A 144,179-nucleotide genomic window follows, 5' to 3' on the forward strand; every position below is an offset into this window, starting at 1 on the left:
CTGTTTGATCACGTTATGAAAAATTTAACGTACAGAGGAAAATGCTTGAGTTTGCAAGGTACATGCTTTTGAACTAGAGTTAAAGAACAAACGCATATGGAGTATAGTGAACACAAAATAAAAAGAAACCTTTTTGAAACTTTCCTATAATTTCCTTTTTATAGATAGAGGAAGAAATCATGCAGCATTAGTCTATGCTGGGATTCTTAGGCAGCACAAGTAAATAATAACAGTAGCTGTGCCCCTGCTTCCAGTTTCAGAAGACAGTCGGTGTTTTGGTGATGTGGGAGGTATAAGAATTAAGAGCGAGAAGAAAAAAGGCAAATGTTTTCTGTTATTTGTATTCTATCGTAGAAAACAACAATTTCCCCTCAACTGTGTTGTCATTTTGTATTTGGCAGGTATTGATTTTATGTGTAGTTTGTTTGCAGTAAAGCATGAAATGAACTAGGCACGTGTGCTGTTGTCCTCCAAATAATGTTTTTATACCTTTTGCAAGTATGTGTAACAATGGAAAGCAGTTGGCTGTATTTAAATACTGCTAACCAAAAGTAGCACATTCCCTCAAACAACTTTGGTAGGTGTTCAGATACCCAAAATTGCCAGAGGCATGAAACTCTTCGCCTTGGTTTGCCCTCATATGTGAGCGTAGCTCAAGGAGGAGGTTGGATTTGGACACAGAACAAGCAAATTCTTAGCGCACTGGAGATTCTAATGCCATGAATGTAGTAGTCTCAAATGTGATTTTCCATATCCACTGGTCGTATATATTCACTAACATCTCCTTAAGTTTGCAGTCTCAAAGCCTGCCTTAGAAAAATGGAGTCTGCCCAAGCAAAACTGGGTCAGATTTGGGGGGGAGGGTGATATTGGTATTTACGTGGGATACGGGATTGTTTATTTTGTTTTAATTCCTGCCCATTAGATAATTCCAGTTTTGCATATTGTACCCTTTCTGAAGACATGCTAAGATGGGAGGACTGTGTTTTTCTAGTGTGAAGAGGAGGAAAACTATCAATTGAGAAGAAAAGAACAATTAATGAAATCTATATGCCATCCTTTCAATCTAGCAGAAGCCAAATGCCATACTAAAAAATGAAAACCACCAGAAAGAGAGCTCTGTTCCATCACAAGCCCTGGTGTTGCAGAGAGCTGAGCAGCCAACCGGCAAGAATTGCATGATAGTCTGAAATAAAAATAAGCAAGCATGAAACAAACAATGTTTTTAAAGTCATTCCTCCTTTACCAATTTGATAGAAGCAAAGAAATATAGACTTTCTTTTCCCTCTTCCCCTCTACCTTTGTTTCTTACAGGGTGTTTGTTGCTTCCTTTTTTTATTCTTAGGCAATTTTGGTTTTGTTTAGTTTTGATTCTGTAGGTCAATTTTAACAAAATAGCGTAAGAGTCACCATGTTTAATTTTCCAGGTCCACCAGACCGACAAAACCAGCATCCAGGGCAAATGCTTGAGTAACAAAATACACAGCTTTCAAATTCTGTTTGATATTTATGACAATTTCAGAGCAGATAATAATAATAGTGTAAAGTAGTGGTTGACTGGAAGAGCCTGAGATGATCTTTTTCCATCAGCGGTTTCTTATTGGTTCTCCAAATCTTCAGTGGTGTTTTCTTGCAAAATACTAGACCAGTATGCTGGTTGTTCTTCACAAAAAGGATTTCAGATGAGTGTTTACTTCCTTATCTCCCAGTTTCCCCTCCTACTTCTGGCCCTTTGTACTGTGCTAACAAGGCACAAAGGCCAAGTAGCTTGCTGCCCTATTTTCCCTGCCTACACCAGGGACTCAGTAGTCCCTCGGTTCTCTGTTGTTGAGCAGATATAAACATCTCCTTCAGACAATTCAGACTGACTGAGGTTTAATTTGTCCTCTGAAAGCACCGGGGCCTCCAGTGGCTATACAGGGAGCCAAGGGCAATTACACATCTCAAGTGAGAGGATCTGGGTTGGACCGACTACAAATCATCCTTCCTTTTGCCCTGCAGAGGCTTGGCCATGGGCTGGCATTTGGTTAGCACAGAAAATGTGCATGTCATATGAAAGGCAGTACGTATGCGGGCTACTGTTTACTTCCCACCATTGTCTTATTTATATTTTCATAAAAAATAAGTGGAATAAGAAATTTGCAATATTCTCATCCAAATACTCTGTGCTAATAGGTACACTTCCTGTATTTGTCTTAATTTTAAATTTCTTTTTGATGCAAATAAACCCATGGTAAATTCTCATGAGCCATTTATTCCCAGTCTGAAAAACCATGCAAAGATTAACCATCCTGTATAAAGTTTAGAGTGAGACCTGTTTTAAGCAGATTGTATATGCATATTTCTAAATGAGGGTCTGTTTCATTTGGCAGGTTAACATACAATTTTTACCACAGCTCTGAAGCCTCGAGAACTTGCCTCTTCTACCAACAGCACCAGAGGGTGAGCCAGAGGGAGAGGTGGGTCTGAACCAGTATGATGACTTCTGCAATAGACGTCTAGATAGTGTCTGTGCGATTCCTTGTTAAGACTATTTTTTGTTGACCACTGGCAGAAGAAAGCTAGAGGACTAGCAGCAGGAAACGGGGAAGCCTATAGGGGAGCCTGTAAAGAGGCCAGGAGGAATTAGTCCTTTTGAGAGGCATCTAGGTTGATGTTTTTTGTCTAAAGAGAGCACACAAGGTGGAAGGGCCAACAATTTTGAGGGAAGGTGTCATAAGGCATATACAAGTGGAGTTAGAAGAGCAAGAACAGCAGAGATGTAAGTAGGAGAAGCAGATTTGGAAAGACCCATACTTAGTGGATCTGGCAGCACTGACAGTGGCTGCATTACGGGGGAAAGGACCGCTCTTCATAACAGCTAAATAGCATACACTTGTTCTAACTATACGCAGAGAAGAAAGAATATTTACCGTAGGTACTTTGATAGCCGAAAGGGCTTATGTCCATCCAGATATGGCAGTGAAAAAAGCTACCACGTGTCAGCTGAATCACAGTACCTGTCTTTGTGGTGCTGGTTCATGTAAGTGCAGTATCATGCAATTTAGATTAGCAGGAAGCAAGAAAGAAATAAGCTAAATACTGTTATCTTGCATTCTCAGTGGTTTGAGAGCATGTCTGTGGGCAGCTTCCACAGGTCAAGGAACAGACGGTAAGTTGCTAGTTTGCAGGAATTTGCTTGCCATTATCTTAGCACTAAGATTTATATACAGGATTTATGCCAATACAACTGTCATCTAGGTGGCTAATCTTTTACCCAAATAAAATACTGGTACAACTCCTAGTAATAATGTATTATATCTGTGGTAAAAATGCTATGCATGAGTATAACTTTTTCCTTAGCACAGGCATAAGCTCTACCCATATAGCCTCTTTAATGCCAGTTTAATGGACTCTCTGACATGATTGTATTGTTTTAGACATATCTACATAGTTAAAATGGTAATATTCTCATATACAGACAAACCCTGGTATAGCATTTAACATGTCAATGGCTATCACTTTTAATTATATCAACACCTCATTGAGGCAAATACATTCTCAAGTACACGTGGATGAAATCTATTGAACCGGCTGGCTTGTTAAATGGGAGAGAGGCAAGCAAAAGCGTCTGGTGTTTAGAATCCCCTCTTGACACTGTATTTGAGGTTCCTCTCAGGGGGTCTTGTTTAGTCTTTCAATAGTAAGTCAAGTGTATCAGATACCTCCTACTGCTCAATACAACTACCTCAGACAGGATTCGCCTTCCCTATTGCCAGTGTATTACGTACCTTTTAGGAGAGCGTATCCATTGTTAAAGGCATTACAGTGAAGAACTGCTGTTACTTTTTTCAGACTCATTCTGAAGTCTGTGTGCAATAAATAGTTATGCCTATATCCCATTTATGCTTATGACATAAATTACGTAGTATGCACTACCGTATTTGAAAAAGGGTTTTGGTTCTCTCATTAACATCTGCGTGGCCATTTATCTCCACAGGTTCTAGGGGGTGAGTGGTGCTGAACCACTGGTTGCTGCTGTGCGACTGGTAGGCTAAACTTTCTGAGTCTAGATGTTTGAGTTGCAGCAGTCTCAGCACCGCAAGCAGCTCTGCCTGTTACCTCTCCATAAAGCCACGGGTTCTACTGCTCAATTTCTTTTGGTTTGTAAATTTACACTGAAGCAGTAGTGTACTTTGCGCTGCTTTGGATTGATCTATCTGAGGTAGTTACTGTGAAACGATCTAAAGTGGGGAATTTAAAGCCCAGCAGCTACTGAGCACCAGTTCCTCATGCAGATGATCTTATTTTATATAATGGATGCCTTTGTTTGCTTTTAACATATTTCACTTCGCATGTGTATTAACCTAAACCACACAAATGCATACTTATTGCAAAAAAGTGTCCCCTCAGGGAGCCCTTGCAGAATGGATATTCTGCAATAGCTGTTCTGTTTCCTGTGTAGACCAGTCCTATGGTGTAGATCATTGCTTTGTCTGTTCTTAATGACTTGATCTGAGGTTTATTCACCATTACGTTAAGTGGCCAAAAAAGCTCAGGCCAACGACTGTCTGAAGTGTGCCTTAATTAGTAATGCTTTGAGGCATTTCAGTGATCCTATAGTTTCAGCTCATGGCTTGATTACCTCTTTCTGATTCCAGATTGCAAAACTTTTTTTTTTTTTAACAACCTCATAATCGCCAGTATAGCTGTTAGTGTAACTGGTGTCATGGGAAGAGTAGTAAGAATCTCACAGTTAACTTGTCACAAAACTCACTGGTCTGATCTTGGGATTAGCTTGGGATTATCTTGCTGATATAGTAATACTGCTTAGGGGGTTTGTAATGTGTCCTACCTTAGATCAGCTCATGACATGGGATTTTATTATGCACTTGCTGCAATTTCAAGTACTTCCATGTTCTCCTGTGCTGTACTCCCTGACTTCACTAGCACAGTTAAGCAAGAAAACAAGTCTTTTTGCAAGAATATATTTGTCAGAAAGTTGTTATATTGCTAAAAAAAAGCATTTTGCCAGTGTAAACTGAGAGCACTGTTGGTTGGCTTGCTGCTATAGCTATACTTGCACTCTGCTTACGGATACAGATAGTGTAGTATCTGGGGTACAGTTAGAATTGTTTTCAAGGGAGTGCACAATGTGGTGTGCAAACAACTTCCCTACCTGCAGCTCTCATCTATCTTTTCAGAGCATATCTTTATACCTGAAAGAGTTCAGGCTTTGATACACTGACCTCCACTCAGACCAGTCTCAGCAGCTACAAAATTAATTTCTCACTAAGTACAGGAAACCGAAAGGCATGCAAATTTTAAATGAGCCTGCTGAGTTGTCTACATAGGGAGATATGACTGGGGCAGACACAGGAAGATGAAGTTGGTTCCATTTTTCTGCTTTTTCAAAGTAGGCACAGGCAGTGAGCAGTCTGTAGCAGCTATAATTCAGCAGCTTCAGACAGCAAGTAATATGGAGGATAATAGGGAAGAGCAGAAGGCTTCTAACTGTTTGAACATCAGTTCTCTAACATGAAGTATCTCTCAGGTTTGTAATTCTGTCTTTGCAAATTACTCCCATTTGATTACTTTATGCACATCCATGGTCGTCTTCAAATTCAAGTGTTCGTACTGCATTTAACTTGTTTCTCTTCACAAAGCACTGCCTATCAAATCAAATTACCTTTTCTTCATCTCTTATTCTGACAGCAGTTAATCTCCATCATGAGGAAGAATGAGGGACTAGGAATCAAGCTTGCAATGTTATCAGTGCTGCAGGTTTCTTTGAAAAGGAGTATAGAGAGAAAAGATGCTCCTCTTCCTATATCCCTAGGTCATGCTATGATCTCTCCATAACCATATTCTATCCACATGGCTAAACCTCTCCCTTTTGTTTACATCATTTTCTTCCACCGCTCTGCCTGCATCCTCAGTCTTGCATCAGCAGGTCAATGCTGAGAGTCTAGTCCAGCATTTACTGATGGCGTAGAAAGAACAGGAATGTTTCCCCTGACTTCAGGGCTTCAGGTGCTAACAAAAATCAGCTTGAGAAGCTCTTCTTTTTCATAAGAAGTATTGGCAATTTATCAAACCCTGTACAATACAGGGCACCTTTTCCGAGTTATTAGAAGTGGCTCATCCGCTGTCGAATCCGGTTAGTGCGTCATTGGAGAATGGAGGCAACATCTGCGTCTAGATGGAAGTGCCGGATTGAGGGGCTTGGTGTAGCCCATGGTAGTGGCCTGCCCAATCTTACGCCCCACAGATGTGCCAGACGTCCACCACCTGCAGCTCAAGCCAAGAGTAAAGCATAGACGGGGTACCAGCAGTTCCGGAAGACTGAGCAGACTCACCGTCCATGTGAAGAATTTTACTCTGCTTTAAACTAAAGGTAAGCGACATGCCTGATCTACTGGGCTAGGTCAGGCGGTAGGTTGTCGCCACTTGGTCCTGCTGTCTCGCTAGAGGCCAGAGGACCTCACAGGGCCTGCGCCCTGCTACAAAGCCCTGGTAGAACACAGACGCTGGCTCAGGGGGACCACTGGATAGGTCTCCCTTGACCGTCACGCTCGATCAGCCAACGGGGCAGACAAGCAAAGCCGTCCCCGCTCCCTAGTAGTAGACATGCCGTGTCACGTCCAGTAGGTTTTGTGGGTGCCTGTTCCCCAGCAGGCAGAGCCACGTCGGCGGCAATCGTTAGACCACCACCACGCCCAAATTTTACAGATCGCCACTGGACCAATGGCGTTGGGGGGGCTCCGGGATGCTTTTTTGTAAGCCAATTAGGGCCCCCCTTTACTGCCGAAGATCGAAAGGATACTTTGACAGGGTGGAGGCTTCCATTACAATATCTTTTCCCTACTAAGGGATTTCAATATTCTTATTAAGGTTATTTTATATAATTACTCAATTCAAATTTCAAAATACTGTTGTATTTTAATTATTTAAACATTGCTCATCCTAACAACACATTTGCAATCTTCAGTGTGGTTCTCGTGTGTCTGCCATGGGATAAAGAAAACTAAAGTCTCTTTATTCAAACCTTGAACCACATTTAACCAGTTAATATTGAACACTGATTTTACTACCTTTATTCTCCAGGCCCATTTATTTCCCTCTAAATGAACACATCATCCTCTTAATGGAGGCACAAATCTTCATGACAGCAGCTCCAACTGCTGATCTACTGGCAGCAAATAGCTAAGTTACTAGAAAGCAATGAGGGAGCTTGCTTCCCCATGGAGATATCAAAGCTTGGCACCCATGTCGAGGAAAGTAGCCATTCGCCCCTGAAATTCTTTGGCCACTATTTGCCACTTTATTCTTGGTGCTATCTTGTCCCAAGTGGAACATCAGAAGGAAAAGGCCATACAGAAATAACTGCTTTCAGGATCCCTCTTCTCTGGTACTACCCATATTACATCATGGTGGCCAGGCTAGTGGCATCTTCCAACCCTTCCAAAGTCACCCACCCAAATGAGTGCCGATACATCTGAAGTATATATTAAATATTAATGATTTTCAGGAAGATGGCGCACAGTACTTTGAAAATGGCACTAAAACATTAGCAGCAAATTCACCGTGGAGCACTGATCATGGAAAAATGGCACTTTTGTTAATCTGACCCCAATCCTTAGTATTCTAGTAGGTTCTAAACTGTATCCCACGGGGCAGTCAAAGGGTTTATCTTTGCAGCAAAGGACACAGGCTATGAATTCCTTACAGTTATGTGAGAAAAAGTAACCACTACCGCCTCCCAGGCTTGAAAGGGGAGGGACATACTGCAGCAACCTGCCCTTAAAACGCAACAGCTGGGGCACCCTTTAGCCATGCAACTCTTGGAAGAGTCAACAGTGGGATGCCAGTAGGGTAACGGCTCCCTGGAAGTGAGACCGAGACTGCACGCAGTTGATGATAGGACATGCAGGTCCAGGTGTGCTTAGAGAGCTCCTGTGGTATGCGTTGTTTTCTCCTTTTGGGTGTCGCCTCAGCCGGTATGGATAGGCACTCCACCTACTGGAGACCGAAGCGTCCGGGTGCAGGCAAATACATGACTTCCAGTCTAGAGTGCCATCTATTGAACCACCGCTCTGTTCCCCTATGGCAATTTCATTAGGGTTTAAAGGTTTAGCCACATTTGAAATAAAAGCAGCTAAACATGAGATATTTTAATTGTGTTAAATATAACGCCATGTTTAAGTCTTTAAGCCTAGTAACTATGTCGTGAACTACCCCTGAAAGACTTCAGAAAAAGATGTTTAACTGCTTCTCTATGTTGAGGTGATGGTGCATGTTTTCTAAGCAGTGATCTGCAGAATACTGACAAATGACATGTTGAGGTCTGTGACAATTGAAGGAAACAACAGAATTCAACAGAATTTCAAAGGGAAACACATGAATTCTGTGGATAGGCTATCTCCTAGATAATTTCTATTTAAGGACTACAATGTATTACTCTGTTAAAGCAAAAACATTAAGCACCTCCACCTGAGTTTCTGTGATTATTAATATTGAAATAGTAACACAAGCATTTCTCAGGTGAAATGCATCATTCTGATAGCACAAGGTTTCAGCCAGCTTTTGCCCAACAGAAATGTTGCATCTTGCCTAGCTTACTTGTTCTGCTTTGTGATGGAAAAAGCAAAAGGTTTCAGTTCTTTAGCTTCTCAGCACATTTAGTTCAAACAACATTTTGCACTTCCAGCAAAACCAAGTCACCATTCATCCCCATGCTTTTGATTAAAAGGCAGCGTGAAGAAGTGATAGCATTTATATTTCAGATGGGGGGGGTTGGAAGGGGAGTAATCTCTTTCCCATTTCCTTAACATTCCTTTTCTACATAAAGGCAAAACTTTCTGATTGTTTGATCCTGCTTATAAGAAGTCAGGCTCAATAGTTGTTGACAAAGATTTTGAAGCCAAAATACATACAAATTTCAAATGGGAACATTGTGTAGAACAGAGCATCTCAAGAAGAAAACCATTTCTGGGAAGGAGGAATCAGACAGAAGCTAATGACCTCCCCTGGTCTAGTGAACCTGGGTATCTTACATATTCAACAAAGAAAAAAACATCCCTACCATCCACTACAAAAAAAAAAAAAAAAAAAAAATCTAACGGGCATCTTTCCACCAGATGAAAATCATTTTGCAGACACTGTAATGAACGGAAGTACCTGACCAAAAACCATCACCTAGTAAGAAAATCTGTCATAATAGATTATCACACTCTCAAACACCATGCCATCAACACCAACATCTTTAGACTCAAGAAAATGAGCTCCCATCTGGACAGTGCCATCTGGAACACTGGAAATAACACCCAGTTCTTACAAAGTGTTAATAAGTCCCACAGCACTTCACAAGGAAGAAAAGCGCCATTCCTGTTTGTATGGGGATAGATCAATTGCAGGCTCTGTTTCTTTGGGACAAACGCCTCAATTTTGCTCGGTGTAAGCTTTTTAGCTTAAACTATATGATATCATGTATCACTAATTTGATATGATACAGCCCAGAGTACTTTGACAGAAGTCCTCTAAAGGAATTTCAGGAGACTAGGTTCTCCATTTGAATTTCAAAAGGGCTTGATACACCGAGCTGAATTCTTTGCTCCTTTCTCCTTGTATGACAAAAACTTTGAGCTTCTGCAGTGTCTTTCCAGGTCCTGCTGAGATGCAGGAACCACCAGACACTTCTTTTACCACCACTGCTGCATATACTTTGAAGTGTTGTCACCACTAAAGGCTGAGAGAATGGCAAAACGCTACTATACCAAAACTGCTCGTTCACAGTATACATTTGAGACAGATAAAACCCTCAGCAGTTAGTCAGCATACTTACTCTACAAAACAAAGCACTGTGCACAGTTCTTTGAGCTAGTGGAGACACAGCTTCATAAATCAACAAGGAACAATGTGGCTCCATTTGACCCTGCAAAGTTTTGGTCCAGGAACCATACAGCCACATTTAGAGTCTTGCACTTCATCTCATCATGTATATAGTAAGTCTGTGCAATAAGACTTTTTATTTTGGGGGAGACACCTCACAACCAGCTTGACTGTCAGTCCAAGAAGTTTAGAGTGGGTTAGAGAGCAGAAGTCTCTCTGTCAGCAGAGTAAACGTGTCCCAACAGAACCAGTTAAACTCAAAAGTTTAATTACAGAGATGGGGTTCTGAGAAGAAATCCAAACAGAAAAGAAGACATCAGAAAATATCAAAGGTCAGGAACATGCTGAGGATGTTATAGAAAGCTCTTAGATCACGAAAGAGGACAATCTTTTGTACTGCAAGAGCACTACTGAGATATTTAGGTGAGTAAATAATAAGATGAAAAATAATTTCAAGTTGAAGGAAAAATATATTTCTAACTACATTCAAAATTATGGCAACCTATGTTAAGTCCTAAATGTATTACAAACTATTGTTAAAAAAGAAAACTTGAAGCAGTTTTGAAGAGAAGTGAACCACAAATCTAGAAGAATCACCATGAAGCATATAAATCATGTTGTGGTGAACTGATAAAATTAACTTGCAATGCTGCTAGTTTCTTTTGCAGATACTAAAAATATTCATTTCAGTTTATTCCATTTACAGCAGTTTTGCAATGAACAATTCAACATTAGGAACAAATCAGGAGTTAAAAAAGAAAAAAGCAACGTATCTTATTATTTCCCAGCAAATAAATAAGTACAAGGCAGGAGAGGCTGCTGCCATAATTGATTGATTTTAATTTGGGATTAACTAGTACCACCCATTAAAACCATGTGCTGGTAAAACCCTTCATGCAGCTAATGAAGTGAACGAAACTGGAAAACTTATTGAGGTTAAAATTTCTCAATAACAAAAAATCTGGTTACTTTTAACTCAGAATATTTTCTTCATACATGGAAAGCAGTAGCATAGGAGCAAGCCCAACTTTCTGTTTGTTTGGTTTTTGACAGCAGCATCGACACAGGGTGATCACGAAACCACAGCCTCCAATCTATTTGTTTTGGTATCAGAAAGGACAAAGTGACCAGAAACCTCCGCACAACTCACTAACTACAGAAGATACTTCATTTATTTAATCAGTTAGTTTTAAATTAAGAACATTTGATAACTTTTTTTTGCATATGTACCCAGCACATTCAGCATAATTATACATAACTCGTAACTTTAAAGTGTTGCATTTCGTTCCCATCAAAATGCAGTTTGACACAAATTGAGGGAAAAAAAACTAGGAAGCAAATATCACTCAGTATTTCTATCATCATAATGTAAAAAAATTAGAAATCTAAATAATCATATAACAAGCTATATAGTTGTTTAAATGTGAATACAGTGCATCTTTATGGATAGTCAGAAGGAAGAACAAAATGTAATATAAAAGCTGTATCTAGTTGCAAATCTACATTTTAAGGGTTACAAATCACTGAGAATCAACCTCTTAACAAAAATCTTTATCTCGTCTACCACTTACAGTAACTGATAATTTAAATAACTTTTAAACCTGTATCATGATTCAAATCAGCAACTTAATAAAAGCTTGATATCCACACTTGAAACAATATAAAGCTGCAAAGTTTCAGACAGTAAAACACAAACTGTAGAATAGCTCTATTTGAAGAATGTGAACTAAAACCCACTTCATACTGAAGAAACAGGCAAGAAAATGCATGCTGCTTTAGAATTCTTGTTTAGCCTATGTATTTTTCAAGCTACTGGATAAAAAAGCAATGATTTCAGAATCCTATATGGTAGGTGTATTATTATTCCTATTATAGGCCCCAAGGAATTAAGCCATGAACTAAAAGACTTGTACTTAAAACAAATTCAAGGGATTTTGTCTAAGGAACAGGCAAGAGAAGCTAGCTAAGCTCTGAAATTATGATTAACTGCAGCAAAGGAACCCCACATCAACAGGGATACCAGATTTTTCCTAGAGTCAGAAACAGACAGCAACTGGATTCTGCCCAAACCCAAGAAAAAAATCTTGAGAAGACAAAGCAGTTAAATGTAAGAAAGTAATTTAGCATCATTTTGACCACCCTAGTGTTTAACTACAGTTAAACACTTACAATGACAAGTTTTGATTCATGAGTCAATGGTTTTTGAAACTATGTAAGTGAGGGCGAATAGGTATAGTCATGATTCATGAAACCATACTGAAAGAACATCAAGTGTAGATTTAATTCCCTCCTTCCTTCATCAGGACAAAGAGATGAGGGTTTCCAGGAATGCCCATCTTTTTTTCCTAAGAAAATATAGTCAGGCAATCTTAACTCTGTCTCACCCAGGACTCTGACGGTAATATATTTCAGAATTTTTTAGTCAAAATTTTAAATTAAGAGGAATTCTGAAACAAGCTTGGCCATTGACATATGAAGAGGCAAAGCTCAAGGCAAATTATAACATGGTAGTCACACACAAATAAAAGAAGGTGTGTAGATGAAAGGAAGAGAAACAAAGAGGAATGACAGTTGGAGAAAGAATGGAAAAAGGCAACTTGCCTCCCTCTTCTGAGTTTCCCCCATCCCTTTCTTCTGCCCTTCTGAGGGCATTGTCCAAGTAGCTGATTATGAGACTCATTTTTAAAATGCAATCTGAAATAGAAGCGGTCTTTGTTTAAAGTATATGACTTAGTATTTTGATTAAAACATGACACTTTAAAGACAGAGCTACGTAAGTCATGGCTTGAGGGATCTGAACCACCACTAGTTACAGTACTGCCTTATAATAAGACCTGAAAGGAAAGCAAAAGGCTGATACTCTCAACATATGTCAAATACTTCCTAGTACGTCTGCAGAGGGCACTCAGCCTTGTGACCAGCTGCTATACCTAGGGCCATATGGTCGCTACCAGTGACTTAAATTACCCAAAGCACATCCATTTCACAGACCCCAAAAGTTGGGCCTTCCTGACTGAAATTATTATGCTTCAGGCATTGTTCACCAAAAAATACAAAGAATCAGAGCCCAGTACTTCTCTGGTATTATGGTTGCAGAGTAGTAATGGGGTAATATTAATTACTCCACCTCAAAAGAACAACTTATAGTTAATACATTATGAATTGAGAGATAATATATCAAAAGTTCAGAAGTATCATACCGCTTCAAAAGAGTCACAGCCTATCAGTATAAAGGAAGAATATAAAACTATTTTATTGACCACTGTTCACCAGTATTTACAATAAAGTAAACAATATACAGTCTGATAACATTCAAATTACTACAAAGTTAGTTTTCACCTGGTCTTCTTGGAACCAAGTGATCCCAAATACTAAAAAGAATAATTCTACAAGTTTAAAGGGCTAGGTTTGGGTAAAGAAGATACATGCACATCAATAGTATAGAAGACTACAAAACATCTGTGAGGTTGTTTAGACATTCATTATGATTCAGTAATAACTATGGAAGTTTATGAATGTTTTATAAAAGCTTTTACCTAATATGGAGGAAGTAGTAGTATCAAATGCTCTCTTGTGATAAATGAAACAAGTTGCAGAAAGCTTTTATTTACTTGCTGTTGATGCAAAACACACTACTTCAAAAAAATATCAAATTTGATTCTTGTTAGAATGTATGCTTCTCACATTGCTAATAAATCAAATTTTGGGTTTTAATATTCATATATATAAAAAAGCAATGCAAACAATTATTGTGCTTCATCTTCTGGGCATGAATGCCAAGTTAGTCGCTCTTCATAAAAAGCGATTACGATCTGAGGACACTTCACGTTAGCTTCTTTGGCCAGCACCAGATCTGCCTCATCAGAGTCTTTCCTGATGTAGAAGAGAGCAGGATTTAAAGAAGAAAAATAAATGCACAGTCATTAATTCAGTAACTAACTGTCATACTGGGGTGCTTTAAATTATTTTAACAGCTAATGGGTTTCAGGAAGCATAAGTATTGGTATAAATTTAGCAGCTCTTCATAGGCCATAAATTCTGAAAAGGATGTCAGTTAGAAATCAGTTTTCAGTATACCTTTCACTACAGCTATTGAGGATTTCCATGCTAACAGAAAGGTTTCATAGTTGTATCTTCCTCTCCTCCCTATGTTTCTTTTCTGTTTGAGAGGAAAATGCTATTCAAAGGAATTTAGATTAGGAATTTAGTTACCAACTGCAGTATGTAATGAAAGAATTTTATCTTTTAAAGCATAATTAACACTTTGAAGTGAGTTTTAAAATCAATAGTATCAGACTTCAGAGGTGATATTTGCATTCAAATTATATTTATTGTTTATGCAAGTAACTTGCTGTATTTCATACTACTATTCCTGATGCTGTCTTCAGGTAACAAAAAATTTCTGATCTGATATCCTTCAGACTCCATTTTAAAGCTTATGGCCGACTTTACAAGTCAGCTTTGTGACTACACACTGAATAAGTATGTCTGTTGCCTGAAATCAACAACGAAAAGACTAATGAATTGCTAAACTGAACAAAATATAAATGCTCCCTTTTGTATGTTTTCTTTGGTGTTGTATTCTTCCAGTTACCACAGCAGAAATTTCAAATAGTTACAATCTACATTTTGCAGCTAAGTTCAACAAAATATTTAGAGATTTTGAAAACACAGAGGGAGACAGAATCTTGGAAAGAACTAATCTTAGCAATCCAGACATGTCACATGATAAACCAATTCTTTGAAGACTACTCAATTTGACTCCATTCAGAGTCAAAGGCTGTGTAAAGCTATCATTCTTCTTTATCATCCTACTACCTAAGAAACCTGCCCACCAGCAAATGTTAATTCAGTCTCTCTTGTGTTCTGGACACTGGGTAGAGACAAGAAGTCTTCTGTAAACACCACAGCTAAGGAAGCTTGTCTCCTCCTACCCTCCCAACAATGCAAACTCTCCATCACTTTCCCTTCTAACAGTCCCATAACAATAAAGCTCTCCTTCATATTGTCTGTTCTTCATCACAACCTCAGCTTCCCCCACTGGTCCCTTCCAATTCTCTATCCATCTGGCTGTGTGCAAAACAGCAGGCACTATCGGCAGTTTAAAGCTTGGCTATCTAGGTAGCTTCTGCTTATTGAAACATGTAAAGCTGGAGTTTTACCTGCCATTCCCTCAGCAAGAACACTAGTGAGATCCTATCTTTTTCATACAAATGCCAGTTTTTCCATATCTTATCAGAATTTACTTTTCAAATTTCTACTTCTGTAAAATTTAACCTACTTTTATATACTTCTGTATTAAACTTTAACAGGATCTAAAGTGGTTTTGTTTTTTGAAGAAAGAAGGGAGTAAGTACTGAGTGACTATATAAGCTTTGCTTTTCTAAGAACATGAGGTTAGTAAGCAGACCAACAGCTTCTCTGTCTTACTCCTGAAATGGTCTCATTAGTCTAAGTGCAACTGCCTGTCCTCCCTTAATGGGGACCAGAACTGTCAATATAAAACTTACCATTTCATGAGGAACATAAGCTCTCCACTGCTATCTGTAGCCCCAATTATCCGCTCAGGATCAAGACCTCTTGCAAACCCTCTTGGTTTATCAACCTGTTGAATAAGTTGAAAGACCGTATCTAGTTTAGCATAAAATTCTGTTTTGGCATTAGATATACTCATTCACACACACATACACATGTATCAGAACAAAATGAAGTACAGCCCTACATAATTATAAAAGATATAATAGTTAGGTATGCCATTTTCGGAAAATTATCAATTTAATTTTTTCATGACTGATCTTCAGACTAAGTCATTTAGATGCACAATAATAATGATGATATTTCACATCAATGGTCCCAGCATGTATTTATGAAAACTCAACAGAAGAAACAGCGGTCTAAAATCCTTCAAGCAGATAAACAAGCACAGCCACTAAAAGCAACAAAAAGGGGCAAAGCAAAAATGCGCTCCTGAAAGTGGGATAAAACATCCTTTTCAGCAAAAGAAAAGTCTTGGGTTGGCTTAAACCCATTCTTACACTGCACCCATAGGGAGCATCTCAGCTCTTCTTGGCTCGCTAAGGTGAGATCCATATTAAGAAATATAGTGACTATTTCCCAAATTATTTCCTCTAGTTCTGCAATATCCTTTTTGAGACAGTAACTACTACCCTACCAGATGAAGCCATACAACTGACTTTATATGTGACTCAAGTATTATATATACTATTCACTAACTATTCCTTCTGATGCTTTCCAACGTCATCTTTTTTGACAGGAACCACACACTGAACAGCTGTCTTCAGTAAACCATTGACATTGCCAACCAGCTCCTTTTCAAATCACTACAGTATGAAAGCCTGCAGAAGAACACAAACTACTGAACACATTACAACGTGCATTATTTTGTACTTATCAGCACCAAATTTAATTTATCACGTTGTTCATTCTTTTAAATTGTAGGAGCAACCTACACCTTTAAGAAAAGGCAGGTTTTTTTAAATTCACCCTTTCTACTCCCTCTCTACCCCATCTCCTGTCCTGCTCTAGGTTAACTGTCTAGTCTTCATATTTTGCCACCTTGTCTTTCACCTTACATCAGACATACTAAATATGAAACCCAGTACAGAACTTTGGCTTGTTCCATTCATGAATCTTTTGCTCTGATACAAACTAACTACTGTTAACTACTACTGTTCATTAATTTATTCACTCTTAGCCAGTCTTACTTTCAATGATTCAGAAAGTATCATGGAACAGTGTAAAAATTTTTATTATCTAAAATAAGGTCAGTCAATCATCTTTATCCACCATTTTGGCAGTTTTCTTAACCTCCATGAACATTAACCCTTTTCAAGCCACAGTTCTAGGTGGTACACTATTCTTACAGTTTTAAACTCATGCTTGGTCTAACTCTCAGTCACAGTAGAAATTTTGGGGGGAGGAAGATAGAGAGGTAGGGGATACAGGAGAAACAAGTATTTAGGAAATGAACATATACTTACAGAATCACGTTTTTTCTTTGATTTACTATCATCAGATTCACTATCTGACAAAGACTTTCTTTTGGCACCATCTGTTTTTTCTTTACCAGCCTTCTGAGAGTTCAGAAAAGCTTCGATTAGCTCTGGGCAATCTAAGTTTTCTTCGGGCTCCCACGTGTTGTCAGCACTGAAACATACATACATTTATGCAAAACTAGGAAAAGAAGAAAAATGTAAACATGGCCACCTGGCTTACCTTAGGCAAATCATCTCCCCGTTATGTAAGACAGGTTTCTTAAACCTGAGAATACTTATCTTACCATCTTTATTAACCCTTCAGTCATCAAATGCAATACATGAAGAAATGAGCTCTGCTATTGCTGGGGACCAATTTTCTTAAACTGGAGATACAAAATAAGCAGCCCAATTAACTCTTATCATGTTGGTGAGAGTTAAAATAAACAACCCCCACCCCACCAAAAGCTACTTGTCTATTTAAATTGATCCCCTTCCCGGTAAAAAAACTCGAAAGATTGAGCATACAAACTATATACTATTTAAGACTGAACACTCGAGGAGAACACAGTATACACGACAGCAACTTCAAACAGCATAAATACACTAAGCTTCTATATACCAGAAATGCTCTCAGAGGTTGTCTCCGAGCACTGAGCTCAACTATAGTATATCTGGAGTCATTGCCCTCCCTCAGTTGACTACAGGGAACAAAGGTTCCACATCCAGAGCTGAGCATTGGAATGCTCCATTGAGTGTGCATTTTGCTAATTAAACTTTTAAGAGGTCCATGAACTGTTCTCTATGCTAATTAAGCACTTCATCAGTAATCCTCATGCACAAATACTATCACAACACTACTGCACAAGCAGAGGGATGCCAAAGATTATTTTCAGTTATTGAAACATTTTTACAACTTCTAATCAGACCATTAAATACTAAATTAAACCCACTGCTGTTTATACAATTATCACTACACAGATTTCAGGCACTAGAATGCAGAAAGTTGCAATGCAATCACTTTGGGAGGTATGCAACAATAATATGACTATGCACCTACATTCAATATAGACATTTAACGCATCAGCTTCTTTCAACTGATAAAGTACAGTCTGCCAGAAATTGGTGGGGGGAGGGGAAGGCACAACTATGAGCCTTCTTTGACAAATAACTTAAGTCTACCATAAGGTTTTCTTGAATACAGCGTGCTTACGTAAGTCTTGGGAAAGAGACTGAAAGATACCTCTTGGGTCACATCTAATGAAAGCAACCATGCCACAGAAACCTTTACAAAAATGTATCTAATTTGAGAGCAGTTCAGAAAAGAGCATAATAAACTATCTGCCTCAAACTCACCTTTCCAGAGATGTCTACAGTTTAAATCCTTGCAAACTTTCTTACTCAGAAATAACACCCATTCCACTGCACGTAATAAATACACCTATATTATGACAACTGCAAGTCTAGCTTTCTTTGATAGATATTGACACAAGCTAAATCAAGGAACAGTGGCAACAGAACAATCACCGGGGCCTTGTTAAAAAGTCCTGCAATATTTTATGAAGGACAAACACTAAGGCTACACATCTTTTCCTATTTTATTTTCATACTTGACTGCCCTACTTGAATATACATTTTGGATTTCCTTCCCTTGCATTCTTTAAAATATATCTCCATCATACAACCCTCCCCTCCACATGGTTATTTACATAATTTAATACATTACAGTAGAAAGTATTTAACATTCTATCAGAAAAAATAACAGGTAATGCCTTACTCCGTAAATCCTTTCCACTTCAAGTAGTATTCCACCTTTCCATTCACAACACGTCTGTCCAGGACTTTCTCCACAACAAATTCTTCAGGCTCAGCCTCTTCCACTTTTTTACCTTTGCCATTCTGTTTCTTTCCCATTTTGTGCTACAAAAGAAATTCAGAATGATATTATTCAGTCTTTTTTGCTTTACCTAGTTACTTCACTGGCCAAATCCAACTTTGCTCAGTAAACAGCAAAGAATCATGTATTTACTCCTACTACAGCCAGAAGCTCAGACTCCTTTTAGGTTAGCGCATGAGGTCAGGTAACCTGAGCCAGACATATTAAGTTTTTTTTCTTTTTTTGGTCAGTTGCTTAATGAGATACCCAACACTTAACACGAGTTTTTAAAAAGGTGAACTATTTTTGTCCATACAGTCAATGCCTCCATTCCCCTTATGAATTCAATGCTCAGAGTGCTACATGCTCAAAATTTACAAAGCTTCGAAAAGCTAACTCTATGCCCATGAAAAGGCAGAGGGCAAGGAACAGCATAAGGCAGAAGTAAAGAAAAGTGATAAGGGAACTGTGGAAATGCGTAAAATAGAAAGGGATGCTACTTGAAGGTGGTTACTACCTTTTCCTTCCAAAAAAGTAGAAGCTGATGGGAGCAAAGTTTAGGGTATATTGCTATAATAGGCAAAATACCCAACAATAACTGCTAACTGTTGTCAACAGGATGCATGCTAAGTAGCATTCCATTACTGCAGTCCCCTCTCATTCTGAACCACGCACCAATGTAACTTGCATTGAAACAGATGTCACAAAGGTGCAAAAATTCAAGACAGCTACACTTAAAGTACAGCACTTAACATGTAAATGAAAATTTGCTAACTTAGAAAAATATACTTTAGAAGTGGTTTAAGTTTACATTTGATACTTTGAATAATATTCCTTAAGTTCTTAAAATAAGTATTACATCCACATCATCCTCAAGGCATTCCCAGTTTAATAAGGCACAATTAAATGTAATAGAAGGACACATTTCAAAATTTCCCTGTTTGTAATCTTAAAAAGGTTGAAACAAGTCTATGATGTTGTCATATCACATTTCTGGAGTACTAAAAGACCAGAAGCAGCTTGGTTGCCATTTTGGACTGCTCCTTATATGGAAATTATTAAAATGGCAGCCATAAACTAATGGGAGCAGTATTAAACTCATAAAATGTACAGTCCTGCAGCACCCTAAATTGAAGCAGACAGAACTCCTTCCTTCCTAATGCATTTCTTACAGAACAAAAAGAGAGAAGCAAAAAAATCACAGAACACCTCAATTTGCTTTCTGGTGTTTTTCTAGTCCTACCAAGGGTTAATGTGCGTTAGTTTACAAATGCAGTGAAGCCATTTTAAAATTGTCAAATCTGTAGACTTTGCAGAATTTTGTCTCGGTGTAGTGAAGGTTAGAAAAAATTAGCATCTGTCAGACACAAAGTCAACAGCCGTCTTTTTCTAAAATGGAGATATGAAGTTGATTCTTTCTTTCCAAAGACCACTCTTGGTGCCCTTTCATTTTCTAAATTAACTTTTCCTCTCCTTCCCAAATATAGCTTTACACTGGTTAGCAACTCATAAGTGGAAGGTGCAAAGAAAGAAAGACAAGGAAAAGTTTCATATTTCCCTTTCAAACAGCAAGTGTCTGTACATGATTATATCTTGTGTGGCATTTTTTTCAATTTGGGAGTATGAAAGACAGATTATTTAAAGCAGAGAATGTATTTCCAATTAGATTTTAACTGCCTGCATATTCCAGGTGTTTTCTGAGCACAGTATTCAAGTCTGAAGAGCGTCAACTCAATCACACTGGCTTTTTTTGCCTCCGAAGGAAAAAGAACGTAATACTGAAATTAAAGCAAAATAAAAACAGGAAGATGTCCAACTATTCAACTTTCTTTCAAGAAAAGGAAGCGTGAAAGATGAGGAAAGGGTAGAAATGGAGAAAACAAAAAAGAAGAGGAGAAAAAAATGACACAGACTCAGTATACCATAATAATAACATAATTCTTGGGGATGAGGCAAGCAGGCCACAAGTGCAAAGCTTTCTATGAATGTTTTCATTTGGACTAAAATTCTTGCTTTCTTTCAATGTAAGATGAATTGTTTTCAGAAACTGTTTCCAGCTTCACTCATTCTTGTCATTTAAGATAAATGCTTTGGACTTCTAGATCAAAACAACAATTTTTTGCTTTCTAAGGCTAAGTACCTTCCATAAAAGAAAATGATTTTTTTTGAGTGCTGCAAGAAATAACAAATTCAAGAGTATGCTGCTTTTTTAAAAAATATTAAAGACTTAATTAGGTTTCTTGTGCATCAGCACTGCTCTAAGTGTTCTTAAGCCTCTCTAAACTGTTAAAATAATATTTGATTGCACAGCCTGCAGAAGTAGAGTATTTGTTAAAAACCTGTATGTTCTGAGATCATACAAGTCAATGTAAATCTCAACCTACAAATAGATATTATACCTGACTTCAGTTAAAGGGCAGAAACTTCACTAGACCCCTAAAACTCCCTTCTTTAGGGTTTCGTGTTTTAAGGCATAACTTGGACATTTGAACATTGAGAGCTCATCTATGGCTCATTTCTCTTTCTATATTCAGAAGTCACATGTGACAGATACAGATGTTCTTCAGTGGATAATCGCTCTTTTTTTGAGGGGTAAGATTATAACACTGATGTAACATTGTGGTAAATGGTTTTAACACACAAGAGGCAAGAAAATCAGAATTACAGTTCCAGGGCTACACTAATAACCTCTTAATACGTTTAGGTTTTGCATGCAAATACATAAGGAAGAAGAATTAGTTATGGTTCCCATGGGAACCATAACTGATTTTCCTGACCTGTGCAGCAAAATTCTCAACAACATCAAAAGATTAAAAATACTGCATTCACAGGTTCTCTCCCCTCCCTGCAGCCCCCCTCCCCCCTTCACAGCCTGGATAACTCCTTCTGTCCTCAAATTAGGGAGAAGTGGACAATCAGTTTCTAAAAGAAAGTTCAGATATTCACCCTGGTGAAAAATGTAAAATATTCTGTTATAATAAAATGTAAAGTAAGTACTCCATAGCACTTATAAGCCAGGAGTTAATACAAGTATTTAATATATCTTAATCTGGGTCAATTAATAATAATTTTAGTATACTTAAGAACAGGCCTTTTGAGTATGTTATAAAGCTATTCTTCTGCTCTCTGAATTTTAAACTGTATATATGTATTTTTGCTTACTTCCCTGCCTCGACCTCAGAGGCATCACACACCATATTTCTCAAGATCTCTCTCTACAAATACATGTATTATAGTTAGTTGAATGGTAATTAAAACAACTTCTCCAGCAACCAACTACCCTTAAAAGTCCGTAATTTAATGTCAAGCAAAGCTTTACAGGGACTTGAGATCCATGAATGCATCATTAAAATGGTCCAGAAGGGGTTGACATCTGATAATCTTTGCTCCTATGAAATTCAAATAAACTGTTATTTGTTAAAAAATCCTTTCAAAAGGCATCTTAACTATGCCACATCATTTCCCAATAATGTTATTTTTCATCAGTAAGGAGACTGCCTTTTCTCAGGCAATCAGTCTTCCCTGACCAGACTGGGTAAAATTAAATGCATACATGATTCTGACTTTACTTCTTTTTACTTATATGATGAACTACACAGTGTGCTGAAGGAGGCTAAAAAATCCTTAGTGTTTTCTATGATAGTGCACATAAAATGGTGCACAGTCCTTGAATTTTTGTTTCCCCAAAAGTCTCAGTAGAAATGGCAGATTTATTAAAGCCAAAGATAATGTCCTTTCTAGTAGCCTTACTTTCTGGATCTGAAATTTTGGTCAGAATAATGCTGGGGAGGGGAGATGTGGATGTATCTTTTAAATGGAGATGCCAAGTTATAAGTTTGAAGAAAAATGTTGATTAAATCCTTATATACTTTAGGTGTGCATGAACTTACCAATGTAGTTTTATTGGAGGCCATTTTTATTGCAGACTTGCAGAGCTTTTACTAGAAAAATGCATGACAATTAAAAGGAAGTTTACATTACTCAAAGAAAGGCATCCCAATACAAGCATGGTCCTTGTTCCAACCCCCATGTATTCACTGCACATAACATTTCTAATATGGATTAAATCCAGAACAAAAAGTAGGTTACTACTTTGTCCAGTGTAACCCAGTAACACACCATTATGCTAGCCAGGATACATGATACTGACAAAGTGGTATACAGGGTTGAAAAAAAGGTTTTCCCAAGGCCTTCTAAGGCTCAGAGATGTTTGTAGGGAAAAGGGGGAGGACCATCAGGGATGCGTATTTCCTTAAACCCAATAGAACAAGAGTGAAATTCTAGCAGTTAATCAAGATATACCTAGATGTATTAACTGCGAATCTGGTGGGGAGCAGCTACATATCTGTAGTGTAATAAGGAGTCACCCATTACTCTTACACAGTAGTAAATGCTTATAAACAGCAAAATATTATCTTAATGCAACTATAATGTTGCCTTCTGATTCTCAAGTTTGCAAGAGTTAAGGTTTCTGTAGCAATACGAACTCAGCTAAGCTGTACGTACTACATATTTAACCTAAGGACATGATGTTGAACATAATCCATCCCCTTTTCCATGTCGTCTCTCATGCTGGCCACCTCTGCAGGCATGTATTATCCCCGCCTGACTGCAAACTATACAACTGTTACAACCTCACATTTGCCTGGGCAAGGCAAGAGAAGTCCTCCTCCAAGGCCAGAAAGCCTCCTCAGCTCAACGATCCCGCCCAAGTCGCCTCTTACGCGCGAGGGGGGTTTTGGCAGCCCCACAGGCGGTGGGTAGGTGAGGTGGAGGGCTGGGAGCAGGGCCCGGCGCGGAGGGCTCGCCTCGTCTCCGTTTGAAAAGGAAGAGAAGGGGGAAAAGAAACGACCCCCCCCACACCCTCCGCCCGAAATCGAAACGGAGCAGCCCCCCGGAGGCCTGCCGGAGGAGGCCCGCGGGAGGCAGCACCTCGGGCCTGCGGCGGCCCACGTGAGGCCGCCGGCGCCGAGTTAACGGGACCGAGGCGGGCCGTGCACCGCGGGGGGGAGGGGGCGCGAGGAGCGGCGGAGAGCGCCGGCAGCCGCCCGCCACCCCCGAGCGCGGCGCGCCTCCGCCGAGGAGGCCGGGGCCCCTCGCAGCCCGCCTCCCCCGCCCCGGCGCCGCCACGTTTCCCCCGGGCCCCGCACGCCGCCGCCCGCAGCCTGGCGCTTTAACGCGTCGGGCGGGCGGGCGGCCGCCCCCTCCGTGCCGGCAGCGTGCTTTGTCTGCTGAGCGCGGCGGGCTCCGCGCGGGGGCCGTGGCCGCCGCCGCCCCCCCCCCCCCGGGGCCTGCAGGGCCACAGCAGGGCGCAGAGCCCGCGCAGCCCCGCTCCTTCCGTTACCCCCCGCCGCCAAGGAAGCGACAGCGCCTTGCGGGGGAGGGGGGGCCGAGGCGGGCTCCCCCCCCGCCCCCCCGGCTCCCTCCGCCGCGGCCTCAGGGCGGGGGCCGCGGCGCAGAGCGCTCCGCGGGGCGGCGGCTCCGCGGGCGGGAGCGGTTATCGAAGCGAGAGAAAAGAGGGAGAGAGAGAAGGATACAGACTTCACTGGTGCTCAGCCGCCTGGGTTCCCCGTCTCCTCCTCGCTCTCGCCCTGCGCGCACTGAGCAGCGGCGGCAACAGCGACATCTGAGGCGGGTTGAGGCGGGCGGTGGGGGAGGGGAGGGGAGGGGAGGGGAGGGGAGGGGTGGGAGCGGCTGGGCGGCAGCACGGCGCGGCGCAGGGCGGGAGGCGGCGGCTGGCGGGGCTGGGCGAGCTCTGCGTGCTGGCGACTGACGGGGCAGAGCGCACGACGCCGCCTACGCGCGAGCTGCAACCTCCTACCGTCGTCGCCGCCAGTACAGGAGGGGGGCCAAGACGTCTCTCCAACGGGGGGCGAGTGCAGGACCGCGTCAAGCGTCCAAAAGAAGGAAGATGCCTCGCGGCGACAGAGAAAGCGACTGGGTGAGCTGGGAGTGGCGCGAGGGGGAGCGGGCCCGGCGGCCGGTAACCGCCGCCGCCATGATGATGGCCGCCATGAGGGCGTGCTGGTCGGGGCGGCCGCCGCCCGCCGTGGGGCGAGCGAGGCCGGCGGCGGCGCGGGGCGGCGGCTGGGGCGACCCCGGGTGCGGGGAAGGCGGGCGGGAGGCGTTTGAGCGGCTTTGAAGTTCGTTTTCCCGTTGCTGAGGCGGACCCGGGCCGCCTGGAGCGCGGCCATTTCCCGCGTTGCGGCGAGGCGGCCTAGTCGTCAGCGAGCGCCAGGGAGGGGGAGGGGAGGGAGGGAAGCGGGAGTTAGAAAGCGGTTGGGGGGCCTTGGAAGTCTTTTATTAGCGGGGAAACGGGTCTGAGTCAGCTCGGGGTGCTTCACTCCGGATGGGGAGCCGCGGGAAAATGCGTGCCCGCTCTCCCGGGGAGCTGGGGGGAGGGGAGGAGAAGAGGGGGCGGGAAGAAAGGAGCAGCCCTAGCGCCATTTCCCTGGTGCGCGGGGCGGCAGCACTCACCCTTTGTCGCGGTGTGTGCGGAGCCGGTGAAAAGAGGAAAAAGGGGGGGAAGGAAAGAAGGAAGGAGAAAAGAAAAAGTCTTAAGTGGGTGGCTTGCCCGATGGGTTTCTGTCCGCGGCGCGGGGTAGAGCGGAGCAGGCTGCGGCGAAGTCTGCCTCCCTCCGCTGGCTCTCGGACCCCGGTGATGTCTCGGTGCTGGCGCCAAAATCTGGGCAGTTATCACTTCCTGCTACCCGGGCGGAGGGGGAAGGGGCCACCCCGCCGACAAAAGGGGGAGATGGCGGGGGCGCGCGCAGGCACTGCGCTCTGCTCCCGCCCGGGGCTTGCCAGTACCACAGGTGGCCCGGGAGGGGGGAGAGGCACGCGGCCGGGGGGGGGGGAGGAAGAGGCCTTTGCCTAATTATAACCCCCTTGCTTTGAGGTTGAGTCTTCGGGGCGGTTCGGCAATTTCCGGAGGGGAAAAAAAAAAAAAAATAAAAGCGACGCGGTGCCAACTGCGATCGGGGCCGATTCGGCTCCGCTCGGGCACGTATCAGAAGTCTTTTCCGTTGTCGGAAATTGCCGAGCGCGCCGGGTAGTCGATGACTGCTGCGTCTTTCTGTCCGGAAATTGCCGAGTGGAATCGGATCGCCATTCTTGTCTGTTTCGGCAAATTCCGGAAATAGCCGAAGCGAGTCGAATGGGCTTCCATTCCTATTTCGGCTTTTTCCGGCGACTGTCGAAGTGGATAAGCTCGACGACGACGGCTCCTTCGGCTCATTCCGGAGACAGCCATTACTAACGGAGTTGATGACTTTTTATTACGTGATTAAAACACATAGGGGCGTTATACAGAACTACTGCCCCTTTGGAGATATTTAACCTCCAGATTCAAGCTTTTTACTAAAACATCGGAAGCGAGTCTGGGCTGGAGAAGGAGGGCGCTAGCACGACGTGGAGCTGAATTTCAAATTACGTAACAGTTAAGGCAGCCATTACTGAGCAGTTGTGCGGTATTCTCAAGCAGGGATACGTAAACCATGAAGAATATGGTACGTGAAAAGGGAAAAAACAGATTCTGCTTTCAGGGAGGGTGGCGTGTTTGGTTATGCAGGCGAAGTGCTTTTTCAGGATCTGGGGGTTAGGAGCGGAGCCGTCCTCAGGCAGTGTAGGTCTGGGTGCAGCTGCCGAGCCCCGTTAGATGCGGCGCGGGTGGCGGCGAGGTGCCTTTCCGCAGAGGAAGCGTTAGCAGAGAGGAAGGTTCTGGAAGCGGCTGTTGGGGCTGGTGTGCAGCCGAGAGAGGAGGCGGAAGTTGCGGTAGCCCTACATGCGGGTACGAATTCTTAAGTCTCCTGACACATCCATTAGCCGAGCTGCTGTTAAGGTGGCGCTCCGGGGAAGGGAGGCGGCGGGGACACACGATTATGGAGGTCAGTTAACGCGCGGTCCGGGATTCTCCTCTGTCTGCCCTGTGAGACGCTGACCGGCCGGGGTGGCGCTGCCGTTAATGGCGGTAACGAGGGGGAGGGGTAAAATGGCGCCGAGACTCGCTCGTGCGAGAGGCTTTCAGGATCAGACCTAGGATGGGAAAGGGGGTAAAGTGGGAGGGCAGTAGGGGCTGAGAGGCAGGCTGCCGTGGTTGTCTGATCTTTATGGGAACAGAAAGCATCGCTTGCGAGCTCTTCCTGGTAACGCGTGTGTAGGTAGACGCTGGAAGCAGTTTGCAGCGGGTGATTTCTGTTTATCCCGAAGGTCCGCATGTTATTTAACTTTTTTCATCGGGGGTCAGTTGTTTGCGAAGTTTTTTACTTCCCGCCGCATCGCTTTCCCTGGAGGAGACGGTTGCTTCTGGGCGCCATTTTCCTCATCTAGCTGCGGGGGCCCCTGTTTTCCTGATATCCGCCACATGGCGGAGCCGGCACGGCAGCCGCTTCGCTCCTGATAATATCAGGCTGCGGGGGAAGGGGAAGGGGAAGAACGGAGACTGATGGATCCGAAAGCCATATAGGATGTGTTAGGGGGCTAACGGGGCGCGACTGCATAGCGAGTGGTTGGGGGTGCAGGGGGAAGAATAGTATCTTTCTAGTTTGAGGCCGGTAAACCTTATGAAGTGTAATCGCTTGGCAGTTTCCATTTTGGCGGGCAATGCCGACTCGGAGATCCCACTCACCTGTCTTGATTAACCGTTTTTGTTGCTCGGATTCTTAACTCTGCAGAAGTCTGCAGTCAGCTTGGAGTATTTGTGCCCATATTATGACATGAAACACATTTCCTTGGTCTGATGATAAATTTTCCAGTGTAGGCTTCATGCTTCCCAGTCTTTTGTGAAGTTTTGCTTTTAGCCTGTGAAGGAAGGCTTAAAATAAGTCCTATGGAAGATTTATAGATTTCATAAAGATTTTTTCTCACAGTTTGTTACTGCAGTAGAATCTATTCTGGAAGCCTTTGAAGAATTTCTTTTCTTCTGTTTTTTTTTTATGGACTTTTTACCAAATGAGGGTTTTCATCAAGACTCTGAGAAGGGCTGGAGTGATAGTAGTTTATGTCATATGTTTTACAGCCTCAGCGTAAAGTCTGTTAAAGATTATTAGAGCTCTCTGGATCTTGGTGGTAGGTTAATTCTAGACAGGAATTTGAGCCTCTTAAAACTGAAATAAATGCAAGTATGATGTTTTCACACAGTGGTTTTGATTCAAGAAATGATAGCTTCTTTATTGCCATATGCTGACATGTATATGATGCCTAGATGTTGCTTTGGGTAGGACATATACTGTATGACACAGGAGATGAGAGAATTCTTAAGAGCTCAAGAGTATTTTATTTTTCTGTTTTATGTTTTTTAGTAATGTGTGATACATGTTCATCCTTTAATAATCAAACCTAGTTGTTATGGCTCATAGCATTCTTTGCTTGAGTTTAATTTAAATTTCTATCGCCATTTTCATAGGTAAACATAAAACTTACGAGAAAGATCAGTATGCCTACTAAATTTCCCTGTGATTCCCATGTTTCTAACTGAGTTGCATTATTAGACATGTTTTGATTGATTATACAGGGAAAAATGCCTTGTGTGGTCCTGTGAAACTCTAGCAAGTAGTCTCCAATTTTCTAGCAGCAGAGCTGAAGTAATGTGAAGAGAGAGGGTTTTTTGCCAGTATCATTACTTAAAATGATTTCTCAGCTAGCATACTTTCATTCTAAATGATAGTATGACTTGCCACGTGTGACTTAGTAATCAAGTCAGGTAAACACCACCCCGTATTCCATTTAAGAGATCATATGAAAGAAAGCATAATGTGGGTTTACCCCTTTTAAACTATTTTGTGTGAAATTTTGCCCATCTACATGAGAAGATAGCTGCTTTTGTGCTTCGTAGAAAAACATACTTGGAATCTGCTCTTGGATCTAGCATTTTTAACTGACACTGAAATTGATTGTAAATACAGTATTTTTTTGAAAAATAAAGTTTTTACAATTGTTGACTTGTTTGTCAGACAGACTGCAGTATCTTAAGCTGGTGATAGGGTGATGCAGTTTTTATCAAAACTGATTCAGTATTGTTTCTAGTAATTGTCTTCCTTGTTACATGGTTCTAGATGATGTCCACTGTGGACAACCTCAGGAAGCATATGCTGGCCTGTATGATGATTGACTTAACACTTTTCAAAGCATTTGTGCACTGGACTTTTTTGTTTGTTTTCCAAATCTCATTATTTTTCATTGGTTTTCTAATTTCCTTTTTGCATTTATCCCATTGCACAATGCATAATCAGTTATGTTGTGTTTGTTAGTTATAGCTAATGATGCAGTATTTGGGGTGTAAAAAAATACAAGCAGGTGTTTCTGATTTTAAAGTGGCTTATTATAATGCTGAAGTAATAACTATATTTGAGTTTTGTTTGGCAGCAGACCTAACAGGACAGTTGTGTCTCTTTTGAGCAAGATTCTGAAGTCTTTTAAACTTTATGAAATGGGACCACAGTTTTTGTGCCTTTTTTTTTTTTTTTAACCATTGCTATTTCCTATGTCAAAGAGCAAAGTGCCTAATCTAGTGATATTATCCCATATAGAAAATGACCTTTTTGACACCTTACTATTTTTTCAGTTGGGGGTTGTTGTTGTTTTTTTGTTTTTTTGTTTTTTTTCAGCTGATAGAGGTTGGAAGGTTGTTTCTTTCTGCTTTGGTATATACTATATGCAAAATAGTAGATGTAAAGTCTACTTTATTCCAGTTCCGATGATGCACAATCCCAGACCTAGATTAATTTTACAAATGCTCTAGCTTCTCCCAGTTTAGTGAATTAATGAGGGGAAAATGAATCAGTGACCTGTTTTAAAAGGTCTAAAGCTGTCTCTCTTTTTTTTTTTTTTTTTAATGTCTTGGGTAAATAGCATGACTGTATTCATGTACAGCAACTTGAGCCAGAATGGTTTTTAAAAATACATAGTATCTGGAATAGAATCGGACAGTATGAATGGGTTCGTGTTATCTGTAGTGAGAACATTTTGTTAGTTTGCAGCATTGTTTTTCCTGACACAGCCTTAAAAAGCTTCTGATAAAGACCTTTGGGAGGACTCCTCTCTTGGGAGTATTTAAATGTAGTTGCTCCTTCTTAATATTTGGAGGGAGAGATGGGAAAAGCACATTGTTAAAATCTATATCATAGAATTGCAGAAGCTGCTTAATTTCTTGAATAGAAGTCAAACATTCTAGAAGAGCCTAATCTCATTTTGAAAAATACTTCCCACTGAAAGTTTTTGACTCTTAAGAAAATTTTACTTAGTGTCTAATTGTGCAGTGGGGGAAATACTGTAAATTGTGTTAATGTAAACTTCTTTTCTGTGATAGAGGGAAAAGGAGCAGTTCCGCAAACTGTTCATTGGTGGCTTAAGCTTTGAAACAACAGAAGAAAGCTTGAGAAACTACTATGAACAATGGGGAAAGCTTACAGATTGCGTGGTAAGTTGGGCATACTGATTCATAATAATGATGTAAAATGTTTAGAAATGATAAAAGTAGGTTTTTGTTTCCTGAACAGTTTTATGAAAGCATGGAATATTAAGTTTTCTTCAGTTTACAGTTAGTTGTTTTTTTACATTACCCAGTTCATCAAGGCTACAGGCAGACTTTCCCTTCCAAACTCTGCTGATGGAGTTAGAAAATACAATCTGTTTTCTGTAAAATCTGCTAGATTATCTTTAACCACCGACTTAAGCAGTTTAAAACTAACTTTGATGTCATTGCCTTAAAGTGCGTGAAGGAGTGCTTATACAAACCACTGTTCCATCTGTTGTACATGGTTGGTAATCTTTGGTTGAAAGGTGATGGTGTGGTAAGCAGCCTCACTGAAGCTGGAAGAGGATGTTTTTCTACAACCTGTGATGCCTTGCATCTCTGTTACCTCTTTTGCAAAAGTTCTTCAGTGAATTTGTTTTGGGAGCAGTAAATACATCTTTCGTAACTTATATTTAAAGGCAGTGATCTTTAGAGGTGTTGGAAGAAATTATGTATTTGATTTTGAGAAAACAAATGTAAATATAAATTTACATCACTTCCATGGACTATTTGTTACTAGCATTTCTGAGTTACTGGTAGTGTCATGGAGGACAGAATTTGTTCAAATTCTTGTGGTGCCAAGAAATGCTTTTTCATATGTGGTAATATTGATATATAATCATGTTTTAAAATCAAGGAAAATGTAAATGAAGTTTTACATATTTTCTTCAAGTATTGTTAGTATTAAGCTTAAAGTGATACATGTAGAAGTGGTTTAAACACATGTATTGTTTCTAGGTAATGAGGGATCCTGCAAGCAAAAGATCAAGGGGGTTTGGTTTTGTTACATTCTCCTCCATGGCTGAAGTTGATGCAGCTATGGCTGCAAGGCCTCACACGATTGATGGAAGGGTGGTTGAGCCTAAGCGAGCTGTGGCTAGAGAGGTAGGTACAGCTTTGAAACAGCTGTGAAGAAACTTTCATGCTTTGAAAAAAGGAATCTATGTTTTGGTCAGACATTTTTACTTTGTTCTTTTTTGAAATTTTCTGGATTTAAATTCCCTTGTTAAGGCTGTAGTTGGGACACTATTTCCGACACGTCTGGTCTGTTAATTGACACATAAACCTGTCTGTTCATTACAATGAATTCTTAGTTATTCTAGTTGTGAATCATCTCTGGGAGGGATGCAACCGGGGTCTGGAAGTATTGTTAGCTAAAACATGTTGAATGCCTGTAATTATGCTAATTTTAAACCAGCTCTGCTGTGGAAGTAGAATCCTTACTGTTACTAGACCTCAAATTAATAAGCTTCTGCTAATTCCTCCTGATTCTATTTAAGGTCTCTTGGGTATTTCTAAAATGTATGTAACTAAACAGAGTGAAAATAGAGAATGTAGTATGGAACCTCTTCTTTTTTCCAGTGGTGTTATACAAAGTTAGCCTAGGACTAACTGGTATTGGCTCCAGGCATATTTGATTTTAAACTCCGGAATACAAATTATGTGGGCGCACAGGAAAGCGGTTCTTCCTATCTGGTAAACATTCCAGCTAGGTTACTGTGGGGCAGATGTTCCAGGAGCAAGTGCAGATTCTAGCTGATTTCAGCTTACCGCATTGTTGGAGCTCTGGGAGAGTTTACAGGTTTAAACATAAGGTTGGACCCAGGTTTTTAATGCATTTTCAATACAGCTCACTGCATTCCAGCTCAACTGGAATGTAATGAGCTCTCCCATAAGATAGGGAATGGGCAATAAGGTAGGGAGAGTGGCAATAGTAACCCCTCTGGATATGCCCTGTATTGCAGAATATTCCAACTTTCTTCACATTCCCTAAAGGATGGAAAACTGATTTGTAGTTGGAAAAACATAATTAAAGCAGCATATGCACATGCTGTTTTTATTTACAGAGCTATTACAAAACTTTAGGGATAAGTGATTCTTGCCAAGTGCAGCAGTTAGGATAGCATACTCAAAACAAGCTTTTAAAAAAACCAGGAATGTCAGTAGTTGAGTATTCATGTTTTAGATAGAGATTAAAATGTGTAGCTGTGGATTCACTGTAGTTGAAGGAGTTTTGCTGTTGATTGAAGTGGAATGTGGGCTTCACTGCTGTTGGAAATGAACAAAGGAAGGTGACATGTTTACATATTAATTACAAAGATCATGTTTACTTTAAGATACTGAATAGTTGAAGTTCTTTCAAACAGTTGATGCTACACTTTTGTCTAAATCTGTTGAAGGAGCTTTTGTTTACTTTTAAGCATTTCATAACATTTTAAGTTTTTTCTTTTTTTTTTCCTTTTTTTTTTTTTAGTGTATTTAAAACTTTACATGAAGGGGAGGAGGAACAGCATTCCTCCCTCCTGCCCTGCCCTCTCCCCATCCTGAAGAGATGTTTCAGGGACATGCATCATAAGCCAGTTACCTCAATGTCTCAGAATCTTTTTCATTATCAGTATTATATCCCTGAAATCTAGCAAAAATACTGATTTATGAAATTGTCTATCTTTGTGGTTATTCAGAGAATTTTTTTTGACAGGAATCTGGAAAGCCTGGTGCTCACGTTACTGTGAAAAAATTATTTGTTGGTGGTATTAAAGAGGATACTGAAGAGCACCACCTTCGTGACTACTTTGAGGAATATGGGAAGATTGACACTATTGAAATTATTACTGACAGACAGTCTGGTAAAAAGAGAGGGTTTGGCTTTGTTACATTTGATGACCATGATCCTGTGGATAAAATTGTATGTAAGTAAGCTTCATTTCACTCTTTTTTCTGATAGTATTAATGTTTATAGTCATGGTAATTGTGCACAGCTAAATTCAAACTTCTTATGTAATAGGAGTACTCTTGTGCATGAGTATTTGCAACATCCCAGTCTTAGTAAATTGTGTGGGAACATGCAATGGTACAATTTTAAATGAGTACTGGCTTTGCTTAAGTCTTCTTCTTTTTTCATTATTATTATAATTAAGTAATATTAAGTATGTGTGGATTAATTTGAAAATTGCTGTATTTTTTGATGCTTGATATTCTTGTTTGTTGTCAGATAAGTACTTAAATGCTCATACGTTATTCTCTGTGGTTACAGTGCAGAAGTATCACACCATCAATGGTCATAATGCAGAAGTACGGAAAGCTCTCTCTAGACAGGAAATGCAAGAAGTTCAGAATTCTAGGAGTGGGAGAGGAGGTATGTACAAGTACTGGTTAATGCTTTGTGTTTTCTTTTTGTGTTCACTTTCCATCAACTCACTGCTTACAATTTTAAACTGCTGTAGGGAACTTTGGTTTTGGTGATGCGCGTGGAGGTGGCGGCAACTTTGGTCCCGGACCCGGCAGTAATTTCAGAGGGGGAGCCGGTAAGACAGGCATGTTTGTAGCATTTTTTTTCTTATTTATACCATTCTTTTGATTTTTGGTTAACTTTATAAGCTGCTGCTGTTTAATTTAAATACAGCTGTGGGAGTTGAAGGATTTTTAAAGAAAAATAACTGGCAAACCTCTTGCATAGTATACAAATTCATGACGTGGATATTTAGTCAACTGAAGTTTTTGGTTTTTTTTTTTTTTTTTTAAGGATTTTACTAAAAGCTAATAATTAAAGTTAAGAATTTTGCTAAGGAATTCAGAGATTTTTCTTTGCACTTACATGTAGTACTCATGTGACCTTTAAAATAGGAGGGGTTCTTGACTGCTTACATGACATGACATGTAAGCAGTCGACCAAAATTCTGAATATCGGTTTGGACTTCCTGTGTCCAAAATTAAAACTCAGTACTTCATGAATGCAAGGAAGTAAAAGATATAGAATAATGATTATATGGGTTATTTCACATACATATTTTTTCTAAATTTGAGGGTATGTGTACTTAATCAGTAATCTCTCAATTCATTTAAGGTGGTAGGGGTTGGAGAAAAATCCTTAAGTTAATTTGCTGCTGGTGGATTGAAATTTTTTCTTCCAACAGATGGATATGGAAGTGGCCGTGGATTTGGCGACGGGTATAATGGATATGGTGGAGGACCTGGAGGTTAGTTTACTTCTGTGGGTTTTTTGTTTGGTTGGTTGGGGGTTTTTTTCTCTTTCTGAAAGACTTTTACATTCACTTACCACTTACATAAAATACATTTAAGTCATAAAAGCTTTTTGTTGGATATAGGAAAAATGTAGCTGTTGACTTGTGTTATAGCTTCATATGGAAAATTGTATAGTTGTATCTTGGATGACCACACGCTTTTCTCTAGAACAGAAGTTTTTACATTTCATGAAGAATTTAGATTTTAATGAAGTCTCTTCACTGATGTATTTAGGCAGTCTGGCTAGTGGGTTTTGGTAGCAATTTATTTAGTACAGAGGTTGGGTATGTGCCTTTAAAAATACTGTAGAAACTTTGTTATGAAACTCCTTTTCTTTTCCTCTGTATGCTTCTAAACAGAATTTTTCCTCTGATTCTGTAGAATTTGGTTGCTTTCTATCTTGAAAAGTTTATTTTAAAGGATTGTTTTGTAACAGGTGGCAACTTTGGAGGTAGTCCTGGTTATGGAGGAGGAAGAGGAGGATATGGTGGAGGAGGACCTGGATATGGCAACCAGGGTGGGGGCTATGGAGGTGGTTATGACAACTATGGAGGAGGTAACTTACTGGCTTGAAGTGTTCAAGTATTTCAGTTGTTAATCGATGCAAGTCATCTGAGAATGTTTTATTTTTGCGGGGAAGTGGGGGTTGTCTGAGCAGTGCTCTTAATTTCCATACTGTATGGAAAAGCAGCTCATTTCTAATGCTGCTGGAACACCTGTACATTCTGTCTTTATCTCACTATTGGAAATTTAAATAATACGTGAGTGCTATAGGTGTTTTAGCTCATCCGGGATTTCTCCTCTATGTATTGATAATGCAGGCAATTATGGGAGTGGAAACTACAATGATTTTGGAAACTACAACCAACAACCCTCAAATTACGGTCCAATGAAGAGTGGAAACTTTGGTGGCAGCAGGAACATGGGGGGACCATATGGTGGAGGTATTGTATATGTCTGAACTGTCTTCCAAACAGAGCGGGTGTACTTCTGTCCTTCAGGGGAGGTGGGAGGGAAGGCTGATTGGTAGAATTTAATGAGACAACCTCTCCTGCAGCAGATAGACTGATAATGGCCTTGCTCTTTGTGTAATATGTGAGCTGGCTACAAATTTTCATTGTCCTTTAGAATGGAAAGCTTGTCGTGGGGTACTTCAGCATCTTTTTTTTTCTTTTTATTTTTTTAAATTAGACAAATGACAAAATACTAACCTTTTCCCAAAACATTATGAAATATCTTTCAGATCTTGGTCTGTAAAGATTTTAGGAAAGTTTCATGTTCTCCGCTGTTGGTTCATGTTGTTTGTAGAGATTGGGGTGGAAGAAGAAATCTAGTTAATGTCCACTAAACCTAGTGTTTTTTTCCCCCTTTCCCTCTTGTTTAGTTTCACTCTTTTGTGTTGCTTTCTCCATTTGGTTGTCCAAATGTTATTTAATATGGTGTGTAAAGCTTGTGAATGGAAAACTGAAACCAGAAGTCATTTCTTGCAAGGTTTAGCTTCAGATAAACTCACTCCTGCACAATCAGGCTCAAGGCAGTACAGGGGTTTTTAGCTTGATGCATCAAATGATTTGTGGCGCTGTTTAAACTTGTGAGATTTCAGCATGTAGTTATTGTGGCAATTCTTGGAGGTTATAATGAAGAAGATGGCGAAATGTTAAAATCTGAGTAGTATATGTTATCTTTGGAAGTAATTGGATGTTATTTTTCACGTAGCAATCAAATGCATTCCTGGATTAAAAAAAAAATTGATACAACTACTCAGTTTCTTGCTGTTCTGCAATTGCAGGAAACTATGGTCCAGGAGGCAGTGGAGGAAGTGGTGGATATGGAGGGAGGAGCCGTTACTGAGCTTCTGCAAGCCTGCCATGGGTAAGTATGTTTATAAGTCCTAAAATTGCAGTGATTCTTGAGAGTAGCTGCAGGAGTTAAAAGCTTTTTAGGATCATGTTATCTTTCCTTTAAAAAATGGTTAGATGAATAATTTCATAACCTATTTTTTTACTCTTTACTTCTGTTGAAACAGGCTTCACTGTATAAATAGGAGAGGATGAGAGCCCAGAGGTAACAGAACAGCTTCAGGTTATCGAAATAACAATGTTAAGGAAACACTTATCTCAGTCATGCATAAATATGCAGTGATATGGCAGAAGACACCAGAGCAGATGCAGAGAGCCATTTTGTGAATGGATTTGGATTATTTAATAACATTACCTTACTGTGGAGGAAGGATTGTAAAAATGCCTTTGAGACAGTTTCTTAGCTTTTTAATTGTTGTTTCTTTCTAGTGGTCTTTGTAAGTGTAGAAGCATTCCTTTGATAATGTTAAATTTGTAAGTTTCAGGTGACATGTGAAACCTTTTTTAAGATTTTTCTCAAAGTTTTGAAAAGCTATTAGCCAGGATCATGGTGTAATAAGACATAACGTTTTCCTTTTAAAAATTTAAGTGCGTGTGTAGAGTTAAGAAGCTGTTGTACATTTATGATTTAATAAAATAATTCTAAAGGAAATATTGTGTAATTATAGATTTTTTTTTAATACTGTAAAATAAGGCAAGGAGTGGGTAGTATAAGGTCCCACAAATAATATAAAGCTGTTGTTGTACATGTAAAATTAAATGCTGGTCAGAAAAAAGTATGTTGTCTGTAAATGATCAGGTTTAAAATATATAGATAACTTAAGGGATATCTCTGCAAGGAGAAACACCTTTTTAGATCTTTTAGATGCTGCTTCTTCAATGGCAAGGAAAGGAAATATCCCCAGCGAGGTACTCTTCCAGGGACACAGGTCTAGTACAAGAGACTCTTGAAAACGTCACTAAGTTCAGCCAGTCTTAAAAAGCTGCGCTGTATTTCTGCAAAGCTTTAACTACGGTAGTTTTATAAGGATGCCAACGAAGGCTGAGGGGTGTAGAGCAAAATAGTTCTAAGCTTCAGTTAAACTTCTTTAGGTAAGATCTTATTTACTTTTCCTTTCTTAATGTTCCAAAAACAAGAAACTAATACTATACTATATGACCGTATTCTTTCAGTATAGTGATTATTGTATGTAGTTTAACATAGCAATGAATTGAGTTAACAATTACCAACTGAAGAGAACTTTGTGAATCCTGTTTTCTTGTATTATTAAATTTTTTTACAAACAAATTCTTATTAATTTCAGCTACTTAACATATTTTTTTCCTACTGGAATCTAGCTATGATATGAACCCTGGACAAGCATAGACTGCTGCCACTGTACACTGCTACAGTTGAACAAATGAGACCTGCAAGTGTCCATTAGTAAAGCTTTGCAAGGGTTCCATCCCTGGTGTTGGTAGTTAAAATGGTAGGTCACAAGTTAATTAAATCATACAACTTTATTTTTGCATCCTGCAACATTTTATTTTTTCTTGGGAGTCTATGCATTATGGTGGTTGCAAGGTAATGCAATGAAGGTAGTTCTGTGCTGTTGAAAATGAGCGATGTTGTTATGTGTCTTGTCTACAGTAACCTATTCTATATAACACATTTCATCCTGAAGGTTCCCAAGTAACTTTAGACCTTTTTCATATAAGGAAAAAATTGCACCACTGAATACATCTGCCTCTGTGAAGGAATGTGTCGGCTATTCTTTAACAACTGCATAAGCAGTTCTTTAGGAGGGAAGGTGAAAACTTCAAATGAAACAGCAGGTGGTATTTTTATAAGTGTATAATGTAATTACCTAAATTGGAATTCGGCTAGAATGATGAGGTTTCCACCATTTTTTATAGTTCTTGCAGCTAATAAACCTTAGTGCCAAATTTAGTCAGCCTTACTCGTATTGCATTGAATGTGTATTCCTCAAATTAATGAAAATTCACCAAGTAATGAGTTACTCAGAGTAAGGATGGCAAAATACACTAGATTTGGTTTTTTTTATTAAAAATTGACAAAACTCACCCAAAACACCCCAATTTCAAAGTTCTGTTGCCTTTGAAAGGCTACACGCTAAAGAACATGGACTCAGTTAATGAAAGTCCTGTTCCATTTGTGTTAGACACACCAGTGAACTGCTTATACTTTTTTTTTTTTTTTTTTTTTAATGGCTGAAGTTCCCCTATTGGTAATTTGGTTTAGACATATGTGATAAACATCTTCAGATACACTTTTTTTTTCTTTGGCAGGAAGGTGCCATGCTGCAGGTAACTAATGAAGAAGTGGTCAACCACAGAAACGCTTCAAGAAATACGAAATTCTGTTTCATCAGAAAATAGTTGTTTTTGCTGGCTTCATTAAAAACCTAGAGGTTAAATGAATACTGATAAAACATCTCAATTAGTACAGCTCCCTGTAATGCTGTTTTTTTTTTAAATGATAGTAATAATTGTCTTGTAAAACTTTCGAATAAAATTCAGATTGGTTAGGTGAAACAAATCACTAATGTTAAAATAGCAGACACTCTGTGAGTAGAAGGTATAACTACATATTTTTATAACTTTCATAGCTTTAAAATAAAGTATTTTTATACCAAAGTAGTTCTAGTGTAATGCTTAATAAAACTTAGTCTGTGTCTAACATTAAAATAATGTTGATGTGCAGCTTTTAGACACTTTCATGATATGAAACATTCCATTTTTGAGGTGGATTTAAAATCCAGTTAACTTGATAAGTGTATTCACAGAGCTTATATCTCTGATAAACATAGGCATCTGTTCTCTTTCAGGAGAAACAGTGCTACAGATTAAAATGCTGATTTTGCTGTTGGACACAACTGCTTTAAAACAGCTTTTGGCTGTGTTTTATATCATCATTTTAAAAATACCTCCTTTCCTGTTAATGAAACTAACCACTCCAGACAGTTGATCAAAATGTGTTAGGACAATAGCTTTATCCTTCTCACCAATAAAGATCTTTTAGAACTAAGAGGGAAAGATGGAATGCAGCATGAAGTTCCTGCTCTACCAGAACTATTACTAATAGCTGCATCTTCTGAAAAAACACATGTAAGCTTGGGAAAGCTTCAGCTGGGAATGTATTTGGGAGAAAGGCGTGTTCAGTCTTTGTGGTGTTTTAACCTGTTACCTACATACACAGTTTATTCTAAGCTCTGAATTTCTATGCTTAGCTTTGATAGAAAAATAATGTCTTTGACCATCTTCCTATAATTCAAAAACATCATGTAAGGATATCATGTGATTTTCTTGCACGTTTCTAAGTTGAATTGCATAGGTAACAACTGGGCTGCAATGGAGTAGAAAATGAAGACATACAAAATCTTTACTTCACTCTTTCCAAGAGAATTAATTTACCAGTTCCATAGGAACTTGCCTTCTTTCCTGGAATTCGGTTTAGTTAATGGAAGTTTTCCTTTACAGTTGCCAAGTCTGCATTCACATCACATAATTCAAGTGAAATCACACTTCAAAGGGAAAACACTCTTTTTTTTTTCTGAGATTTTTACACACTCTTAAATAGTTTTACAATAAGGTTCCAAGTTTATTTGAATTAGGTGTGTTACGGTCTCCATAATGAGGGCACTTTAACATCAATCTACTGCGGATGGAGGAAGAGAGTTTATAAGGGATAGCGGCATGTAAAAACTAAGTTACTGGATGTTTTAATTCTTGAAAGCTTGGAGTATTTGAGTAAGTTTCCAGTTGTCTCACAGTTGCACTTCTATGACTTTTCTTTCTCAGTATATTCTTAGAACCTAAGCAAGTGACAATCGGTGTTTAGTGGTAAATTCAGTGAGATGTCGTCGTTCTGCGTCAAACTAATAGTGAAAACTAGCAGTTTTGAATAAAAACCTACAGTGTGTGGTTGGTTATTGTTTCTCAGTCTTTAACCTATACTTTTTTATTTCTGAAAAGTTGGTGTTACGTCACTCTGTAGACTTACCTTTATTTTGAATACTGTAGCATTGCTAGTCAGTGTATTAGCCATGATGCTTAAAAACGTTCCCCCCACCCCAGCTAAGCAGCGACTGTTACAGCTGATGTGTTATTACATTCAGAAGCATGAAAAGTAGTAATAAAGATGTATTGCAGTTTATGTTAATTCACTAGGCAGTCCTTCAGTATGCTAAGAAAACCAAGGATCTGGTTGTCAATATTAAGCCAGCTTGCCCCACCAAACACTTCATGCTGCAAATTTAGGGGAAGAAGGTGAATGACGGCATTACTTGTTGGTAAACAGGGGAGCAAATTGAAGTAAAACTACAGCGTATGACAAGTATGGTGGACTTTTATTTATAAAGTGTTCTTGAAGAGAAAATAATACTGCTTTTCAGGCCATGCAGTCTTTTTGTTCTGTATCATTTCTGATGAGTGGAATTTATTCACCCTCTTTATTATTTCTAAAGTGTTGAAAAGTAAGTAAAATGCATGCAATTGTAAAACCAGTGGAGACTGAACATTTTTTATAATTGGGAAGGGAGATTACTTGTGTAATTTCAGCTTTATGATGGATGTACATATTCTGGGGATGCAGTCATACTACTAAAAAAATGCAGATCTGAGCTTTGAAGAAATTGTCTTAGTTAATGTTTTAGCAACTTGACCGCACATGAGAAAGGGGATGGTTTGCTGAGGACGTACTGCAACAGTACATATTCTATAGCTTCAGTGTTCTGGTTGGATGGTTTTTGAAGCAGAATGCACAATGCAAGTGAAATTCTGTCACAGTGCTGGGGTTTTTTTTCTTTTCTTTTTAGAGCGATACCAGCCTTCTCTTCCCGTGTTTACAGTGATATGTTAGAAACGCATAGGAACATAACAGTGGAAGGGGTTTTCTGGGCAGTGTTGATCCCTTTTGCCAGGAGTCACCTACTGGCCTCTAACAGTTGTAGCCTTGGTTTGCAGGTAGTAGTGTTGATGTGCATTGCAGCAGAAATTTCAGTGTTCTCAGAACTGGAGTTCATAAAAGCAAGAGCTGGTTTATTTATCAACAGTGAAAGTAACCAATGCTTAATTTTAAATGGTTGTGTGACTTGTTGGACAGGTTGCTATGGTCATCATAGGTCAACTTTGGGGACCATGAAGGTTACAAAATAGCTTCTTTGACCTCCCACACTGTTGCATTGTATGAACAAAGTAACTTTGTGGGCAAGCTTCTAGAAAATCTGTTCCACCTCGGTTCTCACTCCCCGGCTTGCTCACCCTCAGTTTTTAGGCATTGTATGAAAATCTATGGCCGATGAGTTTGATGGATTGTTAGCTATGTAGTAGGTATTGCTGAATTGAAATGCTTTTACCAGGTACACTACAGTAATAAAATATGTCATCAATTGTGTCATTTTGATACTTTCTCTAATAAACAGTTTTTTATTAGAACGCAAAGCTGTTGAGTGTCCTGTAGCCTCACTTACAGGCCTCTGCCTGCCTATTCTTTCCCCATGGTTCTTGATAGAACCTTCTTTCTGATTTCTGTGAGATGGATGTACTTGTGTGCATTTTAGGGACAAATGCTGGGTTGTCAATACTCTTGACAAACTGATCTTGACAAAGTTGCTTTTTTGTTTCCTCCTTGAAGTTTGTTATTGCTGTTTTCCCCATCAAAAACTAGATTGTAAGCTCTCGTGCAGGAACAGCCTTAGTTGTTTGTAAAATTTAGCTTCTGTAAAAAGGTGTCTTGAATAAAACCAAAATGTTAAGCTAACACTGCACTTAAACTCAGTAGTATTAGTGGTCCTCATTGAAAGTTGTGTATTGTGTTAAAGCAGCATGTTGTGTCTCTGTGAAGGTTTATTTATAGTATTCCTGTATATAATATTCAGCCTTACATTTCATAAACAGTGCCTAGGGTATTCCATTCTAATAAAGTGCTATATGTGTTTGTTCCTGGTGGATACTTCTCAATAAAAGGTATGGATCTAAGAAAACTAGCACTTCTACAGCTGTTCTGTAGTGCCTATTCCTGTTTCCATTAGCAATAATGGGGAAAGTGATCTGTTTTGTGATTTCCACATCCCCCCCTCCAATTTTTTCTCTGTGCTTAGTTCAGTTTGATGATCTGACCTTTTTAGCCTCACCTTATAGTGAGATTATTTTTAATTATTTACTTCACAAAAAAGGAGTGTGCCACTCAAATACTGTTGCATAGTTTTACCATGTTTTAATAAGAACTCTCCCCTAGTATTTCCATTATTGTTACTGTATCAGTAAATCTGCAATCCTCAGCTCTGCAGATTGCTAGCAATGTAACAGTCTAAACAGAATTTATGGCTGTTCCTCCTTGAGAGATTTCTTTGACGTGTTTGTTTTAAGGTAGAATGCAGTCGTAGCAACTTATTCACTGGACATCTCCCTGGCTACAGAAGTGTGATACCATGTTTAGCTTTCTGTAGTTATGCAGTGTAGTTCTTGGTTTGTGCATTATGTTTTTGGTGCCTTGGAAGTTAAGATGTAACAGAAATCCAAAATAGATTTTGCAGGGGTTTTCTGTCTTTTGACAATTATTTCAGTTACAGGTTTCCTTTAACAATGCTGATTTTTCTGAGTATCTCTTGCTCTACAGAGTCTCCTCTTTGTGCATAAGCTGAAAATTATAGTCGAAGGCCCTTGTAGTAAAGTGTACAATAAGCATTTGTCTTGGGAAGAAGCTTGCTATAAATAAACCTGCTGTTTTCTTACATGCCTACGCTAACTTTCACAGTTAATTGAAGGATGTGAAAATGTAGTGAGACGGCCAAGACTAGGCAATAGTGTTTTTTTGTTGGTTTTTTTTTTAAAGGCTATTCACAGCAAGGGAAGGTACTTCACAGAAGTATCAACTAGCTTTTAGGCAAAACTAACAGCAATCTGCTAAAATTGAATTAAACAGGAAATAGTTCTGAATTCTGCCTACAGTCTTCTTTTTCTTTTCTGTGTACCTGAAAGTTTGAGGAAAACTGTGTAGTGCGTTCCCAGTTAATGGTCAGCAGAACTACATGGTGAACTTCGTTAAACTCACAGCCCTCTCAACGTTCATTAATTTACCTGAAATATTTTTGCAGGAGTAACGTTGCTCGTTATCAGAAATGGAAATTAATACATAAAATTCTTGGAGGAAGAAACAGTTGTTGAACAAGAAAAAAATGGAAATAGCTGGCCATCGCCCTACTTTCCCATCTACAGAATTACAGATAATTGAAATGGAATTGGATTGAGTTAAAGCTGTGATGTCTTGCTTTCATATGGACTATCTCTAAAATGCTGCTTTCAATAATAATTGCTTTTTGAAAGAGTTCCACTGTGCTCCCTTACTTTCATCATGTAAGAAAATTTAACCAGGTAATCTTCACCCAATGCAAGGTATGCTTTATTTTCTTATTAGCTGGCTCTACAAGAATTGTCAGAGACGCACCACCTTTGCTCCCTAAGAACTGGGCACCTGGGGCATTGGCCTTTCCCCCCCGCCCCTTCCTTCCTTCCCTCAGGGGAGAGCAGAGCTTGTTTTATGAGGCCCTAAAATTTTGAGATGTCAGAATTACCACTGTCCTAAATAGCTACCAAGATTTTTCTTTACTAGATTTCCATGTATGAGAAATACTTGGGTTTCTGGTTTTATCAATTATGGGCCTAATCTAATAGCCATCAGAATCTGCACACAGGATATGAAGTAGACCTAACGACCCTATTCCTGCAAAGGCTATGTGCTAAGATTTTTAAATGAATTTTGTTTAATTCAAGGATGTGTCACGTGCTGACTTACACATGTAAAAAATAAAGTTTACGATTCATTGTATGTATCTGTTCCACGCTTTGGTTTAAGTTAACGAACTGGTGATGAAAGAAACCCCTTGTAAATACTACGTATTTAAGAGGATGGTGCTTCACAGTGCTGCTTAACTAACAAGAAGAATTTTAAGGGTCTCCCTAAAGAAAGCTTCCCCTATCAACATTCCCTGGCAGGTCTAGGATGTGGTGAAATTGCTTGATGTAAGGAGAAACACACATACATTAAAAAAAAATCTTTTAATGTAAAATGCAGAGCAAATAGTTCAAAATGACCAGTTTCAACAGTTAGTGTATTTTGCATTATGAAGCAGTGCTTCATTTTTACAAAATAGGAATTGATAGCTTTGTATCTCCTTTACTGTAAACACAAATGCAAGCAAATTCAACATGATTTACATGATAGGGGCATAGTTTATTTTTTAAAAAAGACATCATTCAGCATTAAATTTTTGTGTGTATGAACTGAAGTTTCCATGTGTTTGGTGCAAATGCTTTTTTTTAAACATACCTGGTCATAGAGTTGGTACATTTTTAAAGAGTTTTAGAGGATTTGTTCATAAAAGATAGAAAAAGTGTTTCTGCTATATAGCTGTTAATACTAGTAAGGATTTTAATGCCTTATGAACTTGCATGCCTCTTCCTTAATGTTCCTTTCTCATCATTACATGCCTATTTCTCTTTTAGGCCATCTTTTTTGCAGTCCTTTTTCAGAATATACAATACAAAAGGATGAATCATTATGAATAAGTATGTAAGTCAAGTGTCTTTTTCTATAGCACAAATAAATTCACATCAAAACCAAAAACTAGTAAATCTCTTCATTCAAAGCCACTGTCAGGAGGAGTGAGACCTTTTTATCACAAGTACAGATAAATAATTTAGTACAACTTAATTTACTTAAAAGATTTTGGGAAAAACTTACCAAGAAACTTTTTTTAATCCACAAAATTGAAGGTGCTTACAAAATACCAGCTTAAAAAAAGCTATAAGTCTAAGTATTTCCCTTTGGGGAAATACCTAATTATCTATCCAACTGGGGAAAAAAAAAGGGAAGGAGGGAAAAAAGGAAGTCACACAAGTAAATGTATTGGGGACTAGGGAACAAAATAGAAACTCATTCAACATTTCAGACTTTCATACAAGACACTTGAGAATGGTATGGCTGCAGAGGACTGTGGTAAGACAATATTGAATTAGATAGAAATTTTTCAGAATGTATTTGGAGCGACCACACTAGTTATAAAATTAATTAGTACATTGGATTTGCTTGGACCTGTGACTGTGAAAGATGAGGAAAATGCAATAGCCTCCAGGACCTTTCTTTTCCAGGGGAAAGCTGGAAAAGCAGAACAGTTCTGAACAAGTACAAGAAACACAGTATATCTTAGAGAAATACATAAATCCACAATTAATTTAAACCAAAGATGAACTTAAGCTACAATTTTTCTTGCAGTGCTTAATAATAATGATAAAATCTAAGGTCACTTTGTATGTCAAGAATCAGGTACTTAGGATTAAAAAACTTCTATTCCATCTGTAACTTTGATCTAAAGCTTGCTTCCCCTCCCCTCCCCCCAAAGTTCTCTTCCCCCATACCTATCCCCAGGAAGTTCCTAGTCTCCATTAGAACAACTTTGCCTATTTTGTCTTCGCAGGCCTAAAAATGTGGTATTTGCAACTATGTTTACACTGATGGCCTGGCTTCTTAAAGAAACTTTCTTTAATTCTAATTAAAACTAAATGGATCACCTCATTCAGAAGTCTCAGCTGCTAAAGTTTCTAACAGATGACAATTTGCTGTATCTGCCAAACCCTTAAGCATGTAGTTTTCCTGTTCAAGTTCAATTAGTGTTTTCTGTTTGCACTGCTGTAAGAACTGACCTAGAGGTCTTCACACCAGTATATTCATCATTCTTTGAGAAAAATAAAATCTTAACTGATCTTGCCGTATCTTATTTTTGTTTCTGTTCTTTCTGGTTATCTTGCTTATGTTCTGATTTGACCAGGTGTCTAGGTATTAAGAAAACGCTGCCATCACTACTGCAATGAACGGCATATTGACTTATGTTAACAAGTCTACTCTGGTCATCCCTTTATCTACTGAAAAATGTCATAACATGAGTCATTTAACTTTTGCTTTATTAGGCTAATTGATCTGTTACCCTGCGAGTGCTCCTTCTTAAGGCTCTCCTTTTGTGTTTGACACACATCATCTTCCAAGAATCACATCCAGCTGATGTTTGCGACAATTCTGGGCAGCAATTTTGTTCCTTCCCCTCTGTCTTATATTGCACAGTGATATCTGAGTATTTGCAGATTTTTTTTTTTTGCTAACATGCTGTTGAAGGAGTCAGCTTGCATACTCACAATTTCATCAACAGAAAATGGAATTTTCAGAGCTTTTGCCTGGCATTTGTCACTGCTAAGGTTCTGGTCAGTAGAATTACGACACCTATCCTGCGATTTCTCCATCTGCATCCACTGGTGAGGCTCTGAAATGGACACACTGACTTGGCAGCTGATTGTAAGTGTGGTTATGAAGCAACTGTTTTAGTGTTGCTCCTCTAGAGCACTCTGAATTGCCTTGATATGCCACATGGCCATATTTAGTATGTTTTTGGCAATAAGCACCAACACTTCCTAAGCCATATGGGGAAACAGATTTAGCATCACTACTGTATCTGACAACACCTTGACTGCAGACTGAATAATACAACAAATCAGAAGAGGTGGCACTATGGCTTGAATTTAAAGACAGTCCAGAATCTGAGTCAGGCTCCTCAAAGAGCTGGGAAACTTCTATAGGATTGAATCCTTCCTCCAAAGCCAAAGATATGAGATGAATTTCATCAAATATATTCTCAAGTTTAGAAGATTAAGGGGTGTTAGGTTTCTAATGTCAGCTACTGAAAGCAGCCCTGTCAAATATTTCCCATGAAGTAGTGATTCTGGATTTATGATATTAGAGCTTGACTGCAAAGACTCTTGTCTTTCTGAATATCTTATTTCTGAATCTGATTGAGTGGGGTAGTCTGAGTTTTCTAGCATGGTGTCATGAGCACTGAAACAGCAGCTAACTGCCTGGGTCAAATTTACATTGTAGTGTGAGGATGATGAATTTCAGCCTCTACTAGAAGTAGCAACCCATGCATCTTCCAGTAAACTCCCCTAAAAGATGATGGGGAAAAAATGGGATCTCTTATAAAATTAATGCCTCTACATCCTTCACCTACACAGTCGTAATCAGTTTATTTTAGAATTCCCCACTATCTGAATTCATTAAAATCAAAATTGTAAATGTTTAAACTCTTCTTCTAGCTATCCTGAACACCACCCCTCCGAACTACTTCCCATTTGTACAGAGCAAATCCTGTGCTAGCCTTCAGCAAGAGGAAGAAGCAAAGGTGCAGAAGAAAGAAGTGGCTGAAGAGCGGGGAGGAAGAGGACTCGGGAAGGATGGTGTGGATAGGAGTGACTAATGAGTGGTGAGAGGTAGTGTACACATTAAACTACAGCCTAAGTGTTGCATCTAATCTGGTCTAAGAAGGGCCAGTATGTAGTGTTAATGCTCCTCTGATCTGAGCACAAGCTGGTTCAAGGAGATAAACCGTTAGAGAATTAACCCTGTAAACATGATAAATAGGTCACCTATAGGACTTAACCAGTGAGAACAGTGGTGTAAGAAAAGTGGAAGGAAGAGAGGAACTTGCATTTGTGGCACAAATCATGCAGCCTCACTGCTTTCTTTTTCACAGGTTATAATAGCTTTCAGGATGGCTAGCTGCCACATTTGGATCAACTACTTGACCAACGTCTCTTGTATTCAGTTTTCAATTCACCTCCTTTACTTACCAGTTTGGAGGAAATATTCAAAATAATCTGTGTTGTTCACATCCTCTGGGAATGTTTTTTAACTTTAAATCACGCTTCAGTTTTGTTTACAAAATAAAGCTGTTGTACAACCCCTCAGCCTGAATTCCAACAGGTTGCTGTACTAAAATTAAGGTCCCCCCGGTCAGAAGTACCGAGCCACTGCAACAGGTTACACGGGGGCACTTGCTGACAAGTGGAGTAGTCATAAAGTACACTAATGTAGAAAACTTAAGTACATAAATACATCAAATATAGGAAGTGTATGTTATGATTTCTCCACAACTAAGCATACGTATTGGGGTTTGGAAATGGACTTTTCTGACTGCAATTCATTGAACAAGCAATGTAAAAAGCACCTTCCACAGGGAAGAAATGATGTACTATAAAGAAGAGAATGCTTCAAGTTCATTATGCTTACTGGGAGCTCAGGTAACAGAAGAAAATCTTGCCATATTTCTCTTAGTGAATTCCCTGTGCTAGAACACCTGTAGACTGTGAGACAGAGCTGGTATTGCCAATTAAGCCCTTGAGAAGAAACATTTAACATTTAATTATTAAAAAGCCCCACACTATAAAGAATTGATACTTAGCTGGAAAAGAACAAGCATCCCATTTTTAACAGATAAATTGTTGCAAGATTGCACTGCATAGATAGTCTTAAATAAAAAAAATGCAACCATGTATTGTTATACCTACATGAAAGCTACAGCCAAATTTCTTTGAAATTATGAAAAGAATTGAGAAAAACTAAAATCCTAATGAACTTCTGGACCTTGTTAGTGTGGAATGTGTTACCAAAGCTGAGCAGGGAAGAGGCTGATTTATGGGCTAGGAGCCACTATGCAACCTGGTTTCCCAACACCAGGTGTTCCAAAGATAAGCAAGTTGCATGAAAAACAGTAATGAACCTGTAAGACTCCTACAATGGGAAGCTTATGTAAGATGCCCTTGGAGTACTGCAAAAAAGGAATGTAGGCAGCAGCTTCATGGTTTAATGATTGCAGCTATGAGCTGTGAGAGAAGAGGGAGACTCCAATTAAGATAACTGGTTTTTGTGAAGATGGGCACCCAAGAAGTAAACAGTATTATCAGAAGTCCAGAAGATAAACGAAACAATCAAAATGGGTTAGCTGCTAATGCTGACTGACCTGATTTGCAACCAACATGGGTCTGTAATTCTTGAAGGTAGCTACCCTCCAAGCACTTAACCCAATATTTATGATGACTCTAATCTTTGGCTGCAACTGCTTCATAACTGCTAGTGTTTAATACATGGGTGTTGCTCTACAGAAACACACAAAGAGCTGCTTTATAAATACCAGCCGACATTAGGTTTCAGAAAATTTTTAGTTGGATTAATGAAGTTGTTCAGCATCTCCATCCAACTTTCAACACTACGTCACAGGAAAGACTTGACTTTGTAGTTTTCAAATCCCAAGCAAGTTACTGAGGAAAATTTTACAAGTACGGCCAATGACAACTTTGGTAAAAGGTAGAGACTAGCTTCTTTAAATTCTGCAAGTAAGTTCAACTGCACTGATTTCCTGATATATTCCTTGTTTTTTTTAATTAATTGAAACTGAGTAAGTCATCATGCAATAACAACTGACTATATTCCAGTCTTTTGGCAATAGATGTTTTCACATTTACCTCTAGCACATTTTCTGTCTGCAGTGACAGCAGTTGTAAATAGTCCTCTGAGAAGAGGGAATCTACACAGTTTCAGTTGCTCTGTGACAGAGGAAACAAAAGCACTTTGTAAAGCAGTTATTTTACACAAATGGAGGTAAAAGTCAAAGTCTGGGAGGAAGCAGTGCACAGCTCTGTGAAGCACTGCTGCAGACCCTGCCATCAAGTCTTCATCCTGATGGGAGATGGTATGTCGTAAGAGTAAGCAGAGTAACTGTGCCTGTAGCACCATACTTTGCCCTACAAATGCGGAACGGAGCTTTCCTCCTCTTTGAGTCTGTACCCGTCCATCCTTATGAAAAAAGCAAATAGTCTTTAAAAGCCAAGCTGCCAAGGCAGTGGCAAAATAGAAGTGAGATTTCTTCCAGCAAAAAAATGGATCTGATGTTCTCAGTTCTCATAAGCAAGAGTAAGCGGAATGCTCTTTTACTGTAGATTTCAAGAGAACAAAATCCAAAGTGCACCTGTTTTGGTTTAACATCTTTTTTTTCTGCCTTCAAGTTATAGTATATATGCTCAGATCTGGGCAAGCAAATCTCCACAAATATAATCCTACATTTGGAGGTAGAATTTAGTGTTCTTGTCTCAAGTATTCATATGCCAAAAAACCCCCTCACCCACAAACACAACACCTTCAAGATGGAGAAAACAAAAACTAATTGAAAAATCAGTAATTTCTGTAAAGTTTAGAACATTTGAACTACATGAATTATATTGGGGGGGATGGGTCAATTTTCGAGAAGGTAAATAAGGGCATGTCTTACAGAGGACCATCTTAAGTCACTGTTCCTTTCCTGTCCTTGCAAAGGACACTCCCAAATGAAAAGAGGAAACCAAGTATTCCTTTTAAAATTACTCACTCAGCAGTTACTACTGTTACCTCAGTGATAGGATCTATATTTACTGGCACTTTCTCTTTGGCTTTCCCTTTTTCCACTTTTTTCATCCTTTGATTTATGTCCTCTTCTTCTGCCTCCTCTTGCAATTCTGACTGATAATTTCCTTGATGTGGACAACAGTCATTCAAAGCTATCTGACATGGTTTCGAGTCAGCATCCTGAAGATATAAAAAACCCCAGTTCTATTAAACAACATGGTCAAAATTAATCTTTAAAATACACCTTTTTCACAGCTAGAGTATTTCAAACAAAACATACACTAATTAATTCATGTAAATGAACGGACTGTATATAGACTTCATAACATAATAAGAACAGCATGAGAGTGAAGGTGGTTTTGAATTGCAGACACCTGCTCCTCTTTTGGTACCCGGGCACTGAACCTAGCTGTAGTAAAACTACACATTCATAAACACTGGAAACAATTATTCTAAAACAGGCATGTGATGTTCTGATTTCACGGAAGTTTCTACAGCAACACATTCAAGCCAGATCCATACTAAGCAATGTATTTTTAAAATAGGCAATTATAAACATGACCAGTTAGCAAAATCCTTTTTCTTTTTTGACAGGAAATCAACCACATTACATTTATTGTAATAGCAGCTCTGTTTCCCCATGACCTCCATGTAGCCCTAGCCCACCACCCATTTACCCAAATGACCTGTTTTGTTTGTCTCCAGCAATACAATTGCTCTCTGATTTACTGTTCTCAGGTTCATTTTTCAAGTTATCTTTTCTGTGTAGTCATATCTGCAGACATATACAAAATGTTGGGGTGAGAAGGGATCACGGTTAAGCAGTTGTGTATGTATAGCTAAAAAACTGTGATATTCCAGCTTTTACAGGACAATGCTGAGTTATTAAAATGTGAAACTCTTGGGGAGTGACAGCCAGAAAACCAAGCAGCTACACTGGACTGGTTCCATATATACACAATCGAAATACTATGACAGTAGCAATAAAGACAAGCTCTCAACAACAGCAAATGTAACAAGTTAAAGTGTTCTTGTTCTAAAAAACTCAAAAAAATACTTTATAGGCTTTACTTGAAGCATACACAATATAAATTCTCCAGTCGTAATTGTCATCAAAATGTGTACAAAATTTTTAATTATTTCATTATACAAAACATAAAAAAATCAAATATAAGAAAGTTAAAAATAGTATTTCAGAGGAAAATTAATGTCATTTGAAAATAAACTAATACTAGTTTTATTTTCATTTTTAGATATCAGTTTTTCCATACATTCTTTTCAAGAATTGTAAGGAACTTTAATTTTATAATAAGGGAATTTTATAAAAGGTCATTTCTAACAACAAACAGATATCTGAGGCATTCATCTATCACTCTAAGAGATCCTTTCCTTCAACAATGCCTAATACAATCTCTAGCTATTAAAAATGATACTTCAATATATTATGTCTGCTTTGTCAGCTGTAGTTGGAAATCAGAGAACTTGTCTGTTATTGCCAAATCAGAAGATGGTTTACTTTTCTAAATGCAAACAAACTCAAAAAGCCCATGTTCCCCTATGTAGTAAAATAGCGGGAAAGGGAATTTAGTATACAAGTTACCAAGTACATGACACCAAGTGCTTGCGAAACTTAAATTAGTTCAACGGAGCTACTTTTGTGCAAGAAGTTAATCCTACAGCTACTTATTTGCAAGATCAGGTTTAACTCTTCAATTTTATAAAGAACCAACCTAATACTTGTCCCGTGATTATCATTCATTATCATCTTAATTAATAAAACTCATCATCATCACAAACAGATCAGAAGTCAAGGACAACAGCTATTAAAGACGTTAAGCAGCTCCTCTTCGGCTGAGTAGCCTGGAAAGGTGCTGATGATATGGCAGAGTATTCGGTTCCTGAATAACACAGTAAATCCATCACTCTACCAACTGATTAAGAGGCTGTTATGGAAATTAGGCTTGTCGGCCACCATAACAGGGCTTGACCCTAGGTTCCCGCAGAAAAATTTCAGAGCCAAATCAAAACAAATTAAATAATTAAATATTAATGACACGCATGCAGTAATTACAGCTCGAGCTGGGTGCCTCCGAAGAGGGACCCTAACATAAACAAATCCTGGGCAATTATAGTTTTTTCAACTTACATTTCCCACCCCTCACGGGTAGTTAGACCAATAGTAATTTTTTGGTCTGGGGTCTCCTGCTCCTCATTGGGTCTCATCGTCATTCTGAGGTAAGCTGTTTTTCTCCTTATTTTTGTTTTTTGCAGTCTCTGCTGATGGTTGTACCTCTGTTTTTGTGGGGTCTTACTGTTGTGTCTCAAGGTCCTGAGGAGGAGGTGATTCTAAATCATAACAATTAACACTGCCCCAGCAGTGAGCTAAGGCTTTGTCCCTCAAGGTCCTAATGCCCTGCACTGGTCTTATTTCAAAGCCTTGACACCCTCCCTTTCGGAGTGTGAGACGCAGGAATGCAGACTGCTTGTAACTTCCTTATCTTCCTAGCTTGAACCAGCTCTGAGGCCCTTTTCTTACTGGACTAAGTAAAAGTTCATTATTTTATCTAAGTGCAGCCTAAGGCTTCAGCAAATTTAGCTACTCATGCTAAGCAAGTTTTATATAAGTTGTGCTAAGCGGCTGCCTCTAGACAGTTTCAGTTCACTATTCTTTAACAGAGGCAAATGCAGGAACAATCAGAAAGTTAGTAGCTGCAATCTGATGTCTCAAAAGACAGATTTGGAATACAGAAAGTATACTGATACCAACTTGAAAGTATATGGATGACAACCATGATGACAACTATTAAAAGTACAAGGGGTACAAATCTATTCCAGTATAAGGGAACAGCTTGCAGAAATTTTGTAAAGAGCCCAAAATGTGCACTGCAGATCATTAAAAACCCTCAGAATCCAACTTGCTTTCGGTGGAAATCTGTCTGCAGACATCAGCCTTCTGAATGGGGACAGTCCTTCACAGTATCATCAGAAGAAAAACTAAATTTCTGATGTGCCAGACTGTCATGACTTCAGTTTACCCAAAAAGTCAAAGAAAAATGAATTTTCAGGTCTTCTCCTATCAATATATGGAGCTCTGCACCACTAAGGAGAAAGAGGATACTTCTGACCCACTATTTTTAGGATTTATCAGGAGTCTCTATTGCCTTTTATTCATCTTTTAAGGGAAAGAATGGGTTTGATTTCTCTGCTGAGCCACATACTGTCTCTGGGTGCCCTTAGTTTCTAGTCTGAAAACAGCAACTGAACAACAGGACCAAACGTCATTTTGCCCTAAGGACCCTTTGGTTTAAGAGCAGCACAGAGGTCAGTCTCTCTCTGATCTCTGCACCGTGCTCCACTTTGGAGCTGGGAATGCTGGGAATGGAGGCCCTGGCAGGGCAGGGGTGCATAGGGTCTCGCATCTGCAATCAAGACTGCTCGCTGGAAGAACGCCATTTGGTAAATAACTTTAATAATGCTGCACCACGTAGCTTTGAAGAGTAGTCTTACTGCCATTGTTTCTTCCTCCAACAGGAAAATTAAAATACACTCTTGCCTGCTCACACTTTTTACTACTAAAATAATTCATCTATCCTTTTAAACGTCTTGTTTTCACCACTGACAGGGCAGCTGCTGAAGGAGCATGGCCCTGTGACCAGCTGTCCACAACAGCGGTGGTACAGAAACAACAGTGCTGGTACAGAAACAACAGTGCATATAAGATTTTACAGAATCCATTTCAAAATACATGATCATTCCAGTGACACACTATATATGGAAATCATGACACAACAGGAACCTTTTGCCCTTTTTTTCCTCAGTTTTGGCTTTTAACAAAAATCCCCTGGCTTATGATGATTTACCCTCCAATGTTCTACTTGCCCCCAGCTCATTGCTCTTTCCCAGTGATGAAAAATAGCTGGCTAATACTGCTTACAACTGAACATTTCTTTCCATGCCTCTGCACCTCTTGGGATTGATTGATGGGCTGCTACTGAAAGTAGGAGGGATGTTTCACCTGGAAAAAGCCATGGCACGTTTTTGAAGAAGGCATTTCTTTAAACATACCTAGTTGAGTACAAGACTGAGACTGATTCTCTCCTTTGTCTTTGCAGAGGACTTAATATCACTGCCAAATACGTTTATTTCAGTAGCTTTTCCACTTCTGCCCTTGGAGAGTGTGGAAGTTCACACCTCTCACAGCAGACTGTTTACAAACAGTGAACTACAGTGGTACCCAAAGACAACCTTCAATTTATATTTGGAAGGATTTCTGCACAAACATAAGGTTGGAGATTTACACTAAAAACACAAAAACAAAATACAAAAATACAAATATCTCAAATTCTAATATTGCTTCAGCCACTTAGTTTTGATTGGGCTAGAGAACACAGTCTGAGGTTGTTCCATTTAGTGAATTATCCATCAACCTTGTATCTCTGAGGACTTGGTTTTAACTGCATTTGCCTTCTTCCTGATATACACCTTATGGCAGGTCAACTATCAGCTTCAGTTTATCAGTCTTCAAAATACAAAAAATATCAATTTATGTCAAATCTGCTACTTAAGATGGTCCAAAAACTAATGCAGAGGTGAGAGAAAGTATTATTTTGTGGGTGTCTTGGCATATACTTAATTGGAAGAATACTGCACTGCTTTGGCAAGTTTCCAGAGCTTACTACTTTAAAAGTAAAACCTTGAGTTTCCACTAAGTACACTGGAGCATTGATTTCAGCATAAATCAGGTGCACCAAATATCAAACACATTCTCTCCCCTTGCTTCCCCCACCCATGCATTATTTGCTGTTCATAAAACTATGAGGAAGAAGCAGTACCGTAAAGATATCAAAATATGAATAGGTCAATCGCTCTACAATGTATCAGATGAACAAGAAGATAGCTCTCTAGAAGCAGGAGAAAGTATAAGCAAGCATGTGTTGCCTTTTCAGCAACTCTGCAAACAGGGCTACAGCCACACTGTTCAGGGCTACAACCGTGCAGAAATATGCGAGCACCTTTCTCTAAAGTAACAGAAACATCTCACTGCAGAAGAACAGAGCTCACGAGGTAATTTGTCTCAGTGTACTGACAACACAGGGGGGCAAAGCATACTGGCCCATGCAAAATTCTGTTTCACCATAGAGACTTTGAGGTATCTGTACAAATATCTGCAGTGTCACAGCAAAGGTATATGACTGTCATTATTTGCAAAAGGACATAATATTTCTTGCTGGTTATTCATGTATTTTGTTCACATGCTGCTTTCTAATTCCCCTACATTTTCTTTATTTTATGTGTCAAACTTTAAACAGAATTGCTCCATTACTGTCATTAATCTTGAAGAGGCATTTTGGTGAACTTGTGTCCCTTTTCCTTTGGTAACTGCACTTTTCTGTAGAACTGGCATTCTCTGCAACTAGCTGACAAGTTGCAGCACAGGCTGTCCTTGTGAGCTCTTCTACATTGAGTAAAGAGGTTACATTTCCAGACAATTGTTCCATGTCAATACAAGTTAGGCAAAAGAAATACAGCTTCTAGTAATATAACCAGTAATTTCACTTTACAACTTTGTAAAATTAAATATTATTAATTATTAAAATATAATATTGTGTAACTGTCTCCATACGGCTCTATGGTTAGTGATGTTGCTTTCACCTGTGTACTTTTCATATGCAATCTATAATTAATCTTACGAATTGATATCTATGTAATCTCAGCTAAAAAGTAAAATGTATTTTGTTTGTTTATAATCATAATGAGCTGTTAAACATTCTGAACTAACTACTTTAGTTTAGTAGTAGCTTAGTTTTACAGACTAATTTTATATATGGCTATGCTTAAAAAAACTCACTAAACCAATTCTACCTATGCAATGCAATTATTTAAATCAAACAGTACATAACTGTGACTTCAAATGTGGTACCTATCAAATGTCTGTGACACATCTAATCTAAATCCTAACAATATTGCTTGGGCTGCAAGCAAATGCACACTGCTAAAGACACTCCTACTTGTTTCAGCGAGTTATTAGCATCTCCCTGGCCAAATGCATTTCAGAAAAAAAAAAGCACTAGGGCTTCATATAGCATGGTTGAGCTATGTTAGCTACTATAAAACACACATACTCTGTGGACTGTACGTGTTCAACATATACACAACATAAACACCAACCCACTCCCAAAACTGAGGCAGAGACAGTTATAAGCTGAAGATACAAATAATATCTTTACTAACTTGAATTAAGACTTCAGTTTCCATACAGCTGACTTGAGGACGACTTGATATCCTTTTCAAAATTAACCTTGTAAACTGTCTCTAAAACATAAGATAGATAGTTTTACACTCTAAGCATTTGATCCCGTGCTGGCCTTTTGCATGGGAAATTAATTTCAGCATAAAGAATGCAACATGTCTGGTAATAAATGCAATGAAGGCTATTAAATTTATTCAGTCACTCTTTCAGACTGAGCACAGTGAAAAAAGAAAAAAGAAAAAAAAAGATCTTTTTTTATGCCTCTGCTGTCCCAAGATGCCTTCTGTCATGGTCAACTCCTAACTGGCAGGACAGCATAATGACCACCCAACTTTGGGTTTGGTAAGAGACCGTCTCTCTCTCTTTCTCTCCCTTTACCCAGACTAGACTGGTAGTATAGCCTCATTAACATGACTTAGTTACTAAATCATATACTGAATAAACATAAAAATATCCAGGGACCACCCTTTCTGATAAAAGCTTGTTTACAACTCAGTTCCATTTTTCAGATGTCTTCCTCTTGAGCCTCCCCAGGCTAATGTACTTTCTCAAGTAACCAGCTCATAACTTTCTCGAGCTGTCTAGCTCATCATAACAACAAACACTCTGTAAGGGCCACACTGGGAGTAGGGACCAGTCCCGTTAATCTATTCAGAGATGTCCCTCCACAGCAATATTTCTATGTCCTAGTGCCCAAAGAGCTCAGAAGAAACAAAAAAATCATTACAGAATCATGTGTTAAGCACACAGCTTCGGTGTGACTCCTCTCAAACATATTGGAGAAAAGCCTTCCGACAAAAAGCTAACTTGCCTTTACTCACCTTCACCAAACTCACGACACTTACCAAGTGTCCTTCCCCAAAATGCCCTCCCCAAACATAAACACAGAGACAATAAAAATTACCCATTTTGCATTTTCTTCCTTAACTTTCATAAAGTCCTAAACAACAGCAATGTTATGCCATTAGTTATTAATCAGCAGGTATTCTTTAACCATGCACAGGAACTTAGTACTTGGGAAGGGCTTCAAACCCTCAGTCCTAGAGAATATAACACATCCGCATATAACAAACATATTCAGTTTGGGTGGCAACAGAGATTTCTTCTCTGTCTCACCCCAAGCTGGAGCGCGTCCTACATTCAGCGCGACACCACAGTGCAATAACTCCTGCCCTCCTTCAGGCACTGGCTCTTCCGCTGCCACAGGCAGCACCAGGGTTTGTGGGTTCATGGGATTTGTAAGGCAAAAATTGTTTCACTGTGGGATGCAGGCCACAAATAAAACAGCTGATGAAGAGCCATGAATTCCATTTCTGGTTATCTAAACTACTCTTCTGAAAGAAAAGGATCTCTTCCAATGTTTACTCCCTTCTTTCAAATATCTGCATATACATATACACACATACATATGCACATAAACATTTATCTTGACACAGAGAGAGAGAAAACCACTGAAGCAAGTGGGACAACTCTCAAGTCTGCAAGATCTTAGGCTAAGACAGTGAACTTCTTCCTTGTATTACAAACCTCTTGAGACTTCCTATGTATTTGTGAATACTATCACCATATACACAGGAATGATACCACAACTTCCTGCACCAAGGCCTTCAATTTCCATACAAACAGTTTTCAAGGTGCTTTGGAAAACAGGTCTCACACATTTTTCATGTGGAGTTGTGGCTCAACACAACAGCTTTTACAAGAAGCGTTGTTGAAGCAGATTTACTGTGAGAAGCCTAAGGAAAACAGAGCCTTCCACTGGCCCAGTCTGGCACAGACTGCATTCCTGGTTACATGACTATGGGATGGCTTCTCTTTTTTTCCCTATTGGTATCACACCTGCACCCAGTGTCAGCTGCATGTTGCATCCAGTGTCAGCTGCACGTCTTTTTTTCCCCCTCTATGTCTTGTTACCTTTTCTATGCTTGAAGCTTTAAAAAATACATACTCACATAGTGTCTGAATTCAGTTTTCTCCTTAAAATTCATTCCTTGAGCAATCCGATGATAATTTACAAGCACGCTGGGGAAAAAAAAGTGCAGACGTGCCTAACCATACTTGTTTGAGTAGGCCAGTAAGAGACAGAAAAGGTAGGCACTCATATTTTTGGTAGCAGCTGTCAGCATTCAAACAGGTGCTGAATACACTGTCAGCATGTAAGGAGTAAGCAGTGCTCCCATTATAAATTTTCTTAAAAAACAAGATTGCAATTTATTTTTCAGCAAACTATGAAGAAGACGACTAGCTGATGCACAAATACTGTTATCAGAAAAAAAGAGTACCATCAGAAATGATCATCCCAAGGAGAATGTAAGGTTCACTCTTACGTTTTATTAAGGTGAACATGCTAATTAGTGCCTAAAATATTGCCTTGGGGTATTCTGCAAATGGCAGGACCTGAATCAGCCTTTTTTACTAGAAGTTTTAATTCCATTTTCTTGCAATAAATTGATGCATGTTTTCATGGCTATTCATAGCAAAAGTTTATCATTTTTTTCTCTAAAGGTGTAACTCATGCTTCCCTTGCAGACCTTAGTTCCAGTCTTAAATATCCATGAAAACCACACCTACAAGCCTTGATTTTGAAGACAACCCCAGATCAGAACAACACAGAGGCATTAAACTAGTAACTTAAGCATATGGGCAAATCTTCTAACAACCATCCACTGTGACCTGCAGTAGGTAACACAGGACAGTGAATTAAGTATAGGAGAATTTAAAACAAAAACTTTTAAAAATGTAATCTCTGCTTTCGTACTAACACACTTCATCCTTGGCCGTGTTATATACATCCACATAAGAGCAACAGGTACCAAAGACTCAGAGAGTATGATTATTTTCTTTGTTCAAAGCTGTATTTCAGGAGAAACAGTATTTTGTTATTTTGATTATTAAGACAACAAAATATTGCGGAGTTTGCATTTTACTATAAAACTCATGCTTTATTACAGAAATTCACTGAATGAAATACATTGATTACAACATAGAGAATACAAAGGTTAGGGCTGAGGTCAGTTTGCTGGGCAGCAAGATAAATGTAGAAAAATGCCTGTTTGCTTTCCTTATTGTCAGAGACTAATTGAGCAGACTTTCATAATACTGTGCTACATCTTTTCTTAGTGTAGAACAGAAAAATAGGTCAAGCTATCCCATAGCCTTTTGCATGCCCAAACAGCATGCTTCAGCCATTGAACTCACATTCTCTTCCATATGCAGTTGTCTTCCGGAGCCATAAATACCAGTTCTCTAAGGATGGGACTCTACAGCTTGTATTGTGCTGCCAGCAGCACTCTCAGTAAGGACTGGAGCCTGATGAATAAAATTAATCCAGGAGCGGATTAACCCGGCTGCTATCTTTTCAGAACTTTACACAATCGCACAATATCAAACAAAAGAAAACAATTACTTCAATCTGTTTACAGGGATTCCAAAGTCCACTCCAGATCTATCATGGAAAAAGGAAAGCTAAAAATAGCTTTTGAGTGTTTTTAAAAAAGGCAAAAGGAAAATTATAAATCAATTAAAATAGCTTGAAATGGACTATATTGTTGCAGTAACAGTTTTACAGTACAAGCAGACTTACTCAAACCTATGGAGGTTATTTTTAAAAGTAAGACCAACTTTTCCACCTGTATTTAATTTTTTGCACCAATCATGGATGCCAAAAGAAGTTTGGTGGAAGAAACACAGTGCTCTTCACTTAGAAGTCCATTTATGTTCTAGGACAAGAACAACAACACTGCCTCACTTTGCTCAAATCATTCTTTCACTTATAGAAGACATGTTTAAGAGAGAGGACCAGACCTATATGTAGCAAAGAAATGAGTCATATTCTCTCCACAGAAACTAGCGATCCCTTACAGTTAGGGTGTAGAAACTACCTCTGCAACTACTTTTCAAAAAGAGCCAAGCTAACACATGGGGAAATTCAAATATTAAGGCGGGGGGGGGGGGGGGGGGAAGGGAGGGGGGGGGAGAGAGAGGGAGAGAGAGAGAGAGAGAGAAAGAGAGAGAGAGAGAGAGAATCTAGCATGCGAAATAAATTTAATAAGCATTTGTAGATGCTGGTCCTTTCATTCTTATTAAGAACCAGCTATTCATTATGATTCAAAAACAAATTTGAAAAATATGAGTAGTTCAACTTTAGATTTCAAAAGGTACTGAATACCTCTTTAAGTCAGAAAACCATCCTCTTGAAATTATTATTCAGTTTGATATCTGCATACCACATCAGATCCTAAATTATTCAGAAATAAACTCTATGCACACTGGAGACTTGACTCAGGAAAGCGGTCCCATGCAGCTGGATGGTTCAGCTAATATCCTTTAAGTTACAGGCAGGCATAACTCTTGCAAGATTAGGGTCTCGCTAGTTTTAAGTAGACAGAAGTCCAGTAACTGAAATAGGGGAATTGGGCATCCCTGCCAGGAATTTATTGCCTGCTTTGACTATATTGTTCAAGATGCCACACTGGCAATACTGGCAGGTGAAATGAGGCTGGAGTTTAGCCTAGGTGTAGTAGGAATCCCAAGACTCACAGTGGCAGGGCTGAGACGGCACTGACAAGCGCCATTATTAGACTGTGAAATACATATGCCCTTCCAACAGGTGAGCTGTGGCACATGTTACTAATTGTGATGCATAGTGGAGAAGCCACATTTCTGCAGCTGTGGTACATTCTTGAGCTGCCTATACGCCCACACGAAGAAAACTAAGGCAATTTAGGAGTGAAAGCTCTTGCCTTGCAATCCTGACTTCAGCAGTGCAGTGGTAAGGCCATGCATGTGCCTTCAGAGCAAGGGCAGCTCTGCAGCATTCACTCTGCTCCGGTGCTTTAGAAACTGTAACCAACTGCTCGGTAACCAAACTGTTAGATGATTTTTTTCAAAGCACAAATGATCTGAATAGTTTTTTTTTTTTTTTAAATTTGAACAGCCATTTCATTTGCCTTCACTCCCTGCTGGCAGCGACACCCTCGGGGCACAGGAGGCCATGAGCGGAAGGAAAGCGCACAGCTCACCCTGCACCCGAGCAGGTGCTTCGCTCCGGAGGTCTCTCCCTCCACTTCTGGGGGTCTGTCACAGCTGCACGAGTGTGCTGCTCTGTCGCCTCCTGCTTCTTTACGCTCCCACACCTGTAGCCGGGATCGAACTCCGCCCCGGGGCGGCAGGGCGGGCTCGCTATCCCCGCGCCCCCCGCCGGCTCGCAGCCCGCGGCCGCCGCCCCTACCTGCGCCATGGGTCAGCCACCTCCGCGCGGGGCCGCCGCCCCTACCTGCGCCATGGGTCAGCCACCTCCGCGCGGGGCCGCCGCCCCATCCTTTTCCCGCTGGGCGGCGGAGGCGGCCCCTGGCGGGGCGGGCAGGGCCGGGCGCCGCCGCTCTCGCCGGGGCCGGGGCCGGCGGCGCTGACAGGCGAGGCAGGCAGCGAGGGCGGCGGCCCCCGCTCCCCTGCGCCTCCACCGGCCACACGTCCGCGCGCGGCCGGGGGATGCGGGGCGGCCGCGGAAGGAGGAGCCGCCGCCGCGGCTTAGGAAGACGGCGACCTGCAGCGGCCCCTCCTCGGAGCAGCGGCGCCGTAGGGGCTTCATCGCTGCCCGGGGCAGCCCCCCGCCGCCGCCCGCTCTGTGCGCGCGGGAAACGCACCGCGCACAACGAAGCCCAACGCGCTGCCGCGCCGCCTCCCGCGGCCACGCACGAAGACCCTCCCTCCGCCCCGGCCCCCTCCAGTGCCGCCGCCACGGGCCCTTCCCCCGGGCGGGCGGCGGCCGCCCCAGCACGCCGCCGCTGCCCCAGCGGCCGCCCCGACCCGCGACCCACCGCGCGCCCTGCCCCCGGCTGTCGCGCCGCGCGCGGGATCCCCGCCGCCCCAACGGCCGTTCCAACGGCCGCTCCCTGAGGCGAGGCGAGGAGAGGCGGGTGCGGAACTGCGGTGCTTCTGGCGAGGGCTGCGCGGAGCCCGCCCCGCGGGCTTTTCCTGGGCGCTGAGGCTGCCCCTCTGTTACCGCCGCGGGCCGGCGGCGTGCGGAGCCGGCACCGCCCGCCTGACACCGGAGCCGCGCCCTACTGCGGGCGGCCTGGCGGCCCGGGCTGGCTAAGGGCGGCTCTCGGGGATGGCCTGCTTGCGAGTGCACAGCGTTGTGCGGCGGCTTTTTTCTCCTTGCCCGGGGTTAGTGGTAGATTTTGGGTGTTTGAACGACAGCCTACTCTTGCACGTCTTAGAGATACCTTTTCCCAACTCTTTGGCTTTTCTCTGTTCTGGAAAGGCTTTTTATCACTTCTCATTCCTTCAACTTATCTGAGTGTTCCCGACAGTTGTTTTGGCACTTAGAAGGCATGCTGTTTGGACAGCCTCAGTGCCATTTCCTGAGGAGAAATCTGTATGTTTAATGGATGCAGTTCCTCATTTTTCTGTTGCCACGGCTAACATTTCCTTTTTTATTTTTTTTCCACCATGTCCGATGCGATAGCATGCAAACCGTGTGTTACAATATCCTTAGTGTTTTATTGTGTCTTGTTTCTTGAATTCCAATAAAATAATAATTTAATTTAAAAAATCAAGTGAATTAGAATCATAGCATCTTACTATCAACTTTTTGACCACACTAGAGTGAGATCTCTGGCTTTTTATGCAGAAACATAACTTAAGGTAACAGTGTTTATTGTGTTGTTGCAAAAATAACTTATATGCATGCTAAGCTAAATACAGAAGAGTATGGAACAAATTCATGGATACAGATTCATGGAATAAATACAAAGACAGACTTGCACCTCAGTAACTCCTTACATTCTACGTTTTTCTTTGGAGCTAACTTTTTCTGCAGCACATTGTAAGCTTGTAAGCTTGTAAGTCAGGTTTTCTGAAGGTAAGAAAATATATGCATATCGAATATAGCCCCTGATTTTGTGATGTCTAACTGAGTGCTCTCTTCTCACCTTCACTCATGAGCCTAGGGAAGCCTCTTTTGAACCTTAGACGACTTGTCAGGCCCTCCATTTTCACTCCCCATCACTCCTTTCTTTCAAGAGATGGAGAAGAAAAGGAGTGTGTTTAGAAGGCCTTGGACTATGCTGTGGGAGAAGATCTTGGGGGATGTTTGGGCCCACTGCGGGGCTGGAAACCAGCATTATGTTTTCTGTAACTTTTTATTGGTAATACTCAGTGCATCACCAATATTGGTTGAAACAGTGGTTGTACTATAGCTTATGACACTCCTGCCTGAACTAGTATTTTGTGTGTGATTTGGCAGACGTATTTGATCATCTCACACCTCAGGGGAGACAAGCATCTCTTTGTGGCCACTGTGGGAGAGTACACCAAAGTGCTTTAAGTTATCAGTCCCATTTAATTGCTTAATCTTTTCCTTTAACAAGATGGTGTTTTTTTGAATGATTAATAGAGTACAGAAGCTCTTTACTGTCATGGTTGCTTTTTGCTATTAGTTTTTTATTTAAGCTGAATTTTGAGTCCTGCTCCTTAAGACCCTCAGTAGCACAAACAAGCTGTTAGAGAGTGACTGGAGCCCTTTGTCAGACTGGCCCAGTTACCTTCAATTAGAAATAAACTTCACTTAAAGGAGATTTTGCTATGGTAGATTTAGAGAGGCTATTGACGTATCTTCGTCTCCCAGAATTCAGGGCTTTAAAACCTTGTGCTCAAACTTTGCCAAATAAGGTTGTGCTCGGTTAGGAGTGTCCCACAAAGAAGGCTTTGGTGTTAAAGAGCTTGTATGCCCTATCTGAAATCAACTGTGCAGCTGTTTTGCATGTCAGGCACTATATCTTACTACAAAGGTAGTCATCCCCTCACCCTGATCTGCAAAGATCCCTTCTTATAACATGCATGAATCTCTTAGACAAGAGATCTCCCCAACCTCTTAATCAAGTGAAGCACAAGCGATAGTTTGTGTCAGTTTGCTCTACCTGCTCATCAGGGGAAAGAGACAACTGGCTTTCACAATTGTGACTAAAGGCTTCATCTGAGTCTGTGAAAATGCTGTGAAGTAAAAAGGAAGGCCTTTTTCTTTTTTCTTACCTCAGTTGAAAATAAAATAACTTCACAGAATTTCTTCTGAGTTATTCCAACAGAAAGGAGCATTGGCATTCATAGTCATTTATTTCAAAGGAGTCTGTTGACGGTTTAAAGTGTTCTGCTGGTCTTGTATCCACTGAATGTAGTATGTATCTGCTCTTTTTTTTCCTTATTGCTAAATTCTGATCATAATTTATTTTGTTTAATAACACATCAAAATTTCTTCCATGTAACATTTTATGCTTCGTTTCTGATGCAGCAATTATTTCAATTTATAAACACACTTCTTTTGAAACGTACTTTTTAATCAAGATAAGCAATTCATAGATAATCTCTCAGAGAAGCGCTAACATTAGCATTAACAAGTATCTTACTCAATTCCTTGGTATTGATTCCGTTGTGTTAGATGGGTGCATTACTCATCAGCATGCCTTTTTGCTTCATTCTAGTATTAAAAGGGAGGAATGGGCTTTTTAGATTAAGAACATTCATGTTGTAGGCTAAGGAGTCAGGCAGAAATTCTTGCAGCAGTGACTTATAATGGCACAGGAGCAGGCAGGTATTGTCGATCACAAATATATGAATGTTAAGAATTTGTCTCCTAGTTTTAGACTATAATTGTTTTCCTACTTTATTATCTGATTGGTTTCCCACCATCCGATTAGTTCATCATTCTGACTGTGGCCAAGTAGCAACATATTTATTACTTTCTTCACAGGACCCACTCTCCTAATTACTCTTTCTATTTTTATGCTTCTTTTAGCTTGAGAGATCCTATGGTTCATACTGATTTTAACCATTCTCTTGTGAATCCCTGCATGCATAAGGAGTTTCACTTACCAGTCCTACCAGTGTCAGTTATTAAAACAAATAATAAAATCTTTAGTTAATTTTTGGTCAAATTTTTGCTCCGTGCTTTGAATAAATCTGATTTATTGAAGATGTTCATGTGGGGAGAAAGGAGAAAGAGAAGATGGTTCCGCAGTGGCTGGATCTGGCATATTTTGGCCTGAATCAAATGACAGAAGTTGGCCATAGATCTGGGACCCACTTTCCTACACTTTTATCACATGACTTTAACCAACTCTCCTTTATATCAGATACTATACTAGTGAAATCATCATACAAATACTTGGGTGGAACAAATCCTTATTAAGCTCTTACTACAAATCCTTTGGCAGGAGTCTGAAATAGCTGCATAGTGCTGCTGAGGCCCATGTTCATAGAGCCGGGTACAGATCATGAGAAAGTGGCTCATTAAGTTCTCATGAACAGGTCACTTAATGCATACATGCTTTCATGCCTCATCTCCCTTGTCATCTCTGAGATGTAATCTTAACAGTAAAAACAGGTAAGTGACTGATCATTGGCTGGGATATACACAGATATTTATACTCAGAGATGGGAGTCAATTATTTCTGAATACACAATGGTGTTACGTTAAAGACACTGAAAAAATAAAAAGCTTCATCCCCGGGTCATCAAGCCACCCATTCACAGGTTCAGCCAGCTAAGCATGTAATGGGACAGTAGTGTGAAGCTGTGATACACCTGCTTTTTGCAACTTATCCCCAGATTCCTTCTGACAACTTAAACATGCTACCAACTGTCTTCCTCCAACCCCCTACCCAAACTCGTGCCTTTTTGCTAGTGCTTTGTGTGCGCCCAGCAGGCTCCCACAGAAAAGTGATGTGCCCAGTTTTTCTCTTTCGACTGATACCGTTGGCCACCTACTTAGTGAGTTTCTCTCTACCATGTGGAGAAAATAAAATAAATGTCAATTCCTTTTAAAACCAGGAAGGCATTGTGCTTCCTTCTTTACATGAAGTTCAAACAATAGCAGACCTCCAAAGTCCAACGTGCCTCCTTTGAGGTGTGCCGAGGTAGGATCCAGCTCCCTATTCATCTTCCCCGAGGGAGGCCGTTTGCCCTGGCCCTGTATCTGTAGTTTAGAGAAGTGCACCCTTTGTTCCTCTGTGGGTATCTTTTCTTTTTGTCCATTGATTTTAGCGCAAAGACAGTTGGTAGCAGCTCTTTACAGATGGGTGTTAGGCACCTAAATGCTTCCTCTGAGTCTGTGCCTTAATGCATTCTCCCTTCTTCACATGGCAGAGTGAGGGGCCAGCTGACGCTGGAGCACAGCGGGATATCCTCCCTTGAACACTGCCACAAAGGCGTGTGCCAAAGCTGAAGGCTGCACACACATGCGGAGACACACTCAGAGTACAGGGCTAGTAGAAATAATAGTTGTGACCTGAGGAACACTTGCCTTCTTCCTGGGGAAGATGATAAACGGAAAGTGATTGATCCTGCCATAAAAAAAACCAAAAAACAAACAAAAAAAACCCAGCAGGGACACTAGCTGAAAGCCCAGGAACAGAAGACGCAAAAAAAAAAAAAAAAAAAAAAAAAAATCCAAGGAGGAAATCTTATAAACAATCTCAGCCAGAATAAAATATACTGAAACACAGAAGGAAAAATCATTTGACAGCAGTGGCGGGTGTGAGCTGATTTTGTTTGGGAGCTGGGAGGGTAAGAGGACAAAAGCTACTGCTTACCACATGTGGTTAGCAGTTGTCAGTAGAAATTAATACATTTCCATTTCTTTTTCTATTAAAGTTGTTACTTCCATGGTAGTGGCATCTTTGGGATCCAAGGGTATGTAACAAGGTAAAAGGTCTGGCTTTCTGAGTCAGTCAGTGTCCTGAAAATCTTGATTAGCTTGAAATTTCAGGTTAATAGTATTGTGGTACTGTTGGCTACTAACTGCTAAAGTAGAGAAAAATAAGAAAGACAGAACTCTTGGTACCTTTTGAGATCTGCTTCCTTTACATCCAAAGCTCTTAGAAGAAACAAATCTTTTTTTCCTCATTTTTCTTTTTTTCTTCTTTTTAGCTATTGATGTAGTGGTATGCCAGGAACAATCTATCACTGAAAGTGCGGAAATTCAGGGTAGAAGGGCAGGATAGTGCAAGGTTAAAGGGGAAGGTGGCATTCATCTCTTTTGCAGCCACAGCATTTAGGAAGATAGTATCCAGCTGGCAATGGACTAAACAATGTTGTAGAGTTCACAGCTAAATGACAAATACATTTTGACTCAGGTGGAGAGGAACAAGAAGAGTTGCACAGCTTTAGAAGTATATAATATAACATAGAATTATATATATAATATATAGAATTATATTATTGCTAGTTGCTTGAGTAATGTTGGAAACTTATTTCAGTTCCTATCGGTCATTCCAATTTTTTTGTACCTGTATCTTTAAAATATTTTTAAAGCTTCTAAATCTGTTTCTGTTTCTTTCTCCTTTTTGGTATCTTAGTCTATATGACTTGTTGGTCACTCATAGCAGATTGCTATGTGCCAGCAGAGTGCTATACCCTTCCCTTTTGGCTTTGGATGCTCCCAGAGAAAGTATGTGCCGCTACCTGCATGTATCTGCAAATGCTCTGTTGTCTGAATTGCTTTCCCTCTCTTGTCTTGCTGTGTATTGAAACCATAGAGTTAATAGAATAAAAGTTATCTTTTAGTACAAAATTAATTTTGTATTCTGTAATTAAATTTGAATCAGCATTTTCTTAAGAACTTCCTGAATTCTTCCTCCTTCTGTAAAGGCTTCAGAGAAGGGAAATGTTAACAAAAACTTCATGCTATTTTCAACCTGGAGCTTTGTCTGGTCACCTCCTTTAGCGTGTTTATAAATGTCTGAATTGCACTGCTCTTCATAGAATGCAATAAAAAAAAGAGATTCCCTTGCGGGTGGATGCACAAAATAGGGACATCTGCTGGATAACTTGCAGAGTTACTGCCATGGCTTTCTGTGTCTGTCTATATTGCACCAGAAAATCTAGAAATGCATTGAAAATTTTTTTTCTGATACAAAACCATCAACATTCATTATAGAAAGGAGCTGGCAGAGCATAAGATCTGAGCAGCTATCAACGAATATTACTCACACCACCTTATGTTTCGTTAGAGACTGAATGAGATCTGTCAGTCTTTTTCTGGAGTAGCATCTTATGGCCACAATACATACTTTGTTCCCTACATTGCTTCCCTTCTCCCCCTGTGCAGATTCTATGCCATGCTCACCCACCTGATGAAAGAGGGCATTTAACAATGATTCTTTCTTGTCTGCCATCTCAGATCCTTGGGTCATACCATGATGTTCTTGACTTCACTTTAAATAATGTATATTTTTCCAAGCTCCTCTTAGATGAGGAGAAAGGAATGAAATACTGTCTCCTTAACTCACAGCTCTCTGCAATCGCAGCTAGGTTAAGCACTGAAGGCCCATATTCTCCTTCATTTGCACCCACTGAAATCAGATCTAGAGTATTCAATTGCTGTAGATAAAAAATAATATTCCTTAGGATTCAGAGTGTTTCAATGTCACCTTCATAATGAAAAGTATTATTTTTCCTGGAGGGGCACCCTCCAGCTAGGTTAATAGCACTTTTGATTTTTGATGTCTGGGTTTCAGCATGACAAGAGCTTAGTTACTCCCTGCATTTTAAAGTGTTTGATTCAGCACTCTGCCCCTCAACTTTAATAGGGAAATATCACCAAAAAAAAAAAAAAAAAAAAAAAGAGTGAAAACATTTCTACCTTATTCCAGGTGAGACGCCTGACTCAGGTACAAGGGAATTGTAGCCACTGTCTGTGGCAATTTACTTCAAGTTTCTGCAGCCTGAAAAATATATAGGATTCCTAGATTGGATGAAAATTATCAGTAGTTCCACAACACCATGTCTGTGTTGTGCTCTAGTGCAGGCCCAAATAAATATACCCTTTACTTCTCCAGCTTTGTGCTGCTCCAGCTATGCAAAACAGATGGAAAATTGGAGGAATGGAATATGTTTGTTATAATGGCTCTTTTCTGTTTAAGCACAAGTGTGACTTCCCATGGCCCTGAAAATTTCCACCTGTCAGAGTGGCCTTCAGGTGCTTCACAAGTAAAACAGCTGCTCTGTACTGGAGACCAGCACAGTGGCTGTAGTTCTGTGAAAGACACATGGAGGGTCTGGTATCACCTTTTTCTACTTTTTCATCCCCTGTGCAGTGTGGCTTTGATGGAGCCCAGGATCTGGGCTACCGTTTTCGGGATATTCAGCATTTGCTGTGCTGGCTCAATAGACCATCTACTCTACTAGACTGTCTTCACAGTGGCCAGCAGGCAGCTACAGATGGCCTGTCTGCAGATGAAATTTCTCCCACACTGTTTGTTAGAGGTAGCTTGTGTATTAACCTTTTGGTTCCCTTATTCTTTAATTGTTTAATATTTCATAAAGGCCAAAAAAAAGTTTGGAGTGAAGAAGAGGAAAAAGAGGGAACACAGATGTGGGATGCAAGGGGAAAGCATGGCAGAGATGCCGTCCTGCACCATCAAGCAGCTAAATAGACATATTTGGTCTGTATTTGATAACAGCTGTGTCATACAGCACTGACATAGTCAGCTGTTATTTATGTTTCATGTTCATCATGAAATATCTTTCATTACATCATTCACTAGAATGATGCAGAGCTGTTGGCTAAAATGTGCATTCACAGTCGGCTTACCAAAAATACTGAGATTATGCATGTAGCCAAGTATTTCTGAAATATTCCAGGTAGCTTTTAAATGCTTTAAAAAGTTATTTTCTGTCTAATGAGTCTTTATTTTTAGCACATCATTATTTCATTCAGTCCTTGTATCTAATTCTACTTTACCTTATTCTATTGTGGTTACCCTAGCATAAATCCAGCATTACTTTGCTGTTTCATTGCCATCAATTTATGCCAGAAAACAGAATCTGGTCCTTGAAATTTAAAACACTATAACTTATTCAGTAATTATCACAAGGTACTGATTAGTTATAATCCATGTTCTCACTGACAAAGCTAAACAATTCATTCTTCCCAGTCTCAAAATGTCATTTTTCAAATAATTCAGGAAGCTTTCTCCCCTTTTTATGATCTCAGGACTTATGTTTTACTTCTGTATTTAGAATAGTCTTCTTTTGATTTTGTCACTAACTGTTGTACAATTCATAGTTGCCTTCTCTGAAATTCTTTAAATTGCCAGTATCCTTGCAAGGTAGAAAAAATCTACATAATGATATTGCCCAGCTCTATTTACCTTATTAGGCCATTTATAGCTTTTGACAAACATCTCAGAATATTTTAGGACTAGAGTTTAAACATTACAGTGACATGAACCAAAAATCCAGACTTTCTATGTCAACAGTGAAAAGCAAAATCTCAGGTTCATCTGTAGCAGGAAATAATACAAACCACCAGATTCTGGGTTCCTTGCAACTGACACCATAAGGCTTATTTTTAGAGATGAGGGGCAACTACACCTTCTCTTATTCGTGGTTGGTGCTTAGTATTTCTAAAAAGTTTAATTCTGGATGAATATTCTAGAAGACCAACCACGCTGCTGGTTATTGTGCATATTCTCTGCAGCATGTGTTGGGAAGGAGGCTGCATGCCGCTGTGCCTCGTCTATCTGCAGCCACCAGTGGGGGACAAAAATACTCCAGTGGGTGTCCAGTTCATTACTGCCATTTGATTTTTAGTTTAGAATTGTGAATCTGCTCCACAGCAATCACCTGTATTTAGCAACTACACACTTCTATTTTTCCCTTGAGTGTTAAAGATTTTGACTATAAAGACTTGTTGACCCTCCTTCCAGTATTATTCTCATTCTCTTGGAAAACTTGTAGAAAGAAATCAGGAAAAGGTTAAGAAGAAATCAAAAGTTGCACTGTGACTCACTCAATGAAAACAAGATGTCCGATTCTAGTAATTTGTTCTGACAAATTAAAATTTATTTTAATAACCAGATTATTCAAGATGGATAATAAGGTTATTTCAGAAAGAATTGCCACTTGTCTGGAACCCAAGCAATAGAGAAAATCCAATGTACTGAAAAACATAGGTTGCCAAGTTCGAAACCAACATTTAATTTTATGCCTCAATTTTTACATTTAAAATTAACTAGATGTGCATTCTTGCAAAAATGATTACATTTAGATAATAGCTATTAGCATGGAGATCTCTAACTGAGGTCCAAATCTGAGGTCAGAAATCAAATGTGTGTTTACCACGTAGGATGGCTAGGCATCTAAATTGATTGTATCTGCCATTACCTGTAATTTTATGTCTGCGTTTAAAAATAAGGAGCTTTCCATCCTCACTCCCATTTCAAAATCTGGTTCACACCGCTTATTTATTAGAATCTTCTCTTTTGAATATTCAGCTGCACAAAATGACACTAAAAACTGAGGCTAGACATGCATGACCAGTTGATGATACCAGAATAGTACATCAAAGAAAGTGTCTTGTAGATGACTGGTCAATAAATCTGCTTGACAATTTAATTGGTGTAATTGATAAAATCCATATAACTACTAGGGAGGAAATCAAATTACTCTATACAAATCAGATTGGGATTTAGATTAAAATTTTCTGGGTCAATTCTGTTTCATGCAAATTATGTTATGGCAGACCCCCCTGGTTTGGAATACATTTATTAAGCTTTCTCATAAAAAGTGTATTAATTCATGTAGAATGGCATAGGCTGGTATCATTACATACAATGAATGTATGTTGCACAGGTCTTCCAAGCTCCACATGTGGCTGTAGTATATATAAAAATGCCACAATAACCACAATTATGTTTTATTCTTATACGATTGGATTGTGCCTTAGACACAACAGGTTGTAGTCATGCTCTAATGTGAGAGGTGTTAAAACCCTATCCATCTGTATTATTCATGAAGGCCTTTTATTGTATTAACGGGGAGTTTTAGAACTTCATTCAGTCTAACCTAAAGACAGAGCAGGCGGGAATTACCGAATGGAGCGCTGTGGCCTGCGTTATGCAGGGAGGCAGACTAAGTAATTACAATAGCTTCTTCTAGCCTTAAAAGCCACAAAATGAAATATACTGCAAGCTCGATAGAGAGCAGAAGTAGCCTTGCATTTTGTGGTACCTCGCAGCAGAGCAGAACGACTGTTGCTGTTCCTGTTGTTTCTGTGCCAATGCACTTGCACCTCCGCAGATCCTGAGAGACAGGTGTGACAGCTTCCCTGGACCCCCAGACATCTCTATGTATTTCTGATTCAGGCAAGTTTGATGAAAGGAGGTTAGTAATCATGGCATGTGGCCTTGAGAGCGCCTGAATGCACATTTGTATGAAAGCAGAACTGCAGAAGAAGCCTCTGTGCTCTTAAATGGGAGGGGGAAGACCAATCCTGGAGGCCACTCCAGTTTCACAGCCTGCTTAAAAAAGATTGTTTTGCAGTGACGAAGAGAGGAAGATGCTTTCCAGGGGAACATAACCCCATCTACCAATTGTCAAGGAAAAGAAATGGTCGGAGGCCTGCTGCTTATGTTTACATGACTGTTTACCAGCTGTACAGTAATATTGTAATAAAAGCTGTTTGGGCAATCATTGTTATGCTGGTGCTGTTTAGCAGCTTGCTTCCAATATTGCATTACAAAAATTACATATTTCATATAATCAGGTCTGTCCCTTACTTAATCATCCTACTCCACGTATAAATCTTTAAAATGGACAGGTCTATAAATCACATGCATTTTTCATTTACCGTTTATTCTAAGCCAGGCAGTTTCTTATTTAAATTGCCATATGAATAAATCTAATAATCCTTATTCACTTACATCATCTCAAACTTTAAATCTAGTTCTGACTGAGGTCATAAGTGAAATCAGTATTAAGGGCAAAACTAGCAGCTGTAACAACTATAATAGCTCACAAAATTATATTAAAGGGCTGAAATAACATTAAAAATGAGGAAGAATTAAATTACATTATTAAAACATGCTATGCTGAATCAGGCAAACATTTGGCCTAACCAGAGATCCTGAATGTGCATGTACTGGATTTATCATCACACTGGTCCATATGGCCTAGATAAATGAGGAATAAAGACACTTCCTGAAATGTGTCTATTTATAAACTACATTTGTATATGGTATTATATAGATTCTTTTAATGCAACAGCTAAATTCTAAACAACTGTCCTAACAGCTAGAGCCAGAAATAAACTTCTTGGTCTAGAAGGGACCATTTTGCTGGTCTCAGATGGAGGAGGGGGGGAATTCTGATCTTTAAATCAGCAATATAGAAGGTCTCATGAAAGAGCTATCAAAATTATTCCTCCTTCCTTCTCCTGCAAAACCCAACAAATCACATTTTACTATTAAAAAAAGAAAGAATGACTCAGGCAATCCATCTGTCTTATAAACAATTTATGAACAATTCATAGGAAAATTCAGATACAAAAGAAAATGAAATCATGGTGGTGGTGCAGGAAACAGCTATGTATCACAGAGGAGAATTCGGAAACATGCAGTATTACTCCAAAGCAGTGATGAATTTCAGAGACCTTGCTTAAAGCAGTTGCCAAGGTGTTACAACACTTGCCTCTGCATGAAATTTCCTGCAGCGGGTTCTGCAAAGGAAGGTCTCTAGAGCTCTGTCAGAAGAAAGTTCTAATTCACATTCTCATTGCTCTTTTAAAGAGTAAGTGGGCATTCAGCTATCGTCGTTTGGTATCTGGATTGTGACTGCCTGTAAGCAGGAACCACGTTTTTCAGTACATCTGCTCATTTCCAGCACTGACGGAAAGCCTAAGGAACAGGGCAGGATCCTTCTACCGAGCCCTTCCAGCTTCTGGCAATGCACAATGTAGAGGCTGTATCTGGGCCATCATGTTTAGCAGCTGTCCATGGGTCTATTTGCTATGAATCTATCAAATTCCCCTTTGAACCTACTTGCACTTTTGGTCTCCATAATGCTGTTTTGGGCAATCTGCTATCTGATAGTTTTATTAATTTTCCCTTAAATCGTATGATCTGTGTAAAGTGAAACAATAAAAAATCATTCCTCATTTGCTTTCGCCATGCTGGTTATCCTTCTCCAGACCTCTCTCAGTCCAAAACTTCAGGCATATAACCTGATGAATTTGTTGTAGGGGAGCTAGTCCATGCTACGTCAACCTCCTTGCCTGTTTCCACACTTTTCTGCATGCAGTAGCAGAGGTTTATGCAATGACATAATGACGCTTTCTCTCAATTGATTTCTAAGACAGCTTAATATTTTATTTGCTGTTTTGTTCACTGCTGAGGATTGAGCTGATAAAAAAGCAAAAGGCTGCCACCACACAGGCTTCACTGTGTTGGGCTCTGTACGGGCGTATAAAAAATATGTGGCAGACTGTGCCCCATGGAGGGCCTGATACAGGACACAAGGCACAACGGGCGTGAGTGAGAGAGACAAACTAGCAGGCTGCAAGTTGAAATTGGGTATTTGAGGCAGGGACAGAAAGGCATCTTAGGGTACATGCAAATCTCCACTATTCAGTAGCAGACATTGCTGCTTTCCACATGCCTGTGTTGCATCAGGTTATACTTCATTTATAACAGAAGAGCTGACTATAGAGAAGAGACTTGAAGGGTTTTTATGTGACTGCTTTACAGTTTCAGTATAGCCAAAGTGTAAAGGACAGGCTGAGGAAGTGGAGAAACTGAGAATCAAGCTTTTCTGTAACTCTGAATATGAGCAAGTCCCTGATACTAATGAACTGTGTACACATCCCTTTCAAAATGCATCATCTTGTGATTGCCCTGTTTAACTTTGTAGCGTATTTGGTGTTTTCCAGGCAATGTATAGAAACAGCATCTGGCTCTAACAAACTAGCATTTATTTGCAAGCATTTGCTGCGCTGCTGGTTTGGAGTATCTATGGTGCGAGTGATGCATTTCTCAGTGAGCTGTTTGGCATTCATGAGCCAAGCTGTGGTGCAGCAGCTACACTGATAGTAATGGGGTTGTGTCATGATAACAGCAGCACGTGGTCTAGTGTTAAGCAGAACAAGTGTTGCCAGCCTCCGTACTGGAGATGAGACAGAAAGAGCTGGAAGGGGAACTGAATCCACGGGAACAGGCTGCTAGCTCGCCGCTGCTGAGCACCTCAGCTCAGCCACTGCGTGACCACAGCTGTTGGACATTTCAGATACAAGTCAGGCTTAAAAATGCATATGAGATGAAAAAGTCTTAGAAAAAGTCTAGAAAAAGTCTTGTCGTTGGCTAACTGTATTCTTCATATCTTATGCCCCTTTCTCCATTTTATGTTATAGCTGCTTATTAAATCTTGTTTTCAGTTAGGCCGTAACCCCTGGGGGTCTGAGACTCCTCTTGCTATAGCGCTTTCACAGGTCTCAGTATAGCCTGGCCTTAATCTTGATCATGGCACAGCATCCATCACAGAGGCACCTAGACCTGGTGGCCAGCCAGGAACCCAGACTGGAGTTGAGGCACCTTGGACTCCCTTTAAAAATGGTAGAAAGAGCTGGGCACGTCGGCAGGGCAACACAGATCTTGGGTGGGCTGAGTTACCTTCGGGACCCTTTCTCGCTTTTCCTTCTAGGGCCAGCGCCAGGGCAGGTTGGTTAGGAGGGCCCATGGCGTGGTGGGGCCTTACATGGCGAGGGGACAAGTGGTGCCAGGACCTCAGCCCGAGCACGGGGGAGCTGGAGGAGGGACAGCGACTGCCTCCCTCCCTCCTGCAGGCAGCTCTGGAGGAAAACCACGGCCACTCGTTCCTGAGCCTCCGTCAGCACCAGCCACATGAATGTTTCCTGACTGGAATCCAAGCCCAGGTCTCTTCAGCCAGCCATTACTTCTGATTGGAGGTTTCCCCAATTTTGTGCCGTTCCTCAGGACAAAGCCAGCTTGGTTTGCCTTTATGCACCCTTTTGTCTTAATAATGACTTTTCTAGAATTATGCTAACTTGCACAGGTCACCAAGAACTGCTGCAAATTGTTTTGTTTTTGTTTTTTTCTCGCTGTAATTCAGAAAATTCAGTATTTGGCAGTAATTTGTACTAGCACAAGAAATCCTTGAAATGCTGCAGAACCCCAGCTGAGCTCAGACAATAATATTGACATTTTTGGGTTGACCACTGGAGTCTGTGATACCCTGTAGTATTGTAAAATAATTAATTTTTAGAAACATGAGGCTTTATGCTGTCACCCAATATTGTGTTTTTACCGTAAGATAGATAATCTGCTATCTTCTAGTGAAGGTGACTAAAGATGCAATCTCTGGAGCCTGGATTAGTGAGATCTTTTTTATCTAGCAAGGGCAGGACAACCTCCACTAAGCAGAAAACAGTAACTTTTCTGCTAGGCAAATTAAGATGTTTGGTAAACCTATACCATGATATAACATTAAATATTTGCCATAATTTCATTTCTTTTAGCCATGTTATTAGAACTATATTTTGTTATGTGTTAAATATATTTCTACAAATTAGAGAGGAAGGACTTGGAGACACTTGATACTGAATCCCTGTGGAGAGCACCAGGTCCTTCTAGATTTCAAATGTACCTCATCTGTGTGTATAAGGGAGATAGAGTAAACATCTGCTACTCTGTATCAGATGGGACAGTGCTGGCTTTGTAAGCAATTCATGACAATCTCGAAGAAAATCATATTAGGCCTTTCTGTTTTCATTATCTCTTCTATGACAGTAATATTCTCTGTGCCTTTGAAAATGCTAACAGCTGTCAAAAATAAATAAGGCACTTTTGGCCTGTTGCCTTTCATTGCAAGAGATCTCAAAGTGATTAACTAACAGTGGTCTTCCTGAGTCTCACCTGCCTCTTCTTTCGGCCAGTATGTTTGGTGTTTACACATGCAAATGCATATGTCCGCCCGTTTCTCTAGGCAGGCAAGTTTTAAAACAAAATGCATCAAATTGCGCTTATCCCAAGCTGGCCTGGCCCTTTAAGGATGAAGGGAATTCCTGCGGACAAGTACCTTCAGTTTCAGTAATAACGTTTTTTAATGATGCAGCCTGAGAGGAAGTGGAGGTTTTGGGGAGCAGGCATGGCAGAAGCAGCCAGGCAGATGAGAAAGCCTCTGGAAAAAAATCCCTATTTGCACGGACTGAGGTTTCAAGGAGTGGTGGTGGGAGCTTGGTGAGCAGAGTGGGTTAATATTTCCCTGCTGCCAGAGGGAAAAGAAAGCTCAGAGGCTGCTGGGAGTTGCAGTCCTGGGTTATGCCAGCCTTCAGTAGAGGATCCTGGCAAAAGTCCCTGCTGGAAAGGGTATGGAGCACTCTCCGCACACTGGCGTGTTTTGGAGGAGTCCAAAATGCTCCAAACACGGAGAAGCGTCTCCCCTCCTTGTTCTGTGTCCTGCACAGCCCCGTTAGTGGCCTGGCTCCGTGGACAAGGGCGCTGTGCCTGAGCTGCTCTATCCCACGCCCCCACTTTAACCTAGGGACCATGCCCTCCCTCCCCGGCTCTGAGCAGCCCTGCTGGGTAGGGGACATCATGCCTGGGAACGCCTGTCCCAGGGCTGTGTTCATGCACCCATTCAGGACCATAAACCTGAAATCTTCTCCATAGAGTAGGTGCCTATAATTATTTTTTTTCAAGGAACCATAAGAACTGCTTTTTTTTTTTCTTTAATAAAAAAGAGTACCAGTGTTCACCTTTTATTTAATGGTCTGGTAGGTCAAAACATTTACTCTGAGCAGTCATGAATTTTGGACCTTCTTCCACTTACAAGGCTGCAAGCCTGTATCTTCCGTCTCTTGGAGAGCACCTCAATGACGAACGCATGGGCAGAAAGAAATGATATGTTTATGGGGGAGCCAGGCGCTGTCACCTACTGCTAGGGGCACTCAACAGGGGGGAAGATTTTTGTATTCCAGACTCAGGTGCTATTATTATTTCTATTTAATGCAAAATCCATAAGCAGCATGGGAGCTTTGCCTGTTGTGCTGCATGGCAGCACAGCTGCACCTAGGGGAACGGTTTGGACAACCATCGGGCTAGCCTAGCCAGAGGGAGCGGGTCCTTTTCTGGTCCCTTTTCTGAAGGGAATTTGTGTCTCTTTGGCTGAGAAGGGAAATCTTCAACTTTTTTAGGCTGCATGCCAGAGGGGTGACAGCTGCTCCTCCAGCTCAGCCTTGCCCTCATGTGCCTGCGTCGCTGGCGGAGATGGGTCAAACGGGGAAGATTTTGTCTGTCTGTGTGCCTGTGGGCTGGGGCAGGGCAGGAGCTCCAGCTGGTGCTGGGTACTGCTCTCTGGGCAGTTGGGAGCAGGGCTGCCGGCACTGGGGGTACCCCAGAATCAGCCAGAGATGGACATTTGGAGTTTAGGCGTCCCACAGTTCAACAGCTGTGGCATGATTTTTTGTATCTGAGTTTTGGCCTTCGGTGCCTACCACTTGCCTAAGCCGTCTTTGGGATCTGGTTCCCGCAGCCTGGATAAGCACCCCAAATCCGAGACATCTGAAATCAGAAGGGATTTGAAAATCTCAGCACTGCCATAGCTATGAGCACTTCTCCAGGGATCAGCCAGAAGGGGGCTCTGGGGTGGTGAGGATCCCTCCAGCGTCCCAGCCTGGAAAGTCACTTCCAGCACCCCTGGCCCATCTGACTTTCCTTTCAGTCTCTGGAGCTTATAAAGGGTGAATGGGTCACATTCATCCCTAGTTTAACTCCCTCAAGAGCACATATAGAAAAAACATAATGCATTACATTTCAGCCAGACTGATGCACATTTATGCTTGAAGGTGTGAAGGATCTGGGGCATTGTTCAAGTTTTTCATAAACACTAATTCATATTTAGCACAAATAGGGAAATGATGCACTATACTGTATAATACCTTGTATGTCTTAGCATCAGTGATTAACTTGCTGTAAGCTCTGACATGCTTCTACATTAATAGGAACAAATGAAATCCTGATTAATTACAGGATCATGTGCTACAATTTTGAAATGAAATATTTCTGTTGTTCCATTTTGTTTTGCAAATAAATAAAAAAATTCACTGCAATGCAGTGCCTTAATGGTCTGCCAGCAAAAAGCAGCATTGGTAGACAGGTTTACCGAAGATCTATGAATGCGATGATTTCTGAGTTTTTTTTCTTGCATTAAATAGGATGCTGTGGACTAGAGTTTCTCTCAAATAAAACATTGGAAAATCCCTTCTGGAAGTAGTTGTTGATACTTTTGAATCAGTATGTTGTATCATGCTCTGTACCTTTAAAGCAGTGTCTAGCAATAGCTGCCAATTTTCACCCCCAAGAGATAAAGAACAGTGTATTGTGCTATATGATCTGTCAAAAAAAAAGGGAAAATTAACAATGATTTGAAAAGCCTTGGTACTGTCAGACTTAAAAATTCCTCTGTTTTGCATCCAGCCCGCTTCTGCACTTAAATACTTAACATACTTTTGGGAGCTGTATAAATAAATAATGCTCTTATTTCATGATAGCTTTGTAGAAAGACTCATTTCTGAAGCGGGGAAGATTCATGAAGATCAATCATCTCCAATTCCACTGCCACTATCACGGGTATAGTCTATACTACAAACTACTTGAGACAAGAATTAGCTTATGAATTTGAATGGGTCACTAGTGTCTGCTCCTGCAGGTCTGATTCCTGATCCTGCAGTACTCTGACTCCGAAGCTGTGCTCACCACTGCACTTCCTGAACAGTACTGGCAGATGAAACTGCAATACAATTCCTACCCATAATTAGCTAGTATTATTAGCTAGTTATTAGTAGATTCTTACTGTTGCTCAAACAGGTTATATTATTCTAAGTATTAGCAGAAGCTAACTGAAGTCGCTTACATTATTTTTACTGATAAGTAGATGAAGCAGAAGAGCTGAAAAAGATGGATTTTGGAAGGGCAGGGATAAATGTGAGTAATGGGAGAGCCCTAAATATTAAAGCACCACATCTGGTATGAAAGTTAGCACACCAGTTTTGTAAACAAAAGTGGGCTGAAATGCTCCAACATTGTTCAAATGTGAGCGCTAATGGCCTTCTTTCAATATACATATACTTTTTTTTATCTGAACGCATGCAATGTTAAGAATTGGGATATTTTTCAGCATAAATTACATCATCAGAGCCAACATTCACGTGATGACAGCTTGAGCATCATCTAAACAACAATCTGGATCGCAGACTTCACAATTTACTTCTTTCCCTCTTTTGTCCCTCTCACAATCATGCTCTTCTCCCCCATCCTTGGTTCCCTTTCTTTTCCCACGTTACATTCAAATAAATACTCTGTTTTTGAAGACTGTGCCATTCTCTGGCTGCTTCCATTTCTGCACTGCAGGAAAGGTCTTTCAGCTAGCATGAGATGTCCTAACTCTGCTGACTTTGGCAATAACTTTGGCCAGGTCTACACAAGAAGTTTCTTGGCTCTGTAGCACTGTAAGTTTGGCGTCTTTGTGATCTTCTACTTTGACAACGGGTTTTTGTAGATACAATTGTGTGTATGTACACATATATAAAGCTCCTTGTTCATCACTTGCTAAACTGATGTATTCATAAGGAAAAACTTACTTTTGCCAGCACATGCTTTTATTGGCATCAAGTATATTAGCAAATCTCTTCTAATGGGCATGAGGCATAGCAGTCACCTAATTCTTGCCTAATGCTCCCTTTGTCTCTTTCTTCCTCTCCTCGGGCCCTCTGTGCTCTCGAGCAACATTTTGTACTTGGATCAGCTTGGATTTCATTAAGCTTTCATTAAGCTAATTCCTTCTCTGCTTTCAAGATCACCTTCAAATGTCTGCCTTCCCCTGAGGCTTCACTCAGCGTGCCCTCTGGCACTACCTGCAACCATCTTTCCACTTGCTCTTTTTGTTCGTATCCTCTACATTTGGATCCTGGTGTCCTTGGGCTGAGGATCTTGCTTCCTACACCTGCGTAAAGGGATGCTTTCCTGCCCAGTGCTGCACAAGTAGTAGAATACTGGCCAAAAGAAAAAAGCTTTCAAGTTCTGTTCTGAAATTTCAGCCATAATTTTGCTGTTGGTTAGGCAAACTGATATCACCATTTAAAATCCATCAGTATAATCTCCAGAAACAAAAAAACCCCTTAAGCTCAGCAATTAGAAAACGGGAGAAGATTACTTTCCATAAATGTGTTATGATTTAAAAAGATCTAGATATAGGAATGAATAGCTAATTCACGTTTATTATCATTTAACAGCCAAATCTACCAAACACACCCCTGACTTGAAAGAAATCTAAGAATAGGAGGCATGTCAATTACTGTCATCCTTAAATTATGCATACTTTTCAAAATCGTGTGTGTTAGGTGTTTCTTCATGGGTGGTTTCTGCACTTCCTTCATAAAGCATAGTAAGACGTCGTTTTATTCCAATAAATGTTGTGCCTTAGGTGCTGCTATTTGTTACTAGGAATTAATTAATTTAGGAAATCAGCCCATGTCATACATACCTAAAAGGAATTTTGGTCCATTACATCCTGCATCTTCCTTGTTCTGCTTCTTTTCCCCAGAAGGGACACAATTATTCAAAAAATGTTAATGTGGAAGACAGACAGAGGAAAAACTTTCTCCTTCAATAACTGAAATAAAATCTTTCAGATCTGATTGTATCAGAAAGATGCAAATGTAAGATTTTGTTTTCTCTTTAAGAACCTTAAAGTTAGTGCATCTGTGAGCTGCAAAGGTAAGCACTATATAAGTAAATAAATATGCAATGAAAGAAAAAAAATATCATGTTTTCATGGCTCATATGGTAAAAATCAGGGGGATAGCCTACTTACATGACAAAAAAGGTAGAGCCTTAGGCCATACATTTTGGAGAGAGTGCTCATTCTTAAAGTTAAGCAGGAATATAGATTATTCCTAATGCAAAGCCTGAATATGTGCAGCTGGGCTTGAGGCAGAAGGGAGCTGTTCTCCCTTGTTTACATGAAGAATTTCTGTTGCTTTACCTCTCCTGACACTGTGGCGCAGGCTCCCTGGCTGGATTCAGTTCTGTAAGAGCAGCTCATTCTCATGGCTGGACTCTTTGTGCTGGTATAACAGTGCTTTAATGTTTACATTATATAAAACCTGACGGCACAGCCGAATGTCTCTTTTGAAAGCTTCTGTCACTCCTGTAGGAGGTGTGTCGTTGGTATTTTCGCTGCTAATGCCATGAACCCTTTCTTTTCACCTGCAGCCTTCAGGCCTGAGTAGAATATGAAATTGGTCAAGCTCAAGTGCTCTTTTGAGCCTACTGACTACAACAGTTAAAGCACAAGAGCATCACGGCTAACATCAGCCCCAGCCACCTTTGCCTCTCTAGCTCTAACACCAAATATCTCCTTCTGGAGGGGTAGGTGGGGACAGCCTCCAGCCCGCGTCCTGGGCAAGGGCTTCTCTGTCCTGCTCTGTCTTGGCTCCAAGCTGCTCTGTCTCCACGCCCTGGCAGGAATTAGGCTGCGCCACATCCTATGTTTTGATTAATGCATGGTTGTTCATGAGTGCTAATAGTATCTCATATGTTCTGCTGCTTTATCATCTGCCAGCACACTTCTATTCCTCACGGTGATTGTAAGTATGGCAGAAAGGAGTGGCGTAAGTCCACAACTCCCTTTCTTTATCTAGAATCTGGGTTTTTTTTTTCTCTGAAGGAATTTAGGACATGTTTCTGAGAGCAATTAAGAGTCTGATTGCAATTACCTTACTTGCATATGCTAATCAAGTAATTGCAAGTGTTTAACACGCTTTTTTGGAACATTTGTGTGTGTGGCTCTCCACAGGCAAGTGTAATAGCAAGAGGCATCAAACTGATGGTCTCAAAGCCAAGGCCTCTCTGTGCAAAGTCAAAAAGCCCAGGCATCAACAGAACAGGGGACCAAATCTCAAGGTAACGGATTGACTCAAATTCTGCCTAGAGGGTCTGCTATAACACTGCTGTCAGATAAGACTGTCAATTAAATGTTAGTCTAGCAATGGTTTTTGGAATATGATCTTCAAAAAGCTGGACTTGGATGATAAATTTCTTTTATGGAGTCTCTGGACAGATGGATTTTATTTGCTATTTGAACGCATCCTGAGCCATCTCATTCTCCTGGCAGACTGTAAAGAACAGCAATCATTAAGCATGATTTTTTTTTCCTTGAGATGTGTATCTAGAAAATTATTCTAATGCCATAATCAGGTCATCAAGAAATACCTAATCTGCAGTTAGCAATCCAGTGCATGGGATGTCATATTCTATTGTTACAGGAAAAAATCACATATGCCTATTTTTTGTTACTGAGTGGATATCATGGAAACTGTTTGCTGAGATAAACATTCCAATAAAGCTCCAGTTTTTGACAAGTCTTGAGGCACCATGTTTTTGCTTCGGTAATCCACTGCAGCATTTTAGGAGGTAGTTCAAAATTGCTTATAAGAAGCTAAAAAAGCTACCCTAAAACCTTTTATGCATGTGTGGGTGTGTTCTAATTAGAACTTGGTGAATAATGAATAATTTATCCACAGTATTTCACCTCTTGTTTGCAAATTGTCCACAATGAGATCACAGTTTTCTTGCTAGAAAGCATTTCTTACTAGAAATTATTCCTTGTGTCTCATTTATTTTTGCTTCTCACTCGTTTCTACCTTTCTTTTTCCCATTCTTTGTATCCTATTCTTCTTTCTTTTGTTTTTTTCCTATGGACTGTAACCACGTGTGGTCTATGTATCACTAATTACCTTGGTACATGCTACATATGGCTCAATTGTTTTTAGATTCTTCTCCGGGCTGTTCTTTGCCCCGAAACCTGTGAGTCATCCAGACCCATGCAAAATGAATGTAAAATGCTACCAGCTCAGAATGGGAATGTTTTATGCTGCTTTTGTGCTCAGGTTGCACACTTATAAATGTTTACATAGGTTCAAGGTAAAAGAAAAGCAGATCCCCTGTGGTTTGTCTTACTCCTTTACATGTAGCTGCTGAGGGGATTTTGCTAAAGCTGCTATATTTTTGCCTCACATTTTTCTTCTCTTTGCGTATCATTCTTTTTTTCCTGCTTCCCTAACTTTTCCTTTGTTTTTAGCACAACTATCAAAGTCACTATCAAAGAATTATAAAGTCACATATTTGCCTGAGAAGAAATAGCACTGATAGCTCAGGAATTACAGTAGCTCATTTGTATTTCTTTCAGATGCAGAAATGGTAATCTGTATATTATTGGACTACTGTGTAGAAGTTTAACAGTTTGTAGTTTCCCAGCCTCTTTTACCTTTCTGAGTTCCATTCAGACATTGCATGACAGATCTTTTACCAATTCACAGAAATTCCAGGTCCAACGGCAGTTCTGGGTGTTAAACTTGGATCTAATAATTTCTACCTGTTACCATCAGACCTGTCCAAGCGGTTTTGATCACACAGACTGAAAGACTCTCATGTAGGCTGTATAGTTGGAAGTTTTGTTTTTCTCTTCTAACCTGGAATAAATCCCTTAATTGCAGGTTCAGACTATGCCTTGGAAGAGTGCCATGAGCGGCCGACACAATCATATAGAGACTGAGGAGAAATAGATATGCTAGGATCCCTAAGAGGAGAGAAAAATGTGTGAAAATAATGTTTAGTCTCTGGACACAGAACATCTTCAGTTATTATAATCAACATGTTACAGATGTCTCCTGTTCCCTTAAATTTCCTTGGTATCAGTGTGTCTTTGAGAAAAGGCTACCTCTTGCTTTCATACCGGGATCCTGCTATGCTTTGTTACTTCTGCTATAAATACCTGAAAAACACTACCGAACACGAGACACCAGACACTGAAATAGGGTTACGTTTCCTTTTCAAGAGGAGTGGTTTCTTCAAGTAACAGGTGGCTGAAATCAAGAAATGAAGTTGGAAGGAGGCAGCATGGCTAAAATTGTTTAAAAAGAGAGAAAGGAGCCAGATTTTAGATAATTTCAAAGTATTGTTTATGGTTCATAATAGAACAGAGTCATATTAGCAGCAACGCCATTCCAGAGAGGTTTAGGGTGGATGTGTGATGTGTACTCAGAAACAGCAGTCGCTCCAGCATTGCAGCAGGCGCAGCGCGGGACTTCTCACTGTTGCTTTCAGTGGACTAGAAAAGAGCAAACAAACTGCAAGCAAAAAACTGAAATATCTTTTAATTCTAAAAAAGTAACAAATAGAAGTGACAACCTTGGCTCTTATAAAACCTTAGACTGTCTTACCTGTAGCAACACTACTGCCACAACACTGACGCTTTTGAATTAGTGCAGTCTCCTTCGGTGTACGATGCTGAGACATTTTTATTCTTCCAGTTGGTGAGTTTCTTTTGATTGCTTAGAGAGTGAAACTGAAATGTGCAAAGTAAAACCCAGAAAAATCTGTCCGCTCCAAAAATAAATATCTCAAATGCTGACAGCTCTATTACTGTACAGCAGGTGGGGAAACCCTAGGAGAAGTGACTTGCCAAAAAAAAAAAGTATTTGTTCCCTTTTCCATTCTTTTATTACACCCCCCACCCAAAAAAAACCTTGATTTTTTAAAATATGTTTCTCTGCTTTCTATATTAGCAGTCCATCCAACCTGTGACTTTTTCTACCTCATTTCCAGGTATATGCCTTGAACACATTAAAAGTTATCCATGTACTCCAATTTTTTCTGAAAATCACAGCTCTTTAAAAAAATTTTTATCAGATAAAAAAAATTGTCAGTTGCTGCATTATTTAGTTGCTTGTGTTCGTAAAGTGGTTGCAGGTTTTAATCAAGCATTAGAGCACGGTTACATGCTTCAGAGCATATTAAATCCATTGTCATCTTACCCTGGGGTCTAACCTTGGGGACAAAAATAAACCTGAAACACTTGGGTGAACTATAGGTATGCAAAGAGTGCTTTCCTGTATGGTGGAGGAACCACAAGTATTCCAGCCTGTTACTTCTTCTAGCGTCAGTGACCGTGGGTACGTTGCATACCTAGCTTCACCCAAAGCTGGTTTGTCAACTTTTCTGAATCATAGATGAGAACAACCTAAAGGGCACCAGTTTGTTGGCAAAGCCGCTAGCTATTTATGATAAGAAATGAGAAGTGCAAGGTAATACCTGGTAGCTGAGCCGCCTATTTCTGTGCTTCTGACTAAACGCGCTTTTCAGCAGCAAAAGGCCCTAGCAGGGAAAAATGTCTTATCATGGTTACTGCTGCAAAAGCTCATCCGCTTCTGTTGCCCTCTTGTAAGCGTAGAGTAACTCCCCCGGCTTTGTGAGTTTGCCCTCACAAAACTACGTGTTATGAGGTGGCAGGGACCCAGACAAGCCCATTAGCTTGAGGGGAAAAGCTCTGCCATTAAGGGCTGCCTGTGGCAGAAATACCTGTCTGGGCCCGCGGCGAGGCTTCTTGCATGGAGGGAGCCCAAAGCCAAGCACTGTATCCCACCGCTCCGTTTCATCCCCGCCATCTGCAGTTTTGGCTGTTCTGACTGATATTTTCATTGAATAAAGTCAAATGCCTCAATGTTGAAATAAAAGATAAGGTACCACAGAGGAGAAACAGAGGTGCACCAAGTATTCCTACTGCGGTTTGATGTCTCTGCCCCGAGCAGAGCCAGGTCGGCACGTGTCCGGCCGGCTCCCGCAGCGCCTGAGACTTGTGGACTCTTGGGCACTTCTTGCTTATCAGTGTGAGGTTGTTGTGCATGAGGTGCTAAATCTCTGCTATGGAAAGGACAGCCAATGGCTTGACTCTTGTGAGCAGTTCACAAGACATCACCCAAGCCTCTTCCACTGCTGCTCCCTCCTCCCTCCCTGCCCGGGGCGAAGGAGGTGTGAGCAAGAGGTGAAGGCAGGGGAAGGAGCAAAGGGTGGCCAAACATGGGCATTAGCTTCCTCATTCAGGTTTGACAGGGGTAGCTGAAGACACCTCCTCAAGCTGCAGCGTCTGGAACTCTTTCTGTAGTTGGAAGGCCACCCATGGAGTCCACTGGTGATGGTCAGCTCCCAGTTTGAGATTGCTCCCTTCTACCTGTATCCGCTCTCACTTTTGGGCTGTAAACTGTTCAGTACTGGCGTGGGAGGGGGCACTCACAGCAGGGGACTTTCCTCACCCAGTGTGCCTACCAGTGTTAAAAGGCTAGTGTCATTATGTAATCACTGGAGAGAGGGTCTGCCAAGTTGAATTAGGGAAGGAACCAAACTTAAATGCCCTGGATATGCCGCCTCTCACCACTGAGTGTCTCGGGAAACTCTCCGTTTGGTACTTAACCTAGGCACTTGAGGGAGGCAGCTCCATAGATTTTCACTTGCTGTACTGCATCAGAGTCACTTACAGCACTGTAACCTAGTGACAATAATCTAATGCGAATAAATGGACAATAATCTGAGATTGCTTTAAAATGTGCAGCAGCGATAAACATTTATTTTGTAACAGACAGCATTTATGACAGCAGTTCTTTTCATGTCAGGGGTATAATTAAGTGGTCTGTGAAGATGTAGTCACGGCACAGAATGATTCTCTTATTGCTTTAGACTGGCAGGCTTTTAAAAATCTCTTGGGCCAGATTCTTTACTCCTTTGCACCTACTATCATCAATTTTGCCAGAGGAAAAATCAATCCAATCAGAGCAGTCACTTTGCACTGTGGGAAATTACTTGGTAAGGTGAGAAGCAATGAAAAGGCTGCACTGCACTGCCCTTAGTACTTTCCCAACTTAATTTTTCATCATCTTATATGTTTTCTTATATCTTTTTTCTACTCTCTCTTGATCTTAACAATAACTGGATATTTGCAGCTGGAAAAAGAAAAGCGTATAAGATAAATATTATTCAAGGCTGGCAAAAAGTAAAAGTTTCAGGCACCCCTGAAAATAATAACATTATGTCTCTGACTGAATTAGGTTACTGGTCTTCTTATCATGAGTTTATTTTTTCTACATTTTCTCTGCTGTCATTTTAGCCGATAGAGATGAGCATAGGTATTTGGAAAGTAACACAGACCACTATTGAAAACCATGGCTGGAAAAACTGCAATAATCAGGGATTAGTTATAAACTGTATACACTTGCATCTGTGGGTTGCTTGTTTAAGTCCAGCATGCAGGTGAACTTGGTTTAAAATAAGGATGTCTTAGGGATTCAAAGCCTTCTGCACCAGCTGGTTGGGAGTATCAGTCCAGTTGTCACTGCAGTTGGTAGTAGTCAGCAGCTACGTGATAGACATGGAGGCTGACTGGACCTTAATCAGTTTTACTGTCAGTGCTACAGGAAGATGATCTTTTTTTTACCCTAATATAGCAAATTACTTAAGCACAAGCTTAATTTAAAGCATGTGAATATTCCCAGGGAAATGAACAGGTCTTCTGAGTATTCTGAAGCACCTACTGAGTATAGAAAATCCTGTTCTGAAAACTAAGCATTTGCTTTGCAAAACAAAGCTTTAATCAATGTTTAATTATAGATGCTTAAATTTGAGACAGTTTATAGATAAAATACCACTATATGTATGACTTTTTCACAACAGACATTTAAGAAATGAATGTGCAGAGAGAACACATCATACTGCATAAAGCAACCCACGTCTGTAATTAATAAGGCATTTTGTGGAGCTTGTACTTAACTGAAACGTAAGAGAAAATTGCTTCAGGAGACTGAAATATGCAAAGACGCATAGCAAGCATTTATGGTGGCCTCAGTCATATGAATTGCAATAAAAATATAAAATGTGTCCATATGGTTTAAATAAATGGAAGTGTATGTTCTGAGTTAATGAAACATACTTAGAAGACAGTAATTCCTTCTCCTACCGTGAAGCTGGGAGGTAGTGTCACCTAGAGCTCCACACAGCGAGTAAGGCCTCCATTCAGGAAAAGGGCTGAACGTATGGGTAAATATTTCCAGATGTGGAGCTGTGTAGTCAAGACTACTGCGCTTTATTTTTAATTTTGGTCACTGACTTGCTCTAAGTAAGTGTGCGTGGATAAACTCTTCCCAGGCACCAAGTCATCTGGAAACCAAAATCTCGGTTTCCAAGTAATAGGAATATTCAGACCCAGAATCTCAAAGACTTTGAAGAATCCTGGCCCCCATGGGTCTCTGTGGGTCCCTGAGGGCCACCGAGGCTCTGGGTTTAGCAGTCTGAGCGTGCCTCTGGCCTCCCACATTCGCTGATCACCCGTGCACATCGGCGCGCATGTTGACTCCTGGGCTCAGGTCGGGAGCGACTCGGCTGCCCAGCAAGCACGGAGGAAATTCAGCGGTTTGAGCCCTGTGGTCCTCCGAAGCCAAGCCTAAGCCTGAGCACAGCTCTGAATGCAGTACGGACCTGACCTTTCGAAATAGAAGGTAAGCACCTGAACAGACTGAATGCTCATGCAAATTTTAGCCTGAATCCTGGTTTGTTTAGATGAAAACTGTTTTTTCAACATCAAGAAAACAGGTCAGACTATTTTGAACTGTAGGCCACTAAAAGATACCCAAAGTTGTTCATCGGCTGGCCCATACCAAAGGCTATAGCCAGTGGTCCAGTAAAAGAACACTTTTACTTCCTTTAATGCTTTGGAAACAATATTGAGTGGAAAGAAGATCATTTTCCAAGTATCCTGAGTGTGAGCCCCCTCCCAAAAACTGAAGACAACTACAAATTGTTTGTAAACCAGAATGTGGAAAATGACGTTCCTTGGGAACGGCAGCTCCCTGTCCGAAACAGTCCTGGTCCTTGCAGAGACTCCTTGTCCTGGCTCTGCTGTGCAAAAGGGGCCCTGGGTCACTGAGGAGGGTGCCCTCGATGTGGGGTGCCATTCCTGTAGGACTCTCATCCCTTGACAAGCCTAGGTCAGGTAAGCGGGAGAAGGAGGGATTAGGTACAGCTTTTTCTGCTACAGTCCTGCAGCGCAATATTGCTACAGCAATAGTCACTTGTAAAAAAATCCCGGCAACTGTAACAGCATTATGCACATTGAGTTATTACAGTTGGTCCTGGAAGAGAACATGCAAGTCGTCAGCTGCATGTGGTTGGGCACTGAGGACTGGAGCCAGGAGGACTGCTGGGCTTTCAAACCTCTTTATTTATACCCCACTGGGCTACCGCCTCACTCACAGTTGGAGAGATGGTAGAGACTTTGGTAGGCTTTGCATTACTCTTGTCTTTTTAAAAACTAAGGAAATGAAACACAAAGCAGCAGTTCCTTACATTCTGGTTTCTGGTAAACATATGACAGAATCTCACATATACCAAAGCAGTATTGCAGCTAGCAAAAGTCTAAATATTCACAATTATGGAAAAACATCAGCAAGTTACTGACCTGAACTTTGCAAGATCTTCTAAATGCGTGTACCAAAAATATCGTACCGCCTATTTCACGAACAACCTTAACTCTGCCTCTGAGCCAACCCTGCTTCAGGGTGGAAAACTGCTTGACACAATGCAGCAATGAGGCTTTTGAAATTTATTGCCAGTTCCTTATCAAGGAGACCTTTAGGTGAATCAGATAAGGGCCTGGCTTGATCCCTTAAAACCAGACTCTGCATGCGCGTTCAATTATTTTGCGTGAATGCAATGAGTAAGAATTGAATTAACTCTTCTTCCAGCCAATACATCTTATCATTTCCTGACCTTAGAGTGATGCTTTGAGAAGAGTTTGTGGGATGCAGAGAAGGCAGCAAAAATGTAACATTTTATGAAGTCTCTGATCATATATTATTTGCTTCTGCTCAATAAACTACTATTCTGGTAGTTTCTTCAGGCTGTTCTCCTGATGGATGAGGTAGGATCATCCAGTCAGGGAGGAGAGACAATATTGCAAGATCTTTGTGATCATGGGCAAAATCAATTTTGTAGGAATTGTGTGAGTATAGCATCATGCGCAACAAAAAGGATGGAGCATTATTAATTGATTAAGAAACAAAGATGAACTTAAGTTACTAGCCTCATGAGCAGAAAATATTAACTACATTTGGATGACGAATATGTTTGGTGAAATCACAAACTAATGTGATGTTATGCAAACACAAAAAAGAGACAATTTGTGGTTAATTGTTCACTCAGCTATATTAATTTGTACTGAACAACAAATACTGTTTACCCTGTGTTGTGAAATGGAAACTTCTACAATAAATTCTGTTTCACCAACAAGATTTTTCCAATGAACGCTTACCTATCAGGTTCCAGCTTAGCACTTTTTTGCGTATTCATCTTTTCCTTCAAAGAAAACGGGGGTTCTGAATAGATAATGTAACAGGGCTGGATTTAGGATATTACAGTAGATCCTGATACATGTAGTTGCCTTAGGGTAAGTCAGAATTGCTTAAAATACGAACTCCTGCATCTAGCAGAATGTTTAGCAGTCACAGCCAGAGGAATGCACTTTATAAACATCAAGTGGTATTTATTTCTGAAACAGTTTATGTTTTAAAAGACTATTTTTGATAGACATTGGCTTCGATACATGAATATTGGAGAAAATATATGCTTAATTTTTATTTGTATAGTAAGGTAATACATGATCACCTAAATAAAGACATTTATGTACGGATAGAAAATGTATCACAACTCAGAACCTCACAAAATCTTTTAAGCAAATTTTTGGCCTAATAAAAGCTACGTGATGAATGTATGGAATTCAAAGAATGTATTTATCTTGGAAGCTCTTAGGATCTTGTTCTTGGGTTTCTCTGGAAAGCATATAGCATTTTTTTGGTGTAACAGGATAGGACAGGTACAAGGAAGCATTTATGAACTAAGAGGTGAGAGGACCTCAAGGCACTGAAGATTATAATTTATTATAAGAAGTATAGAAAAAAATGGAAATACTGTGATACATTTGAAGCTTAATAACCACTTAAGAAGCAATTTTACAGGCAATAACTCAATACAGTACATATCACAATATACACATTTTCTGGTAAATTGTCATATTTCCTTTATGGGGTCAAGGAAAAGAAGCAAGGTAGGAGGAGAGTATCCGTTACCCTCTTCAGCATGAAGTGCTCTCTCACCTTCATGTTTTATCAAAGTCTAGCAAGGATTTTGCGGCTCCATCAGGCCTCTGGGGCCTTGTGCGGAAGCTGTCAGTGTACCCAGCTCTTCAGCTCTGTGAAGCAATTTTGGAGGAATAAATTTTATATCCCATTACCACTCCAGAGGGGAGAATGAGACACTCGCACCTCTTGCAGTTTTGCTCCCCAAGGTTATGCCAGCTGCCCTCTAGTGAGCCCGTTCAGCTACGCTCTCCCCAACCCTGGTGTCGGCGTTCACGGTGCAGGAGTTACCAGGTTCTGCTTAACCTGTTTATCTTGGTTTAGAGTATTTATGTCTGTAGCATTTAATTCCCAAGAAATAGTGATTAGCCACTGGACAAACTGGGGGGAAAGGAAAGAGAAGGTGTCAGAGACTAATATTCTGGAGATTTATCAGCATTGGCATGAGGTGATTAAAGGGTAAATTCCTAACTAAAAACATGGGCAACAGCAGGCAGTAGGTTTTCACAGTTATTTTGCATCCTAAAAATCGAGGCTAGAGGATTGTTCATCGTTATCCATGAAAGAGCTCCTCTTACCCAAGTGTTTTAGAGTCTGGCCTAACTAGCTGAATTTGATATTCATTACAGGCCATTGTCTCTTACAACATCTGTCTTGAGCATAAATCCGTTCCTTCTTCACTCAGACACCCCAAGGCTCCATAAAGCGGCAATATTCTTAGTTTTTTTAAAGTCACATGGTGATAGTCTCAGGGTTTTTACAGTCACATTTTCCAGTATGCTTTGACCGTCTAGGTAATCCTAACCTCAAATTACCAGCAAAGCCTGTGTTTAACTCTTGGTTGAGGAGTCCTCTTGCTTGAATCGGGAGCTGGTCTGACCTACATCAGTGAAAGCAAGACTGTAAACTGAGAGGGGCCAAAACTACTGCTTTCACTCCTGGACGTGCTGCGTGTTTGGTGTAGCGCTACTGCTTTCACTCCTGGACGTGCTGCGTGTTTGGTTTAGCTCAGGTTTGACTTTGGAAAGAAAGAGAGAATTTTATCATCTTGGGCCACATAAAAGAGGCTTGATAACTCTGGGGAACTAGACAAAGGCGCTTTCTTCTGAGCTGTTTTCTGTTCCTATGACCCACATTTTCATACAAGAACATAATTTCCCAGCACCCACCTCATGTGCAGAGGTCTTTCCTGTACCCACACCAGTAAGGGAAGTCCATCCTGCTGTTGTATTTCTCACCACGACTACCCTTTTTCCCTCTCTCGACTCCTGGCTCAAGTTATACTTGCACGAAAGGGTTTGAGTATTGGTGACAGTTGTGTGTAAAGTGCACACACAATAAAAAGGGTCTACCTCAGCATAGGCACACATTCTTTGGTAGTCAAAGTGTTGGAGAGGATGGGTCAAAACCGTACCATCAGAAACTCGTACAAAGGCCTTTGTTACCACCTTTTTGTTACCACCATCCTTTAACAGTGGATGTGCTGTAATAAAATAGCATTTCATAACACTTCCAATTTTGTTTGCAATAATCACAGTTTGGCAAATCTTCTCTACTGCAGCAGGCAAAATGCAATTAAATCGTGTCAGATGTAAGGGAAAAATAATGAAATTTTTCTTTCATAAATCATAAAACCCTAAGTCTTTTCAGTCTTGTAATGGTCTTGTAAACCAACCCCCTGCTTACATTACTTTATCTTTATGAAGGTGGTAAAGAAAACATAAGATAGTGCACTTGGTTATAAATTATAATTTTATGAGCATCGAAAAATGCAAACTTGCAAAGCTTATGTTCATGCTTATGTGTCCAGATATTTAAGTGCTAGCAGATGTTCAATGATCAATAAAACTCAATTTATACACATTATTCTGAAGCGTCCTTGGTCATAAATACAGACTGGGAATGTCTAACTTCACTCTGAGTAAGAATGATGATAATCAACTATAAAGTTACAGTACAGATTGTTATTGTGGAGAGTTTTATTTCAACTCCAGAAATAAAACAGTTATCGATTTTCATCCAGATTGCTGGGACAAAACTCATGATTTAGAATCTAAACTGTAGATTTATGGAAGCAGCAAATGCTTAAAATTAACTTAAACATTGTCAGGCACGGTTGACTGAAAAGGATCCTGTTTATTATAGTCACCTAACTGTCCCCAGTGGCTATAAGCTTTGTAGCTGAATTGTGGGGCTTGCCTTGGTCATGACAAAAAAACACACCTTTATTGGGGAGTGATCGCTGTTTTGTACAGAGAAAAACAGGTTCACAGACGTACTTGATTTTAGAACTGACTCCCCAAGCTCACTATATAAAAGCAAAAATGAGAATAATCTTACGTGGGTGTAAGACATCACATAGGAGCTCAAGTCCACCAGAAGAGAGTATGATTGGAGGAATAAACTCTTCTGAAGCCAGGTGTCTAGCAGATATAATAGAAAATGGGCTAACTACATAATAAAAACTGGAACAGAAAGAATCACTTTTCTGCACTTCACATTTTAAATAAGTAAGTAAAGATAAAACATTTAAAACAAAAGAAGCAAAATAGGAAAAGTGACATGTTCTCTTGTTTTTTCCTGTCCTTCCACTGCATTTTGTCTGCAGGGAAAGCAAACTCAGCAGAACTGGACAACAGTAAAATGAGACCAGCCCATTTCCCCTCAGCTGTAGAGTTGCTTCATTGCTGTAAAATGGAATTTTGGGCTTCCCTGATCTCTGCACTTTCCTTAGATAAGAAAGGAACATTTGATCAGGCAGGGCTTTTAACTTTGCTTATGGTGTTGCCAGCCTCCTAGCCTATTCCTTTGGCACGCAAAGCCAGCGCAGCTCGGATGTTGCTGCTGCCCATCCCCTTCCAGCATGGACATTATGCAACTCCCTTCCACTGCGTCAGGGAGGAATTTGCATTCAGGAGGAACAGGTTAAGCAGGCCACTTTCCAACTGCGAGCTCCTGTAAGAACAATTGTGCACAGTTGCAACCCCCAGGTCATTTTTCAAAGTTACTATTTTGTAAACTCCAGATTTTTTGTCAAATATAGTCTTAAATTATTATCTTTTTTGTAGAAATGCTTACCTTTCTTTGGTAGCTGTAGTTCAAATAAAAGGATACAGCCTATGGTATTAGTCTATAAATCTTTGCAACTAACTGCCTTATGTCTGGAGAAGCAGCTTTTTAAAGCTTTTTTTGCTTTGCTACTTTAAGCTGTTTTTCTAGATACAACAGGGCTTATGTTATTCTCGGTTAAGATTAAGTCTACAAAGAGCATTGCCATTAAACTTTCAACCGTAAATTTTCTTAATATAAACCTCCTCTGAAACATGACGAATAGTAGAACTCAGAAATGCTTTTGTTCTCCCTGTAGATGTTTACTTTTTTCATATGTTCAAACACACTTTTGAAAGAGTGTGTGTTATAATTTTTGGTTAAATTATTCATACACAGGCAACACCCATATTCAGTTATACATAATATCTATCAACAAATGCTTTTATTGATAGTGAAAAGAATTTTCTGCCAACACACGTTTTTGCTGGCTTACCCGGTTAAAGCCCCCTTTTTCATTCCAAAAGTGGTCCTGATTCAGAATCCACAAAAATCAGCAGGCACCTTTTTGCTGATTACAGTGGGCTTTGAATCATGGTCTTACTACTTCTGTGCACAGTGACAGTATTGCTGGGGTTTTTTGTCATTTCCTGACTTACTGCTCAGATGCTCCTTCTTTACCAAACCCACCTGTAATGGATTTCCCTTCCCAAGAGGCTGTAGGATATTTTTTCTGTATAATTCTCCTGCCAAACAGTCTCCTGAGAGTTCACACATGCTAGCACATTGATAAGGGTTTTCACACTGACATGAAAAATATATCCTTTCCTAAAAGCACTGGCATATATTCTTGCTGGAGTAGTCTGACCTGCATGCAAAAGAATGTCATGCCACCCTCCGCACTGTGACCTGGCTTTGCAGAAATGCACAATGGCAAGTTGAGCTGGTGTTTGGAAGGAAGACCCAGAGCAACAACCAAGTTTCTACACCGAGAAAGTATTGTTGCTGGTTCAGTAGACAGCCATCTTCTGGTGCATTAGTATCAAGCCAGTATCCCAAAATGCAAAGAGGGATGTTTCAAGACATGCTATCTATAACTTGTCAGTTACACATCTCCTTATGCCATGCTGCCATATACTGAACTGTTTCAACCACTGTGTGTGCACGTCTGTGTGTGTTACTGGTATTCATTTAATAAATATGCACAAATAATAAAAAAAACTAGAATGCCTTTTCATACGACCTTTGTTAAGGCAAAGATATAGTTTTGAGGTAATTCATTATTATTTAACAATTCTTATTAAAACAAACTTAGTTTTACACTTGGCAGGATTTGATCATGGTTAACCTCAAGAATTACATACCTCATCTTTTCATACACATAGCTTTCATTTATTAAACTGAGAAAAAGCTATGTGCATAAATCATGGAGAGAACATAAGCAACAGAGACAGGATATAGAGCCCAGAAATGAAATATGATCTTCATTTTAGTAATCATTTCTTGGTGCTGTGAGATACATCTGCAAGCTACAGTTACAATGCAAAGATGTTGCATGTGTTTGCAAAAGGTGAGCTTCTCTGAATATCTTGCCAAATCCATGTATTTTGCTATTGATGTATATGAACTAGTGCACCTGAAACAGGTGGGCAGCATCCCTGGATCAGCACCAAGGCCCTGCATACAGGTTTGGCAGAGGTTGGGCTCCTCTAACGGTCCCTCAGCTCTCTCTAAGTGCGTGTAGCCATGTGTCACAGCTGGCAGTGTGTGCCTCCATGGCTCCTTGGGCTTTCTTATGTAAATAATCGTAGATAGTTAATAAACAGGTACTTTGCATTGTGTGGATGGTAGGGTTTTGTTAGCGTTTCCTTTGATCATTTTGTAAGGAACTGCTTTTATTTGCCTAGGAGGTACTCTCCCTAATATGTTCATTTACTAAGTCCAAACATAAATCTTCAGGCTGTAATGCGTCTAAATTATGGACATGCCAAGTACTTATTGTGTCTGGAAGAAGAAGTCACACTGCAGAGAGGTATGCCATCTGCAAATCATTTTCTAGAAGACTCCAAAGAGTCAGAGACTCAAATTAAAAATTTTTTTTTATTTGAGAAATCACTGTGTCCTTCTTTTGATCCTGATTTGCCTAGGGCAGAAACACCTGAGCTTCCTATTTGGAAAAGTACTTTTCCTGCTCCTTCTACACAGCTGTCTACCGTTGATGGTGAAATTCATTCTCTGCTCTGGCAAAACTTCTAGTGATAAAGGGAGGAAAGGGTGTAAAGCTCAAAGGCAAAAAAGAGGTCTTCCTTTTCGGGCCCTTTACAGTATAGGTCCATAAAATTTCCCAACTCCCCAGATTAAGTGTGGTTTGAGACCCCAGAATGATTCTGCCAGCACTCATGCAGGCATTGAACATGGCTCCACAAGCTGCATATGGAGCAAGGCAGAGATCACCTGGCTGTTGGTGCCCCTTGTTGCTGAGATTCCTTGTCTTCCCACTCTGTTGGCATGCGTTTGGTATTAAAGACTTACCAGTTAGCAGAAGACTTGCTGTTTCCTTGGTCCTGAACTGCCCCCTGCCAGCCACAGTGACAGTACTTCTGGTACCAGCAGAAGCCCAGCACTGATCCAAGTCAGCTCTCCCAGTCTGTGTCAGTGTGAGTCTTGCATGCAGGCCCACTGTTCTCTGAGCCCTTATACAAACAGATAGTGGGTTGAGACTTTGGCTTGACATTTTCCCCAAGCAATCAGTTCCATATTCATGAAAACACCCTGTCAGACTCCAAGAAATTCCACATGATGGGCGATCTACATCCTACTTCTTTATTGCACAGATTCTTCCAAAATTATCTCAGCCTCCTATGAAAAAGAGCAAGTAGGTGACCTCACTGCTCTTATATATCCTTATCATCTTATAGTGGTGTTGTAATGTCACAGGACCAGCTTTGAAACTCACTGGACCCTTCACTGAACCAACTCAGCTTACAAATCCAGCAGACAACTATGCACAGCTTTCTGATGCCTTTATTTTTCTCCTGAATTTCTGAGTGAACAGGCTTATGGAGGGGTCTGATGAACGCCAGAGCTGGCAGAAGTTAAGCAGACTGAGGTGAGCAGTAGAATTGAGAAGAGGGAACAGGATCTCTCCCTTTCGGCACCAGCAGCAATTAGATTGGATCAAGTCACATTGCATGACTTCACACTAAGATAATCATGTAGGCTTCTTCTGCGGTCAGTGGAGAAAATTAAGTACCTCTGGACAGTGAGTGGGATCCTTGATGACAGGCTTAGATGAGGAATTTATGTTTTTGATGGCTGCAGTTAAAGGAGAAGTACCCTAATCAAGATTTGCCTCTAAATAAAACTATTATAAACAATGGCCACAGTAGCCTTTCTCTTCCTGGTACGGACTGCCAGAATCACTTAGGAAACAGCTTAGAAATTTCATAAAAGAAAAGCTCCCTCTATCAAAAGGAGACACATTGCTGTCTATCTCAAGGTATCAGATTTTACCTCATAGTTGTGTACAAATTCCTATAGTCCTTCCCCTCATGTCTTTTCACTTGAAAATTGTATAGTTTCTGCAGGTTCTGGGTACTGCTTCTCCTGTGTTGTCCTTGGAAGTACAATTTGGTCATGCCAGCAGGTCTGGTGTCCTTACCTATCTTATAGAGGTATTTTCAGAAGTAAGCTTCAGGGCAGTAGAAGTGTCTTCAAAATTCAGAGAGGGTTTTTACTCTTGGACTTTCCTCATTTGCCAAAACAAGGAAGAACAAAGACCGATTGTGCTTTCAAGACAAATACATTTCAAAGGACTTCATCTAGCTGAAAGTTTTCATTTGTTTGAGGCGAACATCCTTGCCAATAGCAGTTTATCCTTAGAGTCAAACAAATGGTACATGGTTCTCAATCTCCAGGATCTCTATGTCCAGCATTGCAATGCACAAGATCCACAGGTAGAATCACAGACTGCAGCTTGCCAGTATTACCTGTTATTCACTAGCCTTTAGATAGCATGCAGAATTTTTTCGGCGAAGTGCCTTAGAAAGATAAAACTCTATGTATTCATCATTCGCAGAAAACCATACTTGTAAGTAGTGGATTCCGCATTTATTTTCCCAATAAGGCCTGCAAATAAAAAGAAGGCAATACTGATTCTGGTAGAAAATAGAGAATCTGCCCATGCTGTTCAAAGACTCCAAAACAACAATGCTTTATTTAGAAAACAGATTTCAAATTGTTCTGGGCTCATATAGCTTCACCTCGGGACATCAGATGGCTCCATTTCCTGGCATGGATATTAGCTGGCGGACTTTCTCAGTGAGAACATTTGATCTGAAGTTCCAAACATCCTGATTCAGAGCAGAAAATACTGCACAGAACACATGTATTCGGCGAAAGGGAGAGATCAGCAATATGGTCCCCACTGTGTTAATTGCCATCATGCTGATCACAGATCCCTGATATGCTAGGCTGGCTTCTGGAGTGAAAGAAGTTGGGAACACCAAAGAGCTCACTAAAACTTCATTTCTTCACCCTGGGTAGCTAGATTTTCACAGATGCTTCCCTGTGGGTTTCTGAGATCTGTCTGAGGGATACCTCCTAGAGTCTAAATCTTGTTTAAGGGCTTGGATGGGTCCTCCTTATAAGCACCTGGCAACACAATTTAAATTGAAAATTTTAGCTTTTGAAATTTTGCTTTGAAATATGCAGATATTTACCACTTCCTTGCGAGCCACCTTCCAGTCAGAATGGTGAGGAATTCACAAGTTTTGTTGACAATGCTGCCATGGATCCACTTCCGTGAAGACAAGTTTCCAGTAAGACCTCCTCCAGAACACTAATTTCCAGTTTCTGTTTAAATCACATTTTTCCAAGTTTTTTTCTTGGAAGCCTGGGGATTTGCCTAAAGCTGAGGATGGTCCTTCATTTCTTTGCAGTAGAAAGAAATGAGGTGAGGTAAAGGACAATCTCTTTTGCTTACTAGCAGGAACTTCTTTCTAAAAGCTAGTGCCCAGTAGGGAACAGCGCCTGCCGCTGTGCTCGTCTGGAGGTGAAGGTACCTCACCTGTGTTACACCACTTTATTTGAATCTGGTACTTCTGTAGCAGCATTTTTATTTTGTCTTACTTGCAGCACCTTAATGGCAGAACAAATAGAGGTTTATTCAGCAAGAATTAATGCAAAAGTTTTGGTTATGAGATTAGAAAAAAAGATTGTAAGACAGACATGAAACAATTCCCATCTAAGTTTAATAACTGGATATCTTGGTAGTTTCTTATTCTGGTTTACGCAGGGTATCTCAGCTGTCAGCACTGGGGTCTGTGTGTCACAGCAGCACCCCGATTTCTTGATGCTGCCCTCCACTCTAAATAAAAAGCTGGCCTGTTGCTGTATCAGCTTGGAGAACTAATGACCTAGCTTTCACGGACTTATTCCATCACAGGCATCCTCTTACATGGCAAATTTCTTTCTGTCTCCCTCATTTATTGTTACATGATGCTTCCTGATCTTTATTTACCACTAATGCAGCCTCAGAAACTCCCACTTTCCACCTGGACTCGTTTAGGAGCTGTGCTTTGTAACACAAAAGCAAATACCCATGGCAGCCTTGTTCAAATCTGAAAACTTGGAAGAACAAGTGCTACTATGTTCAGCTTGTATTTAATCAGCCTGCTGGACAACCCAATCTTCGCCTGATCTAAACTGTTTACTTTATACACTTATGTTATGCATCAGTTGCAGCTTCTAACACCCCACCTTAGATACTATACAAAATATCAGTTATACAAATACTCTGTAAAGTTCACATAATCATACTGTAAGATGGCATATTATCAGCTTTCTACGAAACCTGCACATAACACATTAACAAAGCAGCTGATAAACCTGGTGACCTGGTGCTTTGTCCAACTTCCACACCTCTTGTTTTAGAGGTTCTGCCACCCAGGTTTCCCAAATCGCACACCAGCAAGACAAAACTCTGCATCATGGATGTGGTCTGGGTTCCTTCACTACACAGAATGCAGCCATTTGGGGCGTCCCTCAAAGTGGAGACTGTGGTGAAGGCCTATTTTGGCTTTAACTTAGATTTAGTTATGGGCTAGCTAGCGTAACTCTGCTGTCAGGATTAATAATCCCTTCCTTAGAGTACAAGATACCTTCTCACTTTCCAATGAAGACAACCCAATCACAGACATGCGTGAGGAAATTGCATGAGCTTCTGTCTCTGCTGTTAGCTGGCAGCGTGTGACTGCGGAGACATCCATTTCAGGCAGCACATTTTATCACTATTCACGTAGGTCCCTAGCAGCTTCTCCCCACAGTTAGACTTCCTTCCTCCTCCAGTCATTTGTTCCCACCCTGCACATATCCTAGTACATCCTGGCATGACTGTTTGTGAAGCTACATGGTAACCCGGATCATGGAACTGAGCTGAGTTAAAAATAGCTCAGCAGAGAAAAAGGTTATTTTTAACCCAGCTCAGTTCCCCAGTTCAGTTTCACTAACTTTTGTAGTGCTACAAGGGAGGATGTAGTACAAAGCCCCTCTGCTGTGGAGAGGTAGGAGTATTCAAAGCTGGCACTGCTGCTGAGCAACAACCGTGTCCAACTGTACCCTTGGGAACAGCACTTGTACAACAACTGTGTGTTTGTGCGCACAAGCCCTCACGGAAGAGGGAAGGTGACTTGCTCTGCAGTAACATGTGGGGGGACGTAGGTACATTTCACAACCACCTCATCCCAGTCTCCTAAAATGGTGTCTCACGATAGCCGAACCCAGGAACTTGAAGGAATCAAGGGGCATTCAAGACCCTTCTAACCTTCATGCTGTTCCTCAGCGATATAATGGCAGGAAGGACCCATAGTTCTCACAGAAGGTTTATCATGTAAGCTGGGTGAGCTTGTGAGCTGAGAATGGGAAAGACGTAGGATGCTATTCAGACTGCATGTGCTAAGGACTTAACTTCCATCGACTGGGCAGGGAGCCAGTGTCTGGCAGCCGTACCTAGGGCTTGAATCACCCATTGCTCTCTTGGACCTGGCTCCCACAGCAGTTATGATGACTACATTAGGTACCTGTAGTGGTCTGAGGATGGTCAATATTTATGTATATGGACACAAAACACCCTAAAGAAAAAGCTTTCCGTGCTGTAGGTATTCCTTTTATTCTGTTGCAGATTGTGAAGCATGAAATAAAAGAAGAGCAGATATAACCTTAGACTCTTGCATTTCTGAATGGCTCTTAGATATTGATAGATATTCACTAGACCTCCAAGACCTCAAAGAGAAGAATGACCCTGATTCTTCTCATTTCCATAGGCATGGAAATCAGGATCAGCTTCAGTTTTACCCTCTGCATAAAACTGATGTGGGAAGTAAGGCAGACCCATCATCTGGAGTGCTGATAGAGAGAATCCTCACCTCTAATTATGCTGATGCATTTGTGTGAGTTGCTTTTCACAAGTTCAGAGACGGTTGGCTGCAAACATCCTTCCTCTTTAGTCTTTGAACACGCTATTAATGAAATAGTTTTCATGTGATGTATCTGACAGGCAGGTATTTCCTTCCTGCTCTTCCCCTTGCTCTTTTGGAATGACTACATAGCTTCCTTTTGGCATATGTACTTTATATACTGTGTTCAAAGGACTATATAAGAGCAACAGCATGACAGGCAACCTATAAAACATAAAAGGTTTGCTCATATCATAGTGCATGTCAAGCTAACATAACCCTCCAGCCATATGCAACCATCATACGTAAAAATAATTAAAAAATGCTATAAAATGCTCTGTAAAGAACACCCCTGCCTTGGCAAGGGACGGCTTAGGTAATGTATGGGATCTTTTCTCCACTGCCTACTATGGTATTACTGGTATATTTAACCTCAGAAAACAAGTCACTTCCTTCTTAAAAGTATCAGGAAAAGCTCTTTGGCTTTTTCTGTCAGATCAAAACTAAATGGGTTTCAACTGTGTTGCTTCAAAATTGTTAGAAAAAAAATGAAAGCATTTACTCAGGTGTTAGAAAGTGAGCTTGTTTTAGTTGATAGAGTATCCTAAATAGAGAAACAGAACCCACAAGAGATACGTGCTGGAAGTTGTCAAAGGAGTCTTAGAAAATAATAATAAAATACGCTACTTTGTATTGCAAGGAGAAATGCCTATGACCACTTAATAGGTAAAATTCATTACAGCAGCTATTAAAAGACCATACGCTGGAACACACGGTTTTCATATGAATGATATAAAATATTTTAATTTTGTTACAATGTACTGATAATATATATGGCATCAATAACTGAAGCCTTTCCAAATGAACACAGCATCACAGAAAATAAGACCTGTAGGGACCTATGAAGATCATCTAGTCCTTTGCCCATCCCAAGACAGCATCTAGCGTACCTATACGTGAGTGATTTGTTTAACTGAGTCTTAAAGACTTCCAGTGATTGAGTGATCAGTACATAGCTGTCCTTGCAATTCGGATTTTTTTTTTGATGTCTAGATTAATTCTCACTTCATTTTAAGCCCATTGCTTCTTGTTCTGTCCTCGACGGACATGAGAAACAAATTATCCCATTCCTTTTTACAGCCTCCTGTAAAATATTTTGACTTTTATCTTGTTCCTCAGTTTTCTTTTCTCTAGTTTAAACATCCTCAGTTTTAAGCCGTCTTATCATTCCCATTGCTCTCCACAAACTCTTTCCAACTGGTCCATGTCTTTCTTGAAACTCGTTTCCTAAAACTGGATGCAGGCATCTAGCTGAGGTCTTATTAATGCTGAGTAGAATGGAAGATTACTTCACATGTCCTACAGACAGTGCCTGTTTTTACCCACCCCAAAATGATATTTGCCTTTTTGATGACAGTGTGACCTTGTTCACTCACCTGTGATCTGCAATAATAATAATAAAAAGAATTTCTGCAGAACTCCTGACTACACAGTTACTCTTCACCCTTTCCTAGTGCAGAAAATCACTCTTGCCTAACTGTAAAATCTCTTTCTTATTGAATTGCATCTTATTTCTAGGTCATTTCTTCACTTTATAAAGATCATTTTGAATTTTTCTCCTTTTCTCCAACCTTCCTGGTTTGCATCTGCAAAGTCAACGCATGCACATTTTTCCGTCTTACAGATAAAAATGTTAAAAAGCATTTTAAGGCAGATCCTTTGGGGACTTCCCTTGACATGCTCTGCTTAGGACAGCGGACCACTAATAAATGTTTTCTGAGTACAGTTTTCTAGGCAGCTCTGCCCCTACTCTTTGGTAAGTTCATTTAATTATATTTCCTTAGCTTGCCATTTTTGACAATGTTAAAAGTTTTACTAAAGTCATCATATATGCCAGCTATTCCTTCTCCCTATTCACAGGGCCTACTATCTAACAAGAAATAAAAGTGTTTTGGTACAATTTGTCCTGAAGAAATCAGTGGTAGCTATTATTTATCTTGCTGCTTCTTATCTAGGTGCTTGCAAATAGTTCCAAGTTTCCCCTGAGAATAGAAGTTAGGCTGACTACCTCTTTTAGCCTCCTTTTTAGATGGTGCTGTCTTTCCCAGGTGGTACCTAGGACAAACATTCAAGTACCTATTTAGTGATAGAGAACATCTCTGTTACACAGCATAAAATATGTCCTCCTATTTTGATGCCACATCATAACTATTTTCATCCACCTGTGATCAGACGGCACTGCACAGCTAGTGAAGAACTGGGATCAGCTGCACCTTCTCTTCTCTTGGCCACAGCTTTGGAGCAACTTAGTTGAAGCAAACTTTGCATCAGACACTACTAAGTACATTTGCTTTCAGAGTACTAGAGATAACAGGTGTACAACGAACCACAGCTGAACTTGAAGTGGGCAATGTTTGGGCAACTTATTCCTTACTCTTTTTCTGCTGTTTCTTCCGTTGAACAAATCCTCTTGGAGATCACTAATATTTGCATTCAGTAAGACTATTTCTTTGCCACCAAACTCTGACTTTTCTTACATTCAGTAAACCTAAACTAAATTAATTGGAAGTAAAGTTTCTTTTCTGGTTTCATCCTTCCATTACTAGTTTCAGTCTCTGATACCCCTGTATTAAGAACATATGTTAAATGAAATGTTCTTTTGTCTAAGCAGTTTGAAGTTTGAACAGATTAAGAGGTATTTCTTTCCTGTGATACACCATGGGTGAAACCCTGGCCCAAATAAAGCTTATGAGTTTTACCACTGGCATCAAAGGGATCAGAATTGCACCCAGAGCAACATTTTTTTAAATACTGATTACAAAGTAAAAATATTGGATTGAATCATTACTCATCAGTTGTCCTCAGCCCTAAGACAGATGTGTAATCCACCTTTCAAAGATTGTCTACAAAATTCCTCCTTCCCAGACAGTGGTACTCGGCACGTGTCCAAATATCAACAACTTCCCTTTGAAAGTTATTGATTTTATGGCTCTAACAATTGATAAATCTTCCATTGTTTGATCCAAACTTTGTCTTTGTTTAGATGCCAAAAAGTAAAAGATTAGGAAACATTCTTTACTTGATTAACAAAAAACAATAATGTTTTAATGGGGGAAACCCCGTTACAGTCAAAAGAACATGCAATGCATCTGGCTTTCATGTTCTATAATTTGATAAAGCAGATGACTTTTCTGAAGGAAAAAATTACAAAAAGAAATAAGCATTTTTACCAACAGCAACATGTAAGATAAATTAACTAAGAGTAATAACCTGGTGCAGCACATTTATAAGAACAAGCCATCTTCCTGGACCACAACAGCATTTTCTTTAACATCACTGCCACCCCTCCCCCCTCTGATATACCTCTCATTTAGACTTTCATTTTCTAAGCTGAGGAGAAGATTCCCCACTCTTTTGACTTCTCTGCTCTTTGACTCTCCTCTTTTGACCACAGCAGAGAGAGCAGTTTCTCAGGGACCCAATAAAATCAATTTCACAGAGTCTATTTGCTTATTTTTCTTTATTCCCCTTATCTCATTCTGCAAAGTAATTGTAGATGGGAGCGCAATGGCAGCCGCATCGGGGTTATATCAGATCTGCGACTTGATGTTTCCAACCACCATGTATATGGTCTGAGGTGTAGAGCATATTAGCAGGTAATCCTGGTTTGCGATCTGTGATGGTGTTTGCGGTCTGGCCTGATGTTTGGAGAATACAATCCCTTTTGTGATTTTGCATTGCTTTGTTAATGTCTGCAAAGCAGAAATTCAGTTTTTAGGGCAGGGGCTGTCTTTATCTCCTGTGTACAACAGCTAAATAAGTGCACAACAGTGCTACTGAATTTAGTGGCCTCTTTCTTCTAGTGCTGCCATTGTACACCACAATTGTGTTGCAGATCAATGCATAAGGATAATGTGGGTGATGATATAGCTCCTCAGAAGTAATGCTACAGTGGCAAGCCAAAATCCGGTTTCTAACTCACTGACGTGCGCAAGATATGATTAATTTTCCCCTATTGTTTGCCCATTCTCTATCATTTAGCTAGAGCTTCACCCTCTTTCAAGTCTCTTCCTGATGTCTTTCTTGCACTCATACTAACTACTTGGTCCTGTGTTAAAAAAAAATGCTTAAATTAGAGGGTGATGTATGTGCCAGAGCTCAGTGTCTGTCAATATGTTGCCATATGAAACGGTAGAAATCTTCAGAGACAAGAGAACAGAGATGACTCCTGGATGGGTCTGGAGGCTCTACTTTCATCTATTTACAGTGTCAATCAAGCAACCTGTGTTCTCTGAAATGTGGTAGTATTCGTGATTGAAATGAATGTATGGCTACTCCATCGAATTTTGATTCAACTGTTTTAACGATATTCCCAGAAAAGAGGAACTATCTAGATATTTTGGGTGACTGTGTTTTTGGTGTGACACATTCATATAATAGGTTACAGTTGGTATTAATAGTGCTGCCCCTAAACATCCTTTGCTTGCATCAAACCATCCAAAATAAAGGTATATTTAAGTAACTTTCATAGGCATAACTAGCTCTATCTATAAACTGGGAAATGTATGCTTTTAACTATGCAGTCATCACCGGCTCCTTGGCATACACATCTGACATACTTTATCCAAAAACAGCTCTCATTCACCCGAGTTTCAAAAAATTATGAAAAGGGATCCCTGCCTCTAACCAGAAGAGGGGCAGAATTTATTCCAGGGATTTTGAACTAATCAAAATCAGTTCTAAGACACAGAGGTAGTAAACCAGCTTAGCTCAGGACAAGTTACTAGTGCCACCACAGAGGACACAGGATTGTAAGCAGATTTTCTCTGCAGCTAATGTTTGGGAGGGACCTCGAGAAAGGAGGAGGATGACTGCACATACTAAAGTCTCTTCACTTGTGGTAGTCAGTGAAGAACCTGAATTTGTCTAGTCACACCTGAGGGATGCAATGAGGAAGCAGATCTTGTGTTGAAACAGTAGGCGATTTCCTAGGAGGTGATGGTGTATAGCTTGTTCAAGGAATGAGGACACAAAGCAGAAACTGCAGGCAAGGGCTAGGGCCCATAGTCAGCTAGTGATGACACGAGAGTTGTTCCAGCCCTTCTCCAAGACGTTTGTGTGCAAGGTCAAGCCGGCAGACCTCATTGTTTGATTTCCTTAGCCATGTAGTAATGTTATGACTCAGATAAAAACAGGAGGATGGAGTGGCAGGGTAGCTTTGGGAAAAAAAAAAAACTCAAAGGGGAATGTAGGAGCTGGAAAACACAGCAAAGCTAAGAGCTTGAGCATTTCCACTTATCTTGTACCATGTCTCATCTCGTAAATCTTGGCTGTGACCTTGCATTCCATTAATTCCTGCATTCCTGTAACCACTTTCCCCTTCAGCCAGCAAGAGATTTCAAATGACCTTAACTCCCATGTAAACTATTAATAGAGAATATATCAATCATCACAATGAAGTGATCACTGTAGCTGGTATAATCATTGGTCTCTATCATAAATGTCATGTGACAGTCCTAGAGACAACCTCCAAACCCAAAACTCCATGAAGCAAATTCTTGGCATTAAAACTGCTATGAAGCCAGTACTAGGAGGGTTTTAGGGATACTCCAGGATTGTCCCACCTCTTTCTTGAAGACAAGGATTGTTTTAGGGAATCATGGACCTTCATAATGGTGGCTCCTGCTATATCATGGTGGATGTCTGTGGAAGAAGAAATCACCATGTTATTTGTCTAGTGATAATTTCCTAATTAAGAGCCATATTGTTTGGTCTGGCCACACTGCATTGAGTGCAGGCAGAGGGAGCAAAATTGGTTTGAAGTAATCTCTCTTGGCTTTTGTTTCTTTGTCAGCAATTGCCCATTAAGGGGATTCTGTGAAGGCAACAGTCATTGCCAGAGAAGGAATGCTGGGCTAAATGACTACTCTGAACTGACATAATAAGTCTTATCATTCGAAAGCTCCGGAAGAGCATAACAAAGGCTATTTGTCATGGTAGGGCATAGACTTTACATGGGATGAAAGGTCCTCAGCCTTTGCTACTGTGTGCGGTTTGACAAATGATGCAAAGATAAAAATAACTGATATAAAAAAAAATCAAGGAAAGTGTTACTAGGATACCAACCATTCAGTGGAGGACAAATCAGAATGCAGTGAGTCTGTAGGTAATGATAATTATAGTGCTGTGTAAGTATGTGAAGCGGGCTATCAGTAATCCTTCCTTTTGTTAGGGGAAGTCAGGCTGGGATGCTTGTCTCAGCAAGAAAATTTGGTTTATGTTAGGTTGCTTTACTGTGGACTTTTCACTGCTATACATGTTCACGATATGATTTTCTTTCAGCGCTGAGGTACGCCTTCCACTCGTAACCAAACAACATGGAGTCAGATTGAGCTTTACTGCATGCAGTTTCTGCACACAGGCCTTTGAGACCCAGAATTACCAGAAAGCAAAGTGCTCTTTCCCCTTCCTTCTGACACCGGGGAGTGCCTCCCGCTCGTGCTGGATAGATATGCAGGGTAATATGGTTTTATCTATGCATTCTGTCTACACTAACAGTGGGGCCTCTGTCCAGGCTGTATTACAGAATCACAGAGATGAACAGAGATAGGGCCAAAGATATTTACACCACTGTGGCAGAAGTTTATCTAATCTATTCTTAGAAACCTCTGACAACAGGAGGATTCCACAGTTTCTATAATTTGTTTGTTCAAGTGTTTTCATACTTAGGATTTTGTCCTTACTATCAGATCTGAGTCTACTTTGTGGCTGTTGAAACACATTTTGTTTTGTCCTACCAACTCCAGACTGACCACAGCCATAAACAAGCTATCGTGCCCCTTGTCAATCTTTTCCTCTCTAGAAGAAACCCGCTCAATTTCTGCAACCTTTCTTAATATGTTCTTATCACTGTTGTTAATTTCTTCGGGATTGTCTTTAATTTGTCTATATTTTTAAGTATGGTGCCTGGAAACAGGACTTCTGCTGAAACTTCCCAACCCCTATTTCTCACACATAGTCCAGCTCTGAATACATTTCCAAAGGAAGACTTGGATTTTTTGTAACATCACCATGTTATTAATTCATTCAGTTTGAAGTCTATCACAACTCCAACTTCCTTTCTTTTTCAGTACTTCTGATAGTACTGTACTTATACCCTATTTTGTAAATGTTCATTTGATTTCCCTTTCGCAGGTGAAATACTTCAGATTTGTATCATTTGTAGTGAAGACCATTTCAGTTCTGATCGTGTTTTCCAAAGTGCTTGAAATATCTCCCTTCCCTGTTCCTCAGTGTCATCTGCAGATTTTGTAAGTCTATTCTCTGTTCCATAATCCAAACTGTAAATATATATTCTAAGCAGCAACCAGATCCACAAGATCTTCCAATAAGGTCCCACTTGAAATAACCACCCTGTGTTAACCAAGGTGCCTAATAACCACCCAGGAATAACCAAGGTGTCTGCTACTTTTTGCATGTATTTTTTCAAACAGATAGCAATTTTTCTTGCACTTACCAGATAACATTTTCATTTAGTCTCTAGTTTATTTATAAGAAAGTCACAAAAAGTAGTGTCAGAATCCTTGTAAAGATGCAGCATACTGAATACTTCCTTTTTGTCCACTGGGTGAGTTACATGGCAAAAGAAGAAAATCAGTTTGACTTTGTGTGATTTGGCTTTATTTTTTAGTATCTTCTTATCCTTTAAGTGTTTATAAGTATAAATTATCCTAATGTGGAGTTTCTTTCTAGGTGATAAAAGCAGGCTCACCATCTCGTGATTCCTTGGGTTCTCCTTTTCCCCTTTTTACAAATAAGTACTATATTTATTGCACTCTTGTCCATCGGGACCACCTGGTCCCAAGGTAACATTCTCCAAGGTAACTGCTAATGGCTGACATTATTTTGAACAGTTCTTAAGTACTTCAGAGTGAATCAGGCCTTTTCTCCTGAATATATCTAATTTAGGTAAGTATTCTAAATGTTCTCTCTGCTCTAGCTTGCCCACATTTTCTTTTGTTTAATTTTGTTAGCTATTGGTCACAATTAACCTTTTTAGTGAAGACTGAAATAACAAAGGAATTTAATATTTAATCTGTTCTGTACTTTCTGTTGTTTGCTATCTCCCTGTTATACATCTGTACTTCTTTTGCCATCTTACTTCTGAGGTTCTTACAGCACATTTTCTGGTTGCTTTTTATACCTCCTGCTATTTGTAACTCCTTGTGTGCCTAATGTTTTGCTTTATCCTTCCATATAATAGTAAGTCGTAGACGTGTGTCCTGGTTTCCAGGTTTTCTGTGAGGCTTTGATTTCCTGGTGCCTAAAGAAGTCCATAGAGGATCACATTAATCTGTAATTGTGCTTTCTCTTTCCTCTGTACCAGAACAGTTTGTTGTAGAACATTTAATATATATTTTCTCGGTATCTGCCAGTGATCTCCTTCTCTTTTATACTTTCAATTAATTTCTCAAGAGGCCTCCACCCTAGCTCTATGAATTTTTAGAAACTTGCTTTTTTGCAGTCCATCCTTAATAGTGAAGTTTTTTCTTAGTGCACTCTGTCATTTCATACTTGCTTTCGCCCAGATTATCTTCCACCTGTAGATTCTCAAGAAACACCTCATTATTGGCCGAATCAAATCCAGTTTAGCTCTGTCTCCAAATTTCATCCCTTCCCCTCCTCTAACTTCTGAAAAAAAAAAAAAAAAAACTTGTGCTCAATGTATTCCAAAACCCCGCTGTCTGTGTCCTACTCAATTCCTTTTCAATAGGAATTATGCTATTTGAAGTGCCTTGTAGCACTGAGGGCAGGTCATCTGAACATCTCCGTGAGTTGCTCAAACAAAAAGAGCCTTCTGTATTTCTTCTTCCTCCTGATTTAGTTGTCTCCAAAAAGACATCCATCTTGTTCTTCTCTTTCCTCATTTTCACACAAAGGCAGTCAAGAAGCTAGCTTCTCACCTTTCCCTGAAATGAAAAACAAGTATGCATGTCTAAATGCAAGGCAGCATCTTTTACCTTGCCTTGCCTGTCCTTCTTGAAAAAGCTGTACCTGTGTCCATATTCCAGGTCTCTGATTTGTCTCATCAAGACTTCATGATCCCTGTTATGTCACGGTTTTGCCTGCATACTAAGATTTTGAGTTTTCCTGTTTATAGGACATACCCTGGTATTTGCACATAACTATTTTGGATATTCAGCAGTGCCATATTATTATCTCTTTGGTCCTTCTTGTGCTTTTTGCTAACAGTTTCCCTATGGAGACTGTTAAAAAAGAAGTAATTACTGCCAGGCAAGAATATAGTGGTGGCTTTGTGATGCAGATAGTGGTCAGCTAGGAACTTGACTGAGACTCCGAAATTACTGTAATTCCCATCTATCTCTGGACAGGCTCCAGATGGTAACAGCTTTCAGTCTCTGCCAACCTGGGTTGGAGCAGTTTGCCTCTGTGTGATTTTGCATGTCTGTCAGCCAAATCAGTGATCCAGTGCAAAAATCTAGCACTTAGAGGGTGTTTGATACTCGTGGGAGCTGGCTGGGTCAGGAAACCAGTGACTTGTTTATAACAGATTGAAAAAAAAAGTGCTATAGTAACAATATGGATAACATTTTAGTCACAAATATAATTATAATTCAATGCAAACTATTAAATTATTATGTAAATCAGAAAGAATTTTTTTGTGTAAGTGTTCCCTGACACTCTTAACAAAGATTAAAGCTCAGCTGGAATTGCTCATACAAAATGTGAGAGGGAACTGCAGCCTCTCCTGACATGTGATATGTTTCTCAATGAAGTGTCGCATTGTTTTTTACAGGGGAGGCAATGCACAGTCTAGGTGGTAAGTCACAGCTGGAAAAGCAGCCACTGAGATGTCTTTCACTGCTCTCAGGTGTAAGTCCTTGGTCAGAAAATATCACCAAAAGAACTAAAACAATGATAACATATTACAGAGCATTAACAACTCATCCTTTAGAGCCCTGCTCCATAAATGTATACATACATACGTAATTCTCCTTTGTATACCCTAGACATACTTTTGTCAATTTTTTAATTCAGCATAATTAATATTGATTAATGTTAAGCAAGTGTATGCTTGCGGGTTTAGGCTCATTTAGATATAGACATCTAAATGGCAGTCTATTTAGCACTATAAGCAGGAAGATGATACAGCTGATCAGAAACATTGTCATTTGTTATAAATGACAAATAGGCAGACAAAACGGAAAACTATTTGTGATTTGTGTGAGTTACTTTCTAACTGGATTTTATATGTGCACCTACTTCTATTTTCCTGATTGTGGGAATGCTGGCTCTGTTATTTGCACATTTTCAAATAATGATAGATTAGTACTCATCTATTGCTATATAGATGTAGCTCTATATCTAATTAGTAAAGAGAGGAGTAGGAAGCCCATTCTGGATTGGACAGCTAGAATGCACTATACGTTCAGAAGACAAATGAGGGAGAAGTTGTATTTGTTTTCAGTTAACACAGCAGGTCAGTTATAATCACACGCACACACACACATGCGCGCACGCACACACACACACACGCACTAGCATTGTGAACTATGACCAACAATAATCCAAATTTACCAAGTGTAAGGCAGTATAAGCACTTCCTGTCCAACAAAGCCCTCCCACTGAATTCACCATCTCAAATATCTCAAGACTAGAAAAAAACCTTGAAAAAAGCTTGGGAAAAAGCAAGAAAGCAAAACCTACAGTCATGAGCTTTTTGCTAAGAATGACCTGTCCTAAACCTTTAGACAGGCATATCCAGACACCATTAGCCTCTGAATCCTAGCTTATCTCAGCTGTTAGGTCAAAGCACAGGGACTATTTTTTGAGATACTTGTGGCAAGGCCAAAATCATAAAATATCTTTCATTCAAATCTTGAGCTGCACCTGGAAAGAAGTGGAAAAGCAGCGCTGGTTTTAGAGTAGCATGTTTCTTGTAAACACAAGTATTGAGCAAGTGCTAAGAATTGATACATTAGGCTTTAAATGGACAGAGGGACTTAAATGTCTGAGAACCGATCTGAACCAGCTGATCCATCTCCAGAGATCGCGCAACTCAGCACAGGATTTAAGGTACACGCCTTTAGTGAATGCATGCTTTTTTCCCCTAAACATTTTATTCAAGCTAATGTCCAGTCAGAACTGAGAACTTAATGTGCTTTTTGCTGCTATGACAATTCATCGAAAGCATTTCAGGGACATCAGTTGTGTGTGGTAGTTTTGCACTAAGCTCACTAGCTACCAAAGGAGAAGAGAGGGACAACATGAGCTCTGTTTTATTATTGCACAGCACAAATAATGATACACGGAGCATATCAAAAGGAGCTTTGTAATTATTGGCTCAGAAGTTCTTGTGGTTATTTTACATTTAACCCACATACCAATTTGGTGTATACTGGCACATGGCGGCCATATGGAGGGCAGAAAGCTTTAGTGCCTACCGCAGGAGAACATAATCTAGAGAACGGAGTCATTTTCATGTGTTGAACAAAGTTCCACCCACATCATAAACTGGTCATTCTGCCACATCATAAGCTGCAGAAAAATCACATAAATCTTCAGAGAGACTCTACAGAACTTCAGTTGGAGACTCTGTCTTTTGTACAGCCCCTGAATGCACTGTTGATGCTTTAGAATAATGAGCAATAGTTATATATGTGCTACCTATACATTTTCTGATGTAATACTTCTGTATTGTTGGAGAAGGGTTGAAAGTCACACAAACCATTTGCCTGATACGAAAAGTGTTAATGAGCCAAACTATCACCTGATGAAGATGGGAAAAAATCATGTATATTTGTGCTAGATGAGAATTCATGCAGGTTATTTGTAATTGTAGCTCCTTACCTGTTGACTTTTGGGGACTAAAGTCTAAAAGATGACTGAAAAAGTTGCACACACATTTGCATACATTGTGTTGATATTCTGTACCAGCATGCACAAAAATACTTCTGCGGACAAAACATTTTTGTTTGTTCCCCTAAAAAAGTGTGTGTGTATTTGTGCATAAATATTCCCCTGCCTGTGTGTTTGTTGGGAGTGTTGCAGAACTTGTATCCAGGTCCTACATGCACACAAACATTTTGGGCAAGTTTTATGATTGCTTTTCTGAACAGAGGCGGAAAAGGAAACAAAACCAGCAAACCAGCTTGGAACAAAATTTTCAGCTGTCTCACAGATCCAGTACTATATCATAGCATACATTGAAGAGTGGGATTTTGTTTGCATTGCCTAAACAAATTTTTTTTAATAAAATAAAAATAGGTGGAACAGGAAGAAAAGCAGGACCATTGTAGAAGAAAAGCATGTTTGTGCCCAATTCACCGGAGGAATTTTTAAAGAACATTTTATCATAATGAAAATATTACCCCTGGAATGACAGTAAGATCTACGTCAATTTAAGTTGCCTGTTTCTTCACTCTAGTCTCTCAGGTTAGACTTGTTCTAGAGTTATTATGATTGAATTAGCTGATTTTATTTCAGAAAATGTTCTCTTTCATTCATGAATCAACAGCTCTTTGCTGGATCTGGCTTTGCTCCTTGCTCTTGTCGGCCCTTGCTAAGTGCTGTTGCTAAGGACCAGATGAAGCGTCCTATTGCATTACGCTGAGAAATCTGTGGTGAAAAGTACATCACATATTTGTGAGGTGCAAATGAAGTACTTTTCCCATTGCTGTTCTGCAACATAGGAAGTATCAATCTAGCTGGAACAAGCTGCTCCTGATTAGGATTCCTGCGATTTTAGCGTTTTGACAGGCTATTCCTAAACTCATTAAATTAGTAGAGTGCCATTGTGGGATCTAGAGAGCAACATTTTTCTTGCATTAGAGGACTCTAGGTAATCAATTTCAAAAGGAAACTTTATATAAAGTTTTCATCCTTCTCCTAATGAAGTTAATCGAAATTTTCCTGTGAATTTCAATGTGAAACAAAGAATCCTTTAGTCAGACAGCTTGTAACTTCTTTATTTGAAAGCAACTGAGTATGGCATATATAATTTTGCTAAATGTTTTAGAGATGACAAACTAATAAATCTAGTGAAATTCTCCATTTAAATGACAGGGAATTTAGCCAGAGATAATAGAAACTTTCAGACTTGTGGAATATACCTGTTTTACTTTCTGGTGACTTTCATTTTAAATATACTGTTCAGTTATTGAAATTATTCATTTAAATACATTTCACAATTTGTTGTACAGATGTGTTTGACAAAATCACACAATTTTCAAAGAAAGTTGTACTCATTAATTGTAGCTTATTATGTCTAGGAAGTACTGCACAACAATTCTACCATTCTTTCAAATAGCTTTATTAATAAGTGATCAGTGCATCAATTAGTGCCTTTACTGAAGAATTACTTACCCTCCAGCACAGAAGAAATACGGTTCTTTGGGAAACTGCATGCAGGGGAACCTATGTGAGCCAGGTTTCTCACGCATGTGAGCTTTGAATCTTCTAAGAGACCACGCTATTGAGGTTAGGTGAACATGGATAAATGCACCACAACCACAGTCATATGACTAACATAAACATGACTAGATAATCTAATAGTCAGGCAAGTCTGTTCTGCTGCATCTATGCTGTCCCATCCAAAGGCTTAATGTTTGTATATACGCTTATTGCATGTATGGTATATAGCTAATGAGTCTATCTTGTCTCCTGTGAACAATCTGTGCTGGAGCTTCAATATATTTCCTGTGTTTCATCAGAAGAATTGGCAGGCAAACTAGGCTGATGTATGTAGTTCAAGCTTGTGAGGATTTCCTGGTAAGATTGTTTTTCCCTGTTCAACCAATTATCAAAGTAATGGTAGATATGAATACCCATTTTCCTTTGTTTGCAGTTGAAAAAGCTTGGCACTCGCTGATGTTTCCTGATGGTGTAGAAAGCCAGAGGAGTAATGGGATGGTCAAATCGTTTGGACTGAAGATACTTCCTGTGAACCTAATTACGTGTTCTCCAAGGTGAGAGCCACAAATGAGACTTGAGCAGAGGTGAAAGGGTAAGTGATCATTAATGGTGCCAAAACTTCGTTTCATCTCTTCAAGATCTGGACAGGACAAAGATTCTTATTCTTCTTTGGAATAAGGAAATATTGGAAGCAGAAACTTTTGAACTGTATTCCTCAGAAATTCCCAGAAGGTGCAATGAGTGCACTTCCTTTTTCAAAACACTGTTACGAAAAGCCGGAGTGTTCTGGAGGAGGTACAGATGGTTTCTGAAGACTGGCTGTATGATTCGTATTTCAGTGGGACTCCTAATCATTATAGCCAGCCCATTACCTCTGAGTCAGAAGCTGATGTTTTCAATATGACCATAGAGATGGGCACCTTCTGGAGCCCTCAGGCTGCTTCCTGGATGAATACAGAAGCTGCTGAGTGTACAGCACAGTGACGCTCTGTCTCTGGGGGAGTTCAAACTGGAATGACTCAGAACAGCCCATAGCCCTGGGATTCATTACCAAGTGTAGCACCTCTCTGAGAGCAAACTAAATCCTCTTCATTACGGCAGATCTTTCCTACATCAAATATCTCTGTTTCACCAGTATTGTTTGATAATTTGTGATCTAGATATTTAAGGAAACTGAGGAGAGAGCATCTCTGCTACAGACTCCATTTCTTTTCCTTCAATAACCATATCTTCTTCTAAACTACAGAGATAACCAGTGATCCTAGCAGATGATGGATACAGAATTTTTCAGAGTACTGAAAGAAACTGCTTTTATATGTTGGGATGGAAGTACCCAAAGCTCTCCAGGCCTTCTTGTATTATTTGGACAATGGTTTGTGCTGATGAGCTCAGTGTCTCATATGAGATACAGATATGTTTAAATATGATGGCTGTTTCAGTATCTGCTTTTTAGCTGGGATGGAAACCTCGCTGGAGAAGAGGGGAGAAGCTAATACTGCAAAGACAACTGGTATCTTCTACCTATTACATTTGTTCCCCCTGTTTCTTGAAAGGAAATACTGGCTATCAGTGCCTAAAGCAACCAGTCCTTTCCTAGTGGAGACTGTGGCTAAAGAGATGTCATGTTCCTGTAGGCCCAATATAGCCAAAGAGATTTTTTGTATTGATACTATCCAGACTACAAGCCTCTGTTCATTCTAAGCCTCAGTAATGCATGTTCCTGATGTTCCCATAGTGTATTCATGAGGTGCTACAAGCAGCAAATGAGATGGGGAGCACTGCTCCTCATGCCCTCTCCTGCCTTGGGAGTTTCTTACTACGACAATGAATGAAACAACTGTTTCAAAAAAGACCTAAGGTGAAAAGGCTAAGAATTACCATTTTTGGAGTATTGTTCCTGTTTAGCTGTGGAAGGATGTTCGCTAGAAACAGGACAGAGGAAGTGGCTTCGGGAAAGAGCAGAGAATACCTCTGAGGCTTGGCAAAGATGTTCATGCTTGTACTAATGCCCGAGTTGATGCAAAAAGGAAAGCTAAAAACAAATTGTAGTACCACTTGCCAAAGTTAGTTAGGTTGTTAATGCTGGCACAGATCCTATCAATTTTGACTTTGACTTGATAGCTATCAGTGACTTGCTTCCATTCTTCAGACTGGAGGACTTAGTCATCTGCTCATGGACTCAGAGACTGTTGCTCTAAATACACAAGCAGGGTCCCTGCTAGAGCTGCATTTGAGCAGGTTAATGCAGACTGAGAGCTTCAAAACAGTGGACAAAGATTTCTCATGTTATGCATAGAAGTACACTTTCTTGGAGAGCTCATAGACATAATTCACGTTTTGATGTAGACAGTAGAAATGAAATAAATGTGGTAGAGATTTTCTGATTTTTATCAAGTAAGTGTTCACTGGCTCTTTAAGTCAAATACTATTTTTAAAAATGATTGTAAATAGTAGTAACTACCTGGGATTTTATTGCTTTGGCTACTTAGTTTCAATTTGATATTTGCGCTTGTGCCTTTAGGAGTGAGCAGGCTATAAAAAACGAAAAAAAAGAAACATAAAAAAGAAGGGAATTGCCAGGCAAGATTTGAATCATCATTAATGTCTACAATACATCCTCATTCACCTTTAATTGCTGTTCACATCAATTGATTCAAGCAAATTTATGGTTTGGAGGTGGATAAGAAAGACTGTCATAAAACATCCTGGCTATTTTTTCCAGCACCCTCTATCTTTTTTGGTTATTCAGTACATAAGGAGAGTTTTCCTTTTTCAGATGCTTACAGAACTTCCATACAAGACTAATACCTACAAATTGCAGCATTTTTGTCTCTTTATTAAAAAGTCTGAAGTGAAAGTGCGTGTGCAGGGAGGAGGGGGTGATTTTCTTTGATATTCTTTGCACTTTCAGCTAGTCTAGAGTTGCCAGGTGCATTACTGACATTTATTCATTAAGTTTTGCCACACGAGATTTTTCACTCAGCCTTGAAGGTCATAAATTGTGATTTGCTAGGCTTAAGAAAAAACTGTAATCAAATAGCGAGGCCACAGAAGCCCACTGCAGAAACAGCAGTGATGGTGTAAGATTTCACAGCTTTCACTACAGGAATGGCCTATGCAAGTGCTTCTCCTCTCCTTCAGTGTGAAAGAAACTGCTTTAAGTTGAACTGCCAATGTGGGGCAGATGGAGGAAGTAGGTAACTGTATGACTGCCCCAGCTATTTCTGCAATAAACATTTGACAATAGACCCAGTAATTGTTATCCTATTTATTTGCTTTCTTTTCACATTGTTGCAGCAAGAAGGTTTTAAGTGCATTTTTAGGACAAGTTTGAATTCAGTGAGACTACTTACATAAGTAGCCATTCACCAATTTGAGCAATATGACCCTTGGTTTTCGTTTCTAGGGCACGTCATTCAAGAAAGTTGGGCCTGTTATGTCAATAAGCTACTGGTTGCTAAATCTGTCTTGTCCTGCAGAATCTGCCTACAAGCTTCAGCACAATCCACATTAAATCTCCCATAAACTGATTCGAACATGGCTCATAGTGGATGGTACAGAAACTGGTTGTTTATCTCTAGCTTATATTCTTATATCTGGGATTTCCAACTCCCCAAACTTGAAAGCTTATGTTCCCACAAGTCTCTGTCCTAGATACTCCTATGTAATGTTATTTGGAATTGAGAGTGGGTCATGTTTGTATCTCTTTGCAAATGCCATTGCAATCGTTTTGCCTTGCATGTTTTTTCTGAAGGACTCCAAAGTAAAGCTTGTTGGGAATTTTCCCACAATATGTTTGTTTGTATCAGAAAACACTGACTTGATGAAACTGAACCTTTTTATGGGAAAGTATTAGTTTCAGTACGAAAGTTTCTCAGATTCAGAATTCAATTTCTGGAAAAAAACGGAAGACAAACTTTCCCTTCTTTTCCTGAGAACTGATAGTTGCTCAGTGTTTGGGCACTCCCTGGGGCATAATGGAGAGGGAGGTTCGAATCCTCCCAATTCAAAGTGTTAGCCTCTTTTTGGGCCAGTTATGCAAAGCAGAACAGCTTCAGATAGATAGGGTAAAGGGTACTATTCTGACTGGATTCTGTCCTCCTATGCCTTTTTTGACAATTTTTCAGGACAGTTGAAATTTCATTTCAATGTGCAATTAAAAGAATTTTGAAATTTCCATTGTTTTGCAAAATTCAGATATTTTGCAGATACTCTTACACTAACTCAGCACTGATGGTCTAGCAAATCCATTAGAATCTTCCTAAAAAGATGAGATTACAGAGTCATTCAATTTGGGATCTATATAATTCATTAGCAGTCCTTCTGAATCACTTTTTAAAGAGATACCTAGGGTTTGATACTGCAAAGTGCTAAACTCTGAGATCTTACCAGCAAAATACTTAACTAATGGGACTCTTCATACACCTGATGCCAGCACATTATGAATTGATCAAACTTTTATTAAAGTCAATAGAAAGACTTCCACTGGACCTAAATGGAAGCTGCTTAGGTTACGTCCTTGTATTTTGAAGCTTTAATTTGACACTTGATCTTGCTTTACCATGTGATGTTCAGAAGCTACCAAAATCATATTTAGATCAATCACTTATCTCTATGATTACAGTAAGAAATATCAACTTTGTCTATTTTTTTAGAAACCTGGATTCTTTTTTTCTGACTTATCACTGACTTGCTTAGAATATCTATCGTTATTTACTTACTTTAGCAAATAATTATGAATCTACAATGCAAAGAAATTTAAGCACAAGGAAATATAATATTTTGGTTAAATACTACATTACAAGGCTTATAACCTTAATTTACTCAATGGCAATTTGACAGGCTATTATAACGTAGTTTTAATGCATATTTATTATAGTAATGAAGTACAAAATTACATAAATATAATACAAATCATACTTAATCAAGAGCAAACAATCTCAGATAATATCCAAATAAGCGTTACAATGATATGTCACTGAGTTTACATGTATCATTTTTCTTTTATCAATAAGTAGTGCTACAAATTGTCATAACATAAATTGTTTACATTTTTTTTAAAATGCACTATAATATTGATTGATGTTTATGACTGAGCTTTATTTATTGGCATTAAGACCATAAAAGTTCTCCCTCTAATGAGATAATTAATTTTCCATCCTGCATAACTCCAGTTTCAAATTACATTTAAATATTGATTCTTATAAAGTACTATTTGTTTAAAAATGAAAAAAAAGAGAACTAATTACCTATTTCATAAAACTGTCAGAGGAACAGCCTTGGAAAATGGAGTCTTGTGTTCATAAACAGTAAATCTATCCCACCTTTTAAGTTCGATCTTAAGTTACGGCTACCTTTCTGTGAAATGTTGTTCATCCTTATTTCACAATAAAGTCACAACTTTGTCCTTTGTACCATGTGCTTTTGCCCATCTTGTATAGTAACCACCTTCTTGAATCTGCTTTGGAAGTATGCTCCCTAAGGAGATGGATTCTTAACGTAAAATTAATCCTTAATCGTCAACTATGAGTTTTACCTTCTAATTTAAATTGGAATAATACTTTTATTATAGCTTATTATACTTATATTGGGAAAGCATTCTAGAAATAAATAAAATTATATCACAGTGTTTTTAATAGATTTTACATTCTATGTAAAATATTTCTTAATCTATACTTAAAATATCTTAGGACATACTAAAAATCTTGAGATATGCTTTTAAGAGTGATAATTGCATATGTTCCCAACAACTGGCAATACTATGGTATTACTACCATTTCTTTTGCATTTGATTTTTTTAACAAACTTAAAACAAAAATTTGAAAATTAACAGTTTTCTACATGGGATAATTATCTGTGCTTGAAAACAATGAATACTCTTCCATAATAGTGAGACACATAAAACTATTTAAAATCAGTTGCCAGTGACTGAAGAAAATCAAGTGACTTCCAAGAAATTCCAGTATAGTTAAGCATCTGTAGGTAACAGTATTTTATATATTGAAGCCTTCTACGTAACTTATGTCTTAAACCAGAGTTGTAACTTAAAGAAGACACTGCTGCTCCAGTCCTGCATACCTCTACAGCTGTCAAATCAAAGTGTCAAAGCAATAATGGGAATGATGGAACAATAAACACCTTTGCCCTTTTACTGAACACAAGGCCCCCCATAGCATCTTTAAATCCACATTATTCAATGCAAAACACTGTAACAGTCACAAAGTTCTCCTCTGCACGTTGCAGTGGTCTGAATTCATGGCTGCAGTGAGAGTTTTGGTAGGTAAGAAATAGCCTCTGACAAAGAAAGAAGATGAAATTATTAAGTAATGATAAAGCTGTATTAAACCTTTACAGAGATCTGAAACAGTAGTTAGCTTACACTAAACCTGACTTTGAGCCTGAGAAAGCAGTGATTCCACATGTGATTTCAAGAAGTATTTTTGCTAAATTTTAAGGTATTGATGCAACAGCTTAAAAAGTGGATAATGCATCATGGAGAACATTCTGACTAAAATCTTCGGTCCCTTAAAATCAGTGGGAGTTTTTACTCTGGTTCTGTATCATATTCTCATTACTTCTTTTCCCTCATTCTTTAAACATATGCTCATTTTATGGTACTCATCAATATGCCCTTATATCAGAGTCCATTAAAAACACTGCATGTGTTTCATTACATAACCAGAATCCAACTTGGTAACAGTAGAAAACTATATTTGATTCGAAGAAACACAAACTATTAATTTTTCCCCACAACTGTTGCTTAATAGACATATAGTGGGTTAGGGGAAGAAGAGGTTTATTAAGCTCTAAAAATGGATTGTATGCCTGAGGCATGTTTTTTGTATATGTTGCCAGAAATGGGTGGCATTCTGTTGGACATGACTTTAAAGTAACTGCATGCCCTGCTGTAAGTTAAACACTAGAACATAAACACCTACATTAAATCTGAAACAGACAATAAAATAAGAAAACACATTTCCATTTCCTGACTGACCTCAATCTCTGAATGAGGACCCCTGCATGTTACATTAGCAGGCTGGGCTCCATTATACTGCTGCACGCTCTGCTCAATCTACTGAAATATTGATTTTCTACAGAGCACACACACTGTAAAATCAATATTCCAGTACACATAGCAGAATGGCAACAGCGTAGCTGAGGCCAACTCAGTGGCCTAGCACAGTGGGCACAGGCTTAGGGACCAGTGATAGACTGGGAAGGCGAGGGTAGGAAATAAACTAAACGTGGAAAAATGCGGTAAAAGGGAATTGGAATAAAGAATGAATGGCACTGTGAAGGTGTGCAGACAGGAAGGGAGGAAGAAGAGCATGTTTTATAAAGCAACAGAAAGACAAGACTTGGAATTTGTGATTTTGAAGACAAAGGAGATGCAGAGGAGAAAAATTAAAGTATTTAAAGGTAAGAAATTATTCTGACATTCTCCCTCCCCCAGACATTATGTTTTTTAAGTAAGTTGGAAGGTTTTGATAAAAAAGAAATTAGATAAACTAAAAAAAAGGGAAATATTTTGCAGTATTTTTTCTATTTATTTCCCTTCCGGACACTATAAATGACAGCAATATGTTTGGATTAACAGGTATCGTTGTGATCCTGCAATGACAAGGATCACGCAGATGCCGCTATTTACCTGCATGGTGATCCCATTACAGGACAGGGCCTTCATTCCTGCTCCTGTGAACACTTTCATATACATATGGGTCATACATATCAGTGTGCCCATTGGGACTACTCAAATGCCTGAAGTATATGTGCGAGTATTACTGCAGTTGAGGCCTAAATGACTTCAAGCTTAATCTTGGGTCACCAACTGCTCGAACTGTTAACTTCATTAACAGTTTTGTCTGAGCCTAGTGAGCAAGCTGATTAATATGCTAGGTTTATCTTTAATTAATTCAATATAAGAGATAAAAATTACTGCAGGATTTATTATTTTTAAATCTTTATTCTGTATTTGTCTAGCCTTTTAGGGCTGAGGACAGCCCATAAATTTTGTACTATGGTGTACTCACAAATCTGTATTTTTAATAACTATGAAAGGTAGAGAGCAAGTCACGTAACAGGATCAAAAGCTCAGACACCTTCTCAAAGGAACAGAGGGAAAAACACCCTCTTCAGAAACAGATCCAAATAAGCTCTTCCTTGGAGACAGTAGGGTGAGGGAATGAGACGCTTTTAAGAAAAAGCTTTTACTCTCTTTTCAAAGCGTTTCAAATTTAAAACAGCTGAGATTCTTGCTTGCTTACACCCACAGCAGGTTGCTTAGAGGAAAAAAAACATGTAATTTAGAACAGTTTTAAGCAGAATAACGTCTCAGACGGAGCCGATGCCGAGCAGCCACGCGCCCTCCTCCATCGCCCCTCGGTGAGTTCGCACAAGAGCGATCAACTCACACCGCCGTCACTCCGCGGCCGCCTGCACCGTTGCCGGCGGCGGCGGGCACGCAGCGCGGGGGGGGCTCCGCGGGCGGCGGGGCCGGGCGCCGCAGGGGGACGGCGCCGCGGGGCCTGCGCAGCTCCCCCGGGGCCCGGCTCTGCCCCCCCAGCGCGGCGGCGGGGCAGCGAAGCCGCCGAGCCGCGGCGGCGAGGCGCGGCAAGCCGCCGCCGCCCCGGCAGGGCCGCCGCCCCCAGACCCCAGCGGGACCCGGGCACCCCACGGCCCGCGCAGCCGCCGCCGCCGGGGGGCGGCGAGCGCGGCGCAGCCGGAGGAGCCAGCGGCGAAGCACCGCAGCCGCCTCCGCCCGCCCCTCCCGTCAGCCGCCCGCGCTCCCCCTCCCCCCGCCGGCGGCGGCGGCGACGGTGGTAACGGCCGCAACGTCCACCACGTCTGCGCCGCGCGGCCCCGCGGGCGGGCGCGCGCCCGGGCTCGCCGCGGGCGGGGGGAGGGGGGCGAGCGGCGCCGGGGGGGGAGGGGTGAGAGGCGGGGGGGCGGGGCCGCCTGCGAGGCGGCTTGGCGCGGAGCGGCGACAGCAGCCGTGACCTCCGACCCCGCCCGCCGCTAGCCAATAAGAGCGCAGCTCGTCCCCGAACCCAAAATTTCCACGTCGGCAAAAGTCAAGATGGAGCGGAGCGGTGCGGGGCGGCCGGAGCCGGCAGCGGGGCCCCCGCCGCCGCCCCCCCCCGCCGCTCCTCCCGCCGCCGCCGCTCCTCCCGCTGCCGGAGGGGCGCCGCCGCCGCGGGGTCCCCGGCGGGGGGGGCCGCGGCCGGCGCGGGGCGGACCGGACCTGTTGCGCTGCCGGCGGAGCGGCGGGGGCGCCGCTGGCGGGCCCGGCCCGGCCGGCCGGCGGCGGCGGGGCCCCGGGCGCGGGGGGATGCGGGCGCTGTCAGGCGGGGCCGGTGCCTGCCCGAGCCGGGCAGGGCCGGGCCAGCCGGGCGGCGCAGGGCCGCGGGCAGGAGCGCGGCGGCGGCGGGCTCGCGTAGTTCGGCGCTGTCAGTGGGAGCCGGAGCTCCTGGGGGCCCGGCGCGGCGAGCACGCAGCCTGCGGGCTGCTTCTTTTCGCTTTTGCCTTCCACCGCCTGCTTGCTTTCCTCTAGTTCGGCTTGTCTGCTGACTTTTAATGAACTGGGTGCGGGGGGTTCCCGTCTCCTTCTCTAACTGTGTGCATTTTCCGTTTCCAGAAACTTGCGCTCGAAGACAGCCCTGGTGCCGGTAGCAGGAGGATTTAGTCTCTTGAAGCAAAGTTCTGTGACACTCAGACTCTGATTATGATAGAAGTCAGTGCACTACAGAACTTTGTCTCTGGGGGCTGCGGCAGCGAAGAGGTTACCGAGGCAGCCCGGGCTGTTCGGCTCAGGTGGACACGTCACTGCAGGCTCCCTTCAGAAGGGGGTGGGATGAGGAGCGCAGTGAGGTGGGAGTGGGAGAGGAACTTTGCTGAGCACCAAAACCTGTGCTTCAGGCTTGGAATAAAGTCTTTGCGATGATAATCTGGTGGCCTCCTACCCTGAAATTTTTTTTGTTTTGTTTTTTAAGACAAAAATAGCACAACACCTGGGTATCTGAAGGTTATTTAAGTGCAAGTCGAGCCGATTTGAATGTCGGCATGAATGTGAAACTAAACGTGGTGCTCAGTGCAACTGAATCGTTAGTTGTTATGTTAACATGCAAGATGCTGTTCCTAATTGTGCTTTGTTTTTACTGTGTAACAGAATAGTAGCTTAACTAAGGACTGGAGATGAAGAAAAGACTTCGTGCTCTTAGCAGAAAGCTTTGACATAATGCCCTATTGTAACTTAGATTAAGTGTGCTAATTGAATGTTGTGGCCTTGCCTCTTAAAGTACTGAGCTTTTTTTCCTCTATCAGAACCCCCAAACCCCCAACTTCTGAGTAACAGCTACTACTTAAATTCAAGCCTCTGCATCTTCAAAAATCATATGGTTTGTTCTGAGCTGGTTCTGCAATACTTGATCCTTGCTTGGGGTGTGTTTGTGTGTATGTGTGTGGAGGGAGGCTTTGGAAGGACATGTGAAACTGGTATTTATTAGTGTAGTTGCAGTATGTTATAATATTACATCATTTGACACCTGGGCTATTCTCAGTGAGTGTACTCAATGTGGATAATAGCTTTTAAGGGCTGAGAAAGGAAGGGCCAAGTTCAGTTTCTTTTTTCAGGTCCAATGTAAGCTGGAATCTGACAACAGTACAATAGTCAGCCCTGTTCTCAGAAACTTTGCAGAGTGTCTGGATGCAGTGTCATTGGTGGGAGGTGGACATAATCAGATGATTGGCTCTCATAATGACAGTAATACTAAAAATATGACTAGCTCAAGGCCAGGTGGAGTAAAGTATGGCAATTTATTTAATATTATAAATCAATAAGTGCTGTAGAGTTTGTTAGCAAGTGGGGCTTCTTTCACAGCAGCTGCATTGTATGCCATACTTGAGTTATGCTATTTTTTATTGTATGTGTGTGTGCATGTGTAAGGGGTCGCATTCTGGTAGCTGTCTGTAACTGATGATCCTCTTTGAGTTCACTTAAAAACCCAAATCGGCTCTTCCTTTCTGCCAATCTAAATGTGAAAGGTACAGCAAGATTATACAGTTCAAGGAATTGGGCTGGAAACTGAAATGCTATTCTAAGTACATGCGTTTTAGCTCAAACTGTTTAATCAAAGGGTAGGTAAAGTGAGGAGCACTTACTGTATGGCAGCCCATGTGACCAGCTAGGGCTATATTTGGATGCTGGATGTTTAAGGAATCCTTTCTGCTAACCATTTTTGGCCAATTGCCTGCTGCTTTATGTTGTGCAGTATGATGTCTGTTAAAAGAGACTTGGAAGTCTGCTGTCCGCAACTGTTTAATCAGTGCAGCTATAGGGAAACACCTTGTACTGTCATGGTTAAAGCACCACTATTTATTTAATTTAGGAGTGGCTTCTGCCTAGTATGTGATACGTAGTATGAATTGCTGTTCTGAATTTTTGTACTCTTTTATAGCCTTTTTGAGTGCAGGAGATCTTAAAAAAGTTTCTTGCTTAGATGCTCAGAGGTGGTGGATAAACCTCTGTAGGTTCTTACTGTTTTGAAAAAACAGACTTGTGCATATACTTACTCTGTCAGAATAAATATAACATGTTTGGATCTTCACTTAGTTCAGTGTAAGTGCAGACCAGGATAGGGGGACCAAATACTGGTCTCTTGCACTGGGCTGGATGTTGCAGCATTTGGCAATCTAGCTGCAGTGGGAAATAGAGTTCACCTGCTTTCTCCCAACATGTTTCAGCCTGAGCCAATTTACTACTTGCTTAGTCCTGCTGTAGTCAAGCTGAGTTGTTGTGAAGGCAAGGTGAGTAAAGTTTGGCCTTCTGGTAGCCCTTCATTTGTCCTTGCTGCAAGTGCACATGTTGCACCTCCTGTCCTACAAGTAATACTCTGATGGTGACCTTTTGGTGACACTTGTGCTTCGATAGCAGGAAGTCAGGTGACCTCTAGGTAGGACTAGAAAAAAGCTTAACACTTAAGATTTTGTGCTTTATTCTTGTCATGGTAGTCTAATACATGAGTTCTGATAGTCCTTTGGCATTTGAACTTTGATGCTTCATTATAACATTTGGTTATATGGAAACATGCACCAAAAGTAGCATGTCATACACACAGATTTTGTTGTATGCTGACTCTTGTGTGGAACGTTTTAAAGAAAGTTTGAGGCAATAGTACTGGGGGCTTTGAGTGGGAGATGAGTTTTGACTAACCGTTTAAGAGTCATATTGTTTCTAATTCCTGCATTGTCTTGATTGAACAAGAAGAATTAGTGATGCTATTTAAAATAAAGTCTGAATGCCAAACTGTATGACTGTATTAAAATAACTTATCTTCCAATGTTTTCTTGGCGTCTTCTGCTTTTCTTTTAGGCAACACAGCTCTAAATTGTTTCTATGTTTTTTGGTGCTTCTTAAAACTCTAAATATTTACTCAAATTATGGACCTTTTTCCATTGGGAGAGTGGCAAATGAGCATTTGGAGTAAATTAACAGGCCTTCTATTTGGAAATCTGTATACAAAGGGGCAGAGGGAAAGGAAACGATACCAAGCTATTTCTTGATCCGCAAGCTGTAGAATGGCAAAGGAGTTTTCTGACAAGTATTTTGAAAGGTGAAGCTAAATGGTCGTATGTCCATGTTTCATGCCTGTATGTAAGCGCAGAAGTTTGAATTCGGAATTTAAAAAGAGACATTTAGCATAAAAGCTGTTATCCCATGCATTCCTGCCTTTTCAAGGTCGGGATCTCCTCATAATGCTGAGATTTAAGTAAATCTTTTGCTGTTGGGTGGGATGACCAGGCAGTGTGCGTGTTAAAAGGCAACCACTTGAGTTTGTTATATGACAGAAAGATATTCAAGAGCGCAGGAGAACATGGCCTAAAGGCAAGCTGCCCAACCTGCAGCTGGTTAGTCTTTAGATGCTGTTGTACTTCATATAGGAACATGCTTGTTTCAGCTGATTTTGAGCTGGTGAAGCTTTCAGCAAAAATCTAATGCCCAGTCGAAAAATGCTGCAGAAAGAGATGAGAAGGACAGGTCTTGCACATTTGTTTTCATAGAATTAACTTGTCCTGTTTTCCTAGAAAGAGAAGTTAACTTGCTGGCTTTCAGCAGTTGTGTGATAAAATGCAAATGAAAAAAGTACAGAAAATCGTGAGCTGACTCCAAAAAGCAGCAAGTGACACTGGGGCATTTTTATCTATCTGCTGCCTGCATAGCTACATTCACCAAAATTTGCTGGATCCACTCAAACTGCAGTCCCATGGGAACTAACCTAGAGCGGGTAGTGTGTTTGCAGCTCATCTCAGCGGGTTTTTGAATCTCATCTGTTTTTCTGGTATTAGTGATGGTCTTTTCCCTAATTCCTGGGAGAACAGGACAGGAGTGTTTTGCGTGGCATGTCAGCAAGCTATGCGAGGCCGTGGCCTCCAGCCGCAGGCGCTGGCTGTGCAAGGAGAGGTGCAGTGGTGGCAGCTGCCAAGAGGTGCAAGTGGTGTGCTGCTGCGTGGGATTTGCCCCTTAGCTGGAGCCTGGGCAGGCCAAGCTGCTCCTGGAAGAAACAGAGCATCGAGCTAAGAGTAGGCGAATCCTTATGAGTGGAAATTGGAGCCACTGAGCAATCTCAGGTTGTTCTGTTTTATTTTGGGAGGGAAGTGGAAGCTACAAAAACTTGGCAAATGCTGTTCAAGCAAGGCTGTTGTTTTGCTGTGTGTAGCAGCCAACCTAGGATCTCATCCACACATTACTTGTGCTTACTGTACTCTAGAAATAACCTTTTCTAGCACTGGGTTTTATTTTCTGAAATACTAGTGCTAATGGTATTGAATAGGTATAAAGTGCTCACTGCAGTTCAACCTATATTTAAGATACTAGTGCTAGAGATCTTATACTGAAACCTCATTCTAATTAACTGCAAATTGAGGGAGATGAAGCTTGGCTTCATGTAGCCAACACAGAAGTAATTGCTTGCTAAATTATACCAGCATCAGGTACTGAAATGGGCATACCAAGTCCTGTGTTTTATGGATAAACAGCATTAGACTACTGGTGAATGGTCCTCAATTTAATTTAAGTTTGGTCGAACGGTGATGCAATACTGGCTTTTTGTGCAGGGTGGTTTTTTACTCTCTCTGATGGAAAATTGCATTCTTGCACCAAGACTGGTCTCTTGCAGAGCTCTTGTGAAGGTTCTCGTGCTGTAGTAAAATTACATATTTCTGTTTTTTATAAAAGTAAGTCTCAATACTGAATGTTGGGACACTTGTGCAATAAAATCCTTAAAGTGTTTTGTAGTAACCTACAGGAGTACTAATTGTGGGAACATTAACAGTGCTAGAGACTCAAATTAGTCAGCAATGGTGTGTTTAATTGGTGTGAGTAGTCATGTTTGGGTAAGCAGATGTTTAATGCTCTGCATTTTGGCATCTAAATGACTTAGGAGGTGTTAAAATACAGTTACAGGAGATAAATGCTCTTCGTCGTCTTGCCTGTAGTTAGTACCCTGATCTAGTTAAGAAAACCAGTAGTGGAATACTTTAATACTAGTGGTAATGTGAGAACTCAAGAGTAATAGTAGCTTGTAGGAAACTGGTAGTACTTCACAAATAAATGGATGGAACTGCAGTGGAGAAGGCTGGAAAGTATACTCGCACTGAGGAAACTGGTAAAGAAATGTGGACACATATTTCAGTCAAGGGGGAGGCTGATAGCAGTCAGGCAGAGCAGACTCAACTTGTTTCCAGAGCCCTATAATTTGAGAAGCTTCAGGAGCAAATCTCATGCTCTACTCTTGCAACTGCTCATCCCTGCTGCAACACATCGCTTCGTCATGCAAGTTAAACAGCCCACAACCATGAAGAGTACTCCTGGGTATGAGATATGGCTCACAGTCAAGACAGTGACTTTAGGTTCAGTCTGGAAGACATCATCATATTTTGTAAGCACTTAAAGCAGAGGCTCTGGCATCAAAACTAAGATGAAGTACTTGTAGCAGCTTGCAGAGGGGATGTGAGACAGCTGTGTGTGACCTCATGCATGGCTATTTTAGTGGTCTTACTAGAAGTAACTGAAGCTGTAGTGTAACATTTCCTGAACTACTGTCTTCACAGCTATCTTAGAGATTTGCTAGAGCCATCTGACTGAGCGCTTTCGCTTTAGCCATGCTTACTCCCAACTCCCATTAGCATGTCCCAAAATTGCAACTGGCGCAGATCCTTCAGGGGCTGCCCCAGAAGATGCAGAGAAAGGGTTGTCCCTCAGTTTAGGGAAAAGTAAGTGGATAGAGCTGTCAACTCTCACAGTTTAACTTTTTTTTCTCCTCCCCCCTGCCCCGCCAACTATATACTCAGAAAATGATTTTGCCTTTCCTGCTGCCTTTCCCCATCCCACAGTTGTTGCCATTGCTGCTTATTCTCCCATCACTGTTTCTTTCATCGATAAAGCACGTGAGGGGAGAAGAAGTTACAAAAGATCAACGTTAATCTGAGAAGAAATGTAAGGTAAAACATAGTTTTGACTGTGTGTTACTGAGCTCAAGGTGAGGCTTGGGCGTGGAAAACAAAAGTCGTGTCCCACTGGAAGATGGCACCTTCTTGCTTTAATTTTTGTATGCAGTAAAGTGCAGAATTAAATGTCTGTGTAATCAAGAGGACTTTTCCCTTTCCCAGGTGGTTGTTAATATGTTACAAGTGGTGGCTTTTGCTCTTTAGCTGGGCCTCCCAGAGGAAACACTGAAGTTCAGAGATTTTTTTGCGTGGGGCTTTTTCAGTACAGTAATATCAATTGACTGGCAAAGCATTGCTTGTGCGGATGCGGCTCTTAACCGAATGGCTCTGGTGCCAGTGCGCCCTGCTCCTTGCCCTCTTGTCCCTTCACCAGGTGAAATGAGCCGTGCTGGGGGGAATCTCAGCAGTGCGAGGCGAGTCACACTTTACCTGGGGAGGGAGGAGACTTTGCCAGTGCAGAAGTGTGGATCAGGTGAGGATCTGCTGCAGCAGCAGCTAAAGGAGCTGCTGGTGCTTCCCCCTCATCAGGCAGCGCCAGGTAAGCACAATCGCTTCCAATAATGGTCAGGAATAGCTGCCCCTTCTTCAAGGTCGCTTGTGTTGAGCCTTCGGGGAGTTGCATGTCTTTGTGCCCCATTGCTGTTAAGGCACAAAGCCCGCATCTTGCCTTGGCGAGGGGTACGTTTCACACTGAGTAGCTGCTAAAGGTGAGGGTCCTTGCCTTGAAGAGCAAATCTGCAGGACAGTATTGCTGTGTCGCTGCAGGGGCTGGAGGGTACTGTGCTCTCCTGCAGGTGCTGGTGGAAAGGCTGGAGGAGCAGAGCAGGACTGGAAGTGGAGACGGCCCAGATGAGAAGTGGAAACGGCAAGAGGAAAAGGCAGAGGGCGGTGGGCAGAAGAGACCAGGCAAGTCGGCAAAGGAGTGAGATTTAGGCTCTGTTTTGAACTTTGCATGTGATGTTCACCTGAGCATGGTCTGCTACGCACATGGAGAGGTTAAACTTAAACTGCCAGACTGTACATTGACCAAACTAATTCAGGAGCCTTATGTGTAATTACACTGCATGAAAGGAGCCTGTGCCTCTTGAGAAATCTTGGTATTGAAGATGTACCTGAAATACAAAATACAGTAGTTACACAGCATGTCGGTTTTAATTTGTGCAGTGCATTAATTTGGTTGAAAATAAAAATGGACTTAAAATTCTGGATTGTCATGGCTTTTCATGACACCATAGAAACCCACTATTCCAAACATGCTGAGCTAAGCTAAACGAGTGAGGACCCACAGTGCTCGAGCAGTCCGTGTTGTAAAACAAACTATAATTAACTGTGTTCTTCAGAGAGAAAGAGGAGGGCTCTGAGGAGCATTGCCAAGAAAGCAGAGCTGTTCTTAACCCTTGCAGTAAACAATCAATACCCATAAAAAATGCTGAACAAGGAGTCTCGAGGGGTAAAAGTTTCGGACAAAGCAGTGTAAGTGACTGTGGAAATACATGGATGATGATAACTTTGATTTCTGAAGTGATGTGTTCTCTGTCAGCCAGGTCCTAGACAGAATTGAAAAGCAGGAAACAGCACATTGAGGCAAAGCCCAGTGGTCAGTGACAGCTTTAGTCGGTTTTGGGTCAGGTTGGGAGAAAAGTGAAAGTGGGCTCCAGTGTCTGAGGGTATTTCTCTTATAAAAGGCTGGTTAAAAAGGATTTTAGAGGAACCTGTTCAACTGATGCTCAGCTGTAGGTTTAAGAATGGGCTGGCCTGTTCAAATATTAATTTTGTAGCTTCATTAAGCACAATGCTTTCCATGTGGGTTTGATTAAGCAGCAAGAATATAAATACAATGAAAATGGAATCCTGTCTTCTGAAGATTTAATTATTCAAATTGTGTGTTCTTGGCTTAAGTTAAACATGTTCTGCTGGATTATATTGTTGCTCCATGTGGCTCACTTGGCTGAGCCATATTGTTTAAGTTTTGATGTTAAATTTAGTTGTAATTGGGATCAAGCAAACAAATGAGAAGATGCGGTAAAGGCAAACCTTAGCAGTGGTATGTAAATGAAGCAAGACCACGGTCAGCATAGCTCAAGCCAAAGCTTGTAGTGTTTAATGCTGAGATGCTCCCTTTGGCGTTATATGGGCTACTTGGATTGCAGAGTCAGCAGCATGATGGGCAACAGGCTAGTGAAAACGTGAGAAGCTTGTGTTATAAGGCCATATCTTGGTCTCAGCTCTTTGAAATCTGCGTGTTTAAGTCATATTAAAATTGCAGCCCATTGTCAGAATAATGTTCAAAATGTGTTAAGCTTTATATAAACATATTAAAACCATTTCTAATGTATGGGGGTAGGTGACAGTCACCATTTCAGTTTATAGGACAATAAGCAACAGAGGTATTGCTAGCTGCATAAAGCTTTCAACAATTTGTTACTGAATGTGAAAAGAACTCTAATCAGCTCAATTGCTTTTGACTACAAGTGGGTTTTATAGTCTCCAGACTGCAAATATTTCCTTGTACTAAGAATAAAAAGCATTTATGAGAGGAACTGATGTTGGATCATACTTTCTCAAATCGATGCTATTCATTCTACTTAAACTGTTTTTTGTTGGGGGGGGGAGAGAAAAGTGATGTAATATTACTAAAGTGTGTGTAAATACACATGTTTATATATGCATATATATCTATATAAAGTACAGCTTTAGATTTTGTTATTTATATTTTCAAGTTTTTCAAGTACATTGTATACAGGAAGTATCTTTTGGACATGTTTCATATAATTAAAAAATAATTTTTCAGACACATAGTCTGTTTTTTCAGTAAGTTTATATGACATCTTATGGCACAAAGAAGCAGTTGTATGCAGGGAGGGTGGGACAGCTGCGTGCATACAGTGGACAGAGGATGGCAGCACTGCCAACTTCTGGAGTTCTTCATAGGAGCAAAGAGCATTTGCAGCAAAAGGTGAACAGGCTATTGGTCCTAAAGCAGATCAACTTCTGCTTTTGTGAAGTTGTATGCTGGTTCACAAAGTGACATAGTCCCAGAAAAAGCAATATTAGCGTTAAAGGAAAAATGACCTCTGGGAGAAACTAAATGGGGTGGAGGAGGGAAACTTTGGGCTTTCCTGGATCAGGTTTACCCACTGTCTAGATGACAGTTCTCCTCGTCAAATGTTACAGAAAGTATACTGCAGGGAGTACTGTTAATTTAGCTTTTCTTGCAAGTCTGTCCCTACCTACAGTGGCTGTCTACCTTCCTTAAAACTGTGTCGGTGGGGAAAACTACCTGTTATTGGATCAGAAATGCATGAACTCCAGGGGAGGATATTCCCTGTGGGAAAAGGGATAAAAACAACAGAGGAAGAATTCGGGGATATTTTTCCAGGCATAGGGAAACTTCTCATGTTGCCTAGAAAAAATAAAATAGGAGGTAAGTTTGGTACTCTGAATCACTGACAAAGCAGGAAAACCCAGGGGAGTGGATTTGAGTGTTTGGGGGGGGGGGGGGGGGGAAGTACCCAAACCTTTTCATTAAACAGGGAGTAAAAGATAAATATATAAAAAGAAACACATAAAGGGCATGCTTTGAAGAGACGCATGTCTAGATGTTGTCCAGTACTTCATGCACCAGAGTTTGGGAGGTAGACTGTGACACATTCAGTGTAACTCTTTTTGGAGAGGGAATTTACATGCCCATTTGTGTGATATTCAGCCCTATCTAGTAGCTTTTGATGGTATGGACTGTAATAATACCAAATGCATATCCTAAATAACAGATCTGGGGGAAAAGAGTAGATTGAGCGGAGACTGAGCGGCTTTGGAAGCAACTGCTGGACCCAAGGCAAGTGATAAAGGTTTTGTTCAAGTGAAAGAAGCAGGTGGGAAGCTGAGGTGTTGCAGTGCACAGGTAGACACACAAAGGCTGGTGCTCTGACATGCAGGGAAGTTTCTTTGAAAAGTTAAATATGTGAGGGAGTTTGTATCTGACCTGGCTGTTTGAATCATCAGTGTGTGAGCAAGACTATGTGAAGATGCCAAATATTCATGGGAGCCAAATCTTAATAAAGAGCTGGAGAAACTGAAGGTGTTCATTAACACAGACCCAGTTATGGCATGTGATGGTGGAAAGCATAAAATGAATCCCAGCCAGAGATGCTGCGATATTGTATGGTTCTTTGTCACAAAACAGTCAGAATTGGAGTTTAGTGGTTTAGGTTGTAATAAGAACAAAGTGCTGATGTATTCAAACAAAGTGGCTTTGGCATTAATCCACAGGCATGAAAACTCTCATGCCTCTTCATGAAGCCAGATCTACTCTCTGTAGCATTTAAAGCAAGTCCTAAATTACATACCTACCTGTTCTCTGTCAGATTACAAAACCTGCCTGGTTTTGGACACTGTGTAGACAGCGAGCTGGGCTGCAGCTCTGATGTGGGTCTTTCTGGAGGCACATAAGGCTGAGAGTGACAGCAGGCCTTGGCAGCACCTTGCTGCCCTCAGCACTTCAAAAGGAGGATTTTTTGTCCTTGATGGGATTTCTTTCAAAGCCATTATAATGGTGATCCCCAAAATACTGCAGAGGCTACTAGAGGAGTCAGAAAAGTCATTTAGGGACTGACAAATCTAAGAAGGGCTGGAGACTCTTCTTATTGACCTAAAATGAACAAATAACTTATTGCACAAGCCAAAAATACAAGCTAGTTTCTATGCTTGATCCATGTCCAAGCCTTCCACTCGCGATGCGGACGGTCCCTTGCGTTGTGACAGTCATGCATAATCATACACTTTTATGTCAGCTCGTAATTAAAATGATCCAGCCTTCTCTTGACAGAACTTGTTTGACGTTTTTATTCCTGTGCTGTACCGGAGTGCCAGATGTATTCCTGTAAGAGGCCTCCCTTTTAAAGGGGCTGCTGCTCTCGGGTTAGCTGAAGGATTGATGTGCAACATGATTTCAGGAGCTAGTTAGGATTTTTTGGAGCTGGTGACTGGACAATATCTATTCCTAGGAAAAAAGCACCTTTGAAGGCATTTGAATTTGTGCAAAACTAGTGATACACGTTTTTTAAACATCACAAGCAAAGATTCACCTCTTATTTTGTAGCCTATTTTATGTTCTGAGCTTTTCAGCAGTCATGGTTCCCGTTCAACAATGCCAAAGTTCTAAACATAACCAATCCCGACGTGAACACCAAAGAGAAACTAGAGCAGACACCACGGGTTAAGGCACTTACTAGCTGGAGAAGAGAAGAGTGGTAACAGGTAGCAGCCAAATGCAAAATGACTGGTTTTGGCCTGCAGCTGTTTGGCACAGGCAAACTTAAAAGGTGAGTCTGAAAGACTTGCTGCTAAATAGTCACAGTAACAAGACAATCCTGAGCGTGGCCATGGGCAAGTTCTGCACCAATAATCCTACCAGTTTATGGGTTTCTATGTCATACAGTCCCTGATGAATAAATCCCTCTGTGTGCCAGAGATGTTTATCACTGATATGTCCCACGATTTTCTTAGCATTGCTTCTCAACTATTTTACGGAAAACAAAAATGAAATCCAGTTTTCTTCTCACTTCCACACTTTGAAAACAGAAAGGCATCTGCAACGTACTGCAAGTCTTGTCACCCAAAAGCTATTCCTTCCTCCCCTCCCACATTTAAATTCCTTAGTGCTAAGATATTTTATAGAGAGACTCAAGCTCATCTGTCTTCTTGAGGGAGATACTGAACTATAAATGCGTTATGAAGCATTACTTAAGTCACTACTAACCACGGCCCCGCAAAAGAGGAACAATAAAATCTCAGATTCCCCATGTGAATTTGAACCATGAAATCACAGAAGTTTCTTAATGGAGGAGCTGCATAGAAGACAAAAAACCATGATAGCTGAGGTCACATGAAAATAGAACGATCAATCAGAAAAGTTTTGCTGACGTTCTCTATGTTCATGTTTATGGATACAGGCTCCTTGCCTTGTCTTTTCTTTTTTTTTAAGGTGATATTTAATGTTGTGTTAAAACCTGAACTGGATAGAAATCTGTATCTGAGTTTCTAAGTTTAAAAATAAAACTACAACCTCGTCGTTTCAAGTTTCCTCTCATGGAAGGCTTTGTTCATGTCTACAAGCTGCTAAGCAAAAAAGAGAAAAAACCTTTACTTTCTATTCCAAAATAAATGATTCTCCACCTTTACATACAGAGCATCTTAGGTTCAGTTATCTGTAGTATGAGTACTATTTGAGTTCATGCATTAGAATATTTATAAATAAGAGCAGGAAAAGTCAAAGACACAGGACCTAGAGAGAAATTTTCTTCCTCTGTGCTGGGAGGAATCTAGTTGTTTCCATTCATTAGTGAATGTTACACAGCAATATGTTGAAATAAGTGACACTGTGGCAGCTTCCCAGTTGGTGTAGTATGAGGTATTTAAGGCCCACCCTGGAAACCCGTCCTTCATATGCAATGCAAATCAAATAGTCAAAGAAACTGATCTCAGTGCAAAAGCAAACATCTTTCAAATTGTTTATGCTTCTGAAACAGCTCAAACCAGAAAAAAAATACACCATGAGCAAAAGATGTCACCATATCAAGGCCCTAGGCAGCTCACCTGCACGCCCAGTCACTGTGCACCCTTAGAAATTAATTGTGTCCCACTGCTGTAAGTATGTGCTGCCCCACTCAGACCTGACTGCAAGGGAAGAAAACAACTAAAAACAGCAGCTGGTGCATTTCCAAAATTGAAACAGAATGTAATATAAATGTCCTCATCCTCTAGAACTCCACAGAAGTATAACAACACGATTCTAGTTTGAGGAGGGTTTCTTTATTTCTCAAAAATCTTAACAAAGACTGATGAACAGAATAAACTGAAAAAGGAGATCAGGTGAAGTTCAGAACTTAGCAGAAGATTTCCAGGACTGGATGATCTTTACAGTTAATTCTATTACTCTTCTCTGTAACTTCTTGTGTCAATTAATATTTCAATTCTTTCATTGCTGAATATCTGCTGAACTGCGGAAACTCCAGTTCCTGCTGGCAAGCAATAATAATGGTTATTCACTTGCAAAAAATTGAGAAGACTACCAAGCATACTGACTAGTATTTTATGTTCTTCTTTAGATTATAAACTGCCTGTGGCAATGGTCACTTTTTTGCTATGTATTTGTATAATGTCCAGCGTACTGGTATGGAGCTAAGGCTTCCAAATGCTGCTATAGGAATAATAACATCAGCAGTAACAATAATAACAGTAATAAGAAATTCAGTGATAAATAAGGTGACCAGTTTTCTACGGCATTAAAACTACTAGTTCTTACCAGCCCAGCTTTATTCTGTGGACAACCACAAATAATAGCATTAAGCAAACATTAAACATTAAGCTCATTGCACAAGTGATGAAATGTAATTTCTCCTCACATTAATGGAGAGAAGGCATTTGATAGGGTACTTTGCGACTACTTTTTTGTCACAGCGAGGAAACAATTGCAGGCACGATTCGATAACCTCCAGCTATGTGCTGTTCGGCTCCAGGTGCATTTCCTTCCCTGAACGACTCCTGCAAGAGATGCTCTCTGGGAGGAATGATGTGCAGAAGGGGGATCCTCTGTCAGCTCCTCCATTTACTCCCAACAACATGTGTAAAAGCTGACAGAGATTCTTCAGCAAGCTATCATGAAAAATATGAAATTTCTCTTTTTGGTGCTATTCCTGCCCGTTCCTGCTCACCTCTCAGGCTCACAGCCCTGGGGCAGGGATCAGAGAGGAGCAGCGCCACGGTCCTGCTAGGCCTGGAGCACCGTCAGGACAATGACAAAACCCGACCTTCAGCACAGAAGCAGCTTAGAAGGCCGTGATATTCGCTGGGGCAGGACGTGGGAGCAAGCGAGGGTACAGCCAGCGGCTCAGCCAGGCCCACTCCACACAGTTGCGAACAGCGCCAGCCCTCTCCCGCCCATGCAGCCCTCAGCAAAATCCACTCCTCATATCAACAACCTTCCCATACCCGCCTGGCAAGACACTCTTGAATTAATTTCCTTGTTTCAACAGCCTCTTGAGGGTTTCAAGCACCTGAGGGGAATTTGCCCCGTTAAATTACCCTCATAACGCTCCATATTCTTTGCCTCAAGACCTGTAGAAATCACACTTTTCCATTTGTTCTACCGGGCTGAATCTGTCTCATAAAGAAAGCATATTCTTCCCTGGGCAGTGTAGAAATCCTCCCAGTAATTCTAGCCACTTGGCATTAAAAACAAAAGTTAGAGTAAATATGCAGCAATTTCATAAAGCAGAGGGCTAAGACTAAGCCTGCTGAAGCTGCACAGAAAGACACCATAGGAGCTAATGTTCTCCTTATCTGGAAATGTCAGAGCTTGATAGGAGTCGTTTGAGGTACTTGAAACTGGTTCCATTTTACAGAAACTCAAATTAGCTACCCACACAGCAGAGCACTGAAGCAAATGGCTGCTATCCTGCTAAGCTCTCCAGCCTAATTTGTGGAGAAGATACTTTGCTCCCTCAGGAGGTCAGACAGCATATTTTCCAAGGAAACTCTAGAACTATGGAAAAAATATATCTTAGAAACCCTTTTGCTATGCCAGTATTTTAACTGACTTCTTGTGTATGTGAGCTATTGGTTTTCCTCCAGAAAGGGAAGTATTTAATCTAAAGATGAGATCTTCAAGGACTGAAGACTTTTCTGTGATATAACACAACTGAATTTGAATGAATTCCAAATTAAATTTCAAATAATCTACTTGAATTTGCCATTAGGCTAGAAATTACCTAGATATGACTAATAAATGGTGATACTTAACAAAAAGGAAGAATTTCCTAGAAGAAACTAAACTGACTATACCCCTTTCTTTTTCTTACAGTTTCTTAGCTAAAAAAAAAAAAAAAAAAAAAAAAAAGTGTATTGGTATCTGTATTACCTTCCATAGTTTGTATTTAAGATCTTATTATTCTTCTTAAGAAGAGGTAATGCAATGCTTTAAATGACGTACATTTTACTGATTACCTTCAGTTTTGGAAAAAAACAAACTTCAAGCAACCTTTCACATGCTGTAAATGGTATTATCAATCATCCTACTCATACATTGCTTATGTGACTGCTATCATGCATGCTGATTTGGGACGCTGATCCATCATTTCATATGCTCCATGCTGGCAAGTGACGGCGTTAACTCTTTCCTGTGTGTTCTGGGAATCTGCCCACCAGCCTGAACTCTCTGGCACTCACTTAAGAGTTCATTCAGAACACATCTTTGAGCAAAAAACACGTCTGAAATCTACTGACTGAACAAAACTTGCATGATGGCATGGAATACAACTCTATTTTAAACTATGCCAAAAAGAAAAAAAGAATTAACAATATTAATGTCCATAAAGTGTGGAGCAAATGTTGAAAATATCATGAAACTTCAGTCAATGATCAATTAACTGAGAATAGTGGTTAAATTTCAGAAGATGTGACTTATAAATTAATTCCTTTATGCTTTAAGTTAATAATAACCAGTGCTGATTTATACTGAAGTTTAAATGAAAGTCAAAGAGTTTGCTACTTAGAACTTTTACTGATGGCCTGGAAGCTTTGTAAATATTGTAAGACCAAACCTGCCCCTTCTACATGTGCAGTTAGATTCTCAGCTGCCACAAAATTTGTAACTGATGAAGGTCTGTAATTAAGTATCTTACAATGAATATAGTTTTCTTTTTATGTCTGCTTTTTGATAGAACATTTGGCATATTTAGATTCTCCTGTAATGACTTGTATTATTGTTATTCTTCAACATGGTTTAAAAAAATAACATATTTGTTGAATGCTTAGTATCCCATAAAAACAGTGTATGACATTGCTGCTTTACAACCAATGAGTCAATATGCAGTAGTTTTACATGATCTAGGTGATTTAGGACACAAGGCAAGATACTGCTTGGGTAAAAGAAACCACAAAGGGGACAACGGCTGAGTGAGGGAAGAGTGGTCCCACCCGTTTAATCAAATTCACACGGAAAAATGCATGGACAGATAGTGCTGGCCACCATCAATGGCACAGGCTCCACCAGGGCTCCCAAAGCACCTGGTGTGGCATTCAGGAGCAGGAGTGGGTACCTATTCAGCATGATGCAGAAGGGCTAAATGAAGCTCCATGGTCAGTCAATCAAGGGACACTAACAGGTCTAAAAGTCTCACCACAGGCCAGCAGCCTCCTCCTGTGGTTAGCAGACCCACCGCCATTTCGGGTGAGGACCCATATGGACCACGCAAGGTGTGATTTTCCTGGTGCACTGGATTCACTTGAGTGTTGACAGTTTTCATGACATCCTGTCCTTCCAACGTTTAGTATCAGTCTTTCTTATTGAGTAACACTCCTCTTTAATAAATGTGGCAATTTGGGAAAGCTACTTCTGAGCGGGAATAGTTTATAATCCAGGGCAGATGTTGAAAAGAGACTTAGACGACTGCACCTGTAAGTATCCTAGATTAACTCTAGATCTGAACTGAATTGTATGTAAAGTTTATGCATACAGTTAAACTCCGATCTACAGAGTTGACACTGCCGCTTTCATTGGTTTCCTTGTGGGGGTATCATTGGCTTCCTTTTCCTAATGAGGACCTTCATGAGGGATGAAACAAGTTTCCTTTCACCTTTCCAACAAGAAAAATAGCCAGGAACAAAGTGGTACAAGCCCTCCATAAAATTCATAACTATAAAGCAGTATATCAGAGGAAAATGATTTTAGGAGAGGGTTTTTCCCAGCGCTCCCTGCTTCTCTCGCTGCTTGAGATGCTGAGTTAAAAGAGGCACCTATGCCCAAACCTTGCTGAAATCTCACACCTCAGTGAGATGGCGTCTTTTCTGAGTTATGTCATTGTCGGTCTTTACGGAGACAAAACCTCCCACTGGGGGTTACAGATGCCTGGAGTTAATCTGAATAATTTTAATTAGAATGTATGTATACTCTGAAAAATCTTTTTTCCCAAAAATTCAATTCAGATAAACTCCATAGCTATAGAGATAGGAAGCTACCGTCATGTCTTCTGTATCTGAAGACAGTTGCTGTCCCCATATGGAGGGCCTTGCTTTTGTATGTGTCTAATAGGAGCTTGTTTTTTGAGATAAGTCCAATTTGATTAATTCCTCTAATCTGTGAAAAAGGAAATTTCTAAACCATCCCTATTTTGGTCATTCATCAGATCTTGGCATCCTCAGTATCTCATATTGTAGCTATTATGGAAATACTGCCTAGAAAATGTTAGGCAAAATTAGTCAATCTTATTTAATACATTCGGCATAGGACTTTGGTCTGAAATGATTCTTAAAACACTATAGATTTATAATGTAAAAGCCTAGTTTTTGCAAGTAGCTTTGCTAAACAGCATGATTGTAAAATTAGGAAATAATAATGATCTCCTGAAAGAAATCAGCATGTGAAGTAACGGGGACAAACCAGTAACATAATAGGTTGCACTTCTGTCTTCTCATTTCCTTTTCAGAGAGAGCAGTGTTGGATGTTGGATTTTTATAAAGTGGCAGCTGCTCAGTTTTACTGGGATGGTGTTTTTTATCTCAGCTCCATAGAAGAATATTAGGTAGCTTCCCTCTGCATTTCCCTTCCCAGAACTGTAAGACCAAAGGGTAGCATGAAACAGAATAATTTTGTTTTTCATTAGGGAGGATCACTTTACAGATAGTCATCAGAGTCACATCAGAGTCATCAGGCTGAGCCCTGCAGGAGCAGTGGCAGGAGCAGGAAGGAGGCCATTAGCCGCCATCCCCACAGGCAAGGGGCTGGCAGGGTTGACTCACGTCCCGTCCCTCAGCTAGAACCGTTGTAGGCAATCATGGTTTGGTGTCATGGTGTCAAAAGACTTTAACCAAGCTCCCTTCCAGATGAAAGGCCGATGAATCCCTCAATAACGCCCTCAGTGTTTAAAGAGGAGGGGGGAGTCATCAAAGAAGGAGTCCTAAGTCTTACCAGGATGGAAATATACTGAGTTCTCAGTTCTTTGTTTATGTGGGGGAATATTTTGTAATTAAAACCCTGTATTTTTAATCTCTTTTTTCCCGTTGCACTGATACAAAATGTCTTAGCACACACGTGCAAGCTAAGAGCCTGTACTTGTGGGGATTTTGAAGAAGGCCTCCCTAAGAGTGCTGATCAAGTATGTTTGTTAGCAGGGAGAATCCCAGTCTTCGGTACTGGTTTTCTTCTACCAGTCTGTTTGTATTTTGAGAGAAGCTGATTAAGACTATGATATTATTCTCACTTTGGGAATGGGTGTGTGAGAACATAAAGCTGGG

The 144,179-nt window shown here is 40.4% G+C and overlaps 3 protein-coding genes and 1 long non-coding RNA gene across 17 annotated transcripts; 2 read left to right on the top strand and 2 right to left on the bottom strand.

The window, feature by feature from the left end:
• Positions 1-13,099: 13,099 nt before the first annotated feature.
• CBX3 (chromobox 3) lies at positions 13,100-25,537 on the bottom strand. 7 transcript variants are annotated; one of them, XM_064506283.1, is made up of 7 exons: positions 24,283-24,395; positions 23,044-23,086; positions 22,632-22,682; positions 18,643-18,785; positions 16,872-17,037; positions 15,381-15,475; positions 13,100-13,743 (listed from the first exon to the last, which is right to left on the bottom strand). In XM_064506283.1, exons 3-7 carry the CDS (start codon positions 22,653-22,655, stop codon positions 13,617-13,619), a joined length of 555 nt encoding a protein of 184 aa, XP_064362353.1. In that variant the 5' UTR covers positions 22,656-22,682; positions 23,044-23,086; positions 24,283-24,395; the 3' UTR covers positions 13,100-13,616. The 7 variants fall into 7 exon arrangements, with proteins under 7 accessions (XP_064362353.1, XP_064362352.1, XP_025959555.1 ...); XM_064506282.1 differs by having other exon boundaries at positions 24,279-24,395; XM_026103770.2 differs by lacking the exons at positions 23,044-23,086; positions 24,283-24,395 and adding an exon at positions 25,219-25,537.
• On the top strand, positions 24,496-43,963 carry HNRNPA2B1 (heterogeneous nuclear ribonucleoprotein A2/B1). 8 transcript variants are annotated; one of them, XR_003259716.2, is made up of 12 exons: positions 24,496-24,682; positions 30,047-30,157; positions 30,992-31,138; positions 32,733-32,943; positions 33,288-33,389; positions 33,478-33,567; positions 34,168-34,230; positions 34,713-34,832; positions 35,098-35,220; positions 36,066-36,148; positions 37,474-37,604; positions 38,425-38,775. XR_003259716.2 is itself a non-coding variant. In XM_064506277.1 (11 exons), exons 1-10 carry the CDS (start codon positions 24,653-24,655, stop codon positions 36,125-36,127), a joined length of 1,059 nt encoding a protein of 352 aa, XP_064362347.1. In that variant the 5' UTR covers positions 24,496-24,652; the 3' UTR covers positions 36,128-36,148; positions 43,233-43,963. The 8 variants fall into 8 exon arrangements, 7 of the variants coding, with proteins under 7 accessions (XP_064362347.1, XP_025959552.1, XP_025959553.1 ...); XM_064506277.1 differs by lacking the exons at positions 37,474-37,604; positions 38,425-38,775 and adding an exon at positions 43,233-43,963; XM_026103767.2 differs by lacking the exon at positions 37,474-37,604.
• A 1,933-nt stretch (positions 43,964-45,896) lies between these two features.
• Positions 45,897-61,884, bottom strand: NFE2L3 (NFE2 like bZIP transcription factor 3). Its single transcript, XM_064505459.1, is given in 10 exon segments — positions 45,897-46,061; positions 46,063-46,177; positions 46,179-46,282; positions 46,285-46,462; positions 46,464-46,825; positions 46,828-47,124; positions 49,474-49,560; positions 50,456-50,575; positions 58,598-58,667; positions 61,667-61,884. Coding segments are annotated over 10 exon segments (1,704 nt in total). The 3' UTR covers positions 45,897-45,908.
• Positions 61,885-131,448: 69,564 nt separating this feature from the next.
• Positions 131,449-134,680, top strand: LOC112985314 (uncharacterized). The gene is made up of 2 exons (XR_003259728.2): positions 131,449-132,426; positions 132,683-134,680. It is a non-coding gene; the product is annotated as an uncharacterized LOC112985314 (long non-coding RNA).
• The last annotated feature ends 9,499 nt before the right edge of the window (positions 134,681-144,179 follow it).

Source organism: Dromaius novaehollandiae, chromosome 2 (genome assembly GCF_036370855.1).
Source record: "Dromaius novaehollandiae isolate bDroNov1 chromosome 2, bDroNov1.hap1, whole genome shotgun sequence".
Lineage (NCBI taxonomy): Eukaryota > Metazoa > Chordata > Aves > Casuariiformes > Dromaiidae > Dromaius > Dromaius novaehollandiae.

What these genes read in the sequence shown, in the direction of transcription:
- CBX3 (XM_026103770.2), bottom strand. Translation starts at nt 22,655, where the DNA reads ATGGCCTCCAATAAAACTACATTG. An exon ending in AAGTGGAAAGGATTTACGGA is followed by an intron (nt 17,038 to 18,642) that starts GTAAGGCATTAC and finishes TGTATGTTTCAG; the next exon opens with TGCTGACAACACGTGGGAGC. An exon ending in CAAAGAAAAAACGTGATTCT is followed by an intron (nt 15,476 to 16,871) that starts GTAAGTATATGT and finishes CTTATTCAACAG; the next exon opens with GTTGATAAACCAAGAGGGTT.
- HNRNPA2B1 (XM_064506277.1), top strand. Translation starts at nt 24,653, where the DNA reads ATGCCTCGCGGCGACAGAGAAAGCGACTGG. An exon ending in TTATGACAACTATGGAGGAG is followed by an intron (nt 34,833 to 35,097) that starts GTAACTTACTGG and finishes TTGATAATGCAG; the next exon opens with GCAATTATGGGAGTGGAAAC. An exon ending in GGGGGGACCATATGGTGGAG is followed by an intron (nt 35,221 to 36,065) that starts GTATTGTATATG and finishes CTGCAATTGCAG; the next exon opens with GAAACTATGGTCCAGGAGGC.